At 35.2% G+C, this 144,179-nt stretch overlaps 2 protein-coding genes, 1 long non-coding RNA gene and 5 pseudogenes across 7 annotated transcripts; 4 read left to right on the forward strand and 4 right to left on the reverse strand.

Moving 5' to 3' along the window:
• Positions 1-4,414: 4,414 nt before the first annotated feature.
• LOC148787759 (uncharacterized) lies at positions 4,415-9,571 on the reverse strand. The gene is made up of 8 exons (XM_088881359.1): positions 9,364-9,571; positions 8,359-8,936; positions 7,574-8,249; positions 7,227-7,508; positions 6,535-7,014; positions 6,102-6,445; positions 5,625-5,904; positions 4,415-5,463 (listed from the first exon to the last, which is right to left on the reverse strand). The coding sequence occupies exons 1-8, from the start codon at positions 9,569-9,571 to the stop codon at positions 4,415-4,417; spliced, it is 3,897 nt and encodes a 1,298-aa protein (XP_088737485.1).
• Positions 9,572-21,340: 11,769 nt separating this feature from the next.
• LOC148787760 (vacuolar fusion protein CCZ1 homolog A-like) lies at positions 21,341-26,058 on the reverse strand (annotated as a pseudogene).
• Positions 26,059-45,875: 19,817 nt separating this feature from the next.
• On the forward strand, positions 45,876-47,970 carry LOC148787761 (uncharacterized). The gene is made up of 5 exons (XR_016066203.1): positions 45,876-45,986; positions 46,096-46,315; positions 46,434-46,494; positions 46,845-46,912; positions 47,832-47,970. It is a non-coding gene; the product is annotated as an uncharacterized LOC148787761 (long non-coding RNA).
• A 49-nt stretch (positions 47,971-48,019) lies between these two features.
• On the forward strand, positions 48,020-73,992 carry LOC148787762 (dnaJ homolog subfamily C GRV2-like; annotated as a pseudogene). The gene is made up of 23 exons (XR_016066202.1): positions 48,020-48,066; positions 48,181-48,280; positions 49,282-49,476; positions 57,007-57,147; positions 58,193-58,588; positions 58,743-59,235; positions 59,946-60,168; positions 60,271-60,615; positions 61,642-61,935; positions 62,954-63,370; positions 63,451-63,796; positions 63,868-64,175; positions 64,286-64,723; positions 64,849-64,973; positions 65,307-65,430; positions 65,750-65,818; positions 67,716-67,830; positions 68,600-68,991; positions 69,143-69,634; positions 70,337-70,559; positions 70,662-71,006; positions 72,196-73,170; positions 73,542-73,992. The product of XR_016066202.1 is annotated as a dnaJ homolog subfamily C GRV2-like (transcript).
• Positions 50,190-55,858, forward strand: LOC148787763 (uncharacterized; annotated as a pseudogene). Its single transcript, XR_016066210.1, has 7 exons — positions 50,190-50,202; positions 50,304-50,944; positions 51,309-51,493; positions 52,617-52,705; positions 52,784-55,063; positions 55,563-55,615; positions 55,722-55,858. The product of XR_016066210.1 is annotated as an uncharacterized LOC148787763 (transcript).
• On the forward strand, positions 68,564-72,593 carry LOC148787764 (dnaJ homolog subfamily C GRV2-like). Its single transcript, XM_088881360.1, has 7 exons — positions 68,564-68,890; positions 69,143-69,257; positions 69,351-69,634; positions 70,414-70,559; positions 70,662-71,006; positions 72,196-72,448; positions 72,567-72,593. The coding sequence occupies exons 1-7, from the start codon at positions 68,564-68,566 to the stop codon at positions 72,591-72,593; spliced, it is 1,497 nt and encodes a 498-aa protein (XP_088737486.1).
• A 9,891-nt stretch (positions 73,993-83,883) lies between the features above and the next one.
• LOC148787765 (dnaJ homolog subfamily C GRV2-like) lies at positions 83,884-107,699 on the reverse strand (annotated as a pseudogene). The gene is made up of 20 exons (XR_016065782.1): positions 107,384-107,699; positions 106,965-107,032; positions 105,798-106,045; positions 105,595-105,693; positions 104,401-104,595; positions 96,705-96,845; positions 95,264-95,659; positions 94,617-95,109; positions 93,682-93,904; positions 93,235-93,579; positions 91,917-92,210; positions 90,481-90,897; positions 90,056-90,400; positions 89,677-89,984; positions 89,129-89,566; positions 88,879-89,003; positions 87,184-87,307; positions 86,796-86,864; positions 84,791-84,905; positions 83,884-84,156 (listed from the first exon to the last, which is right to left on the reverse strand). The product of XR_016065782.1 is annotated as a dnaJ homolog subfamily C GRV2-like (transcript).
• On the reverse strand, positions 97,994-104,066 carry LOC148787766 (uncharacterized; annotated as a pseudogene). The gene is made up of 9 exons (XR_016066211.1): positions 104,020-104,066; positions 103,871-103,898; positions 103,653-103,789; positions 102,930-103,526; positions 102,362-102,548; positions 101,150-101,238; positions 98,789-101,071; positions 98,237-98,289; positions 97,994-98,130 (listed from the first exon to the last, which is right to left on the reverse strand). The product of XR_016066211.1 is annotated as an uncharacterized LOC148787766 (transcript).
• Positions 107,700-144,179: the final 36,480 nt, after the last annotated feature.

A 144,179-nucleotide genomic window follows, 5' to 3' on the forward strand; every position in this document is an offset into this window, starting at 1 on the left:
AGAGATTTATTGAGAAGGCACACATAATCAGATTTGATTTTGTCAATAAATCCAACAGGTTGATTCATGTAAATATGCTCATCTAAATCACCGTGTAAAATGCAGTTTTAACATCCATTTGTTTCAGATTCCAATTGTAGTGTGCAGTGAGAGCAAGAATGATACGAACAGTGGTGTACTTCACAACGGGAGAAAAAATCTCATTATAATCTAAGCCTTCTTTTTGAGTAAACCCTTTTGCTACCAATCTAGCTTTATACTTAATGGGGTTTTCTTGTTTAATCTTAAAAAGCCATTTGCAATCAACTACGGAGGAGTTATTGGGCCTAGGAACTAGTGTCCATGTATTGTTCTGTTTTAATGAGCTCATCTCTTCTTTCATGGCACTAAGCCATTTTTCTGATTTCATAGCTTCCTCAACATTTGTAGGTTCAGACAGTTCTATGTTCAAAGCAGTGTCGAAATCTCTTAGTTTGGTAGGTATCCTAGTTTCTCTTCTAACTCGATCTCTAGTGAGTTGGTAGTCATTTAGGGGGTTTTCTATAGCTGCAATCTCATTTTCAGTGGTTACTTCCTCATTTTCATTTTCGGTAGTTTGTTCAGCTATGTTTTCATTATTCCCTTCCCCCTCTTGGTTATCCCCTAAGTGATTCTCCACCTTATTGAGAGTAGGTTCTTTTTCTCTAAGTTGAGTTTTATCAAGGCAAGGAAACTCATTCTCGTTAAAAGTGACATCCCTACTTATAAGTACTTTAAAACCCGGTTGGCTACGGACCCAAAGTCTATACCCTTTTGTCCCCTCAGGATAACCAATAAATACACACTTAACAGATCTAGGTTCTAGTTTGTCTATGTTTTGATGAACAAACGCAGAGCATCCAAAAATTCGCAGGTAAGAGATATCAGGTTTCTACCATTCCACACAAAATCAGGAGTTTTACCAGATAACGGCACAGATGGTGACAAGTTTATCAAATGAGTAGCAGTAAGTATGGCTTCACCCCAAAAAGACTTAGGCAATCCAGAACTAATAAGCATGCATCTAACTTTATCAAGCAGGGTTCGATTCATACGTTCAGCCACACCGTTTTGTTGGGGGGTATAGGGGTTAGTTTTGTGCCTCTTTATACCAAATTTGTCACAGAGATTAGAAAAATCTTTATTGGAAAATTCGAGGCCATTATCAGTCCGAAGAGTTTTCACTTTCTTACCAATTTGATTTTCGACAAGAGATTTCCATTTTGTAAATTTTTCAAAAACTTCGGACTTGTGTTTCATAAGAAAGACAAACACCTTCCTAGAGTAATTATCAATGATGGACAAGAAGTAACGGTTACCCCCATGCGTAGGCACACTAGATGGACCCCAAACATCGGCATGTACATAATTTAAGATGCATGAAGACATGGAAGGAAGTGATTGAGATGGAGTTGGAAAATGTACTTTATGATGTTTTCCTAAAACACAATCATCACAGAAATCCAAGTTTTCAATTTTGTCATTCAAAATTCCATCCTTTTTCAAAAAACCGAGACCTTTCAGACTCATATGCCCTAGTCGTTTATGCCATAGTTCAGTCATATCACATTCATTCACAGAGGCAGTCAAAGAGTCATAGGTAACAGAACATAGATAGAGATTTCGTTTCTTTTCAGCTTTAAACACAATAAGAGAGCCTTTCATGATTTTCATGAGGCCTTTGCCCCATCTACCTTCTAGACCATCCTCTTCTAAGGCAGCACAAGATATCAAGTTGTGACTCAAATCAGGAACATATCTCACATTTTTCAGGGTTAACCTATAACCTTCTTTGAAATTTAAGGAGATGTCACCAAGACCCAAAATTTCACATTTCTTTTCATTAGCCATAGAAACAAAACCAGATTTTTCATAGCGAAAGTTTGAAAAAACTTCTTTGACAGGGCTCATATGGAAAGTACAACCAGAGTCAATAAGCCATTCAAATTTGTTCACAGAATGCACAGAATTTGCTTCATAAACCATAAAGACTTCACCATTTTCATCAGAGACATTATTCACCTTCTCTTGGTCATCAAAGTTTCTATCCCTATTGTCACGTTTGGGTTTTCTACAATCTTTGATGTAATGACCCTTAATGCCACAGTTATAGCAACGTCTTTCCTTTGTTTTATCATCCTTATACGTGTAATCTCTAGTTCTGGATTTACTATGGCTGTTTCTACTTTTACCCCTGCTGTGACTTCTACCTCTGTTTTTAAAGCCATTGTTCCTGAAGTTGGGCCTACTTCTAGCAAGATTTACCTCATGATTATTCTGACTAGGTCTAGCAATTTTTAGGTCCATTTCTTTGCTCTTAAGACCATTAACCACAGTGTCAAGGTTGATGCTATCTCTACCATACTTAATGGCGGCTTTCACGTCAGAATATGATTCAGGAATTGCATTCAAAAGCACAATAGGAGTGTAATCATCAATATTTTCATCACCAGTAAGTTTAATGTCTTGTATCAACTTGGTAAACTCATCAAGGTTTTCATCAATATTTTTGGAAAGATCCAATTTATAACGAAAAAACTTTTCTAAGAGAAAAAGCTTACTGGGTAAAGATGTTTCAGTATATAAATCCTCCAATTTTCTCCAAAGCTCTTTAGAGGTTTTTTGTTTTCCCACTTTTCTAAGAACATTATCGGAAAGATTTAAAATAATGGAAGAGTAGGCAAACTCATCATTTTCCAATTGTTTTTCTTCAGAAACATTTTCAGTGTATTTTCCGTCAATAGCTTTAAACACCTTTTGTTGTATTAAAATGCCTTTCATTTTTTGTTGCCAGATAGAAAAATCAGTTTTTTCGTCAAAGGGTTGCAAACACATGCTACTTCAAATAATCAGGACTTAAAACTTAATAAAGACAGTAATCATCAATTAAGAATTCAAAAGACATGATAATGAGAATAATAATAATAGGATAGCAAACAAAAAAGCTTCAATAGTAGTAAGAGTATAATACTATTTCCAGTAAAAAAGGAAAACATAATTTTAAAAAGAAAACAATCTTACCTTTCCATTAATAATAAGCCAGCAATCCTTAACCTCGTTATGAAGGAGTTTTCTGCTGGCTATCATCACAAATCACAACCTAGAGAGATTGTAATTTCTTTTTACCAACATGTGATTGTGAGTAGGAGGTTTTGCCAGTGGGGTTTTCCTTTCTTGGATTTTGTCACATTTTTACAGAAAATTGGGGTGGGAAAATGGAGAAGAAAAACGAGAGAGAGAAGAGAAACAGAAACTTCATAAAATTTTCATTAAGAAACTGGAAATGGGTTCCTCCTCAGTACATAAACACCCAACACATCACTTTTGTTGGGTACGAGACCCACGGTGGTATCCCTTTTTCAACAAAGCCTAACCAACTATTACACTTGATATGGAGTACGAAACTCCTTTAAAATTACAAACCGAGATTACAAATATAATGAACAATACACAAAGTAAATAAAAGAGATAAGTGAATAAGAAACCGTGATTATAATGGCGGCTCAGGAACAAGCCAGATTCAGCAGAAACTAGGGTCACGGGTCACAGAGCTCCGAACTCACAGAAACTCGGCCCACGGTTGCACCTCACACCGAGGGTGGTTCACACAGACCACGAACAGGAAACCCGCCTCACAGCCGTTCACACAGAACACGAACAGGAAACCCGCCTCACAGCCGTTCACACAGAACCGGAAGGGTAGGAGTATTTCACAAAGGAGTGCTCGGTTTTTCTCTCTCACTCTCACCCGAGTACAAAGGCCCCTATTTATATGGAGAAATAGAGCCGTTGGACAAGAGGGTTTTGGGGTGGCTTTCCTTTAGCCATTGGTTTGGCTAAGGAAAGCCACCACCATTAACGGTGGTGGAAAAGGTAACATGAATCCGCCATAGAAGGCAACAAGAAGAAAGAGAGGGAGAATTCTCATCGGCAGCGGCGCAGAGGGGTGAAATGAGAGAGAGAGTTGACTTAGGGTTAGATAAGTAGTGTTACCTGGGTCCGATCAAGAGCGTCGGGTTCTGGGTCGGGTGAGGGCCATCCGAATGGGTCAAGGTTTTAGTGGGCCGAGCTAATGGGCCTACTGATAGTTTGGGTCATGGGCCACATATATACCAACAACTTTCAATAATTTAAATTACAATTCTCAAAAATATGCCTAGAATTGTATGGACCAAGCTCGCGCTACCTTCCTCTGTCTATTTCCTTCTGCAGAAACCTGAGCTCCCGTAACTCAGACATTGCCTCCCACGCCTGCACCAGGAGCTGCCACGTGTCCTTCCTTCTCTCCTTCAGCAGCTCCCAAAACGGCGTCGTCTTCTGCCAAAATCCCCAATTCCCCAGCTCGCCCTAATTTCACTGCGGGAACGGTGTCGTCCTTGCCTCGAATGCCCAATCCCTATTTTAATTCAGGTGTGCCCTCGATTGGACGGCTCGGATCATCCTTCTTCATCCAACGGCCACTTAAAGAAGTCGCATTTCCTTTCAAAATCGTGACATTCCCTCCTCCTTTTTTTCTTCCTTGTCCCCAAGGATCAAAATCTGGGAAACAAGCTGCCATGGAGTGATAATCTTCCCAGGTTGCCTGCTCTGGAGAAGAATGAGACCAGTGGATAAGAACCTGTGGTACCCCAACATTGTTCCTGGGAATGAGCCTCCTTGCTAGAATTGCCAGTGGAAAAACCTTGTAAACTTCATCTTCAAGCTCCGGCAAGTTTACAGAAGGTATGTATTTTGAGCCAATTTTTTTCTTCAAAAGTGAGACATGGAAAATGGGATGTATTTTTGACTCAGGTGGAAGGTCTAGCTTGTAAGCCACCTTCCCAATCCGTTCAATTACCTTGTAAGGACCAAAATACCTTACAGAAAGCTTCAAGTTCTTCCTCAGAGCTATGGAAGCCTGTCTGTAAGGCTGCAACTTGAGGAAGACATAGTCCCCAACCTCAAACTCTCTCTCAGTTCTCTTCTTGTCTGCATAAGTCTTCATTCTTTGCTGTGCATTCTGGAGATTTTCCTTTAGCAATTGTGTGACCTTACTTTTGTTCTTCATTAATTCATCCACATCAGAGTGGAGACTCTGCAGATAGGGACCAATAGGCAGCTGATTTGGGGGGTATCCATATAATGCCTCAAATGGAGTAGCCTTTAGTCCTGAGTGAAAGGTAGTGTTAAACCAGAACTCTGCAAGGGTGATCCACTGAGACCACTTCTTGGGATGCTGATGACACATACATCTAAGATAAGTCTCCAAACACTGGTTCACTCTTTCAGTTTGACCGTCTGTCTGAGGGTGATAGGCAGTGGACATATCTACGGACACTCCTGTTAAGTTGAACAGCTCCTTCCAAAAATGGCTGGTGAAGACTTTGTCTCTATCAGACACAATACTAAAAGGTAGACCATGTAGCTTATAAATGTGTTCAAAGAAGATTTTTGCAATGCTAGATGCTGTATAAGGATGTTTTAAGGCAATGAAGTGGGAATACTTAGTTAATCTATCCACCACCACCAATATAACTTCCTTCCATCAGATTTTGGTAGACCTTCTATGAAATCCATTGAAATACATGCCCATGCTTGTTCAGGAATGGGTAATGGCTACAGTAGACCTGGATATGCCTTGTTCTCACTCTTTGATCTTTGACAGACCTCGCACTCTGTCACCCATGTGTGAACTTCTTCTTGAGCATTAGGCCAAAAGAACAACAACTTTAGTCTCTGTAAAGTACCTGTTATTCCAGAGTGTCCTCCCAAAGTTGAATCATGCACTGTATGTATGATTTTTCTCCTCATATCCCCTTGACTACCCACACATATCTTGTTTCCCTTCCTTAAAATTCCTGACTCAAACTTATACTCAGGGTAAGACTGGTTATCAAGAATTTTTGCCTGTATTATGGGTTGAAACAAGGGATCTCCAGCATAACTTAATTGAAGCTCTTGCATCCATAGTGGTAGTTGAGTGGAAATGGCATGATTTTCTCCTTCAACTAAAGTGTGCTCCCTCCTAGAAAGAGCATATGCTGCCCTATTCTCATTCCCTTTTTGTAATGAACTTCATAACTCAACCCCAAGAGTTTAGTCACCCATCTCTGCTGCAACGCTGATTCTACCCTTTGATCCAAAATATGCTTGAGGCTCTTTTGATCAGTTTTGATAATAAAATGGTGTCCTTGGAGGTAGTGTTTCCATTTGGTGACTGCCAGTAGAAGGGCTAGGAACTCCTTCTCATAAGTGGATAGCCCCAGGTTCTTAGGAGCCAAGGCCTTACTCAGGTATGCAATAGGCCTACCTTCTTGCATTAGTACTGCCCCTATTCCCTTCCCACATGCATCTGTTTCCACAATGAAAGGTTTTGTGAAATCAGAAAATGCCAACACAGGAGCAGTTGACATCACACCCTTTAGGTGGTTAAATGCATCTTCGCTTCCTTATTCCATAAGAATCCATCTTTTTTCAGCAATGATGTTAGAGGCTTGCTCAGAATTCCATACCCTTTTATAAACTTCCTGTAATAACCTGTTAGGCCCAAGAATCCTCTCAGTGCCTTGAGTGTAGTAGGAATGGGCCAGTCCCTCATACATTGGACTTTCTGTTGATCAGTAGCCACCCCTTTATCAGAGATGATGTGTCCCAGATACTCTATCTGTGATTGAGCAAATGAGCACTTGCTCTTTTTGGCATAGAGCTTGTGCGTCCTCAATAATTCCAGCACCTTCCTCAAGTGTAGCAGATGATCATTCCACCCCTTACTGTAGATTAAGATGTCATCAAAGAATACCAACACAAATTTTCTAAGGAAAGGTTCAAATACCTGATTCATTAGAGCTTGAAATGTGGCTGGAGCATTGCATAATCCAAATGGCATGACAAGAAATTCATAATGGCCACTGTGAGTTATAAAGCTAGTTTTGGATATATCCTCTTGCCTCATTCTAATCTGGAAGTAACCAGACCTCAAGTCTATTTTAGTGAAAAACTTGGCCCCATGTAACTCATCTAACAGTTCATCAATTACAGGTATGGGAAACTTGTGTTTTACTGTGAGCCTATTGAGGTATCTGTAATCTACACACATCCTCCAACCCCCATCCTTTTTTTTAACAAGTAGAACTGGTGATGCAAAGGAACTTTGACTTGTTCTAATAATTCCACTCCTCAACATATCCTGTACAATTTGCTCAATTTCAGTTTTTTGTCCATAAGCATACCTGTAAGGTGGCTGCTTCTTATGGCATCAGGAATGAGCTCAATTTTGTGCTTTATGGCTCTCTCAGGTGGTAGAGATTGGGGTTCTTGGAAAACATCATCATAACTCTGCAGCAATCCTTGTATCATTGGGTCTCCAACCCTCTGATCAGTGGTGTTGTGCGTAGCAAATAATTGGCTCACCAGGTAATAGGTTTTTCTTCCTAGCAATTCACTCAAGAGACTTGTAGTTGTAGCTTGAGATTCCCCCTTCCTAGCCAATGCCTTGAGAGTGATCTCCTTCCCTTTATGAGTCACCGTGATAGTCAGTTGGTGAAAATCCAACTTGACTGGATTATGGTCCTCCAACCAGTCACAGCCCAATACAAAGTCACATCCCCCCAGCTTGAGTGTCCTGATGGGATATGAGAAAACTGATTCCCTTGCATTTCCAACTGAAGTTGTGGACAGAGGGTCTTACTCACCAGCTTAAAACCACCAGCTACTCTTACCTTCATAGGAATGGTCTCCTCAGTTTTTAAATCCAAAGCCTTCATTACCTTTTCATCTATAAAACTGTGGGTACTACCACTATCAATCAGTATTTGGATCTCTCTCCCATTCACATTCCCTTTCACTCTCATTGTTCCATGGCTCAACTTCCCAGATATAACATGTAGTGAAACAGAAGCATCATCCTCTTCTACTTCTTCTACCTGTCTCTCTAATTGCCCTGTGTCCTCCTCATAGGCCTTCACCTCCTCTTCATCCATAAGGACATAGGAATATCTTACCTTGCACTTATGCCCGGGTACAAAGACCTCATCACAATTATAACACAGATTCTTTTCCCTTCTTGCTCTCATTTCAGCTTCAGTAAGTAACCTTCTAGGCTGACTGTTTTCATTTCTTGCCTTGAAGGTCGGCTTATAGGAAGGTTTGTAAGCCGGGGCCTTGCTTACAGGTTTGTAAGCATTCTTCAGAAGATTGTTCTTCAGGGGCTGTTGTGACTTCTTGATGATAGCATGTACACTGACTCTTGTTTTCTAGCAAACATGATGGCTTGATTGAGGGTTGCGGGTTTCAGAGTTATTATATGCCCTTTAAGTTCTTCATTCAACCCACTAATAAATTTCATCATAAAAAACTCCTCACTAAGTGTTTGTTGAAAATCAGCATTTGAGCTTCCAACTCCTCAAACCTCTCTAGATAGGCGTTCACAGTTGTTTCTTGGTGAAGTCTGTTAAAGTCCGTCACCACTCTCTCATAGTCCACATTTTCAAATCGTTCTAGCACATTCACAATGAGTTCTTGCCAAGTGGGCACTCCCCTTTTTTCCACATAACCTTGATACCACAGTTCTGCTCTTCCTTGCATATGGATTGAAGCCAATGCTGTTTTGTGACCTTCTGGGATGGGTATCATCTGAAAATAACGTGTGCATCTTCTGATCCAAGCTCTGGCATCTTCCCCCTTGAACATTGGAAACTCCATTCTGTGAATAGAGTTATAACTCATCTCATTTAAGCTGGTGTTTTCTCCACCTTCAGTCTGCTGTGGAACTATCCTTGAGGAGGATCCCTTGTCCATGGTTGTCGTCAGTCCTTCCCCGAGTATTGATTTGTTCCTGTTGTAGTTCTGCAACTGAACAACTAAGCTCTGAAGTTGTTGTTGCATAGCGACAATGGCATTCTCAATGTTGATCACAGTGGAGTGTAATCCTTCATGTGCCTCTGTTAATTGATCAAAACGGGCATTGTTGTGTCTTCAGCTACTTGTCTTTTTAATCTTTCATCCACCAGCATGATATCAGTTTTCTTTTGTGCTTCCTGCAGTTTTTTTAATCTAGTGCCGTCTGCCATTTTCAATCCAAGGATCGAGTGGCTCTGGTGCCAAATTGTCACGTTTTTACAGAAAATTGGGGTGGGAAAATGGAGAAGAAAAACGAGAGAGAGAAGAGAAACAGAAACTTCATAAAATTTTCATTAAGAAACTGGAAATGGGTTCCTGCTCAGTACATAAACACCCAACACATCACTTTCAATAATTTAAATTACAATTCTCAAAAATATGCCTAGAATTGTATGGACCAAGCTCGCGCTACCTTCCTCTGTCTATTTCCTTCTGCAGAAACCTGAGCTCCCGTAGCTCAGACATTGCCTCCCACGCCTGCACCAGAAGCTGCCACGTGTCCTTCCTTCTCTCCTTCAGCAGCTCCCAAAACGGCATCGTCTTCTGCCAAAATCCCCAATTCCCCAGCTCGCCCTAATTTCACTGCGGGAACAGTGTCGTCCTTGCCTCGAATGCCCAATCCCTCTTTTAATTCAGGTGTGCCCTCGATTGGACGGCTCGGATCATCCTTCTTCATCCAACGGCCGCTTAAAGAAGTCGCATTTCCTTTCAAAATCGTGACAGATTTCTCTGTACTGAGGCAAACGGCTAGCTCCGTTGTACCTCAGCCGCTGTTGTTTTTCCCCGAGGTTTCTGCCTTGTGCAGGGGCACCATCAGGCCCTTGTTCATATCACCCTCCGCCGCAGGTTATTGAATCCATCGTTTAGGCTCATAATAAATTAAAAGTTGCTCCTGCTACTCAGCCGAGAGCCTTGAGCATTGTACAAGGACGTGCTGTAGGAGTAACCCATTACCTTCTGGGTGGAATTGCCACAACATGGGCGTTCTTCTTAGCAAGAATTATTGCAGTAGGATAATGGCTAGGAGGATTTGAAAGGCATTATGGCATTAAGATTTCCAAGGTTTAGCCAAGGGTTAGCTCAGGACCCCACTACTCGTCGTATTTGGTTTGGTATTGCTACCGCACATGACTTCGAAAGTCATGATGATATTACTGAGGAACGTCTTTATCAGAATATTTTTGCTTCTCACTTCGGTCAATTAGCAATAATTTTTCTGTGGACTTCCGGAAATCTGTTTCATGTAGCTTGGCAAGGAAATTTTGAATCATGGGTACAGGACCCTTTACATGTAAGACCTATTGCTCATGCAATTTGGGATCCTCATTTTGGTCAACCGGCCGTGGAAGCTTTTACTCGAGGGGGTGCTCTTGGCCCAGTGAATATCGCTTATTCTGGTGTTTATCAGTGGTGGTATACAATCGGTTTACGCACTAATGAAGATCTTTATACTGGAGCTCTTTTTCTATTATTTCTTTCTGCCATATCCTTAATAGCAGGTTGGCTACACTTACAACCGAAATGGAAACTGAGCGTTTCGTGGTTCAAAAATGCCGAATCTCGTCTGAATCATCATTTGTCAGGACTCTTCGGCGTAAGTTCCTTGGCTTGGACAGGACATTTAGTACATGTGGCTATTCCTGGATCCAAGGGGGAGTATGTTCGATGGAATAATTTCTTAGATGTATTACCGCATCCCCAAGGGTTAGGCCCACTTTTTACAGGTCAGTGGAATCTTTATGCTCAAAACCCTGATTCAAGTAGTCATTTATTTGGGACCTCCCAAGGAGCAGGAACTGCCATTCTAACTCTTCTTGGGGGATTCCATCCACAAACACAAAGTTTATGGCTGACTGATATTGCTCATCATCATTTAGCTATTGCATTTATTTTTCTTGTTGCTGGTCATATGTATAGAACTAATTTTGGGATTGGACACAGCATCAAGGATCTTTTAGATGCACATATTCCTCCGGGAGGGCGATTGGGACGTGGGCATAAGGGTCTTTATGATACAATCAACAATTCGCTTCATTTTCAATTAGGCCTTGCTCTGGCTTCTTTAGGGGTTATTACCTCCTTGGTAGCTCAACACATGTACTCTTTACCTGCTTATGCATTCATAGCACAAGACTTTACTACTCAAGCTGCATTATATACTCATCACCAATATATCGCAGGATTCATCATGACAGGAGCTTTTGCTCATGGAGCTATATTTTTCATTAGAGATTACAACCCGGAGCAAAATGAAGATAATGTATTGGCAAGAATGTTAGACCATAAGGAAGCTATCATATCTCATTTAAGTTGGGCCAGCCTCTTTCTGGGATTCCATACCTTGGGGCTTTATGTTCATAATGATGTCATGCTTGCTTTTGGTACTCCGGAAAAGCAAATTTTGATCGAACCCATATTTGCTCAATGGATAAATTCGGCTCATGGTAAAACTTCATATGGGTTCGATGTACTTTTATCTTCAACGAGCGGCCCGGCATTCAATGCGGGTCGAAGCATCTGGTTGCCCGGTTGGTTAAATGCTGTTAATGAAAATACTAATTCATTATTCTTAACAATAGGTCCTGGAGACTTTTTGGTTCATCATGCTAACCTTGACCCTTCACTCCCTCTCTGCTGATCTTTTCCCCCTTTTTTCTTTCGGCTGTTTTCTTGGGTGAGAAGCTAACATGAATAGAGTAAATGTAAAATGAAGGTGAGAAGCTGAAAACGTGCGACTGTGGCTGGACGGTGGTTTTGGGTAAAATGGTGGGAAAGAAGACGGTGGTTTTCAGGATTTTTACCGGTGGATTTTTTTATTTTTTGGATTTGTCAGGCGCCATATCATTAGTACAATTTCTCCCCAGAACTATGAGATCAAGATTCAAAAAAATCATAAAAAATGCCCATCCCGAAAAAAGAAGGAGAAGAAGAAGAAGAAAAAGAATTCACATTCGTCCGAACAACACAAATCAATATAGACCATTTCGTCCGGGTGTATTAAAATTGGGGAAATAAAAGAAGAAGGTCAAGAAAATCAAGAATTTAACGCCCAAAATCATTTGAAGAATAAAGAAAAACGAATCGGAAAATAGAGAGAAGTCATACCAAAGTGAAGAGAGAGAGTGAGAGAATGCTTTCTGTTTCTTGGTATGAAGATGATGACAACATGTGCAGTATCACTTTCTTGGAACTCCAACCCCTAAATTGCCGTTCAGCCCCTCACCCCTCCAACCCCTTCTTTTATTAATTTCTTTTTTTTAATTTTATGTAAAATAAAAAGTAATAAACATTCGTATTGTTTGATTTCATAGTATCTCAAAATTATAAAATAAAGTAAATATACAAATGCATACATCTTAAATATTTATATTAATTTTTTCCATCTAGTTATTAAATATTTAATTATAATAAGTTTAGATTATATTTCAAAAGACTCTAAAGAAAATACTTACTTCAATAAAAATTGTACCAATTCTCTGACTCATTTTTTACATCATTTTGATTTAGATGTTTTGGACTGTTGAATGTCAAGTTCCATAATCATGTCACTGTTTAATTTTGTACATGTTTAAGAAACTCATTACTTGAGAACTTAAATTGGTAGTCCAGTTCAGTAGGAGCACACCCAGAATAATTATCCATCTTACAATATAATTAAGTTTATTTTTACACTTTTAATATTACTTTCTTAAATATTATTTGAGGTACTATTTTCAACTTTGATCGTTCCAAAATAATATATGTATGCAACACTTGCAAAAAAAATTTCTTTCTTCCCTCTTTTCCTCCTCTCTCTCTCTTTTTCTCCCCCATCTCCCCCTACCCCCCTGCCAACTCGTCTGTCTCTCTTCTCTCTCTTTTAGTCTCTCTCTCTCTCTCTTTCTCTCATGCCCCACCTCCCCCTGCCCCTATCGCCCATTCCACACTTTCCCCCGCCCGCACCACCAGGTAAGTGTCCCATTTTTTGGTATTTTTCTATTTGATTTATTTTAATTTTTTTGGGATTCTTTTCCAGAATGACGGTGTCAAACAAAACCATGGAAAGAATCATGCGGCAAGATTCCAACCTCAGCCCATATGATGGATTTAGGATTGGAGGAATTGGGAAAGTCCTGAACCAGATAGGACTAAACCAAAGGAAGCATCACATAATCTACAAAGTAAGTTCAGGTGAGTTTGCTATACCTATGGAACTTACTGGTAATGTGATGGAAATGCAGTTAATTCCTAAAGAAGAAATTCTTGAAGAATTGAGTAAGCTTAGAGAAGAAGTAGCCGTTACTATGAAATGGATCCACATAGGAACTATTGAAGTAGTAATAAAAGCAACTTTTAAGGAAGGGATTGATTCAGAAATACATTTATCAATAATGGATAGAAGAATCAATAACTTAAGAGATGGTTGTCTTGGAACAATGATAGGTAACTTGTATGCAGGAAAACTGATGTTTGACATTCATCCTAGGATTGCATACAACCTAGCAAACCAAGATTTTAGTAGAGTCTTAACCCTTCATCAAGATTTTAAAAGAAAAGATCTAATGAGATAAGGAAATAGACCGTATTCTATAACTTATAGAATTGCATATGCCCTTTCCAATACGCATCATTCAGATTTGTTTCTTAGGAAAGAGTATGTTGAGATTCCTAGAATTTTCAAGGAGTTCGCTAAGGTCATGACACCAGATCCTATTAGGATACCTAGAATAGGTGGTGTTGATATCATCATAAAAGATCACCCAGTTTTAGATAAACAACTTAGCTCTAGAACTGATTTCAGTAGTCGAATGTCCTTTTCGGAAGATAGGATTACAGGCTATAAAGGAAAGGAGAAAGAATTATTAAAAGCTTTAACTCCTCAAGAGATTAGGGTAGATAACGTAAAACTTAGATGCCCTGAAGGATGGAAAGAAATACAAGTTATATTTGACATCACTAAGAAAGAGAATTTTTTCCCTTGTGATGACTTATATCATTTGCAGCAACCTGTTGTTGGAAGATATGAAGGCATGTTAGAAATAGCAGGTCATGAATTTTAGTTGCAGGTGTTGCAGGAAGAGAAAATGGGAGTATGATTTTGGGGTTAAGTTTCCTCGAAGATCATAAACCATGGGGAAGAAAAGGCAACGGAATGGAATTCAGTCTTGATGGTGTCACCATAAGGATTGAATGACAAGTCCTTTTTCTATATACATATCTGTTGGTATGTTATATGATCAATATAAGACGGAGTATTTTGCAGCTTATATTGATTCAGGATCAGGTATTTGCACGACAAAACCTGGAGTTTTCCCTAAGAAAGCAAGGGAAACTTTACCCGTCATTGCAGGAAGAGATTTTTCACAAAAAATCCTGATACTCAATAAGGGAATACGAGAAGCCAAGATCATGATTGGAGGAGCATTTGGATCACCCTGGTTTAGGGTAAAAACACCTCCTATTTACTTTCATGATACAGGTGCCGATATCTTGCTAGGTAACAATTTCATTCAAACATTTGCAAGATATATGCAGGATAATCAAAGGAATCTGTTAATCTTTACTACTAACTGTGGTAGTGAGATACAGGTGTTGCGAAGAGAAAAGGCATTCAACAGGATAATGCCAATAAATTTTCGCAGCAAACGTGGTGACTTTGATGCCAAATTAACTCATCCAAAAATGCAGGATAAGAGGAAATTTGGTAAGGTCCTTTTGTCTTTCAGGCAACAGGGACTCATAGACAGCGATAGCTCCTATAAGGAATCCGAGGAGGAAATCCTAAACCTTAAAGAAGCACTACTAGGAATGAAAGCACTCGACATCAGCGAAGAAAACAGGCTTTCTCTTGAGAATGTCAAGAGGCTTATTCAGAGGAATTTCAATGAAAATCCTCTGGCTTGGTGGGATAGGAACAAGATCGAAGCTACTCTTAAGGTCAAAGACGAATGCAAATACGAGTATGTTCGATACAAGCCTATCCAGATGAACATGGAGGATAAGAAGGATATGCAGATGATAATCAAAGAGCATATCAGTCTTGGACTCATTGAACCTGGAATCTCTACCTACAGTAGCCCTGGATTTTTGGTAAGAAACCATGGCGAGATCAAGAGAGGTAAACCCAGGTTGGTTATTAACTATCAAGGTATTAATAAGATATTAGAATTTGATGGTTATTACATTCCTAGTAGAGAACACTTAATTGATTGCATTAAAGGAGCAAAAGTGTTTTCTAAATTCGATTGCAAATCTGGGTTTTATCAGATTAAGATGGAAAGTGAATCAAAGAAATTTACTGCGTTCTCCACACTACAGGGACAGTATATCTGGAATGTGCTTCCAATGGGTTTAGCTAATGCACCCCAGATATTTCAAAGAAAAATGGATAATCTTTTCAAAGATTATTTTGAGTTCATGTTTGTCTATATTGACGACATACTAATTGCATCCAAAAATATGAAAGAGCATATTAAACATCTTGAAATATTTTCCGATGCATGCTACAAAGAAGGTTTAGTACTTTCTGAAAAGAAAGCCACTATTGCAGTCAATAAGATTGAATTTTTAGGAATCCTTATTGACGAAGCAGGGATTGAGTTGCAGGACCATATTGTGGAAAAAATCCGCAATTTCCCAGATGTACTCAAAGACAAGAAGCAATTACAAAGCTTCTTGGGAGTTGTTAATTTTGCAGGAATCTTCATTAAGGATCTTGCAAGATACAGAAAGGATTTCCGACCACTCTTGAAAGAAACGGAGAGTTCAAAGTGGAAATGGGAAGAAATCCACACCAAAAGGGTTCGTGAGCTAAAACAAGTTTGCAGTAACCTTCCAAAGCTTGCTATACCGCAAGACGGGGATGAATTGGTAGCCTACACAGATGCCAATGATTACAAATGGGCGGCAGTACTCATGAAGAAGACAACTACAGGGGAGGAACCCTGTAGATACACCGGAGGGTTGTTCTCAGAACAATAAGCCAAAGTTTGGCACATAAACGAGAAAGAATTTCTTTGCGGTTTGGAAGGCTTTCAAAAAATGGCCTTTATTTTTACTTGCTAAAGAATTTACTTTAAAAGTTGATAATACTAATGTTAAGGCTTTCTTAAAGAATAAATTAGAATAAAAAATAGAGAAAGCTCGTATTATCAGATGGCAAGCTGAATGCCAATATTATTGTTATAATATTGTCGTCATAAAATCTCATGAAAATGTTCTTGCAGATTTCCTGACAAGAGATGGATGCATCTGAAGCAAACTCCATCATGCTGAGACTCAGGCACCTCCGGAAAAACCTCGAGGAGCTTGACAGAAAGTTCGGACAACTAGCAGTCAATGCCCAAGTTGCCGGACAAATCCAAAGAGCCGATCTAGACACAGTTCAGGTCGCAATAAGAAGTTCCCTACTAGCATCCACTTTGCTATGGAACGACCTACGAGAACCAATTCGGAAGGCGTCACCTTCGGGGATGACTCACGAGTTGAGGGAGCATGACCCAAAACATGCCTTTAGAGTACAGGGCTCTACACCTGTAGCGTCGGATTCAAGTACCGATTGCACAAGGCCATTACCAGACTCTAGTAAAACGGCAACAATTGAATCACAGGAAGTGCAAACTCCTGTAGGTTCAAGTCAACCTAGCACCTCAGGGGTTAAAGAGGGAGAGATTAGCCTTAGGCCAATGACAGGCACCTCTAAGGCTAATACTAATGAAGTAATATCTTCTTCTGCTTGGCAGGATTATCAGTGTATGTGGGAAAAATTAATTTCCCGCAAAGGAGTCAATCCTGGCAAGAGCATTATCGAAACGTCCGGAAAATATAACAGAGTCTGGATGTTAGAAAGATCTAAACCAGAAGATATCAGAGAATGGTATGACTCTGGAGCCCTTGCTTCAGTTCATACTATGTTACCGAGTTTTCCGGAACTCTCAAAACTTCCGGAGTGGATTAGTGGGGCGGTCTTTGATTCATGGCAAAACAACCCCCACTTGAAAAGAGGCGATGTTCTGGAGATAAAATTTGTTTCAGTAGCTCCAGAAACTGCAGGAAGAGGGTCTCATCCAGCATTCCATTTCATGAAGCTGCAGAGGCCAGATATGGTAGCTTTCAACAAAATCAAAGCTGCCTCAGGAGAAGCTCCCTTGGTATCAGCCATTAGCGAAGATAGTATCTCTACCAGGAGAGCTTGGAGACTATGGGTCTGTCTCACAGAGATGGACAAAGTCAAGTATCCATTCAAGATTTTCTCAAACAAAGTGAATGGATCATTCCTGTTAAATTCCATGACAGAAAAAAGCACGGAGTTTGCTGAAAGCCTATTCGAAAAGAAGAGGATGTTAATTTGGAAAAATAAGCTGCCGGCAACCGAAGCCACAAGGATGAAGACGTGCAATATGTTGCATGTTGGGCAATGGCATAACCATTTGTGCCCTTGCTGCGAGAAACAAGAAAAGCCCCTGTTCGGGACAAAGATTCGGGTCACGAAAAATAAACCCGAACCGGACCAAGATAAGGGAAAGAGAAAAAATTTTACCAAGAGAAGTAAAAGTTAAACGATGTAAAAAAATCGAGAGGATAAGACTGTCGGCAGAAAAAGCCAACAGTCAGCCAAGCAGCCAGCTAGAGATCATGTGACCGACAAACCATTATGACAGACAGCTGGAAATCACAAGGCGATGACGAACGCAATGACGTCATCATAAAAACAAGTTTGGAGTCCGAATTTGAAGTCCGCGGACGCCTATAAATAAAGATGCAAGGAAGCAGAAGGGGATCATCAGAAAACTTCTCCTACTCTTCAAAGCATTAGAATTCTGAGTCATTTTTCTGTAATATTTCATATTTTCAGTTTATGGGGGTTTCCCCAACAAGTCAAGTCCTCTACACCATGAGAGGCTAAATAGTTGTTTCCTCCAACGGAGGAATAATATCTATGTAATATTTCCTATATTTCTTCAATAAAAGATAGGCTTTTGTTCAGCTTGTTATCCAAAATTCTATTAAGACCCTGTATTGGAATCCCTTTCACGCCCTAAGGTAGGAAACGAAATAGGGCTGTGCTGTTTTGTTACTGAAGGAGCCAATTTCCTGTGAACCATCTGCTGCGGTAGTGTGGTTGGACAAAGTCCGTAAAATCGAGGACTTGGAGTACCCGGAAACAAAGCGGTCAAAACAAGGTATGAATTTATGGGGTTTTAATTTATTTCGGAAGCATGTTGGGCCTATTCCTAAGGATGAGGTGTAAACATAAATTACAAAAGAAAGGTGATTATAGGATCAACAGTGTTAAAATTTGGAAACCAGGGGACCATAACTGTCGACCATGAAAAGCGTGGGACTAGAAGTGATAATGGCCTTATCTAATGGGACCAAAAATGCAATTTTGCCACCCAAAATCTATCCAATTCTTTTGGGTATAATTTGGGTAAGACCCTAGGTGTATTTTATAGGATAAGATATGAGTAGTGTATGAAAACATTGCCATGAATATTTTTGGACTTGAGTCTGTTTCGGGTCTAGGTAGAGTGATACCCGTCCATTGACAGGCCTTTGCCCATCTAACTGCTTGTGTGCAAAAAAATTGATGATCGTTCTTACATATCATTTTAATGGGAAAAAATGCATTTTACTCCCATGTTATATGATAAATAAGTAAAATTTCATGCGAAAAAAAAAATTAAAACAAAAACAAAATTACTTCCCATGTTTTGTTATATTTTTCAAAATACAGGGAATAATTTACTAATTCTCTTTTACAAGATTTCTTTTACTCATTTTACATATCACAAACTGGTAAATTGCATTTAACCCATTTGAGTGTGATTGATTCAAATGGCTTATTAATATAAATAGTGAACCTTTTGTAATCACATATAGAACCTTTCTTGACTTTCAAATGTCCATTTAACTTCATACTCAGACTACATTGATTTGAGCATTAGAGGGAAGTGAAAATTAGCTTCTTTTGTTTCTTTAACTAAAAATAGCTTGAAGGTTACAATTCCTTTTTTTTTTAAGTTTAAATCATATAATATTATGTAACAGCCAACAACAATTATTAATGATCAACTCACAATTACCATATATAGATAACTACTTATTGTATAAATAGATTAAACACTTACAATGATATTCGAATTTAAAATCCTTACATGTTTAGTTTGCTAATGACACTTTTGAGGTGCAAAATGCCAAAATTTTCATGTTGAGGGCACAAAATGCTATTGAATGTAATTTTGTGGGTGAAAAATGTAAATTAACCAAATCTTAAAAATAAATTGGCAAACAAGCCGTTTATTAAGCATTTAACACCGTGCAAAGAAGTGTTCGATCCTTGGAAAGGTTGAGGCCCAAACATTCACCATTCACTATAGATGTTTTAGGATCAACTCCTAAATCTCATAAATATTGATATTTGTAATTTGTATCAATATAAAAAAGAAAAGCGGACTCAATTTTTAAATATACAATTATATCCCTAATTTATTTCAAAAATTAATTGTAATTATATTTGAACAAAAGTGATTCTATATTTTTTTAACACCACTAATTCCAATGTGGCAGACAGATATCTACACAGACCAATCAATAGTTCAAGTCACACACTCCCATAATCCATTGTCTCTTCGAAGAACTCCCTTCAACACTAATTTTTAATTTTCTCGATAATACATTAAATTAAATTGAAATGTGATTTGTTAGCTCATATATTTTAGTTTTATTTATAATTTTAAAACTTATTTATTATATACAAGACATGCCACAAAAACTATTTACATAATAATTATTTTGTAACTATTATCTCTCGGGCTCTCCTAATGTAATTGATTGCTTCTATTGAAAAAAAAAATTATCGGGTAATAAAAACATTGCCACCCTTAGGCTTATATATGGAGGCCCAATATACTCAACTAAGAAAAGGCAGGCCTAATGGGCTTATACCAACAATTTAATGTAACTATTATTTGGGCCTTAGACTAATATAATCAAATAAATACATTATAAATTTTTAAAGCAATAATCAATATATGATTAAAAGCATATTAAAGTGAACGATAAATATAAAAATATTCACGATTAAGAAATGATTTGGACAATTTTTTTAAACAAATAAATGATTAATATTGTAAAATTTAGTATTGTGTTGCAAACCTCCATCTGTGAGTAAGAAATGACTTTATTTTTTTCGTTAGTATAATTTTTTTTTAAAACGACTCAACCAACTGAAATTTGATTCTTTTTTTTTGGAGTAGTTTTATCATCATTGATGCGCCATTGTCAATGTGGGAAAAAAACTAGTTCCAAGCATCAAAATTGAATAAAAAAGATACTTGTAATAATATCAAATTTCAAAAAAAATTATTGTAATTTACCCTATTTTCAAATATTGGAGTTGTCAAAATAGTGCAGACCTGAAAATGAAGTTTGGAAAACACATCCGAACAAGAGATTGTTTTGAGTACCATTTTCAAGAAATATCTGCACGGCAGTACTCCTTGTCCGGCCTCACCAATGTACTTTTGCTATATCCAGCCTAGATGTTTCTTTCCGTCACTTCTTCAATACTCATTTCTGCCTACTCTCAACCTCATCACCACCTTTAATGTTGCTGGAGTTGAAAGGCCAGTTCCAAGTAAAAGCAACAAAAAATTTCTACTAATAACCAAATGAAATTGAAAAGGAACGTGTACACTGTACATCGTCCTATATATTAGATAACGATAATTACATCTACACCCCGGGACCGATGTCGACTTTTACAAACCATTTTTATCTTTTGAAAAATTACTTATATACCTCCTAAAAACGTCAACAACATTACACAAATTACCCCTACTTTTTGAAAAATTACACAACCCTCATAAACATCAACCACATTATACATACTACTCCTCAAAGGAAATTAACATTGAAGGAGCTTCTTGCAATACCTTGCACTGAATATAGAATCCTTACCATCTTCTGAGGAAAATAAGCCATAGTCCCCAGCTCACAAGTAACAGTATGGGAACCAAAGTGTTTATTTCTGCCACAAAACGGGAAGCAAATTCTTACAGGCAAACAACCATAAAGAAACACGAAATCAGGAAACCTAAAAAAAAGGAGAATTTTATTGGTTGTACGTCCAAATGTTCATCTCTTACTAAAGAAAGGCCCCATGTTACAGATCCCATATGTCGGAAGATCCCTAGAAAATTGTCATGGCATGGGAAGACAAATCATAACAATTTGATACAAAGTGCTAAGTCTGGCGGTAAGTAACAGGACTAAATTTTCTATGTACATACACTTGTACATAAGCACAAGGTTTCTCTAGGCTTACTTTCTATTTCCTTGATACAACATATAATGTCTACAGAACATGGAGTCTTCCAGTCCCTATAACAAGCGGAATATGTAAATAGCTGGCGTACAAGTAATGTTTCTGCTTTCCCCTCAAGAAGTGGAGTTAAACTGTTGCCTAATCCAAGGAAAATACACCATTGCAATACCTGTAAAATCCATGATAGTTAAAGCATATTGGGAAAAGCCCAGACTTTAAATTTTATTTCCTTGAATGCTTAAGAAACTGAGTTTACAAAGTACCTATTGTTGCAATTACAACCAGGATACACGACAGGTCCATTTTATGAAAAACACTAATAAGGTAATAATTCTTTTCCATTTGTGCTTTAACATTAAAGGCTTAATCATTACATGCAAATATAAACGAATTCGTTATTAACAAATTAAGTAGCTTTTTCACATAACTTTTTGGTCAGTAGCAACAATTAGTGAGTAGCTTTATATCAGTTTGCATTTAGTCTATATTACGGAATCAAACCAATTTTACTTATACATGTTAATCCAGCACACATGTTAAAAAGCTCATCCGTAAAGACTATGAAGTGAATCCAGCATGACTACATTCAGAACAATTTAGCACTTTACCACTTTTTCATGTGTATTTGCTGATGCAAAGTATTCCATATAAGCATTGGTGACCAAGAGAAGACACAAGAATAATAAGTAGAGTTGAGAGGAAAGACAGCATTATGTGAATATTTTTTCTACATTCTACTTGGATTTAGACTTCCTATGAATATTTTTTCTAATAATTTTGTGAGAACATTATGTGTAGATTACTCTAAATCCACCTTCAAACGAACTTCATATTGGTTTTCCATTTCTTTGTCTTGATTCAGACAATTTGAAAGCTTTTGTTGGACAGAGAACATTCAATGTTAACTAATTTTTTTAATGTAGAAGCAGAATCGTTACCTGTCACTGAACTTCTCGACTGCATCAGAGGCATAGAGAAGGGTTTTGTTAGCTTTCTCAAGAACCATGTAAAGCCCCTTTCCTCTAGTAAGTCGAGCAATAAGCCAAGCATTGTTCTTTGCTCTAATGGACAGTTCTAGATCTTTCTCACAGCCTGAATTGTCTCATTTAGCTCGACTCTTTTCTGAGTCAAACCTCCTCTCGGAGCTTACAAAACGCAATTAAAGATTCCTGCTTGCAAATGATAATACAGAAATAACCAAATTCCAAGATCATGGCCAATATCATAGAACCAGAAGATAATAGAATATGGCTTTCTCCTATAAGCTAGACAAATACTGAGCACAAAAGCATCCCACAGTAAACTGCACAAGTATAAATTCATAACAACTTTACCACCATTTGGACTACAGACTAAGTTGCAGTGCAGAAGAAAATGAGAATAAGGTTCTAAATTATGCCAAAAAAAGACACATTATCCCAATAGAAGTGGACATAGGCACAAAATATTGCATTTGTTTTTGTCCAAAGGCAGAACAAACACTTAACTTTTTCTTCTCTTTAGCTTTCTTCCTCACAAGGATGCCTAATCGGAATTACATGGAAAGAGCAATTTGGCTCCAGCTATTTGCATTAGAAATAAGCTGTGTGATGGCGCAAGCATGTCTTTGAAACATCAATGAAAGAGATGTCTGTGTATTCGGAGAGTATCGTAAAAGAGAAACCAAATGTTCTTTCCATAACTTCAATAAACAGCAAGTGGACAGCGCATAATTTTTGCTCATCCATTACTACATTAGGACTTCACAGGAGCATGAAAGTGAGTGGAGTTCCAGTGGAACCAACGTTGCTATTATTTAAAAATCACATCACAATCTCTACCGACAACAATGTGACGGTAGCACTTCACCAGGTTCTTTCCAGTTCACTACCTTCTCCTACCTCATCAAATTCAGGAACTAATATCCATCAACACAGCTCCAACTTGCAAGACTTCTCTAGAGACCATGACACTCTAAACACAAAGTCTTCATGGCAAATCACTCATTTATCCAGTTTCAAATCATGCAAATGTCTTAATAGGATTAATAATATTATAATTGCAATTTCCACAAACAAAGAGATACATGTGCAGCTAACCAGACAGATAAATACTCTAAAGTGTGAGAAAAATGAATGCAATTAGCAGTTACTTAAGCAACATATGAGCCATATAAAAGTAGTTACATAATAAGAGCAGCAAAAAAAATGTGAATCAATGTGAAGAAAGCTTATTGAACGAACAGGACTGACCTTAGTCAAAGTTGTTACTTTTCCGGGGGGAAGCCCTAGATATGTACCTATCACCATCCATCAGCAAATAACAATATCCACTCACATGATATGCATTTTCACCACCCCAGCCTCTTGATAACTTCTCTTCAACTTTGAACATCTTCAGTGACGCCTGAAATAACCAGAAAATCAAATCATCTAAGAAAGACAAAAGAACACTACATACACATTAACTTTTTATTGACTAAGAGAAAGCAAAATATTACAAAAAAAAATTATTACTGAATTACATAGAAAGTCAATTTTCCAAAAGATCTGTGATTAAGGAAAACAAAGGGTCAGATATGACAGCGCACTTATCAGCAACACAACCACACAATCACATCAGAGCATGACAAAGCTTCTTATTTTACATTTAGTAAGCTGACAAAACATATTTAATATCACAATTCAAGGAATAGAGCTTGTACAACTTAATAGTTTTTGGTAGTTAGGCCATTGCCCCCATCCTTGCACTTGAAAACTACTGGTATGTTTCAACAAGTATCTAAGTTGAAAACACAGATAGTAGAAAATCAAGCAAGACTACTGTTAAAGCAAAATGAGTAGAACGTGTCCTTTTAGGACAACCAAAAGGTTGATCTCAAGTAGGAGTGGATGCAATGCACTATCATGCAGAGAGGTGACGGTAAAAAAGAAGAATCCAAATCAACAAGCAGTAACACAATATAGGAATCTAGTACTCAGGAGATTGTAAACATGGAACCTAGGACCCCTAGTTACCACATATACTAGTACAATTACGTGTTCCACATAAGTAGTGATTATGAAAATGCCCTGTTAAATGGATTTACAGCCCATTTTCCACAACCAATTATCGTGCACCAAATTAAAAAGGAGAAGTGATTGGGGTCTATGAATCTATTGATAAAGTATCAACTCAACTGGTTAATTGGGGATAACGTAAATTATCCATGACAAGTAATCAGCAATAACAGAAACTTCATGTGAAATCAAATTCTTCAAATATTAGAAGAATAAACAAAACTCACATTTTCAAGAATTTGCTGCTTCACCATAGCAATTCTCTTGTTCCCATTGACAGATGACACTAGAATCAGAAGCATCATACTGAGGCCTCGATGCTGATAAGCTAATAGATACATCTTCTCTTCTATTTGATTAAGCCAAATTGTTGGGCTTGTAGGCACTAAATTATTAACGTCTGCACCCCAAATATGAGTAATAAGAAAACCATCCTTCCCCTTGGACCACTTGGCATGCTGCAAAGGCCTCACAACAGGATAACTGCGACTTCTAAGGGCAGATGCATCAGGAGAATTGTAATATTGATCCTAGACCAGAATTCGCTAGTACAGCTCCAGTTGAAGTATTGCAAGCAGTATTTCCTTTACGTGAAGAGGACCACGAACTTACTCCAGAGGAGAGAGCAAGAGGGGTCAACCTTAGGACGGCGTAGGTAAATAGTCTGACAGCATCGATCTGAGAAAAAAGAAAGGAAATAATGATAATCGACGAACAGAGTTAACACGCTCTATGTAAAAGATAAGAAATCTTGGACATATTATGCATTTAGGAAAACAGATACATCTTAAGGGTGATAACTTCCTCTGTTTCTCTTTTTCCTAGTACCTGAATGGGATAAAGAGGATTGGGATAAAATAGAGACAAAGCACAAAGATCAAACTGTACAGGAGATAGATTTGATAAGACCAGTAGGTCCTGGAACATGGTCAGCGAGTTGCATTGAGTGTTCCCCGCACATGATTCTAATACCCGAACAAGAGACTGACAGATGCAGAATATAAGATGACAATTTATGTACATATTTAAATTCTTACAGCATTCTAACAGGAGTAATACAAACCACATGTAAGCTGAGAATTCATATAGTAATATGCACCGAGACTAGCACAAAGTAGAGAATTTAAATAATTTTCATAATATGATCAGGATATGAGACACATATGACAAATTAATTACATGAAATGAACATAAACCCAAAGTATCAAGTAGCCATATTAACCTGGTACTACAAATTTACTATTGTGGTCCAAATCTACTTATACTCATATCTTTGAGTAACTTCTGCATGATAGTGATTTCTCACTGTATCAAGTAGCTATATTAACCTGATACTACAAATTTACTATTATAGTTCAAATGCTATTTATATGCACTAGTTTTCGTTGCATGCAGTCCCCATATAGAAAAGAATTATGATTTGAGATGGAGAGAAAACAAATTGTGAAGAAAACAATCGTGCTAAGAGAATGAGAAAGAAAAAAGTATGTTAGAGGAAATAAAGGTGAGGTGAGTGACAAAAAATATATTATAATTGTAGATTTAATAAAAATATAGAAATTTGTAAGAAAAATAAATATGGAGAACTTAGATGAGACAGAAACAATGGAATAGTGGGTGAGACAAAAAAAAATTGAAGTGAGATAAATAGAGAAATTGAAATTACTATTCTTTTAAAAGAAAGGTAAATTTGGGTATTCAAAAGTTCGTACCACAAAAGGTTTTCTTTTATAAGTGTATAAATATTTCTAAGTAACCTGTGAATACCAGTGACTTCTCACACTTAACAATAAGGAAAACAGTATACTGTTTATTCATTAAGTACATCATTCATGATAAGGAAACCGGAATATAAGCAATCTTAATCATTTTAAAATAAACTAATGCCAACAGAATTATGATGTGCATCTTTGACTAGATTTGACAAAAATATCCAGCGAGAAAAAAGATGGATTTTGTAGTTTATTTGGAGGTATTAGATGCATGTGTATCAATATTAAGTTAATAGGACATCTACATTGTGGAAAACACATTTTTTTTCTTTCAGAAAATGCATGGGTCTAGACACACGTTTGGGTCAAGTTTCGTGGAGTTCTGATAACATTCAAGGTTTAGCTGTTTTGCACAGTTTTATTAAAGAAAGTTTGTTGCCCTTCCATACTAACTTGTAGTTATTATTACGCTTAGCAAATTTACCACACAAGTGCGTGGGTCTAGACTTACGTTTGGGTCAAGTTTCGTGGAATTTTAATCAAAAGAAGTTTGTTTATCTTTCATACTAACTTGTAGTTATTATTACACTAAGTAAATTTACCACAGAAATGCAATGCTCTACACCTTTGTTTTGGTCAACTTTCGTGGAATTCTTAGAATGTTCAAAATATTGCTGATTTGCACGGTTTTATTAAAAAAAAATTTGTTTATCTTTTATACTAACTTGTAGTTATTATTATACTTAGCAAATTTACCACACAAATGTATGGATTTAGATCTACGTTTGGGTCAAGTTTCGCGAAATTCTGAGAATGTTCAAAATTTAGCTGTTTTGTACGATTTTATTAAAGAAAGTTTGTTTCCCTTTCATAATAACTTGTAGTTATTATTACGTTTAGCAAATTTACCACAAAAATGAATGGGTTTAGACCTACATTTGGGTCAAGTTTCGTGGAATTCTGATAACGTTCAAAATTTAGCTGTTTAGCACGATTTTATTAAATAAAGTTTGTTTGCCTTTCATACTAACTTGTAGTTATTATTACGCTTAGAAAATTTACCATACAAATGCATAGGTCTAGACCTGCGTTTGGCTCAAGTTTCGTGGAATTCTGAGAACATTCAAAATTTAGCTGTTTTGTACGGTTTTATTAAATAAAGTTTGTTTGCCTTTCATACTAACTTGTAGTTATTATTACGCTTAAAAAATTTACCATACAAATGCATGGGTATAGACCTGCGTTTGGGTCAAGTTTCGTGGAATTTTGAGAACGTTCAAAATTTAGTTGTTTTGCACAGTTTTAATAAAGTTTGTTTCCCTTTCATACTAACTTGTAGTTATTATTACGCTTAGCAAATTTACCACACAAATGCATGGGTCTAGACCTACGTTTGGGTCAAGTTCGTGGAATTCTAAGAACGTTCAAAATTTAGCTGTTTTGCACGATTTTATTAAGGAAAGCTTGTTTCCTTTTCATACTAACTTGTAGTTATTATTGCGCTTAACAAATATATCACACAAATGCCAGGGCCTAGACCTACGTTTGGGTCAAGTTCGTGGAATTCTAAGAACGTTCAAAATTTAGCTGTTTTGCACGATTTTATAATAGAAAGTTTATTTCCCTTTCATACTAACTTGTAGTTATTATTACACTTGAAAAATTTACGATACAAATGCATGAGTCTAGACCTACGCTTGGATCAAGTTTCGTGAAATTCTGAGAACGTGCAAAATTGAGCTGTTTTGCACAGTTTTGTTAAAGAAAGTTTGTTTCCCTCTCTTACTAACTTGTAGTTATTATTATGCTAAGCAAATTTACCACACTAATGCATGGTCTAGACCTATGTTTGTGTCAAGTTTCGTGGAATTCTTAGAACGTTTAATATTTAGCTCTTTTTGTTTCCCTTTTATAGTAACTTGTAGTTATCATTACGCTTATCAAATTTACCACACAAATGCATGAGCCTAGACCTACGTTTGGGTCAAGTTTCATGGAATTATGAGAATGTTCAAAATTTAGTTGTTTTGCACGATTTTATTAAAGAAGGTTTGCTTCCCTTTCATACAAACTTGTAGTTATTATTACGCTTAGAAAATTTACCACACAAATGCGTGGGTCTAGACCTACGTTTGGGTAAAGCTTCGTGGAATTCTGAGATCGTTGAAAATTTAGTTGTTTTACACGGTTTTGTTAAAGAAAGTTTGTTTCCCTTTCATACTAACTTGTAGTTATTATTACGTCAGCAAATTTACCACACAAATGCATGGGTCTAGACCTACATTTTGGTCAAGTTTCGTGGAATTCTGAAAACGTTCGAAATTTAGTTGTTTGGCACGGTTTATTAAAGAAACTTTGTTTTTCTTTCATACTAACTTGTAGTTATTATTACACTTAGCAAATTTACCACACAAATGCATGGGTCTAGACCTACGCTTGGGTCAAGTTTCGTGGAATTATGAGAACTTTCAAAATTTAGCTGTTTTACACCGTTTTATCAAACAAAGTTTGTTTCAATTTCATACTAACTTGTAGTTATTATTACGCTTAGAAAATTTACCACACTAATGCATGGGTCTAGACCTATGTTTGTGTCAAGTTTTGTGAAATTTTGAGAACGTTCAAAATTTTGTTGTTTTGCATGGTTTTATTAAAGAAAGTTTATTTCCATTTCATACTAACTTGTAGTTATTATTACGCTTAGAAAATTTACCACACAAATGCATGGGTTTTCACCTACGCTTGGGTCAAGTTTCGTGGTATTTTGAAAATATTCAAAATTTAGGTGTTTTGCACTATTTTGTTAAAGAAAGTTTATTTCCCTTTAATACTAACTTGTAGTTATTATTACGCTTAGCAAATTTGCCGCACTAATGCATGGGTCTAAACCTATGTTTGTGTCAAGTTTCGTGAAATTTTTAGAACGTTCAAGATTTAGCTGTTTTTGTTTCACTTTCATACTAACTTGTAGCTATTATTACATTTAGAAAATTTACCACACGAATGTATGGGTCTGACCAACGTTTGGGTCAAGTTTCGTGAAATTCTGAGAACGTTCGAAGTTTAGCTCTTTTGCACACGGTTTTATTAAAGAAAGTTTGTTTCCCTTTTATCCCAACTTGTATTTATTATTACTCTTAGCAAATGTGCCACACAAATGCATGAGTCTTGACCTTCGTTTGGGTCAAGTTTCGTAGAATTTTGAGAATGACATAAATTTAGTTGTTTTGCTCTGTTTTATTAAAAAAAGTTTGTTTCCCTTCCATACTAACTTGTAGTTATTATTACGTTTAGCAAATTTATCACACAAATGCATGGGTCCAGATCTACGTTTGGGTCAAGTTTTGTGCAGTTCTAAGAACGTTCAAAATTTAGCTATTTTGCACGGTTTTATTAAAGAAAGTTTTCTTCCCTTTCGTACTAACTTGTAGTTATTATTACGCTTAGCAAATTTATCACACAAATGCATGGGTCACGACCTAGGGTAAAGTTTCTTGGAGCTTTGACAACGTTCAAAATTTAGATGTTTTGCACGATTTTATTAAAGAAAGTTTGTTTCCTTTTCATACTAACTTGTTGTTATTATTACGCTTAGCAAATTTAACACACAAATGCATGGGTCACGACCTACGTTTGGGTAAAGTTTCTTGGAGCTTTGACAACGTTTAAAATTTAGATATTTTACACGATTTTATTAAAGAAAGTTTGTTTTCCTTTCATACTAACTTGTAGTTATTATTACGCTTAGCAAATTTACCACACAAAATGCATGGGTCTAGACCAACGTTTGAGTCAAGTTTTGCCGAATTCTGAGAATGTTCAAAATTTAGCTGTTTTGCAAAGTTTTATTAAAGAAAGTTTTCTTCCCTTTTCATACTAACTTATAGTTATTATTACGCTTAGCAAATTTACCACACAAATGCATGGGTTTATACCTACATTTGGGTCAAGTTTCGTGGAATTTTGAGAACGTTCAAAATTTTGCTATTTTGTACGATTTTAATAAAGAAAGTTTGTTTCTCTTTCATAATAACTTGTAGTTATTATTACGCTTAGCAAGTTTACCACACAAATACATGGGTCTAGACCTACGTTTGGGTCAAGTTTCATGGAATTCTGAGAATGTTCCAAATTTAGTTGTTTTGCACGGTTTTGTTAAAGAAAGTTTGTTTATTCATAGTAATTTGTAGTTATTATTACGCTTGGAAAATTTACCACACAAATGCATGGGGCCTAGACCTACGTTTGGGTCAAGTTTCGAGAAATTCTGAGAACGTTCAATATTTAGCTGTTTTGTACTGTTTTATTAAAGTAAGTTTATTTCTCTTTCATACTAACTTGTAGTTATTATTATGCTTAGCTAATTTACCACATAAAATGCATGGGTTTAAACCTACGTTTGGATCAAGTTTCGTGGAATTGTGAGAACGTTCAAAATTTAGTTGTTTTGCACGGTTTTATTAAAGAAAGTTTATTTTGTTTTCATACTAACTTGTAGTTATTGTTATGCTTAAAAAATTTACCACACAAATACATGGGTCTAGACCAACGTTTGGGTCAAGTTTCATTAAATTTTGGGAACGTTCAAAATTTAGCTCTTTTGCACGGTTTTATTAAAGAATGTTTGTTTTTCTTTCATATCAACTTGTAATTATTATTACAGTTAGCAAATTTACCATACAAATTCATGAGCCTAGACCTACGTTTGGGTCAAGTTTCGTGAAATTCTGAGAATGTTAGTAATTTAGCTATTTTGCACGGTTTTATTAAAGAAAGTTTGTTTCTCTTTCATACTAACTTGTAGCTATTATTACGTTTGGCAAATTTACCACACAAATGCATGGGTCTAGACCTATGTTTGTGTCAAGTTTCGTGGTATTATCAAAATGTATTGCACAAGTAAGCAGTTCGGGGTGGGCGTCGGGTCGGGTTCCTTGGGTTCAGGTTCCTCGGGTCGGGTACCCGACCACGACCCCGAACCCGAGTAGGGCGGGTACCCGGCTAGTCGGGTACCCGAACCCAGGCGAGTTCGGGTAATTTTGCCCAAGTTTAATTTTTTTTTTATTATGAAGCAATGAAATTTTATTCATAAAATAAATTGCAATGGCAAAAAGTCACAAGAGACATTCAAGTTTTGGAAATATCATTAGCAGATAACATGAACAAAATAATCCATCAAGTCATTACATTATAATAATCAATTTATAATTACATGTGAATTGTGAAGTACTACATCCAAAATATTCGAAAGTCCAAACTCCAAAGTAGTCCAGTCAAATATCAATTATGGTTGAATCGACTCCCAATTTTGTCAGCTCTACAAGAAAACAAAAAAAAAAGAATTGAGATTAATATAAATAAAAATATATAGAATTTAATATAAAACAAAGCAAAAGAGAAAATAAAAAGTACCTTACTCATACATTTCAATTTCACTTAAATCTTCTTCTATGCTTATTGGCTTAGAATCTTTACAGATCCAATCTTGAGCATAAATAATAGCTTGAACAATTTTAGGAGATAGTGAGCTCCTAAATGCATCAAGAACATGACCACCAGTGCTAAATGTGGCATCTGAAGCAACAGTTGAGACAGGAACTGCCAATATATCTCGAGCCATCTTTGAGAGAATCGGAAACCTCTGAGTGTTCACTTTCCACCATTTTAATATATCAAACTTTTCCCTATACTCTTCAACATCCTCACTGAAATACTTCTCTAACTCTGATTTCACGTGATCTTTTCCCTCTGTCATGTACACCATGCACTTTTGTTGTAAAGAAAACTTGCGAGTCTCGCTCTCTTCATCATGCATAAACATTTCCTTTAATGAGGAAGAAGATGAAGAAACACGACTAGACGATGAACCCGGGCTTTCTAAAATTCCTTGAAGAGCGTGTCCATATCTTAACTTGTAACTCATGAAGACCATCTCGTACTCTCTCTTTCATTATATCACTTTGTCCAATACCACCATATAATTTATCAAAGGAAAATTCTACAAACCCCAATTTGTGATGTGGATCAAGTATCACACATAATACAAAACCATATTCATCTTTTCAATTGATCCCCAATAAAAATTTTCTTTCATTTTCTTGCCATATCACTTAATTCAACATCATCACTCCGAAACCATCTTCGAAGAAGCAAATCAACTTCACATATTTCATGAAACACAATATTAGATGTGACATATGAAGAACAGGAAATGCACAATGTGAGATTGTAAAAATGCTTCAAAAACTTTAATAGCATCTTTGCCCTATCCCAGTCAGATTCAAATGGTTTCTTTGAAAGATCAGTCTTATAAGCAAGATCTATATCTTCATAAGCATCAAATGCCCTTTTAAGACATGTCGCAGCTTCTAACATCAAGTAGGTGGAGTTCCATCTGGTAGGTACATCAAGAGACAAAACTTCTTTGTTTCCATAAATTCAGCACATTCTTGAAATTTTTTGTACCTAGCCGGAGAATTTCTCACATACTTAATTGCCCCTCTAATACGAGATATTGCCTCATGCTCATCCTTCCCTTTCAAACCATCCTGAACCACAAGGTTGATTATATGTGCTATACACCTCATGTGCACATATTTTCCACCTAAAATATTTTGACCCCAGTTTTCAAGTTTCTTTTTCAAGTAAACCATAGCTCCATCATTAGAAGATGCATTATCAACAGTAATCGTAAAAATTCTATCAATACCCCATTCAAGAAAACATTTCTCAACACCTTTACTAACTTCTTCATTTTTGTGTCCGATAATTGGAAAAAAATTCAAAATTCTCTTATGTAACTTCCAATCATCATCAATAAAATGAGCAGTGAGACACATGTAATTGACTTTCTGAATAGATGTCCAAGTGTCTGTTGTAATGCAAACCCTTTGAGCATGATTTTTAATAAATGACTTCAATTTTGCTCTTTCATTGACATACATATGGAAAATGTCTTTTGTTATTGTCCTTCTTGATGGAATAGCAAACATTGGACAAGTCACCGACATGAAATATCTAAATCCAGAATTCTCAACAGTTTTAAATGGGAGCTCATCTACGACCAACATATAAGACAAAGCCTCTCTAATTTTCTCTTGATCAAATCTCCAATTGACAAGAGGGGCCTCTTTTTCGCCTAAGAGAATTGATTGAAAAGACAATCTCTTCTGATTGATGGAAAAATCATAAGGTTTATTCTTGCAAGATTCAAAGTGGTTCTTTAGAGGCCTAGTTCCATGTACTTTTGGTTCGGGTTTGATTTCCCTACTACAATATTTGCATTTAGCTTTTTGGACTTTATCCTTTTCACAGTAAAATTTATGAAAATGATCCCACCAAGGTGATCTAGAAGTCACTACCCTCTTTTTTCTTTTCTTAGAATCAAGTGGAATATCGTCCTTATCCTCTGACATATCCATACCCTTATCAACATCAAAGTCAACATGATCACCACTGACCTGATTATGAACCATGTTCATATTTATGCCTTGATCTTGAGCCTCTGATAAGTCTACAGTAGGTGAAGATTGAGATTAAGAATTTGACATCTGCAAGATTAAAACAAAAAGAAATTGGAATCTCACACCAAAAGAAATTGCAACAAAGTAACAATTTTAAGTTGCAACAAAGGAAGTCCTTGCTTAATGCCACTAATATATCTGCGTTATTTGTGCACTTGTCTAACTATATGTCTAGCAATTTTAAGTTGCAACAAAGGAAGTCCTTGCAAAGATCCACAGACGACACATCAAACGGAGAGAAGATCACACAGACAAAACAGCTACCACTAACAAGAATCTGTGCTGGGGAAATCAGAAAATAGAAAGTACTGAGGTAATGGGACAACCAGAGATCACACAAGTGTTTATCCAATGCAGCAAGAGTCCAACTTTTATAGGTAATGCATTCATTCTCAGCAACACTTTTCCTTGCTCCATATGCATACAAGGATAAAACAACCTTAACACACAACACACATAATAAATGGAGACCATACATACACACATACATATATATATATATATATATATCAACTAAAAAGTACTCAAGACAAATGAAGTAAGATACTAAAATCCAGCCAAATTTGAGACAATTGTGAAGTTTCTAGATCCTGTCAAGCAAGGTACAAACTTCACTGCACATTATACCACATGGCGAAAAACATAAACAAATAAACTTACCATTAGATGAGATTCAAGGAAGCCCCAGTTCAGGATTGAAGAAGCGTGCGACGGCGATGGGCGGCGAGTGGCGGAGATGTGAATACTGAACGCACAGTGAAAGAGAGAGGAGATGGGTTCATACTTCAGAGAGGAGAGGGTGAAGAGCGGCGGCGACTCGCGAGTGGTGACTGGTGAGTCTGGTGACTGAGAAAGGTATAGCTACAGCAACTCGCGAGCGACGGTGACTCACTAAGAAATCAGACGAAGAGAGAAGGGAACTAGTCTGAGAGAGAGGGAGAACGGGTTTTATGTAAACCCTCTCAATTTTTGCCCCTTTTAATTCGGGTACCCGATCGGGTTCATCGGGTTGGTTTTTAGAACCTGAACCCGATCCTTCTAAAAATAGGTGGGTTTTGGTTTATCTAAACCCGCCATAAAAACCCGACCAACCCGCCCTGTTTTACACGAACCCGATCGGGTCGGGTCGGGTCGGGTCGGGACCCGATGTACCCAACCCGTTTGCCCACCCCTAAGTAAGCTCTAGAATGGACATACTAAGTTTGATGGCCTTAATTAGAAGAAATGTAGAGGCACTATTTATATGGAAGTGCTTTGGTGCAAAAGCTCACACAAAAGGCTTTTGTGTTGATTCTTGAACATTTTTCATTTGATGAAGTCAATGGAACGTTCACACAATTTTAGTTTTTTTTATATTTTTATATGCCACTGATGGTAGTTTCTCCTATTTATTTTGGCATATACAGAAAATTCTATTAGTATAAGGGATATCACAACACAATAATTTGAAAATTCAAGTGCTAACAATGGGATAATGCACTTATTTTTCTCAAGACACTAATTTGATTCACAAGTTTCGATGTTCAATAAAAATTGTCAACCCTCAAATAAAAATTTTCAATCTCCACATATCCATATTCCAAACATTAATTCAAATTTCAACATTCACATGTTCAACAACAACCAGTTTAGCAAGAATCATGCTACAATAACTATCCAACCATCTCTCAAAGAATCAATTACAAGCACAAAGCAGAACGTACATCTCACACACCAAGAACATACATTGTCCTCAATGTATGCACGGAGACCTATTGAAACAAGGGAAAAAGGTAAAGGAAAATGCACGTTTTGAAATTTATGATGGTGTCAAGGTATGCCAGACAGAGGATGGTGGAGGTGGAGGCAAAGATGGGGCAAGGGTTATGTCGGAAGAGTACAACAATAAACATTAATGACAGTATTAAACTATAAAACCAACTCTGTAATAATTAATATCTAATAACAAAATAATGGATGTTGCTAGTGCTAACCATTAAGGTTATCCTCCATCCAACTTGATATACCTAAGGCATAAAAGGTTAATCTTCATCAGCTCACCTATTTTTTTGCTTCGAAACTCCTACTATTACTATTATTGTTTGTTATTATTACTATTCCATAAAGTGCAAAATAAGAACATACACATCTATAGTCTACTTTATCTTCATGTTGCTTCTTCCTTTGGTACATGCCAGGGCTAGAATTATATATGCTCTTGCAAAAAGCAATAGTACAAAGAACAACTTAAGTATGAGGATAATCTATTGAAATTCTTATCATATATCGTGCTCAAATAAATATATAACATTGGTAGTCCTTTAAGTGTACTATATAAAAATCAGAATCTAGATTTTGGGTCTGGTAGACATATAAACACATATGTCTGCATGAGTGTACAAGATGGATTAAAGGTTTTCACCACATTTCCAAAGACTACACCACCATGACTGAGACAGGACAAAATACATTCAATGCAATCTTGCAACAAACACTTGGAGGAGGCAGAAACTTGCTTTATATCTAGGTCTTTCTTTAATTTCTTCTAAACTGTCTATATCTGACTGTCAACCATTATTGTCAACTATAGATGCACGAATTACTGGTTGGGAAGGAATTTTGTTATCATATGCTGGGCGAGTACAAATAATCAGATACGTACTTTCAGCATTGAGTTTATATTGGGCTTCTGCTTTTATCCTACCGAAGAAAATCATCAAGGAAATTGAGAAGAAGTTGAGAAATTTTCTTTGGAATGGCACGTTGACTAGTGGCTACGCCAAGGTAGTATGGAATGATGTGTGACGAACGGTGGATGAGGAGGGGGCTTGGGTTCAAGAATATTACTACCTTGAATCACGTACTAATAAGCAAGAAACTTGTGATGTTATCCGGTGTGATAGGACCTCCATTTGGGTACAGTGGCTTTACTTTGGCCGATTACAGGACACATCGATTTGGACAATCCGGGAGCATGGGGGTTCTTGGGGATGGAGGAAAATGTTGTGTCTCTGCTCTTATCTCCGATCTTTTTTGGATTACCAAATTGGTAACGGGAGGAGTTTCTATATTTGGCAAGACCCTTGGCATCATCTTGGACCACTTATTGAATTGTTCCCAAGGGGTCTGAGCCATCTTGGACTTGGAGAATCGGCCAAACTCAGCTTGGTGATTTCAGGAGGGGAGTGGCAGTGGCCTCCCATTATGGATTTTGAATGCTTGGAGATTACTAACTTGCCGCGAATTTATAGAGGAGAGGATCGGGTTGTTTGGAAATGTGACAAGGGACAACCCACTACACAGACCCTCTATCAGTTATTTGATCTCCCAGGGCCGAAAGTAAGTTGGTCTTTACTATTTTCGGGGTCCTTGAAGATCCCTCATCACTCGTTCATATTGTGGCACGTAATTCTTGGCAAGCTTCCCACTATGGAGAAACCATGGCTATCCCCACCTAGAAGCTTGTACTTTATGCGATGAGGGAGCTACGAAAACTAATTTACACCTTTTCTTCCAATGCAGATTCAGCCGACAATGCCTTATTGAGATTCGAAGATGGATTCATTTCATTGGCCCAATAGGGATTGGGCAACAGATATTGAGTGGACGACGCAGAAATGGAGAGGCAATCACATTGTAAACATTGCTTACCGTACACTACTAGCATCGTGTGTCTACCACATCGTCAATGATGTCAGAGAGAGGATACTTAGCATAATGGTGTTGATATTGTGAATTTCTTGTATAAAAATTGCAATGCAAATATACATATATATATATATATATATGCATGTTGTAGTTTATTTATGATTGCTAGTTGGTGAAATGATTTAATTGAACAATTGATTTTTCATGTTATGAAAATTGATATGCTTACTGTTGTGAATTTTGATACTCTGATTTAGTCATAAACAATTAAGAAAAATTGAAGAAATTGGTATTATACTTTTTGCCCTTGATGTTTCTTTGACATCTTTGCTCTTAATATTTTTTCCTAAATTATGTGGTAACAAAGCTTTGGTTCTTGTTCAATTGATCATGAGAAGACTAATACAAGAAAATTAAGTCTAACCTTTGAAGTTATTATGTTTCTAGATTCGATGTGGGAAATTAATGGAATTAACCGGTTTTTCCTTATTGAATATTTCTACTGCGTGTTTTTCATCTTATTTCATGAATTCAGTTGAGTAGACATTTTCATACAATCCATGTATGTTCGTACGTTTATAAGAAACTGACAAGCCTGATCACTCTATTACATGTGTCAATTGGCTATTATGTTGCTATGATTTCATTTGTTGATTGATGTTTATATTAAAAAGTTTGCCCGTGTTTCATTACCATTTTCATGCATTTATTTATGTCTAAATCATAAAGGGATTTATTTGCTACCATTAATGGGACACATTATAGCAGTCGTTACAACATGAGATTTCCTTTGGTAAATGTAGGACAAGTTATGTTTGTTTTTGTCGTGTAATAAAAGCTTCTTATAGTTAATTTGTAATATTTTCAAAGCCTACTGTCCATCTATTATATTCAGTGATTTGAGAAGCTTTTGTTCATTGAGTATATATCGTAAAAATTTATGTTTTTCCTCATTACATGGCGAAAAACTTGTGTTTTCTTGGTACTTATGTTTGAGAGTTTAGTACAAATTTCAATCTCATTCCACCTCATTGATCGATTTTGCTTGTCATAACTTATAGTATATCATTTACCTTGACTATGACAATGGCTTTGTCAGGTTGGTGCATGTATCACCATAAAAATGCAGACCAGATCATTGCAACATAGGATAAACATCTCTGGGTCCAAGGTAGTTTAAGAAAGTACCTCTTCTGTCCTTGCTAGTGATATCCTCCGCAACAACAAAACTAAAAGAAATGGTTTTGTTACTGAATTCCAGAAGATTTTTCCTTCAGCAATCTAAGAAGTTGTAAACAACGGTAAGAATGATGAAAAGAAAGTCGTATTCAGATTGGTAAGCATATTTTTTCCAAAACTATTCTCATTCATTATATATCTAAGTTCATCACAATGTTGATTTGGATTGACTTAAATTTGCTTGACTGATAATATCTTATTGTTCATAGATTTGTATATGGGAGCGAAAGAAAGTTTTTGGCTCTCCCAGTAAGTAGCCTTAAAGATATTATGCTTGGAGAAGGATTGCCTCGGCCTTTGGACCTTGGGAGGAAACGTTCTTGCTCAGTCAAGATAACTAAAAGGGACGAACAATCCAAAAGAACAGTGACTCGATGGTTTCTTCATTTTTATTTGCTTCTATAGCTTAGAAAGACAACTCATTTTCGGTCATTACACTTTGATTCATTCATTTTTCTTGAACTAGAAATTGTGCATTGGAGGTCATGAACATGCTGATGAAGACAGAGAAATGCGTGAGTGCAAGTTGGCAGTTTATCGTGTTGATGAAGATGAGAAAGATGTCAACAAAGCATTGAAGAAAGGTAAGATGGCCGGAGAGAACAATTTATCTTTTGTTGGTGGAATTCTAAACTAAATTTGTGATTCCAAGTTTTCGCAACTAAGAATTCAATAAAGAGGAATGTCACTAAATGATTGAAGGAGGAAGAAGAGAATTTGAAGAAATCCAACAAACTAAGAATCATTGAAGAATAGAGAGTTGCGGTTGTGTTTCAGCGGCAGGATGCACTTTGTGAGCAGGTATGTGATCATTTCTACGTTAGAAGTTGTCTTTTTCTCAATTCTCGGACTTTTTCTGCGATTATATAATGTTCCTATGATTTTTTCTAATATTTTAGGAATCCAAACTTGAGAATGTTCAGACATACATATAGGTTTGTGCTTTGTCCATTACCTGTTGCATTTTCCAAAATCTTCATGCATTATATTGCAGTTCCTACATAGGATTCTTGGTATGGTCTAGTCTCCTCTATTTCTAATATTTGATCTGCTAACTTCTATTTCATATTACTTTGAAAATCTAGTTGGTTGCTAAAACGTTGTTTGTTATCTATTCAATTGGGCTGATAATGTTGATTCACAATATGATAGAAACTATGAGTTGGGGTATAAATGATTCGAGCTTTGCTCAGAGTTCGAGTGTAAACCAATTGAGCTCGAGGCTGAGCTCGTCAAAATTTTTGAGCTCTAGCTCAAGTACATTACAACAATTCTAGCTCTAGTAGATAATAGAAAACCAATATTGTTGAAATGTAAGCTTTAGTGATATTAGGGGCCTATATTTTTGCGTTGGCATCATATCAACAACTTGAATTTAGCATCAATCTGATGCCTGTGCATCTAAACCATTTTCGGGTAGGAGAGGCACAAACAGAAGAAGTCGCAAATATGCAAAAGTGTGTTAGCTACAAAGAAGATCGTCTAGTCGATGAGCCAGAAACATCAACTGCACTAACATTTGCAAATTCAAGATCAACAAACAAGACTATATAAAGGCAGCTTTGTTTGCTAACAAGCTTGTAGCTTCAAGATTTTCACAACATATCATGACATCGATCCTTTCGAAATCCAAATACACCAAAAAAGTACTAGCCTTATAACATCTTTATTCTCTAACTAACTAATGACAAAGTTTGAAAGCCTTCTTATATCGACACACACTAATCCTCCCCAAAACAACCCTTATCAGTTCTGTACAGTGCCCTAGCCAGCATTTCACAAAGCTTCCATTGCACAAACCCAATATTAGCTAATCCAAAACTTTGCTCCTTTGCAATATGTGCGACTGTTGAGCGGATTTGTAAGCTTTCATAATTGTGGCAACTATCCTCCTTCGCCGCCTAGACCAATCCAGGTGCTCCTCCTTCTTACATTGAAAACCTGTTGGGGCTGTTATAACACCAACTAGTGCAAATGACCACATAGCCATCAGGCATCGTCTTTCAGCAACAACGAGTGTTGTTTTCTCATCAACTACCACCTCCACCACCTAGCTGTCCTTTAAGGTCAAATTCGATGCTCAGAATGCAGTATAGGTCTTATCCTTATTGTCTATGGTGGACATGGCAGATGTGAACTGATTAGAACGAACAATACGAAGGCCTTGTGATTTGTTAGGAACATCATGTTGGGTGTGTGTAGCTATTTTGTTTATCCATTTCTAGGTTGGTAGAAAGTTTCTATTTGTTTATTGTTATTGGGAAAATAGCATTTTTCGTCCCATATGTTAGGGCCTTCACGCTCTCGCTTTATTGGTTACGTGATTATCACATTTGGCCCCTTAACTTTAAAAGTATAACACTTTTGATCCCATAACATATTTTCCTTACATATTTAACATAAAAATGCCACGTGACCGTTAAGTTTTCAGACTGACCACTTAATGATCACGTGCCTTTTTTCATTAAATATTTAATTAGAAAGCGTAATGGGACAAAAAGTGTCACTTTTTGAAAGTTACGAGCTGAAAGTGAAAATTTCCTAAATAATAGACCAAAAGTGTAAAGTATCTAAGTTACATAACGAAAAGTACTATTTCTTCATTGTTATCTCTAATAAAATCTTATTTGTGCTAAATGATATAACTGTATGATGATTGTTGGGAGTAGGTGACTAATTATTCATTATGATACAATTGTGGGTAGAGGACTTAAATTGATATAAAAATGACTATAATCATTATTATTAAGAAATTAATCATAAGAGCACATAAGTTTATTGTTTTTAGATACTTTTGATTATACTGATTATAAGGTGTACGATGCGTTGCGTGGATAATTAATATTTATCTTATTCTTTAATTCATTTTTGTAAAAGATAATTATAAATTCAAAAAAAAATTATAATTCTGAATTGTTAAAAAAATATAATTTATACTTATTATTTATTAAGTACTAATATAATAATTATTATATGCTAAGCACTAATATAATAATTATTATATGGCTTATAGTAGCATACTATTGTAAGATTCTTTTTCTTTTTTAGGAAATGTCCTTAATGAATATAGTTGTGTTACTTTATTTGTGAATTTTGTTGATTCTATTTTTCAATTTCTTTCTCTTGATTGTTTAATTCATATTGATGTTGATACAATTATTGAGAAATATAGTTCTAATCTTGATTTCTGTTACGAAAAATTTTATGAAAAATAATTGTTTTTAATTGTGTTAATTGTAGTAAATATATATATATATATATTTATGCATTTTGCTATCGAACTTATTGTCTTTTTATTTGCCACTTATATATTGGGTGTTTGTTTCTCTTTTAGTAACTATAATGATGTTGCATTTACTAATTTGAAGTACTCATTTATAACTTAGTAAACCAAGCCCTAGATTTTACGGACCACCATACTACGTATCGTAATAGATGGTTCACATGTAGTTGACTCATTCAACCATGAATGTGGTGAGATGTCTACCACCAAGATCTAGGGTAGAAAACCAGTAAGAAAAATATAATAGTAAATTTTTGAAATGCTATAGTTCTTAATATTATGATAAAATGAACTAATTGAAAAGAATTCGAGATGAATACCTCAAAGTTGTCTCAAGATTTAAGAGAGATTCAAAAGACAATTCAAAACTATTGAGGTTTTATCATAAAATATATGTAACAATTTTTTTATAACAATTCAAAGTTTGTAACATACTCGTAATTTTATAATTATATTCTAAAAAATAAGATAAATATTACAATCATGCACGTACACCATACTAGTTCCAAGGAAAAAAAATATATACATACAAAATGCTGACCTTAGAAGTGATCTTAAAAATTAGAATTACATCACTCAATTAACATTTTTAGTCATATATATATAGAATGAGGTTTATATTATCTATTTTTAGGAAAAAATCCAGAGACCCCCCCTATAATAATAGGAATGTTAACAAAAATCCCTATGAAAATTAAAGTATCAAATACTCCCCTTATGATATAAAATAAAGTTCAACCCCCCCCCCTCCGGTACAAAAATTGGGTCATATGCGCTTTGACTGCGATTTTCCTATGAAAGTACCTTTTTTTTTTTTACCCTTCTCTCACTTGTAATATATAATATTATATATATGAATTTAATAATTAAATATTATTCATATAATAATTATTTAATTAAAATATTATACATTTTTAATAATAATAAAATATTCTTTTATATAATAATTAAAAAAAAAGCAGCAGTCATCGCCCAATGCAACGAGGGCGACGCCGGTCGGCCAGATCTGGGAGGCCGATGACGCCCAAATGGACGGTGGGGGGAGGGAAGGGGAGGGGGGAGCAAACGTCACCGGGAGGAAGGGGGAGGGAGGGGGGGGGTTTGGAGGCGAGAGGGGTAGGGGGGAAGAAGATGTTGGGGGGAGGGTTATAATTGTTATTTTGAATTTTTTTTATAAATTATAATTATATATATTATAAACATATTTTAATAATTATAAATTATATATATTATGAATTAAAATAATTATATATTAATAAGCCTAGTTTGACCGATTGACTAGAAGGGGTATTTTAGTCATTGTTTCTATAAAATTAGACTCAAATTGACCAGGGAGCGGTGTGCTTATTTATTCTTAACATAGGAGTGATTTTCTACATTATTTTTTCATAGGGAGATTTTTGATATTTTGTTATATCACAGGTCAAATGGATTTAACCCTATATTTTTATTTTTATAAGTGTAAAATTAAAATTTTATCAATATTTTTGGACAATTCCTAATGGATTAAGTGTGAAAGTTTGAATGGTGTGTGTAATTTTATAACTTTTTGGAAGAAAGTGTAATTTTTCATTTTTAAGTTAATGTTGCTTATTATTATGTAGTTAATTACTATGTAATTTATTAGACATAGTTTTGCATATTTTCAAATTAGAAGGGAGGCTTTAGCTGAGTTCTTAAATCACATGGGGGTTTTATGCAATTTGGCCCAAATAATTACACTGTCTTTCCCTGAGATCTGGTATAATTATACGTAGATCTCTTGTGGTTTGAAAATTTACATTTAGTACTCATGAGGTTTGCTTCCATCTAATAAATTTACCCATCCGTCACTTAAAATTCATAAAAATTGCTGATATTTTTTTAAAAAAAGGATGACAGTTCATATTTACGCCCAATTGACTTATTATTGACTTATTTCAAGTAAAATAATACTTTCTGACTAAAGTAGAAAATATACTTCCTTACATGCTTTAACATATGAAAATGTAGGGTAGTTTGGCTATAAAAAAATTTGTTTGACCTGCAATAAGTCAATAATAAGTGAAATGAGGGTAATAATGGATTTTCATTCAATTTTTTATTCATTTAGCAAATTCTGTGAACTTTGAGTAACATAAACAAACTTTAGGAATACTAGATTTAATTTTTTCAAATTACATAAAATTTACGTGTAGTTATACCAAACTTTAAGAATCGGAGGTGTAACTATCCCATAAAATATATGTTATCACACATAACTTTGTTTCAAACATTAAGAATGACCGATGTAATTATCCCCATAAAATATATGTTATCACACTTAATTTTGTGTATACATATATAACTAAAGATTTAGGCGTTACGCAAGTGTCGAGATAGTCACCCCAATAGTTTATAGTGGTTTGCATGCAATATTGTGAGGACTATGATCTGAGGGTGTTTGCTTGTGGAGTAATGCATTCGTTATGTTGAAAATTTAATATGGTGTTTGGATTCATTTTTAAAGTGTTTTATTGTATTTTGTGGAGATAAAAAGAAAAAATAGAAATAAATAAATATATGTTGAAAATAGTGTGTATGTGTTATCAGCTTATTATTGAAAATAAATTTAAAAAAATATTTTATTTTATAAATTTTATTTTTAAATTAAATTTTTTCAAAGTTAAAAATTATAAGCAATTTTGTATCATACAATAATAAATATTAAACTGTTTTTTGAAAATACTCAAATTTTATAATTTTAATAAATTGTATTACAATTAATTTTTCTTCTCTCTCACATTCTCTATATTTATTTTTCTTACAAACTTTCATATTTTTGATAAACCAACAATCATAATTTTTTTTTCTTTTTTATCTGAACCCACATTTCTTTTTTCTCACATACTTCTTTCTTTATGAGGCAAACGATATAAATTAGACCCACAAAGCAAAATTCAGTCCCACAATGGTTAGAATAGTTAGAACATTGATGATGGGCTTTCATAGTAACCCCCAACCCCTACCCTACGTTTAGGGTTTGGAAAATACATTATTTCATAAAAAAAACAGAAAAAAAATTGAGAAAAATATATTTCATATTATTTTGTAAAAAACTTATTTAATTACCTCTTTTCTCTTTATTTGCCACTAGCAGTAAAAGGCAGAGTAGAGTAGTGTTCGTTTAGTCTTTTCACAATAATAAGAAGGGAAAAGATCCTTTAAAATCATTCATTCATTTATTCCCAATTTTCAAAAACCCTAAACCGCTATGTCTCATTCTCCTCTCTGCTCTCTCTCTCTCAACTCACTGCTGCCATAATGGCATCGGCGACGTCTTTGGATGAAGAAACCGCGAAGAAAGTCATTCATCAGATGATTTGCAAGACATGTTTTTCTTTTTTTAAATGATGAAGAATATTCATTGTGTTTGGATTTGTGCTTTAGTTGTTTTGTTTTGTGTTTTGAAAATAGAGAGAGAAAAATAGAGATAAGTAAGTGTATGTTGAAAATAGATGATATGCTTGGATTTATGTTTTGGGGTAATTTAAAATATTTTAAAAAAGTGGTGTAGGTTTGATGTTGGGATTTGGGAGACAAAAATCAATGTTCATTGTCAAATCATATATTTTTATATATAAATAGTTTATTTTAATGTTGTTTTTTCGGAGACAAAAATTATTATTTATTGTCAAATCATGTCTGTTTTATATTATATATATAGTAAAGTTTTTTTCTAGAGGAATTATCAACATCATCTAAAAACTTATTTTGAACATTTATGTATACGTACTATAAAATATGCAACTCTGTTGATATAATTAATCTATAATATTTTATTATTTTATGAGTGATGATATGCTATATTTTAAATATTTGTGCATGTAAGTTAATATAAAAATTATAAGTTTATAACATACTTTTTTATAAAATTAAATTGAGCTTGTAAATAATTTTCTTTGTAAAACATATTTTCATATTGAACTTGTAAATTTTTTTATGTATTATATAGTTTATATAAAGCTATACATTTTGAACATTATTGTTTAAGTAAAAATTTGAGTAAGAATTTTAAAATTACTAAAAGTAGTTTTGAGAGAGATTTTTTAATTAAATATACTTAGAAAGTGAAACGAAAAATATAAAAATAAGTTGAAAGGGTATTTTTGTTCTGTCAACACTAAATTATTTTTTTAGGGGGACTTTTGTTATAATAAACATAATTTAGGGGTCAAAATGTATAATAAAAATTTTATAATTTTGTAAAAGGTTTATTAGCTGTAAGATAGTCGCATGGTAAAACATACTTCAACTCTCTCCTCTTTCTCTCTCTCTAGGGTTTTGTTTTTCATCGATTGCACGAAAAATTCCCCAATTGGTCGTATCTATTCGATCGAAATGGTAAGCAAATGTCCGTTCCTGATTTCCAATTAGCTTATACGCTATTGTTGGCTTACCCATTTTGTATCTCGTGCTGTTATTTATCGAATGTTTTGGTTTAATTTTGTAGGAAAATGGAGGCGAAAATTGAGATGTTGCTGAATGTGGAGAAGCAGATGAGGCAAGTGGGTGATGTTGCAGGTACGAGGAAGGCCGTCACACCTCTTGCAATTCTTCTTCTCACACCTCAAACGATACCCCTCATTTTCTCCCGCCAAGAAAGCCAAAGCCGGCGAAGGAGAGGAGCCGCAGTTCTGTGGGTACAAATCCAAGAAAGGAAAACCCCGCTGGTAAAAACCCTTAAACCACCGTTTTCTCCCCTTCATCAAACCCCACCCACACTCACATGGTGAAACCCTCTCACCTTCATTTCTTTCTTCTTGTGTTCATTTCTCACCCAAAAAACAGAGTAAAGAAAACCAAGAAAAACAGGGGGAGAGACAGAGCGAGAAGGAGGCCTCAAATTATGGTATTGCGAAATGTTACTGCTGTTTGAACAATCCTTCTTGGTCCAATATTTTCTCATTGTTCACATATTGATAGATAAAGAAGGAATACTGGAATACTCTCTGTTGATGTCCTAAGTTTGCTCTTACTTTCTTGCTTGCAAATACTTTCTCCCTCCATCTTACATGTCATCTTTATCTTGCTTTCTAGTGCTTCTTTCATTTAATTTTTGCTTTGACAATCCTAATGTGTTTAACTTGCTCTATTATAATATCATATGGTCAGTAATTTTCTTCTACTTAAAATTAGAAAAATGTTGCTAAGGATTGTTGGAACAGTTTACATCTGAATTTGATGAATGTCTTCTTCTAGGTTTGGGATTACACTGGTTTTGGATATACAAGGTACAATGCCAGAGACATTAACAAAGAAATACTAGGGTAAGCACAATTCTGCAGCTGTCTCCTTCCTTGATGAAACCTGTAATGTTCACAGATAATCTTGTTTGTGGTTTTCATTTAGGTGCATTGTGGAGAATAAAGTGCTTCATAGATCTTTATTATCATGCTTACAGGTACTTAAATGTTGGAAAATGTTTGTTTTTTACATATATAAGAAAGCTAATAATTACAATGTCATGCATGGTTATGCCTCTATTGGTAACAGCAAGGAATAATATTTGAGAGAATGAAGAGAAGAAATGAAAAGGCAAAAAAGAAAAACAAAAATGAAGAATGCAGTGCTTATATTTCTGGTAAATAATTTAAATAAGGTAGCTTAATTGCCACACATCAGAACTAGAGCTGCATGTTAGTTGAAGATTGCTTTTTCCTTGAGTAACTAATTATAGTTATCAATTACAGCTGAAACCATGTTTTTGATGATTATTTGTGTTGGTTAACAGTTAAGTGGATCAAGGTGCTTTTTTATGATAGTCTGTAAGAAACGAATGATCCTCTGACGGTCTATATATTTAACTTTGTGAACGTCAAAACTAGAAATCTATGTTCATTAATTAACAACAGCCATCCAAAATATGATTCTTCTTAAGTATTGGCTCACAGAACTTTATTCCTCTCTTCCTGGTTGTTCAACTAACAAGTAAAATCTCTCTGCTTCTGATAATCAACACTAAACTTATCAAATTGAAAGAACTAGAGATTCCATGACAGTTATGGTAATCCTCTATAACATCCTTTTTGCTTGAAAATGTTTCATTAATTTCAGTTTTTATTTTTAATAGAAGTGAGGTCTTGAAATGCTGAAGTTACTTCTTTTAGCCTGTGGATATGACATCAGCAGTTGCTCTTGCTCCTTCATTTTTCTTGGGTGTACTTAAATAGCGTCCTGGCTTTGCAGATTTGGGAAGACATTTTGGGGTTTGAAAATGCAGAGTTTTATATCAAAAGATGGCCGGATCTGGATGGCCTTCGTTTTGAAGATGTACTCGTTTCTTTCCCTGATGCAATTCCTTGTGGAGTAAAGGTTTTTGCAGATGGTGGAAAGATCAAAGTAAATCCAGATGATAATTATATTTTACGAGAAGGTGATGAGATTCTTGTCATAGCTGAGGATGATGACACATATGCCCCAGGTCCATTACCAAAAGTCATACTCTCTAATTTGACACATTAGATGGTTTCTACAGGATGCGTTAAACCCTATACATACCATTCGATTTGGTTCTCATACACCATATCTCGTGCAGATTCGGAAGGGTCTATCTCCTAAAATAATTGATCCTCCAAAATTCCCAGAAAAAGATTCTATTTTGTGGTTGGCGACGTGACATTGACGATATGATTATGGTGATTTTCTCTACTTGTTACATTTACTTTTCATTTATTTTCGTATTAATCTCTCTTATATTGCAGTTTTTGGAGTTCTTTCAGTTTAACGTCTTAAGTGTGGTTTGATGGGTTAAAGTTATTTAAATGTGTTGGAGCAATTCCTGGCTGCTTAAGACAAATTGCTTTATGCATAGCGTGTGTGTGTTGGTTGTGGAAAAGGTAGGAAAAAAAATGCTAAAGTGACAAAAAAAATTAAGCGTTATTGCCAATCAATTCATTTTCTAAGGGGAGGTGATAATTTTGTCATGCCTCAATCTCAATTGGTGGCCTGAGCCGCAGCCTTCAGCTCCTACTTAGGCTTGTCATCACGAGGATGATCTAACTTGTAGGGTCAATGAGTAGTTCATTCCTAGTCTAATATTGGCCCTTGCAGTTCGACAAGTTAACGTCTGGCACTTATAATACTCAGCAGCATGTTAAAAGTCCAACATAAGATGAAACTTGGAATGATTTGTTATTTGACAATTAAATCTACTCTGTACCCAACTGGCCTATAGAGAAAAATGGTTAATCTGTTTCATTTTGGTTAACTATTAACTACAAAAGAATGCACCTCTCCCATGTGAAGGATGACGAGATGCTGACACCATATACGATAAGTACAAATCTATTGTGCATATGCTTCTTAAGTTTCGTCTTTCCCAAAAAATTCTAAGAATGTTATCTTAGTCTTGTTCTTCAGTCAGCTTCTCCTTTAATTGCTCATCGACAAAATGGAGCATTCTTTCACGCACTTTGTAATGCTAATCGCTTTTTGAACATCTGATTGTGAAATGTTGACATGCAATGTGCGCACCCTGATCTCAATGCAAAATTGAATTTCTTTTCAAACCATCTCTAATATCACTTTCTGGATATAAATTTTTGTTCAAATGCTATATTAGTTTAACTTTAGGCTTCTGAATTCGTTGATTCTTATCTGTATAACTTGTTTGTTATACTGTTGTGTCATTTCTTAGGTGTTAGAGGCGTTTTTGGCTCCAGGATCGGAATTATGGATGTTCAACGAGGTTCCTGAAAAGGACCGAGAAAAGAAGTTAACAGATGGTGGCCTTGACATTTCAGGATTGGTTAACTTAAAACTGGTCCATCGTGAAGGGAATGCAGTCATTCGACGTCACTTGGAGAGTCTTCCACTAGAGACATTTGATTCTGTATGTATTGTCATGCTCCTCTTGAGTTCATGTCCCGACACTAGCAAAACATTGTTACATCTTCACACAGGAGACCAACTATTAAAGCCCAATCCTGTAGTTTCAGAATGACATTCCCATACATATTTTTGAAAAGATAACAATAACATATTAGCATAACCAGACTGAAAACGGATACACATTTATATTTCTGCAGACTAAGGAGATTAGGCACGGAAATGTTGTAAACTTGAAAGGGGTGGAAGGTCCTCATGATTGTTTAATTTTTATTTGTTTATTGGTTTATTTAAGTGAGGTAGTTTGGAACTTTCCTTTTGCACCTTTTTTTTTACAATGAAGAGAACTTGGAGCGGAGGCTTTGATAATATCAGAAGAGGGAGGTATAGTCTGTCACTAACCAAGGAGAGATCATCTTCCTGATTATAGAGTAAGATGCTTTCTTGAGGCCTGGAATAGTGTTTGTTGATGAAAGTTTTTTGTTAATTTTCCGCAAGCCTTGCCAATTACTCATAATATTCGCAAGGTTCATTAATTGTTTGTACTTTAATTTGAAGATTTTACTGGGTATCCTCGCTATTTTTGAGTGACATTATTCTTGTTACAGAACACAGCTTTCCACCAGAAAATATATCCTTCCAGATTAAGCTCAATGACCATACATTCAAGATCCGCATCAAGTCCTCATGGATCTTTAGCTAAATTGGAACTTAGTGATGGGAATAGCTTGTACACCAAATTAGCGGTAAGTTTCATGTAGAACTTAACTATTCAAATTTCTCCTTATATCTGTAAGAAAAAACCATCAATCTACTCTTAATGCTTAATAGATGTTGAATTAAGCTCTCCTGCTATATGGTGCTCACTCAAGGTTGGAGCTGATGGGTCCAAATCACAAGTTAAGGAGTTAGCGGGAATAAATTCAACTGGATGGAAATATTCTCAGAATGCAATTATATGTACTGTAGAGCATATGGAGGAAAACCATTGTGCTTGGCAACGTTTTCTCCCTAATGGCCCTATTGCACTTCTGCCAATTGGGGACAATTTCAGCAATATCATCTGGACAATGACCCCTGACGAGTCATTGAACCGCAAATCCATGTCAGAAGTTGATTTTGTGAGAGAAATAGATCGTGCTCTTGACAATGGCTATGACCCACATCCAAATTCTCAACTGTTTGGTGGCAGAGCTGCATTCTCTTGGCTCACTGGAGACACAACAGTATCCGCCAATGAGTGTTTTGAAGTTCCTCCCAGAGTGACTAAAGTAGCCTCCAAAAGAATGGTGTTTCCATTGTCTCTGAATCATGCTACTAGCTATGCATTAAAACGTGTTGTTCTTATCGGTGATACTGCACACACTGTTCATCCTTTGGCTGGTCAAGGAGTTAATATGGGATTTGGAGATGCATTCTCTCTTTGAAAGGTTATTGCTGAAGGCATTGCAGTTGGATCTGATATTGGGGAGGTATGCTAACATTCCTTGGCATAATGACAGATATCTCTTAAGGTTTGAGCATGTTACAAAAACACCATCTGGTTTTAAACAATTAAGACGCCCAATGCAGTCCAATTCCCCACCGCATCCGGTTTTTTTTGGAATATGTAATGTAAAATATGAGCAAGAGTGGAAACATAATTTTTCAATACGCAGGCCTTTCCCTCTTTTTTTTTTTTTGTTCTTTTTTTCGTTTAATCCGAAATACCCAAACCATTAAAACATGTCTGTATATTTATCCCGTAATCTTCCTTTATTATTCCAGCTCTTAAGATGTGACAATTTGTAGGACATGAACATTTATCTAAATCATGAGCGTTCCATGGTTGCTCAGGTGTCATTGCTAAGAGGATATGAATCAGACAGGAGACCTGCAAACTTGACACAAACTTGACAATGATGGCAATTCTGGATGGCTTCCGTTGATTTCAGACCAACTCAATGTACTGCGCGCTGCTGCATTCCAAGGGGCTCATTATATTTCACCATTGAAAAGGCAAATAATCTCGTATGCATCTGGTGAGCAGAGATTTCCGCTTTTTCTTATGACTTGTAACAGTTAATTTTCAGAACCATGCTAGTTCTTTTTGTGAATGATGAATTCTATTACATGAAGTTTTAATGGAAGCCACTTTTTCTTTTATGATGTTTTGTCCCCTTGACCTGTCCAAATCCAATTTTCATCCCTCATTATCTTCTAAACCCAGAACCAGCTTCAATTTCTTATGGTTTTAAGGGCCTTCACAGTTTATCATTGTTGGTTATTACCACAAACAGTTCAGTCTCCTTTCCAAGTTGAATACATTCATCATCTAATACCATATTGTGAGTGAGAGGGTGTTTCTGCTGTTTGAACCTCAAATTAGGATTTTCTGTACAGTTTGGTCTTATGTAGACGTTATTCGTGATATTCCTGTATTTAGTCAGTTTGGGTAATATTGAAGCTGATGAGCTTCTGCTCAAATATTGTTTCATTTGGTAATTTACTGAATTGTGGAGCTTTGTGAGTGCATGTATCATGAATGATTATGCTACTCAAGATGGATTTATATAATCAGCTACCCCCAATACACTTTTATTGTATTTGTTCTCGAAAATATGCAACTTGTTAATAGATCTGAAACTTATGCGAACCAATTCATTAGCTCATTGGTAGGGCTAGTTATTCTTTTGAGTGGATGGGTGGGCTGGTCCTCGTCCTACGTTTATCTTTTTAATGTTGTTGAAGGGTTGAAGGAGTATAATATTTGGGCATGGAGATTGGGTGGTATTAAGTTAAGCACTAGTAGCACAATGACACTGGGAGGAGAATAAATGGAACATAAGTATTGTCAAAATCTTTTAGGTACCTTTGAGGACTTACCATGCTGGCGATCAACATAACAAAGCACGATGGTCTTGTTTATAAGAGTGTCATTTTTGGCTGTGTTTGTGCGTTTGTAATGATTCATGTTGTTCTTAGTTGTATGATGCCCTTATAAGTTCAGTTCATGATTGATGGTTGGTTAAGGCTTCGTCTTAACAACTACTTATCTTTTTAAGCAATGCATTGGTTGTTCATATATATATATATGTGTAGACATTTGCCACATCTAATGCATTTGTCAACGTCTTTGTGTTTCAATGTTTCTGGACCACATAGGTAACCAAGCTTGTACACTCGTTTACGGAAGGTTCGGAGGAATGGTCCAAGAAGGCGGTAGAGCTTGAGGAGTCATGAAGACTTTAGAAGTAAGTTCTATTTGTAATTTATTTATCCAACAATGGCTAATGATGCACAGTACACTAATTCCTCTTGTGAACATGCAGTTTGGTTGTGGAATTTCAAAATTATCTGTTTGTCTTCATGCACGCTGGACGCGAATGGAAGGTGTATGAGGTGGCAAAGACGGTCTTTGGAAACAATGACACAGAAACTAGAAAGTCTTTGCAAAGTGATAATGGTGGTAAAAAGTTGATCATTTTCTTGGCTTTCACTCTTCATTTCATCCATCAAGCACTCCTTTATATGTTTGCATTGTTATCTTGAGTTCTTGATATTTATCATCTACATTATGGGGTTGTGATTTTCTTTTTATCTATGGCAAGTTTGTTCCTTTGATAAATGGTGTTGGATGCTTTTTTAGTGGTTTCCAATTACTTTAGTACTGTGGTGTGGGTGTTTCTCATCTTGTTTTGTTTTATTTGGTTGTGCTTTTATGTTATCTCATTCAAGTAAACGATGTGTATTGTTCTTTGTGGTATATCAACCTCTGTGAGACATTTTATTGTTGGGATGTCTGGAATTGTTTAGCATTTTAGGTTTAGACTCTCGGTTCAATTGAAATTACATGAAACTTCTCATATTCTAATTTTGATTTGAACAGCCCAATTCACCTTCCAAATGAGATAAAACCATTTCAAAAGTAAAGAATTCCATGACATATATGTAGTGTTAATTAACACATGGTTCCGGTAACTTCTTTTTAAGTTTTCATTTATCTTTTGTTATCCTATCAAACTACTTTTGTTTTGTTTTCTTTTGCCAGTTACTATCAAACTACTTCTGTTTATATTCTTTTTTAGTAATTTGACAAATAAATGTGATTTATGAAGCCATAAGATTGAGACATGAATGTGCACTAGTGTTATGTGATTGTTGCTTTGATTAACTGTGGAGTCGTTGAGGCATAATTTCATGCATTTTGAATTGCTTTGAAAGAGAGTTGGAATATCTTTGCTTCTACTAAATCTTAGGATTCTTGTGAGATTATATTTGTTTGCTAAAACTCTACCCGATTGATCCTTATATCCCTAACATGGGACATGCATAAAAATTCAAAGGCCCTTCCCCTTCCGAAAAAAAAGAAAGAAAGAAAGGAAATTACATCTACTCCGCTGGTTTAGGTCACTTAGTAACTGGGTAACTTCATCACAAATGTTGTTATTCACGTAAAACGGTGGCCGGAGCTATGAGTATGCAAAGCACTTTAGGTAAAACGTGTTTTGGTTGAGTAACCGGGTGCCTTCACCACAAGTGTTGTCATTCGCGTCAAAAGGCCAGAATGCGACGTTTTTTGGTTGAGTAACCGGGTGTCTTCACCACAAGTGTTGTCATTCGCGTCAAAAGACTGGAAAACGGCCTAAAGAACACAAGTCACGGGCAAAAACAAAAGAAAAAAAAGAAAAAAAAAGCCGTGACTAAAGCAAAAGGGGAAGAAAAAAGAAAAAAAAATCATTAGTGGCCAAAGAAAAGAAAGAAATGCGAAATCCGTCCCGACTAGGTAGATGTAAGGAGATAAAAGGGTATTGTGTTAGCATCGAGGATGATAACATTTAGAAATCCATAGATTTTGTGGAAGCTTGATTGTCCTCCTCTATACTTGGCAAAACGAAGTGTTGTGATGTGATTTGCCTCTTACCCTCGTTATGATAAGTTAGCATTTGCATAATGTATTGTGGCGTTTGTGTTTTGAGATTATGTGCACATAGTATTTCGTTCTGTTGGAGGCAATAACTTTAAAGACATTGCGGCAGTCCTTTCTTTTCTTTATTGATTTATTAAAAAATTGTCACATTTCTTGGTGCTGAAAATTTTTGTGTGTAAAATTTTTTACTTTAGGCATGCCTTTTCTTATGTGACTACTATTTTTGGTTGGGAGGAGGAGGAGAAAGATTCTGGCCTTGTATTTATTGTAACAATATTTAAATTCTATATTATTATAGTTTTCTTTATTCTTATGAATTATTCCCTTTAGATTGCCATCCCAGCAGGGTGAGCGTGCAAGTTCAGTATATAGCAGTAGTGCATCTTACATGATTGCCCCTTGAAAGGAAATGTATGTGCTTGCATGTAAGAGTTAAAGAAGTCTACCATGCTGCATATAGACAAGTATTATAAATTTTTCACTTATAAATCTTTACTGGCCCATGAATGCGGTTTATTCAGGTATATATCAATGTATCAGATTCCTTTTTTGTGTTCCATCTTTCTGTTAAACTCTTTAATGAAGTTCATCAGATATCTTTCAGTTACATTTGCTACACTTGGTGAGAACACCAGATGATGTCCCTGGATGTGCTTCTTAGTGCTGGTGTTCCGTGGTGCAGGTGACTATTTATATGCTATCATATCATGTTTATCATTTGTCCCCTGCAGTCTTATGCAGAACCCATTCATTAGTTCATTGGTAGTGCGAGCTATTCTTTTGAGGGGTTAGGTGTGTTAGTGCTCTCGTGCATTTATCTTTTTATGCTCTTGCAGTGTTGAAGGAGTAAAATTCAAGTCCATACTCGACAATAGATATTGGGTGGTATTGAGTTATGCGCTCGCAGCAAGGTGTTTTAAATGAAAAAAAGATTACATCATGAGAAGAATATATGGAACATAAGTACTGTAAAAATCTTTTAGGTACCTTTGAGGACTTAGCATTCTGCTAGGGATTTTCTTATCCATTGAAAATCAACAGATACAATTAGATACCATCATTTGTTAATATTAGGTCTGTGAACACTTTTTGTTGTTCTGCATCTTTAGTGATTTAATCTTTGGTTGCATTGTAAGTCACTCTCTTAAATCAATGTTTTTCTTGACTGCTGGTGCAAAAAGCTCGAGAATTTGTTGTCACTTCCCAAGAGCTTATCACTCGGGGTTCAGTCCTGGTAAGTCACTTGTACTGGCTTAATTCCTATCGATATTTATGTTGATCTATCTAGAAAAGTTATTTAATATCAACATCTGAAATTAAATTCGATCTTATTGTTTTAGAATATTATTGTGGAGATGCTGCTGATATGGCTAGTACTGAATCGTCGAGTGTTGCAAGAGAAGCTGCAATACATAGTGCAGCTATTAGGTGTCGTCCAATGGTGTCTCGCTTCCAGTTATCATATGATCTTGCAGTCTCGTTATGTTCTAGGTTCGTTTTCTTTTCTTATGTGTGATCCTCTTCTGGTATCACCCAGAATTGGTCTCATGGAAATTTAGTATTTTACCGGCATTCCTTTTCTTGTTATGCCCCTGTGCAGAAACCTATGGTAAGATAATAATTATTATTTAAAATTGAAATATATGCAAATAATTGCTTCATTTATGTAATATATGACTTTTGATCACAATTGGAATGCTAATTACTGTGTCGCGCTGTAGAATGATGCATGTTAGTTGGAGCTAAATGAAGGTAATTTGGTGGATATCTCTAAGTCATAAAGTATGAGAGCATTTTAGAGGATGCTTGATGGTTTTGATTTTTTGAGTGCAATAATGGCAATATACTAAAATCGTCTACAACAGTAGACATATTGTCCCCATATTCCTTTACATGTATCATGAATGATTATGCTAGTCAAGATTGGTTTATGATCAGCTACCCCCAAAACCCTTCTATTGTATTTGGTCTCTGAAATATGCAACTTGTTAATAGATCTAGATCTGAAACTTTGAAATAATTAAGCAGGCTGTTCAATTTGAGAATTGGAGTTCATTGGGTTTAGGCCTTGAATTGGTATCCTTTTTGTCTATACCTGTATCATCCCCAGAATGGTACCGTGATGCCAATCAGGATCACCATGAACTCTGTGCTTCCTGTTTCCATCATGTCTGCTGACTTGTATTGAACTACTCTAGCTCTTTGCGGATCTTGGGGATCTTCAATGGCACTGAAGTGTTGTTTATATATCAAACTACTGCTGAACTGATGGAGTTGAATTAGTATCTAGTTTCTATAGAGACTAATTACTGGACTACAGACTATGATCATGATCATTCTGTTGCAGTTTTTCGCCACAGAATATGAAATAAAGTAATTTCTACTGTGATAACGAAGAACTTTTTGCTCTTATGATCATCTACATTTCTTAGACTAAATATATTATTAATTAGTTACTGAACGAGGTTCTTTCTTATTTACTTTGTTATTTAAATAGGATATCTATGGTAGAGAAATTTCTGTTTTTCCTGCGCAAAAGGCATGGAAGTCTTTACTTGATACACCTACCTATAGTTGGGTATGCTTGTTTTACAATGTTCCTAAAACGGGCGTGTTCTTTTTCAGGTAGGAGATGTGGCATTGTCCATATTGCACAGTATGGTAGCCGCTCATTCAGATATAGATGATGCTAGAGAGATTGTTACACCAACCCCCAGAGTAAAGAGGATCTTGTCAAGCTCACGTTGTCTTCCACATATTGCACAAGTAATATTTTTAAGTGCCTGTCCTTCTATTGGTTGTGTGTGCTCTTGTCCCAATTTGGCCAACTGAAAAATCTACTCAGACTTATTAGAATAAAGAATTGCTAAAAACGCAGAAAGTTATGCTTATTGTTGTATCTTTTGTTTATTTACCTGGAGAGCCTAAAAAATGTAAAGGTTGATATGTGGTTTCAAATAATTTCCATCAACCTTTGTCCTCAAATATTTTAGATTTTCAATCTGGCAGTTCTATGATTTGTATTCGCATAGGGATAGTAAGTCGAGGATTATGTTGATGGATATGCGAGGGTGGGGTACAGCATTTCCGACTTCTGTTAAAAGAGTTCTAAATTTTGCTTGTACGTAGATCTGGTACAAGTTGGTTCAAAAGAATTATGAAGGGCTGTTCATTTTGTTTTTCCCTTCCCTCAATCTTTACTCGCTTCAACGAGCAGGCCATTCTTTCACGTACATAAAGCACTGGGCCCCTTAAAGCATTCCTTTGGTTATGAGCTTGGTTACAAAAAAGATTGATGTGTGGCACGTAGAGTAAAATAGGATCAGAGCTTTATCCTACAATAAACCGGTTGCCTTGCAAGCCATTTAAAATTGGAGTCAGTTGTCCGGTATTTATGCTTATCGTCACATGAGATGCACATTGGAGACTGATTGAGCAAACAACTGTAGAAGGGTCACTGGAATTGTTGCACCTCCTTATACTAAGATATAGTTTCCGTGTAATATGCACTTAGGATATCCACGTGTACTAGTATCCTTAAACTCCTGGTGTTTTAAAGATGCAACTTTTCATATTCTCTTGTGCCTTTTCATGGTAATTAGATTATAACACTTTCACTTTGGAAGTGGGGTAACTTTTGTTCCTTTTTTTGCCTTCCACAGAGGTTTGAGATGTTTTCGTTATTTTTTCTTTTGTTTTTAAGCTGAACTAGGCAGTGGCTCGATGGTGGCTCCATCAATATGCACATTGTTTCTCAATTTCAGAGCTTCGGTCAATGAACCAAACACTTTCCTCTATTTCTTATGTGCAGGCAATGCTTTCTGGTGAACCAACTATTGTTGATGATGCTGCTGCTGCTCTGCTGAAAGCTATAGTTACTAGGAACCCAAAAGCAATGATCCGATTACACAGTACAGGCGCATTTTCTTTTGCTCTGGCTTACCCTGGATCTAATCTTCTTTCAATTGCCCAACTGTTCTCAGTGACTCATGTTTATCAAGCTTTTCATGGTGGTGAGGAAGCTGCAGTTTCCTCTTCTCTACCTTTGGCGAAACAAAGTGTTTTGGGCGGCCTCTTACCTGAGTCATTGCTTTATGTACTGGAACGTAGTGGCCCAGTTGCTTTTGCCGCAGCAATGGTTTCTGATTCCGACACTCCTGAGATTATTTGGACACACAAGATGCGAGCAGAAAATCTGATCCGTCAGGTAGCCCTGAATCTCCAACTGGAGTTTGTTACTTCTCTTTCACCCCAAGCATCTTTTTTTAACATTTAGTAGTTACATTCTAAAACATGGTGGTACTTGAGTCAACCTCAATGCAAATAAGTGCTGCATTTAACTCTCAGTTTTATTTGATTAGGTTCTTCAGCATCTTGGTGATTTCCCTCAGAAATTGTCACAGCATTGTCATTCCTTATATGACTATGCTCCAATGCCACCAGTGACATATCCAGAGCTGAAAGATGAAATGTGGTGATCGTTATTATCTTCGAAACTTATGTGATGAAATTAGAATTCCTAATTGGCCTATTGTTGAACATGTTGAGTTTCTGCAATCATTGGTAGTAATGTGGAGAGAAGAGTTAAGTCGAAGGCCAATGGACCTTTCTGAAGAAGAAGCTTGCAAGGTACTAGAGATTTCCATTGATGAAGTATCCAGAGACGACGCCCCTAAGAAACCAAGTTTTGAGTCAGTTGAGGAGATACCTAATATATCAAAGCAGATTGAGTATATTGATGAGGAAAAGCTCAAGAGACAGTATAGGAAACTTGCAATGAAGTATCATCCAGACAAAAATCCTAAAGGGAGGGAGAAGTTTCTGGCAGTGCAGAAAGCTTATGAGTGCTTGCAGGTATGCCAAATTCCTTGATCCTGTGTGAGGATCTGTCATTACTCATAAAAAACGGAGACCATATGATTAAGCTTGAGAAAAAAAAAAGAACATATAGACAAGGGATCTTATAAGCTGCCAGCTGCCAGATCTTATTTCAAATGAATTAGTCGACTTGTTTAGACGCCGTTTTCACAATTAAGCTGTTTATTGACTGGTAGAAAGTGCTCTAAAGGTATTTATGCTGTCAAGATGGGCCAAATGCTTTTTTCCACATATAAATGGATATCGATATTGGTTTTAAATATATCTTGGAACTAGGAAGGACACGGGACTATATATATATTTACTTCTTAGATATGATACTACCTCAATTTAAGGGTGGACCAAGAATAAATTTAAATATATAAATTTAAGTGGCTTTTGCGGAAGAGTGAAAATGTAAATCATAGGGCTTTCCTATGAGGTTTGGACAACTTACATATGTTTCCCTTTGGTTTTGTTGCCTCCATCTAATATTTCATTCTGCAATCAGTAAACTTCTTGGAATGTGATCAGCAAAGTTGGACAAAATTCCTAAGTTGACCCTACATATGAGGGTTTTTATGAGGCATGTCTTTGGCCGGAATGCAGAGGAATCCTCTTTAATTGGTTGTATTTCTTCATATTTGAGTTCTATGTTTCATATTTTCTCTTTAGTGATCTACTGCTTTCTTAGTCCACTCCCTTAGGTGACCATGCAAGAATTGCAAGGTCCCAGACTTGGAGGTTGTTGCTTCTCTTAAAGGGCCAGTGTATTATATATAGGTGATATGGGATTGTATTGATGCCATTCAAATATGCTGGATATCCTATGCTCTTAAGTGCCATTACAGTGGACAAGGATGATAACAATTTTCTTTCCGCTGATCGAGCACATCTTCTAGTTGCATCCTCGGAGCTTGTTTGGTTGACGTAAATTCATCATCTGCCTTTAATTTCCATATCATTCTTCTTTAGATAAGTACTTTGTACATGTACTTTTGCTTATGCTATTTCCACATATTTAACTATCAGGTGCGAGTCTTCATCATTGAATGGTGAAGAGCTTGTGAGAGATGGTGGAATACCTCTTCTTGCAACCCTCCTTTCCCGTTGCATGTGTGTGGTCCAACCAACAACTCCTGCCACTGAACCGTCCACTACTATTGTTGCTAACATAATGCGAACCTTTTCAGTTTTGAGTCAGTTTGAAAGTGCGAGAACTGAGATGCTCGAATTTTCAGGATTAGTTGATGACATTGTTCATTGCACTGAACTTGAGCTTGTTCCTGCTGCTATTGATGCTGCCCTGCAGACCATTGCTCACCTTTCTATCTCCTCTGAAATTCAAAATGCCCTTCTGAAGGCTGGTGTACTGTGGTAAGATAGATCATTATATTGTTATGATTATGCTTTCATCAGTTTTCTAGCATGAGATTCTAGTTTCTGGAAGTTTACAGAACTTTGCTGAACACTACTGTTTCTGTTGTGGATTTCTTGACCATCCTTTTATATTTGTCGCTTAACCTGGCTCCAAGTGACATATTGCTCAGTGACTTAGCTTCTATTCTTTCATTACTTTTCACTCTTTTGCGCATATAATTCTTCGTAGCTCATATATAGATATTGAATAATGAAATTACCCATACTGGTCTATTTATAATGCTCTTTGTGCTCATGTGGATGACTTTGTTGCTGGCATTTTCTCTGTCTTTCTGAGCTTGTATAGAAAACTTATTTGCTTGTGAAGGTGGTCATTTATTTTTTTAAATTGAACAAAATGTTGGAACTCTAGTGTTGAAGATGCTTTGTAGTGACTATTCCTTGAATGCCAGAATGTACTTTTTCTATGTGAAGTGTGAAAACTTAGGGTTTATGAACAATATGAATTTTGAAGCCACTGTATCAGCTGGTACATGAGTGTTACATCTTACAAAACCATTCCGATGTTTCTCAAAAAACTGCCGTACCTTGATGTTATAGTTTTCTCTTGTGGTCTGTTACTTGAATCGAGGTCCATTTACAAACTTGAGGGTTCATAGAGTTAATGTTTATTTGTTTGGTACCTTTTGTCGAGTCAATTTGCTTGCGAAGAGAGTCCAACTTTCATTTTAAAATTGAACAAAATCTTGGAACTATTGTGTTGAAGGTACTTTATGGTGACTATTCTTTGAAAGACAAAATTTCTTTATTCTACGTCACTGTGGAAGTTTATGGTTTATGAACATTGTGAACTTGAAGGCCTCTGCATCAGCTGCTATGTGCCTGTTATATCTTAAAAACCACTCCACTGTTGCAAACTGCTTTATGGTGATGTTATGGTGTTTCTCAGGTGAATTATTTTGTTTGAATCCAGGTCCATTTCAAAAACTTGTGGTTTTATAGGGTCACTTTTTGTTTGTTCAGGTATCTTATACCATTGTTGCTCCAATATGATTCGACGACGGAGGAATCAGATAAGACAGATGCACATGGTGTTGGAACTAGCGTTCAAATAGCAAAAAAATACATGCTGTAAAAGCATCTCATGCCTTGTCAAGGCTTAGTGGTTTGGTTGACGAGGAGATCCCGACACCCTACAATCAGGCTGCAGTTGATGCCCTTAGAGCTTTACTAACCCCTAAACTTGCAAGCATGCTGAAAAATAAATTTGCAAAAGACCTCCTATTCACATTAAACTCAAACTTGGAGTCCCCTGAGGTAAAGGCTGCAGATTTTGCATTTTGACAAAGAAAAAACATATTGGGTGCTACTTGAGCATTGCCTCATCTTCTTGCATCAGTATCTGCATATTTTCTTTGAATGTTGTGAAACTCAGAGCACTATAACAGGGCAGGTTTCTTAACATACCTTTTCTGATATGTAGGCAATACTTGCTTCTTCTTCTTTTATAAGTACTTTGTTGGTTCTTTTAGAAGTAGATAACTGAGGGAAAAAAGAGAGGAAAGCAATATGTTCTACATCTTTGTGTTATTAAAAGGTTTCAAATTGGCTTTAACTACTTGGTATGTAGTTGTCATGAAGATTCTATAACTGATTCAAGTTTCATTTTTTTTTCTTTTCCCGATTTACTTTTTTACTAGCAAATCCTGGTGTGGTGGTGGCATGGATGTTTTCTGGACGTTCTGCATTTAAATCTCGAGAACTTAATTTTCCTTTGAACTATCTTTTGCACTGGACGTAGTATTTAATTCAAAGAATGTCTTGCAGGTCAACTATTGGTTATTTAAGGGAAGAGGTTATTTGTTTGCATCTAATAGAGTATCTTCTTCCGTATATCTATCTTGTCAGATCAAAGAAATTTGGTGTTGGGTCTTAAAATCTATGCCCTTCCTATCTATGACTAGTTGTGAAGTTTCCATGCATTTCTTATGTTTGATATGCAAACCTATTTGCACATTTTCCTCCTCCCCACCCCATAAAAAAAAACAAAAAAACAAAAAAAGAAGCTTTAGCACCAGAAGTTCTTTTCACGAGCCTGAAGGTTTAGTTTTTTTGCATAATGATTAAGAAAACAATCTATATATAGGTTGTCTTTCTGATAATAATTGGGGTGTGGGTGTTACTTTTCATAACTATCTAGATTGAAAATGTTTTAAACACATATACTGTAGTTCCAAGTGATGGCCATTTGTAGATGCTCTATATCCATAGTTGATGACCTTGTGGGACTCTCAGATATCATGACATAGTTTCACTTGATCTTTCATTTGCACAGATAATCTGGAATTCCTCCACTCGAGCAGAACTATTGAAATTTGTGGAAGAGCAGCGTGCAAGCCTTAGTCATCATGGTTCATATGACCTTAAAGATTCGCATTCCTTTGTTTATGAAGCATTATCTAAGGAGCTCTATATTGGCAACGTATACTTGAGAGTCTATAATGATCAACCAGATTTTGAAATTACTAATCCTGAGGACTTCTGTCTTGACCTTGTTGATTTTATATCACATCTTGTCCATAATGAACCCGCTGCAAGCATGGATACTCATGTTAATAGTGATGTAACCACTGATGGATCTGCCGAGCAGCATTCTTCTGATGATTCTTCAGCATCACTTGATGGGAAAAGCTTGGAGAGGGAGGATTTCGAACTAGTTAAAAATCTTCAATACAGTCTGCTATCCCTTCAGGTAGAAGTCTGGTGGTTTTTCGTCTGACACTTGTTTAGTCACCCTTGACACCTTTTTTTCTGTAATTTCTGTAATTTCAGCACTTGTTGACAAAGAATCCGAATTTAGCTTCAGTGGTCTCCACAAAGGAGAAGCTATTGCCCCTCTTTGAATGCTTTTCTCTTCCTGTTTCTTCATCAAGCAACATTCCTTAGCTATGTCTACTTGTTTTGTCACGGTTAACAACATATGCACCTTGTGTGGAAGCAATGGTCGCAGATAGCTCTGGTCTGCTTATTTTATTACAGTTGCTTCACTCATCTCCCAGCTGCCGTGAAGGAGCTTTGCATGTTCTCTATGCCTTGGCAAGCACGCCGGAGCTAGCTTGGGCAGCTGCAAAGCATGGAGGGGTGGTTTTCATTCTTGAAGTTCTCTTGCCAATACAAGGTATGCTGATCTCATAGATAGCGGTTTCTTAAGAATTCTATCTTGTGCTCTAAAATGGAAATTTTGTATAGAAGAGATTCCGTTGCAGCAAAGAGCCGCAGCAGCTTCGCTATTAGGGAAGCTTGTTGGCCAGACTATGCATGGGCCTAGAGTGGCGATAACTCTGGCAGGATTTCTGCCTGAAGCAGTTGTGACTGCTCTTGAACAAACAACAGAAACTCCTGAACTTGTGTGGACTCCAGCAATGGCTGCATTGTTGTCTGCACAAATAGCAACTATGGCTTCGGATCTGTACCGTGAACAGGTGAAAGGACGTGTTGTTGATTGGGATGTGCCTGAGCAGGCCTCTGGCCAACAGGAGATGAGAAATGAACCTCAGGTATAACTGCTTTGTGCTGCAGATGTACTCTTTTGTTTTTGATTGATTACATGGATGTTCTAAAGAACGCTAATTCTGTTTAATGACTTACATGATGTATTGCTGTCTAGGTTGGAGGGATCTATGTTAGGTTATTCCTGAAAGATCCCAAATTTCCACTTAGAAATCCCAAGAGATTTCTTGAAGGGCTGCTGGATCAGTACCTTACATCCGTTGCCGCCTCACAATATAATGGCCAAGCTGTTGACACTGAACTTCCTCTACTTCTTTCTGCTGCCCCGGTCTCTTTACTCAGGATGTACCCCGCTCTTGCAGATCATGTTGGATATCGTGGTTATGTGCCCAAACTTGTGTCTGTAGTAGCCCATGGAGCAAGCAGAGAAACAATGGCTTCAGAAACCTATGTATCTGAGGATGGTTCGTCGCAACAAAATTCACAAACTCCTCAGGAGCGAGTTCGCCTTAGTTGTTTACGTGTTCTACATTAGCTTGCAGCTAGCACCACCTGTGCAGAAGCTATGGCAGCCACTAGTGTTGGGACACCCCAGGTATGCTGTGGTTTTAAGCAGCCCCCCTTTCTTCCCCTCCAAGAAAATATTATACAAAAGATGTGTTTATCTAATTAAACATCTGTTGCTAAGTTTGGTATTGTTCTGATGAGCTTTTTCTTCAGGTAGTTCCACTTCTGATGAAGGCGATTGGTTGGCAAGGTGGAAGCATCCTAGCTCTTGAAACCTTAAAGCGTGTTGTAGTTGCAGGGAATCGAGCAAGAGATGCACTTGTTGCACAGGGTCTCAAGTGAGCATCAATATCTCTTTAGACTCTAAGTTGTAGAATTGTTATGAAATGTGCAGACGTGGTTAATAAAACAGCAATGCGCATAAATTCATCTGTGTTTTCATGATAAATTTTCTAAGATGGGTGCATAAGTAATGCAAATCATGCAATTAGTATTTATTAGATACAAAGTAATTTTCGACCCACAATGTGCAATTATCTGTCACCTGGGCTAAGATATTGGTTGGTGATTGAGTCTGATTTTAGAATATTATTGGGATATGCATCCTGATAAAACTACTGTTGCATGTTCTCTGTGTCATGCAATACTAACATGGCATATAATTGTTGTAGGGTTGGTCTTGTGGAAGTTCTTCTTGGCCTTCTTGATTGGCGAGCTGGGGGAAGAAATGGGCTTTGTTCACAGATGAACTGGAATGAGTCAGAAGCAGCAATTGGCCGGGTTCTTCAAATTGAGGTCTGTACCATATCATGATTTGTGTGAACACATACCCTGCCTTTTCTGCATGGTGGTTTGGAAAATTCAGATGGTGCCTTTAGATTAAATGATAAATGACTTTATATCCAAGTAGAACATTTGCAATGAACTAACATAAAATGCCAGACCAACCTTGTTGGACAGAAGAAGTGCATAATTAGCAAAAGAAATTATGTTCTGAATTCCTATGATATGTTGCTCAAGGTGGTCTGAGTTCTATTTTTTTTTAATTTCTCCAGAAATATATTTGTGTTCATAATCTCTTTGTGGTCATAATCCCTTTGCTGTGTTCCCGTAGGTTTTGCATGCATTTGCAACAGAAGGGGCCTATTGTACCAAAGTACGTGACATACTGAGTGCCTCTGATGTAAGTCATGACTCCTTAATCTGTGTTGCATTTTATCTGACTATTCTTGAGTGAGTTTTTCCTGAAATTTTTAGAACAACTAGTAGCTAAAACCCTTTGAGTTCGTGTTTTTTGCATTAATTGGTCAACGGCTGGCAGCTTTATGTGGTTGGTCAGCTGACCCATCCCCTGCTTAATCATGGTTTTGCTTTCCATCAGATTTAGCTGCATCAAATCTTGTTGCTTTTAACCTTTCTTTTTTAAAAAATTATAAGCAGTCAGTCTTTCAACAATGATGACTTCCAGCCGTGGGATCTTCCATGTTTCCTTTAAAATGACAAGGAAAAACAATATGCACACCAAAATGAAAAGCTCTAAAAGGATTAGTAGTTTACAAGTCCTTGTTAAAAGCTTTTCTTGAGGTATTGTGATTGTTTCGTGAGTTTTTTGATTAGCATGCGAGAATGCTAAGTGAATAATGATTTATTTAGGCTTATTAAGAAAATTAAAGCTGCTGAGAAGATTTCTGTATCTTCGTTTCACATGTATGTTTGATCTACTTTGCACTGTAGATGCAGGCTTATTAAGTAGTTCTTCCATACTCTGGCATAGGATGGGCAGGATAAAGTCAGCTAATAGTGGGGTCTAGTTTGGATCTAGGTAATAGAACCGCCAGGATAATAGATCATATGCTCTGAATTTGTGGGTTGATCAGGCATAGTGCATGAGTTTTAATACATTTAGTGGGTAATGTTGTGACACTGCAGATTATCAGGAAACATGAAGTGTAAATGAATTTTTGAAAAGCATGAATTGTTCTGAAAATAATTTACATGCCAAATGTATGTGATACATGAATTAAATATTGAAATGCATATACTTTTTTTTAAACTAGTTTGCACACCAAGTATATGTGAAACACAATTGACAGATATGATGGTTTTTAGAATTCAATGGATCTTTTAGTAATTTAATATTCAGAAAAAGGTGTCATATTTTGTTGTAACGAATCTTCCAATAGACGTTATTGATGATATTCCTTTTTTTTAGTCAATTTGGTATGAGCTCCCCCTATTCAAGTATTGTTTCATTTGGTAATTTACTGAGTTGTGAAGCTCTGTGAGTACATGCTCACATTATCATGAATGATTATGCTACTCAAGATTGGTTTATAATCAGCTACCCCCAAAACCCTTCTATTGTATTTGGTCTCTGAAATATGCAACCTGTTAATAGATCTAGATATGAAACTTTGAAATAATTAAGTAGGCTGATCAATTTGAGAATTGGAGTTTATTGGGTTTAGGCCTTGCATTGGTATCCTTTTGCCTAACCTGTGTATCATCCACAATGGTACCGTGATGCCAATCAGGATCACCATGAACTCTGTGCTTCCTGTCTCCATCATGTCAACTTGTATTGAACTACTCTAGCTCTTTTCGGATCTTGGGGATCTGAATTAATACATTATTCAATTTCTATAGGCAATTGCTCATCATCTTGTAATAAAAATTGTTGGAGGTTTTCGCTGGTTTTACTCAATTCAGGCTTAAAACTCGGCTACATATTGCACAGTTGGTGAAGGTGAAGGATACATCAGCTAAACTTAAGCAAGCTAGTGAAACATAATATCAAGTTGAAGTTAGTGTCATTTTGTCTCTTTGCTTAACAGAGGATCCGGCAGTTGTGTTTTGTCATATTTCATCTATTCTGTCCATTTTAACCAATTTATGTGTCATGATTGCCTGCGAATTGTGGTGTCCTAGAAATCTTGCAATCTCTTGAAACTCAAACAATACAAATAGACTTTGTTTGTAGTTTTTTTGTTTAAAATTTATGGGGCAATAAAATGATGTGTTGAACTTTTTTTTGCACCATTCTCTGATCCGTGGTCTGATTTCCATACTGTTCCCTGCAGGCAACGAAGAAAATTACACCGCCAAACTTGCGAAAGACTTTCAGGCAGATTTGAAAGTCTGCTTAGGGGGAGAGAACGGATGTTCCTTTTGTTCCCCAAGCCATCTTCCTTCTAGGTAATATATTAAATGGGAATAGGATGCTATCCAAATGAGTTCAACTCTGGGATTTTCTTCTGTTTGTGGTTACTAAGGACAATATTTTATGGTTTGTGAAATTTGCATTGACTGGTGGATCATTTACGTAATCTCATACCACTTTCTATGTTAAACTGTATTGTTGGGCTGTGGCTTAGATTTTGAAACTACTATCTCTTGCATCTACTCAGCTGGTGATGCAGATATAAGTGAACATAAGAGTCAGAAACAGTGACCTCGTCTTGTAAATTTGGTTTAGCATGAAATTGAAATGAGATTCACTATTTGCAGACTATACATAATGTTTGTAACTTTGTAAAAGTACTCGCATTTGTGGTTTCTCACATGAGATGCACATTGGAGACTGATTGAGCAAACAACTGTAGAAGGGTCACTGGAACTGTTGCACCTCCTTATACTAAGATATAGTTTCCCTGTAATATGCACTTAGGATATCCACGTGTACTAGTATCCTTTAACTCCTGGTGTTTTAAAGATGCAACTTTTCATATTCTCTTGTGCCTTTTCATGGTAATTATATTATAACACTTTAACTTTGGAAGTGGGGTAACTTTTGTTCCTTCCTTTGCCTTCCACAGAGGTTTGAGATGTTTTCGTTATTTTTTCTTTTGTTTTTAAGCTGAACTAGGCAGTGGCTTGATGGTGGCTCCATTAATATGCACATTGTTTCTCAATTTCAGAGCTTCGGTTAATGAACCAAACTCTTTCCTCTATTTCTTATGTGCAGGTAATGCTTTCTCGTGAACCGACTATTGTTGATGCTGCTGCTGCTCTTCTGAAAGCTATAGTTACTAGGAACCCAAAAGCAATGATCCGTTTATACAGTACAGGCGCATTTTATTTTGCTCTGGCTTACCCTGGATCTAATCTTCTTTCAATTGCCCAACTCTTCTCGGTGACTCATGTTTATCAAGCTTTTCATGGTGGTGAGGAAGCTGCAGTTTCCTCTTCTCTACCTTTGGCGAAACGAAGTGTTTTAGGTGGCCTCTTACCTAGTCATTGCTTTATGTACTGGAACGTAGCGGCCCAGTTGCTTTTCCCGCAGCAATGGTTTCTGATTCTGACACTCCTGAGATTATTTGGACACACAAGATGCGAGCAGAAAATCTAATCCGTCAGGTAGCCTGAATCTGCAACTGGAGTTTGCTACTTGTCTTTCACCCCAAGCATCTTTTGTTAACATTTAGTATTTACATTCTAAAACATGGTGGTACTTGAGTCATCCTCAATGCAAATAAGTGCTGCATTTATCTTAGTTTTATTTGATTAGGTTCTTCAGCATCTTGGTGATTTCCCTCAGAAATTGTCACAGCATTGTCATTCCTTATATGACCATGCTCCAATGCCACCAGTGACATATCCAGAGCTGAAAGATGAAATGTGGTGTCATCTTTATTATCTTCGAAACTTATGTGATGAAGTTAGATTACCTAATTGACCTATTGTTGAACATGTTGAGTTTTTGCAAATATTGCTAGTAATGTGGAGAGAAGAGTTAACTCGAAGGCCAATGGACCTTTCTGAAGAAGAAGCTTGCAAGATACTAGAGATCTCCATTGATGAAGTATCCAGAGACGACGCCCCTAAGAAAGCAAGTTTTGAGTCAGTTGAGGAGATACCTAATATATCAAAGCAGATTGAGTATATTGATGAGGAAAAGCTCAAGAGACATAGGAAACTTGCAATGAAGTATCATCCAAACAATAATCCTGAAGGGAGGGAGAAGTTTCTGGCAGTGCAGAAAGCTTATGAGTGCTTGCAGGTATGCCAAATTCCTTGATCCTGTGTGAGGATCTGTCGTTACTCATAAAAAACGGAGACTATATGATTAAGCTTGAGGGAAAAAAAAGAACATATAGACAAGGGATCCTATAAGCTGCCAGATCTTATTTCAAATGAATTAGTCGACTTGTTTAGACGCCGTTTTCACAATTAAGCTGTTTATTTGACTGGTAGAAAGTGCTCTAAAGGTATTTATGCTGTCAAGATGAGCCAAATGCTTTTTTACACATGTAAATGGATATCAGTATTGGTTTTAAATATATCTTGGAACTAGGAAGGACACGGGACTATCCATATATTTAATTCTTAGATATGATACTACCTCAATTTAAGGTGTGGACCAAGAAATAAATTTAAATATATAAATTTAAGTGGCTTTTGCGGAAGAGTGAAAATGTAAATCATAGGGCTTTCCTATGAGGTTTGGACTACTTACATATGTTTCCGTTTGGTTTTGTTGCCTCCATCTAATATTTCATTCTGCAATCAGTAAACTTCTTGGAATATGATCAGCAAAGTTGGACAAAATTCCTAAGTTGAACCCTACATATGAGGGTTTTTATGAGGCATGTCTTTGGCCGGAACGCAATCCTCTTTAATTGGTTGTATTTCTTCATATTTGAGTTCTATGTTTCATATTTTCTTTTTAGTGATCTACTGCTTTCTTATTCCTCTCCCTTAGGTGACCATGCAAGGATTGCAAGGTCCCCAGACTTGGAGGTTGTTGCTTCTCTTAAAGGGCCAGTGTATTCTATATAGGTGATATGGATTGTATTGATGCCATTAAAATATGCTGGATATCCTATGCTCTTAAGTGCCATTACAGTGGACAAGGATGATAACAATTTTCTTTCCTCTGATCGAGCACATCTTCTAGTTGCATCCTCGGAGCTTGTTTGTTTGACGTAAATTCATCATCTGCCTTTAATTTCCATATCATTCTTCTTTAGATAAGTACTTTGTAAATGTACTTTGGCTTATGCTATTTCCACTTATTTAACTATCAGGTGCGAGTCTTCATCATTGAATAGTGAAGAGCTTGTGAGAGATGGTGGAATACCACTTCTTGCAACCCTCCTTTCCCGTTGCATGTGTGTGGTCCAACCAACAACTCGTGCCACTGAACCGTCCACTACTATTGTTGCTAACATAATGCGAACCTTTTCAGTTTTGAGTCAGTTTGAAAGTGCGAGAACTGAGATGCTCGAATTTTCAGGATTAGTTGATGACATTGTTCATTGCACTGAACTTGAGCTTGTTCCTGCTGCTATTGATGCTGCCCTGCAGACCATTGCTCACCTTTCTATCTCCTCTGAAATTCAAAATGCCCTTCTGAAGGCTGGTGTACTGTGGTAAGATAGATTATTATATTGTTATGATTATGCTTTCATCAGTTTCTAGCATGAGATTCTAGTTTCTGGAAGTTTGCAGAACACTACTCTTTCTGTTATGGATCTCTTGACCGTCCTTTTATATTTGTCGCTTAACCTGGCTCCAAGTGACTTTGCTTCTATTCGATCATTACTTTTCACTCTTTTGCCCATATAATTCTTCGTAGCTCATATATGGATATTGAATAATGAAATTACCCATATTGGTCTATTTATACTCTTTGTGCTCATGTGGATGACTTTGTTGCTGGCATTTTCTCTGTGTCTGTCTGAGCTTGTACAGAAAACTTATTTGCTTGTGAAGGTGGTCATATTTTTATTTTTTTAAATTGAACAAAATGTTGGAACTCTAGTGTTGAAGATGCTTTGTGGTGACTATTATTTGAATGGAGAATGTACTTTTTCTACGTGAAGTGTGAAAACTTAAGCTTTATGAGCAATATGAATTTTGAAGCCACTGCATCAGCTGGCACATGATTGTTACATCTTACAAAAACCACTCCGATGTTTCTCAAAAAACTGCCATACCTTGATGTTATAGTTTTCTCTTGTGGTCCGTTACTTGAATCGAGGTCCATTTACAAACTTGAGGGTTCATAGAGTTAATGTTTATTTGTTCGGTACCTTTTGTCGAGTCAATTTGCTTGCGAAGAGAGTCCAACTTTTATTTTAAAATTGAACAAAATCTTGGAAACAACAACGATTAATTACTATTGCTATAAAACAAGCTCATATTTTATCTTTGTTACCTTTTCTCAATAATGAGAAACAATTTGAAAGAACTGCTTCTTTTATTATGTCAAAAAGCTCAGGAACGAATATATATGGAATAGAAAGATTCCAACCCCCCAAGTAAAGAACTGTTACAAATCAAGAAGAAACTAGTTTTGAAGGTACTTTAAGGTGACTATTCTTTGAAAGACAAAATTTCTTTATTCTACGGCATTGTGGAAGTTTATGGTTTATGAACATTGTGAACTTGAAGGCCTCTGCATCAGCTGCTATGTGCCTGTTATATCTTAAAAACCACTCCACTGTTGCAAACTGCTTTATCGTGATGTTATGGTCTTTCTCAGGTGGATTATTTTGTTTGAATCCATGTAGATTTCAGAAACTTCTGGTTTTATAGGGTCACTTTTTGTTTGTTCAGGTACCTTATACCATTGTTGCTCCAATATGATTCGACGGCAGAGGAATCAGATAAGACAGATGCACATGGTGTTGGAACTAGCGTTCAAATACAAGGCTTAGTGGTTTGGTTGACGAGGAGATCACAGACACCCTACAATCAGGCTGCAGCTGATGCCCTTAGAGCTTTACTAACCCCTAAACTTGCAAGCATGCTGAAAAATAAATTAGCAAAAGAGCTATTCACATTAAACTCAAACTTGGAGTCCCCTGAGGTAAATGCTGCAGATTTTGCATTTTGACAAAGAAAAAACATATTGGGTGCTACTTGAGCATTGCCTCATCTTCTTGCATTGGTATTTGCATATTTTCTTTGAATGTTGTGAAATTCAGAGCACTATAACAGGGCAGGCTTCTTAACATATCTTTTCTGATATGTAGGCAATACTTGCTGCTGCTTCTTTTGTAAGTACTTTGTTGGTTCTATTAGATGTAGATAACTGACGGAAAAAAAGAGAGGAAAGCAATATGTTCTACATGTTTGTGTTATTAAAAGGTTTCAAATTTACGTCCTTAGATCTTCTTGGCTTTAACTACTTTGTATGTAGTTGTCATGAAGATTCTATAACTGATTCAAGTTTCATTTTTTGTCTTTTCCTGATTTACTTTTTTACTAGCAAATCCAGGTGTGGTGGTGGCATGGATGTTTTATGGACGTTCTGCATTTAAATCTAGAGAACTTAATTTTCCTTTGAACTGTCTTTTTACACTGGACATAGTATTTAATTTAAAGAATCTCTTGTGGTTTCTCATCTAATATATGTTACGGTACCTGTCGCATGTGCAACTTCTTCAAATTTGTCGTGTAGCCCTCTAATTATAGTTCTTTCTTTTTCTTTCATCACATAAATTTTTTTCAGTTACATTTGCTACACTTGGTGAGAAGACCATGGTGATGTTCCTGGAAGTGCTTTAGCATTGGTGTTCCGTGGTGCAGGTGACTATTCATATGCTATCATATCATTTTTATCATTTGTCCCCCAATGATTTGTGTTGTTGGGTTCTAATTTTCTTGGATTTTTGACTAATTGGAGCGTATTTCTTCATTGTTTTTGCTGCTCTGATTTAATTTATCTAGTAATAATAGCGTTTGTGTTCTACCACCTTACATATTTGCTTCTTTGCTGCTGAAACTCTGTTGTTGTTCTCCATTTTCAACTTTCTTTTTTCACAGCATATATAGTCAACCAACATATTGTAGAACTCTTGTAAAGTTAATCTGCTCCTGTGGTAGAGATTGTGTTCTTGCTTGCATGCTTGGACTCACGTTGAAGTAACTTCCTCCTCGCTTATACAACTCTTTGACAGCATGAGAATTGGCGGGTGATGAATACAGTTGTTGAACAAAACCTTCCAACCAAAAAGGTGAGAGTAGATCCATCCTCATACACTCTGATTTATTATTTAAAAGAGTATATAATTGAAATAATACATAAGTGGTGTTCACACTTTTATTATAATATAACATAATAATATATATAACTGTAAATGAAAAGCATACTAAGTTATTGTGTATATTATAAATTTGTGAATGGTTAGCTATTATATTTCTTCATTATGACTGTCGTTAAATAATTTTATAATTAATTTTTAGTTTATTTGCATAGGATAATGGAGATAGTATTTGTCATTTTTTATATTTCTTCTTTTTTGTGATGACAATTATATCTCTTTCTTATAATAATAGATTGTTAAATCATGTATAGTAACTTTGTAATTAGTTAATTTATGTAAAATCAAGTTAGTAGTTGAATTCTAACTTGGATGTTATATGATAATTGGATTCCAATAGAAATGGTTTATATGCAAATTATATTGCATAATAAGAATTATTTATGATTTATTATATATTAAAAATTATTTGTAATGAGAAAGTCACCATTATTTCATTTATTTTATATTTGTTTCACTTATTAATTAAATTTCTTATTTTATTTGTTGTGTTGTGGGAGAAAATGTTCTAAAATTGATGGAACGAATTGGAGTGCTACAATTAAAATTATAATTGATTATTTAATTCAAAGAAATTACATATTGCTAGAAAAATTATTAAGTAGACCAAATATTTTAATGCAGTATATATGTTAAGTAGTAAGACATCAATTATCTATTGGTTTGTTACATATACACACACACGCACATAATAATTATATTTATTGTCATTATTTATGGTTTAATGATTTTGAATTTTAATGTTTATAAATTTTTACAAGTTTGATTTGAAACTTGTGTCTACATGCATATTATATTATATAATTATATTTTTTTATATTATATATAATTTACTATAGAATCTAAAAATATTTATTTGCATACTTAGAATAAGAAAATTAAATTATACATAAATTGTTTATAATTATATTAGTATTTTGTGATTTATTATATATTACTAATAATATTTTCATATTATTCTATTGTTATATATAGGGTACTTTGTATTTATGGTCTCCTTTTGTTTTATTCTCTGTGTATCAATGTTATAGGGCAAATTACATGTTTTTGGTTTCTTAATGTTGTCGTATAATAGGACTTTTAAAGATAGATACTTATTACATATTATTAGATAGATATTTATTCGCTTTGTTAGGCAATAAAAAAAGAAGAAAATTGAATTTACTGTACAAAATAAATAAATAGTCCTTATGGTTATTATATTTGTAATTATAATTGAATTTATTGTATTTATAGTTCTCATGTAGGGTCTATGTAGGGTTAGGAATTAGGATATAAAATGATGGTCTTATAACTGATAGTAGAAAATTAGAATTACATCATTTAATTACATTTTTAATTAATTTTTTTGGGGATATGTTATATATATATAGGATGATGTTAATATTATTATATTTTTATTTTTATAAGTGTAAAATTTATATATTTTTGGACCAATTCCTAACGAAAAAGAGCCTAAAACAATGAAAGTTTCAGTGTGTGTAACTTAGAACTTTTTGGAGGAAAATGTTATTTTTTATTTTTAAGTTAATCCTAAAGTTATTCATTAATTATGTCAAGTTAGTTGCTTATTTTGTTAATAAAGTTTTAATGACAATTTAGCTATTTCTTTAATTAATTTTGTTAATACATAATAATAACGTTTATGGACTAGTCGTCATGTACATAATTAACATTAACATTAATATTCATAAATTTTTATAGATCTGGTTTGAAATTTGACCAAATTCGTAAGAATTTCTAAACATTAGAGATAAAAAATCATATTAGATAAAACATAGTAGCTTGTGGAAAATATATAATAAGAAAAAGCCAAAAATAATTCTATATGTAAATATTTGGACCACGTGACCATGGCATTTATTTTTACTTCTTATACTCTAAAAAAATATTAAATGTAAGATAGGATTTTTAAAAAAAATTATTTACATGCATATTATATTAAAGGCTAGAATAACAAAATAACAAAATACTAAAATTGTCTACATACATATTATATAATTATATATATTATATTATTTATGAATTACTATTATAATCATACTGTTCATATGATTATATATTTATTCTCTTTATTAGATGAAGATCGAATTTACTGTACAAAAATAAATAAATTGTCTGTATGTGGATTGTTAATTTTTTGCACTAGTTGTTGTGCTATTTTTACATGTATATAATAAATAAATTTTATAATTTAAAAAGTAATAATTAAATGATATCTTTGTGTTAATTTTTAATAGAAAAAAAGTTAGATGGATAAGTCAATTTTCTAATTCTATATGTAAGCTAATATTATTACTTTAAATTTTGATTTTGAATAACATAAAAAATTAAAAAAAAAACTAATTTATTATTTATATTAAAATAAAACTTCAATTTATTAAAAAAAATGGTTAGAGTTTATTATTAATGTATATAATTAAACATTACGAACATATCCTTGTTTTGGATGTTTCGCCAAACAATTAGTAAATAAAAATTAATTTTTTAATTTATTTGAAGATGAAATAAGAATTTTATTTATTAAAATTTGTGGCAAATACCTATTAAAATTACAAGTTCTCTAAATTTTTATTTCTTAATTGTCAAAGTTCATTAAAATATTTTCAATGATAATTTAATTCAAGTAAAAATTTTATCTCAAATTCTATTTAAAAGTTTATTTATTTCATATTAAAATAAATAATTTGAAAATAGGAGAAAGAATATTCCATGTTTTTCAGTTTTTTATTAAATTATGGACAAAAAGAATATTTATCTGGCTGGCTGGGTAGTGGTCTTAAAAATTAAACTTTATGAAACATAATTTTACTTATATATTATTAAGTTTCGAATTCTGTCAAAATTCTCCATTTACATTTTTCGATATGATTTTACCTTTTTGGATATCGTAAAATATTGACCTTAGCAAATAAGAATTATATAAATTTTGAATTTTGTCAGTCATTGAATATTTTTGTACTTAGGATGAATATAGGATGAATGGAGTTAATATTATTTTATATTTTTTTATACAAATATTATTACATATAAATGTGATTAACGGGGTAAAATAAAAAATTTGTGTAGTTTTTTTGCTATCGTCAATATTTTTTGAATTTTTTTTTGAAAAAAGTGTAATTTTCATTTTTAAGAGCGATATAAGTATAATGAACCTTAAATTAATCATTTCTCAATTATCTTCTTTAATCATATTATATTATATTATTTGAAATGTTGAGGTGGATAAGTTATTTGGTCCTTAATTTGTATTATATTTAGATTTAATGGTGATTTATTGTTTTCATGAGTAGATTTGAATGTAGTCTAATTATTCATAATTTCTTTAATATTATGCTTATATACTCCTATTTATATTGTAGGTATTAATTAATTTTATTAAATTTATAATTATAATCATATTATTAATTCAACGATGGGACTGCATACCTAACTTAATTTTTCTTTTTTTTTTTTTCACTTTATGTACTCTAAAAAACAAAATTAATTATTTATAATTAAGAATAATTTATGTACAAAATTAAACTCTAAATCAAATTATAATAGGACTTTAAAGAATCTGCATGCATTTTATAATTATATATGTCGTATTATTTATAAATTATCATTATAATTATTTCATATTATTAGATATATATTTATTCGCTTTATTAGGCAATAAAAAAAGGAATAAAATTGATTTTATTGTACAAAAATAGTCCATGTTTTAGTATATCTGTAATTATATATCATATTTGTGTTAATATATGTTTATGTATATTTATAATTTTCATGTAAAATTAGGAGTTTGGACTTAAAATGCTGACCTTAGAAGTGATTTTAAAAATTAGAATTCAATCACTCAATTAACATTTTTAGTCATATATATATAGAATGAGGTTTAGTCCTATTTATATTGTAGGTATTAATTAATTTTATTAAATTTATAATTATAATCATATTATTAATTCAACGATGGGACTGCATACCTAACTTAATTTTTTTTTATTTCACTTTATGTACTCTAAAAAATAAAATTAATTATTTATAATTAAGAATAATTTATGTACAAAATTAAACTTAAAATCAAATTATAATAGGACTTTAAAGAATCTACATGCATTTTATAATTATATATGTCGTATTATTTATGAATTAACATTATAATCATTTCATATTATTAGATATATATTTTTTCGCTTTATTAGGCAATAAAAAAAGGAATAAAATTGATTTTATTGTACAAAAATAGTCCATGTTTTAGTATATCTGTAATTATATATAATATTTGTGTTTATATATGTTTATGTATATTTATAATTTTCATGTAAAATTAGAAATTCGGACATAAAATACTGACTTAGAAGTAATCTTAAAAATTAGAATTATATCACTCAATTGATATTTTTAGTCATATGTATATAGAATGAGGTTTAGTCCTATTTATATTGTAGGTATTAATTAATTTTATTAAATTTATAATTATAATCATATTATTAATTCAACGATGGGACTGCATACCTAACTTAATTTTTCTTTTTTTTTATTTCACTTTATGTACTCTAAAAATAATTAATTATTTATAATTAAGAGTAATTTATGTACAAAATTAATCTTAAAATCAAATTATAATAGGACTTTAAAGAATCTACATGTATTTTATAATTATATATGTCGTATTATTTATGAATTACCATTATAATCATTTCATATTATTAGATATATATTTATTCGCTTTATTAGGCAATAAAAAAAAAGAATAAAATTGAATTTATTGTACAAAAATAGTCCATGTTTTAGTTTATCTGTAATTATATATCATATTTGTGTTTATATATGTTTATGTATATTTATAATTTTCATGTAAATTAGGAATTCGGACATAAAATACTGACCTTAGAAGTAATCTTAAAAATTAGAATTACATCACTCAATCAACATTTTTAGTCATATATATATAGAATGAGGTTTATATTATATATTTTTAGGAAAAAATATAGAGACACCCCTGTAATACTAGGAATGTTAAAAAAACTCCCTATGAAAATTAAAGTATCAAATGCTCCCCCTATGATACAAAATAAATTCAAAAAATCCATCCGTACAAAAATTAGGCCACGCGCGCTTAAACTGCGATTTTTTTATGAAGTACCTTTTTCTTTTTATATTGTTGCCATTCTCTCACTTGTAATATATATAATATTATATATATGATTATTTATATAATAATTATTTAATTAAAATAGTATATATTTTTAATAATAATAATTGTTCTTTTATATAACAATTAGTTAATTATTTATATAATAAAATATTATTTTAATTAAATTAAAATTAATTATATATAATTAAAAAAAAAGCAGTAGTTGTCGCCCAACGCAACGAGGGCGATGCCGATCGGCCAAATCTAGACAGCCGACGATGCCCAAATGGATGTTAGGGGGAGGAAAGTTCACGGGAGAGAGGGGGGGGGGGGTTTGGAGGTGAGAGGGCTGGGGGGAGGGGGAAGAAGATGTTGGGGGGTTATAATTGTTATTTTGAATTTTTTTTTATAAATTATAATTATAAATATATTTTAATAATTATAAATTATATATATTATGAATTAAAATAATTATATACTAATAAGTCTAGTTTGACTGGTTGATTAGATGGGGTGTTTTAGTCATTTCTAAAAAAATAGATTCAAATTGACTAGGGGGCAGTGTGTTATTTATTCGTAATATTTTTATATTTTTTATAGTGTGAAAGTATAAGATGTTTATTATATTTTTTTAATTTATGAAGATAATGTTTAATTTGAATAGTTATTCAAACAAAATATTATTTTAGAGTTCAAGACAATTTATACAAGAAACAAAAAAAAAAAAAGAACACCCAATATAAAATTATCCCAATTTAAATTATTCATATTAATATAAATAATAAAGTAACAATAAACTACAAAGACATAAAAATGATTTTTAGTTGCTGCTTCTTATTATTTTTTATTTTAATTATTATTTGTTTTGAAAATATCTTAATACATTATATAATTTAGTTAACATTATTTTTTTAATAAACTTGACTAAAATTATAATATATAAATTTAGTAAAACATATAAATAATATCAATAAATAAATTTCTTAAGAGCTTTATTTTAATATAAATAATAAGTTAATTTTTTAAAATTATTATTTTTGTTTGACATAATACAAAATAAAATAAATTATAATCAAAATTTGAAACCAAAATAATAATATTGACTTATATAAATGCCCATTCAAAATACTATTAATATTGGGTTTGTAAAAAATTCAAAAGTATTATATCCATGATTTTATCATAGTAGGAGGAGCGATGAGAAATAATAAATATTTCTCTAATTTTTCATATTTGCTAGAGGCATTTTTAGTAAATATTAAAAAACAATTAGTAAAGAAGAATATTACAAAAAAAAAAGATAAAAAAACAATGATTTTAATCGTTGGTTGAACTATAAATATTATTTGTTATGTGCACATAAGAAAAACATGCAACAATAACTAACAAATAAAATAATTAAATTGACAAAATTAATTAATACCTACAATATAAATAAGAATATATAAGCATAATATAAAAAAATTAAGAATAAGTAGACCACAATCAGAAGAGATCTACTCATAAAAATATATAAGTGACCACTAAATCTAATATAATGACAAAATAAGAAAATTTTAAATAATATAATATGATACGATTAATGAAAGAGAACTGAAAAATGATTAATTTAGGGTTAATTCGCTTGGGAATTACACTTTTTTCTCAAAAAAAAAATATTCCAAAAGTACACGTACAGAAAATTCACTATTTTCATCTGATCCTCTTTGTTAAGAATTTGACGAAAAATTTGACAATAGCATAAAAGTTACACAAAATTTTAATTTTACCCCCCTCAATCAACATTTATTATGTAATATTTTTGTACTTATAAAAAAAATATATAATAACATTAACTCCACTCCATAATAATATATAAGTAAAATTATATTTTTATAAAGTTTAATTTTTAAGAGCACTGCCTAGCCAAATAAATACTCTTTTTTGCACATAATTTAATAAAAAACTGAAAAACATGGAATATTCTTTCTCCTATTTTCAAATATTTATTTTAATAGAAAATAAATAAACTTTTAAATAGAATTTGAGATAAAATTTTTACTTGAATTAAATTATTATTAAAAATATTTTAATAAACTTTGACAATTAAGAAATAAAAAATTAGAGAACTTGTAATACGTATTTACCACAAACTCTAATAAATAAAATAAAAATTTTATCTTCAAATAAATTAAAAATTAATTTCTATTTACTAATTGTATTGCGAAACATCCAACGCAAGAATATGTACGTAATGTTTGGTTATATACATTAATAATAAACTTTCCATATATTATAATTTTTAAATAAATATAAATAATAAATTAGTTTTTTTTTAATTTTTGATGTTATTCACAAATTTAAAGTAATAATATTAGCTTACATATAAAATTAGAAAATTGAAAAAAAAATTATTAAAAATTAACACAAAGATATTATTTAATTATTAAGACCACTGCCTAACAACTAGTGTAAAAAAATAACTACCCACATAATAAATTAACAAAATCAATAAAAAGGAACATGACAAAACAAGGAACAAGAAGTATAAGAAGTAAAAATAAATGTCATGGTCACGTGGTCCAAATATTTACATATAGAATTATTTTTTACTTTTTTTTTATTTTCCACAAACTACTATATTTTATATAATACAATTTTTTTTATCTCAAATGTTTACAAATTCTTACATATTTGGTCAAATCAAACCAAATCTATAAAAATTTATAAACATTACTGTTAATGTTAATTATGTACATGACGACTAGTCCATAAAAATTAACTAATTATTATTATGAATTAACAAAATTAATTAAAGAAATAGCTAAAATTATCATTATAACTTTATTAACAAAATAAACAACTAACTTGAGATAATTAATGAATAAAATTAGGATTAACTTAAAAATAAAAAAATACATTTTCCTCCAAAAAGTTCTAAGTTACACACTGAAACTTGCATTGTTTTAGGCTCAACCCTTTTCCGTTAGGAATTGGTCCAAAAATATTGATAAAAAATTTTAAACTTATAAAAACAAAAATATAATAATATTAACATCATCCTATATATATGACATATTCCAAAAAATATTAATTAAATGACATAATTCTAATTTTCATTTTATATCCTAACTCCGAGCCCTACATGAGAACTATAAATCAGTAAATTCAATTATAATTACGAATATAGTAACCATATGGACTATTTATTTATTTTGGACAATAAATTCAATTTTCTTCTTTTTTTATTGCCTAATAAAGCAAATATAGTGGAATAAAGGTAATTCATAAATGATATGACAAATATAATTATATAAAGCATATAAATTCTTTAAAAGTCCTATTATACGACAACATTAAGAACCAAAAACATGTCATTTGCCCTATAAGATTGGTACACAGAGAATAAAACAAAAAAGAACCATAAATATAATTTACCCTTATATAACAATATAATAATGTGAAAATATTATTAGTAATTTATAATAAATCACAAAAATACTAATATAATTATAAACAATTTATGTACAATTAATTCAATATTTTTATTCTAAGTACGCAAATAAATATTCTTTTGTTTCTATAGTAAATTATATATAATTAAAAATATAATTATATAATATAATTATATAATATAATTATATAATATAATAGTACGTAGATAATTTCTTTAAAAATAATTATTTTAAAATTCAAAAAGTACAAATAATTGCCTTGGTAACGTGGTTCCAAATATTTACATATAAGATTAATTTTGACTCATTTAGCCATTGATGTAATTTTTGATCTTTAACGTTTATAAATTCTTAGGAATTTGGTCAAATTTCAAACCAAATTTGTAAAAATTTATAAATATTAAAATTCAAAATCATTAAACTATAAATAATGACAAAAAATATAATTATATATATATGTGTGTGCGTGTGTGTAACAAGCCAACAGATAATTGATATCTTACTACTTAACATATATACTACATTAAAATATTTGGTCTACTTAATAATTTTTCTAGCAATATGATTAAATTCTTAATTGATCTTTAAATTAAATAATCAATTAAAATTTTAATTTGTAGCACTCCAATTCGTTCCATCAATTTTAAAATATTTTTTCCCACAGCAGGACAAATAAAATAAGAAATTTAATTAATAAGTAAAATAAATATAAAATAAATGAAATAATGGCGACTTTCTCATTACAAATTATTTTTAATATATTAAATAATAAATAATTATTATTATGCAATATAATTTGCATATAAACCATTTCCATCGAAATCCAATTATCATATAATATCAAAGTTAGAATTCAACTACTAACTTGATTTTACATAAATTAACTAATTACAAAGTTACTATACATAATTTAACAATCTATTATTATAAGAAAGAGATATAATTGTCATCACAAAAAAGAAGAAATATAAAAAATGACATGCGAATAAATTAAAAATTAATTATAAAATTATTTAACGTCATGAAGAAATATAATAGCAAATCATTCACAAATTTATAATATACACAATAACTTACTATGCTTTTTATTTACAGTTATATATATTATTATATTATACTATAATAAAAGTGTGAACACCACTTATGTATTATTGATACCCTTTTAAATAATAAATGAGAGTGTATGAGGATAGATCTATTCTCACCTTTTTGGCTCGAAGGTTTTGTTCAACAACTGTATTAATCACCCGCCAATTCTTATGATGTCAAAGAGTTGTATAAGCGAGAAGGAAGTTACTTCAATGTGAGTCCAAGCACTCAAGCAAGAACACAATCTCTACCACAAGAGCAGATTAACAATCTCTACCACAAGAGCAGATTAACTGTATTAATCTCTACCACAATCTATTCTCACTTTTTTGATTGGAAGGTTTTGTTCAACAACAGTATTAATCACCCGCCAATTCTTATGCTGTCAAAGAGTTGTATAAGCGAGGAGGAAGTTACTTCAACGTGAGTCCAAGCACTTAAGTAAGAACACAATCTATACCACAAGAGCATATTAACTTTACAAGAGTTCTACAATATATTAGTTGATTATATATGCTGTGAACAAGAAAGTTGAAAATGGAGAACAACAGAGTTTCAGCAGCAAAAAAGCAATTATGCAAGGTGGTAGAACACAAACGCTATTATTACTAGATAAATTAAATCAGAGCAGCAAAAACAATGAAGAAATACGCTCCAATTAATCAAAAATCCAAGAAAATGAAAACCCAGCAACACAAAACATTGGGGGACAAATGATAAAAATGATATGATAGCATATGAATAGTCACCTGCACCACAGAACACGAATACTAAAGCACTTCCGGTCACATCACCGTGGTCTTCTCACCAAGTGTAGCAAATGTAACTGAAAGAAAATTATGTGATAAACTTCATTGAAAGGGTTTAAAAGAAAAATGGAAGACAAAAAAGAAAGAAAAAGAAAGAACTATAAATTAGAGGGCGACAGGACAAATTTGATGAAGTTGCACGGGTACCATAACATATGTTGGATGAGAAACCATAACATATGTTGGATGAGAAACCACAAATGCGAGTACTTTTACAAAGTTACAAACATTATGTATAGTCCGCAAATAGTGAATCTCATTTCAATTTCATGCTAAACCAAATTTACAATGGCCTGTTGATGATGGTTTATTATATGTTTGTCATTTTCAAATTACATTTACCACAAAAGTTAAAATTCCTTAATTGGTGTACCCCCTAGATTCACAAGACGAGGTCACTGTTTCTGACTCTTATGTTCACTTATATCTGCATCACCAGCTGAGTAGATGCAAGAGATAGTAGTTTCAAAATCTAAGCCACAGCCCAACAATACAGTTTAACATAGAAAGTGGTATGAGATTACGTAAATGATCCACCAGTCAATGCAAATTTCACAAACCATAAAATATTGTCCTTAGTAACCACAAACAGAAGAAAATCCCAGAGTTGAACTCATTTGGATAGCATCCTATTCCCATTTAATATATTACCTAGAAGGAAGATGGCTTGGGGAACAAAAGGAACATCCGCTCTCTCCCCCTAAGCAGACTTTCAAATCTGCCTGAAAGTCTTTCGCAAGTTTGGCGGTGTAATTTTCTTTGTTGCCTGCAGGGAACAGTATGGAAATCAGACCACGGATCAGAGAATGGTGCAAAAAAAAGTTCAAACATCATTTTATTGCCCCATAAATTTTAAACAAAAAAACTACAAACACTATTTGTATTGTTTGAGTTTCAAGAGATTGCAAGATTTCTAGGACACCACAATTCGCAGGCAATCATGACACATAAATTGGTTAAAATGGACAGAATAAATGAAATATGACAAAACACAACTGCCGGATCCACTGTTAAGCAAAGAGACAAAATGACACTAACTTCAACTTGATATTATGTTTCACTAGCTTGCTTAAGTTTAGCTGATGTATCCTTCACCTTCACCAACTGTGCAATATGTAGCCGAGTTTTAAGCCTGAATTGAGTAAAACCAGCGAAAACCTCCAACAATTTTTATTACAAGATGATGAGCAATTGCCTATAGAAATTGAATAATGTATTAATTCAGATCCCCAAGATCCGAAAAGAGCTAGAGTAGTTCAATACAAGTTGACATGATGGAGACAGGAAGCACAGAGTTCATGGTGATCCTGATTGGCATCACGGTACCATTGTGGATGATACACAGGTATAGGCAAAAGGATACCAATGCAAGGCCTAAACCCAATAAACTCCAATTCTCAAATTGATCAGCCTACTTAATTATTTCAAAGTTTCATATCTAGATCTATTAACAGGTTGCATATTTCAGAGACCAAATACAATAGAAGGGTTTTGGGGGTAGCTGATTATAAACCAATCTTGAGTAGCATAATCATTCATGATAATGTGAGCATGTACTCACAGAGCTTCACAACTCAGTAAATTACCAAATGAAACAATACTTGAATAGGGGGAGCTCATACCAAATTGACTAAAAAAAAGGAATATCATCAATAACGTCTATTGGAAGATTCGTTACAACAAAATATGACACCTTTTTCTGAATATTAAATTACTAAAAGATCCATTGAATTCTAAAAACCATCATATCTGTCAATTGTGTTTCACATATACTTGGTGTGCAAACTAGTTTAAAAAAAAATATATGCATTTCAATATTTAATTCATGTATCACATACATTTGGCATGCAAATTATTTTCAGAACAATTCATGCTTTTCAAAAATTCATTTACACTTCATGTTTCCTGATAATCTGCAGTGTCACAACATTACCCACTAAATGTATTAAAACTCATGCACTATGCCTGATCAACCCACAAATTCAGAGCATATGATCTATTATCCTGGCGGTTCTATTACCTAGATCCAAACTAGACCCCACTATTAGCTGACTTTATCCTGCCCATCCTATGCCAGAGTATGGAAGAACTACTTAATAAGCCTGCATCTACAGTGCAAAGTAGATCAAACATACATGTGAAACGAAGATACAGAAATCTTATCAGCAGCTTTAATTTTCTTAAGCCTAAATAAATCATTATTCACTTAGCATTCTCGCATGCTAATCAAAAAACTCACGAAACAATCACAATACCTCAAGAAAAGCTTTTAACAAGGACTTGTAAACTACTAATCCTTTTAGAGCTTTTCATTTTGGTGTGCATATTGTTTTTCCTTGTCATTTTAAAGGAAACATGGAAGATCCCACGGCTGGAAGTCATCTTTGTTGAAAGACTGACTGCTTATAATTTTTTAAAAAAGAAAGGTTAAAAGCAACAAGATTTGATGCAGCTAAATCTGATGGAAAGCAAAACCATGATTAAGCAGGGGATGGGTCAGCTGACCAACCACATAAAGATGCCAGCCGTTGACCAATTCATGCAAAAAACACGAACTCAAAGGGTTTTAGCTACTAGTTGTTCTAAAAATTTCAGGAAAAACTCACTCAAGAATAGTCAGATAAAATGCAACACAGATTAAGGAGTCATGACTTACATCAGAGGCACTCAGTATGTCACGTACTTTGGTACAATAGGCCCCTTCTGTTGCAAATGCATGCAAAACCTACGCGAACACAGCAAAGGGATTATGACCACAAAGAGATTATGAACACAAATATATTTCTGGAGAAATTAAAAAAAAATAGAACTCAGACCACCTTGAGCAACATATCATAGGAATTCAGAACATAATTTCTTTTGCTAATTATGCACTTCTTCTGTCCAACAAGGTTGGTCTGGCATTTGATGTTAGTTCATTGCAAATGTTCTACTTGGATATAAAGACATTTATCATTTAATCTAAAGGCACCATCTGAATTTTCCAAACCACCATGCAGAAAAGGCAGGGTATGTGTTCACACAAATCATGATATGGTACAGACCTCAATTTGAAGAACCCAGCCAATTGCTGCTTCTGACTCATTCCAGTTCATCTGTGAACAAAGCCCATTTCTTCCCCCAGCTCGCCAATCAAGAAGGCCAAGAAGAACTTCCACAAGACCAACCCTACAACAATTATATGCCATGTTACTATTGCATGACACAGAGAACATGCAACAGTAGTTTTATCAGGATGCATATCCCAATAATATTCTAAAATCAGACTCAATCACCAACCAATATCTTAGCCCAGGTGACAGATAATTGCACATTGTGGGCCGAAAATTACTTTGTATCTAATAAATACTAATTGCATGATTTGCATTACTTATGCACCCATCTTAGAAAATTTATCATGAAAACACAGATGAATTTATGCGCATTGCTGTTTTATTAACCACGTCTGCACATTTCATAACAATTCTACAACTTAGAGTGTAACAGCCCAAAAATTATAATATATAATTGGGGGATTAATTGGTAAATTATTATGAAGCTTGGTTAATTAGTAAATAAATTATGTTCTATAATTGGAATATAATAAACTTGAACGGATTAAATTGGAGTTCGTTATAATATTTTGGGGCAATTTATATTAATTAAGAAAATTAGGAAGGACGTAAATGATATTTTGAGAAAAGTTTAATCAAATAAATAAAATGATAATAATATTAGATATATATATAATATATACTATTTAATAATATTATATATATATATAATGTTGTGGGTTGATAATACCTATTATGACGTTGGGGTTACGTATACACATGGATTATATTATTATATACATTTATATATATAAACACAAGGATTACAATAAGTATGACGTTTAGGGTAGGTATAGCCCTTGTAGCAAAGGGGGTGCTACATTAGGTGGTATCAGAGCAGGGATTAGATTTTCTTGGGGTAGTAGATGAAATGTAATATTATATGTGAGGTATGTACTAGGGATCTAGTCAAATGTGTGTATTTCATATAAGATGGAAGCGTCAAGGGAAAACGCTGCTGGCCCAACTGAGTCATTAGAGTCTGTGCATGGTCATGATTCAGGATCAGAACATTAGGGGTTAGAATCCCAAAATAGAAATGCCTCACAACCAAAAATGAACCCCTTTGTGCAACAGTTTGTTGAATGATGGAGAGGACATGAGAGAAAAATACCCATATTTATTGTCTGAGCCGTTAATTAGTTAAATTTCGAGGACGAAATTTTTATTAGGAGGGGAGAATTGTAACAGCCCAAAAATTATAATATATAATTGGGGGATTAATTGGTAAATTATTATGAAGCTTGGTTAATTAGTAAATAAATTATGTTCTATAATTGGAATATAATAAACTTGAACGGATTAAATTGGAGTTCGTTATAATATTTTGGGGCAATTTATATTAATTAAGAAAATTAGGAAGGACGTAAATGATATTTTGAGAAAAGTTTAATCAAATAAATAAAATGATAATAATATTAGATATATATATAATATATACTATTTAATAATATTATATATATATATAATGTTGTGGGTTGATAATACCTATTATGACGTTGGGGTTACGTATACACATGGATTATATTATTATATACATTTATATATATAAACACAAGGATTACAATAAGTATGACGTTTAGGGTAGGTATAGCCCTTGTAGCAAAGGGGGTGCTACATAGAGTCTAAAGAGATATTGATGCTCACTTGAGACCCTGTGCAACAAGTGCATCTCTTGCTCGATTCCCTGCAACTACAACACGCTTTAAGGTTTCAAGAGCTAGGATGCTTCCACCTTGCCAACCAATCGCCTTCATCAGAAGTGGAACTACCTGAAGAAAAAGCTCATCAGAACAATACCAAACTTAGCAACAGATGTTTAATTAGATAAACACATCTTTTGTATAATATTTTCTTGGAGGGGAAAAAAGGGGGGCTGCTTAAAACCACAGCATACCTGGGGTGTCCCAACACTAGTGGCTGCCATAGCTTCTGCACAGGTGGTGCTAGCTGCAAGCTAATGTAGAACACGTAAACAACTAAGGCGAACTCGCTCCTGAGGAGTTTGTGAATTTTGTTGCGACGAACCATCCTCAGATACATAGGTTTCTGAAGCCATTGTTTCTCTGCTTGCTCCATGGGCTACTACAGACACAAGTTTGGGCACATAACCAAGATATCCAACATGATCTGCAAGAGCGGGGTACATCCTGAGTAAAGAGACCGGGGCAGCAGAAAGAAGTAGAGGAAGTTCAGTGTCAACAGCTTGGCCATTATATTGTGAGGCGGCAACGGATGTAAGGTACTGATCCAGCAGCCCTTCAAGAAATCTCTTGGGATTTCTAAGTGGAAATTTGGGATCTTTCAGGAATAACCTGACATAGATCCCTCCAACCTAGACAGCAATACATCATGTAAGTCATTAAACAGAATTAGCGTTCTTTAGAACATCCATGTAATCAATCAAAAACAAAAAAGTACATCTGCAGCACAAAGCAGTTATACCTGAGGTTCATTTCTCATCTCCTGTTGGCCAGAGGCCTGCTCAGGCACATCCCAATCAACAACACGTCCTTTCACCTGTTCACGGTACAGATCCGAAGCCATAGTTGCTATTTGTGCAGACAACAATGCAGCCATTGCTGGAGTCCAGACAAGTTCAGGAGTTTCTGTTGTTTGTTCAAGAGCAGTCACAACTGCTTCAGGCAGAAATCCTGCCAGAGTTATCGCCACTCTAGGCCCATGCATAGTCTGGCCAACAAGCTTCCCTAATAGCGAAGCTGCTGCGGCTCTTTGCTGCAACGGAATCTCTTCTATACAAAATTTCCATTTTAGAGCACAAGATAGAATTCTTAAGAAACCGCTATCTATGAGATCAGCATACCTTGTATTGGCAAGAGAACTTCAAGAATGAAAACCACCCCTCCATGCTTTGCAGCTGCCCAAGCTAGCTCCGGCGTGCTTGCCAAGGCATAGAGAACATGCAAAGCTCCTTCACGGCAGCTGGGAGATGAGTGAAGCAACTGTAATAAAATAAGCAGACCAGAGCTATCTGCGACCATTGCTTCCACACAAGGTGCATATGTTGTTAACCGTGACAAAACAAGTAGACATAGCTAAGGAATGTTGCTTGATGAAGAAACAGGAAGAGAAAAGCATTCAAAGAGGGCAATAGCTTCTCCTTTGTGGAGACCACTGAAGCTAAATTCGGATTCTTTGTCAACAAGTGCTGAAATTACAGAAATTACAGAAAAAAAGGTGTCAAGGGTGACTAAACAAGTGTCAGACGAAAAACCACCAGACTTCTACCTGAAGGGATAGCAGACTGTATTGAAGATTTTTAACTAGTTCGAAATCCTCCCTCTCCAAGCTTTTCCCATCAAGTGATGCTGAAGAATCATCAGAAGAATGCTGCTCGGCAGATCCATCAGTGGTTACATCACTATTAACATGAGTATCCATGCTTGCAGCGGGTTCATTATGGACAAGATGTGATATAAAATCAACAAGGTCAAGACAGAAGTCCTCAGGATTAGTAATTTCAAAATCTGGTTGATCATTATAGACTCTCAAGTATACGTTGCCAATATAGAGCTCCTTAGATAATGCTTCATAAACAAAGGAATGCGAATCTTTAAGGTCATATGAACCATGATGACTAAGGCTTGCACGCTGCTCTTCCACAAATTTCAATAGTTCTGCTCGAGTGGAGGAATTCCAGATTATCTGTGCAAATGAAAGATCAAGTGAAACTATGTCATGATATCTGAGAGTCCCACAAGGTCATCAACTATGGATATAGAGCATCTACAAATGGCCATCACTTGGAACTACAGTATATGTGTTTAAAACATTTTCAATCTAGATAGTTATGAAAAGTAACACCCACACCCCAATTATTATCAGAAAGACAACCTATACATAGATTGTTTTCTTAATCATTATGCAAAAAAACTAAACCTTCAGGCTCGTGAAAAGAACTTCTGGTGCTAAAGCTTCTTTTTTTGTTTTTTTGTTTTTTTTTATGGGGTGGGGAGGAGGAAAATGTGCAAATAGGTTTGCATATCAAACATAAGAAATGCATGGAAACTTCACAACTAGTCATAGATAGGAAGGGCATAGATTTTAAGACCCAACACCAAATTTCTTTGATCTGACAAGATAGATATACGGAAGAAGATACTCTATTAGATGCAAACAAATAACCTCTTCCCTTAAATAACCAATAGTTGACCTGCAAGACATTCTTTGAATTAAATACTACGTCCAGTGCAAAAGATAGTTCAAAGGAAAATTAAGTTCTCGAGATTTAAATGCAGAACGTCCAGAAAACATCCATGTCACCACCACACCAGGATTTGCTAGTAAAAAAGTAAATCGGGAAAAGAAAAAAAAAATGAAACTTGAATCAGTTATAGAATCTTCATGACAACTACATACCAAGTAGTTAAAGCCAATTTGAAACCTTTTAATAACACAAAGATGTAGAACATATTGCTTTCCTCTCTTTTTTCCCTCAGTTATCTACTTCTAAAAGAACCAACAAAGTACTTATAAAAGAAGAAGAAGCAAGTATTGCCTACATATCAGAAAAGGTATGTTAAGAAACCTGCCCTGTTATAGTACTCTGAGTTTCACAACATTCAAAGAAAATATGCAGATACTGATGCAAGAAGATGAGGCAATGCTCAAGTAGCACCCAATATGTTTTTTCTTTGTCAAAATGCAAAATCTGCAGCCTTTACCTCAGGGGACTCCAAGTTTGAGTTTAATGTGAATAGGAGGTCTTTTGCAAATTTATTTTTCAGCATGCTTGCAAGTTTAGGGGTTAGTAAAGCTCTAAGGGCATCAACTGCAGCCTGATTGTAGGGTGTCGGGATCTCCTCGTCAACCAAACCACTAAGCCTTGACAAGGCATGAGATGCTTTTACAGCATGTATTTTTTTGCTATTTGAACGCTAGTTCCAACACCATGTGCATCTGTCTTATCTGATTCCTCCGTCGTCGAATCATATTGGAGCAACAATGGTATAAGATACCTGAACAAACAAAAAGTGACCCTATAAAACCACAAGTTTTTGAAATGGACCTGGATTCAAACAAAATAATCCACCTGAGAAAGACCATAACATCACCATAAAGCAGTTTGCAACAGTGGAGTGGTTTTTAAGATACAACAGGCACATAGCAGCTGATGCAGAGGCCTTCAAGTTCACAATGTTCATAAACCATAAACTTCCACAGTGACGTAGAATAAAGAAATTTTGTCTTTCAAAGAATAGTCACCATAAAGTACCTTCAACACAATAGTTCCAAGATTTTGTTCAATTTTAAAATGAAAGTTGGACTCTCTTCGCAAGCAAATTGACTCGACAAAAGGTACCAAACAAATAAACATTAACTCTATGAACCCTCAAGTTTGTAAATGGACCTCGATTCAAGTAACAGACCACAAGAGAAAACTATAACATCAAGGTACGGCAGTTTTTTGAGAAACATCGGAATGGTTTTGTAAGATGTAACACTCATGTACCAGCTGATGCAGTGGCTTCAAAATTCATATTGTTCATAAACCTTAAGTTTTCACACTTCACATAGAAAAAGTACATTCTGGCATTCAAGGAATAGTCACTACAAAGCATCTTCAACACTAGAGTTCCAACATTTTGTTCAATTTAAAAAACTAAATGACCACCTTCACAAGCAAATAAGTTTTCTATACAAGCTCAGAAAGACAGAAAATGCCAGCAACAAAGTCATCCACATGAGCACAAAGAGCATTATAAATAGACCAATATGGGTAATTTCATTATTCAATATCTATATATGAGCTACGAAGAATTATATGCGCAAAAGAGTGAAAAGTAATGAAAGAATAGAAGCTAAGTCACTGAGCAATATGTCACTTGGAGCCAGGTTAAGCGACAAATATAAAAGGATGGTCAAGAAATCCATAACAGAAACAGTAGTGTTCAGCAAAGTTCTGTAAACTTCCAGAAACTAGAATCTCATGCTAGAAAACTGATGAAAGCATAATCATAACAATATAATGATCTATCTTACCACAGTACACCAGCCTTCAGAAGGGCATTTTGAATTTCAGAGGAGATAGAAAGGTGAGCAATGGTCTGCAGGGCAGCATCAATAGCAGCAGGAACAAGCTCAAGTTCAGTGCACTGAACAATGTCATCAACTAATCCTGAAAATTCGAGCATCTCAGTTCTCGCACTTTCAAACTGACTCAAAACTGAAAAGGTTCGCATTATGTTAGCAACAATAGTAGTGGACGGTTCAGTGGCAGGAGTTGTTGGTTGGACCACACACATGCAACGGGAAAGGAGGGTTGCAAGAAGAGGTATTCCACCATCTCTCACAAGCTCTTCACCATTCAATGATGAAGACTCGCACCTGATAGTTAAATATGTGGAAATAGCATAAACAAAAGTACATTTACAAAGTACTTATCTAAAGAAGAATGATATGGAAATTAAAGGCAGATGATGAATTTACGTCAACCAAACAAGCTCCGAGGATGCAACTAGAAGATGTGCTCGATCAGCGGAAAGAAAATTGTTATCATCCTTGTCCACTGTAATGGCACTTAAGAGCATAGGATATCCAGCATATTTGAATGGCATCAATACAATCCCATATCACCTATATATAATACACTGGCCCTTTAAGAGAAGCAACAACCTCCAAGTCTGGGACCTTGCAATTCTTGCATGGTCACCTAAGGGAGAGGACTAAGAAAGCAGTAGATCACTAAAGAGAAAATATGAAACATAGAACTCAAATATGAAGAAATACAACCAATTAAAGAGGATTCCTCTGCATTCCGGCCAAAGACATGCCTCATAAAAACCCTCATATGCAGGGTTCAACTTAGGAATTTTGTCCAACTTTGCTGATCACATTCCAAGAAGTTTACTGATTGCAGAATGAAATATTAGATGGAGGCAACAAAACCAAAGGGAAACATATGTAAGTTGTCCAAACCTCATAGGAAAGCCCTATGATTTACATTTTCACTCTTCCGCAAAAGCCACTTAAATTTATATATTTAAATTTATTCTTGGTCCACACCTTAAATTGAGGTAGTATCATATCTAAGAAGTAAATATATATATAGTCCCGTGTCCTTCCTAGTTCCAAGATATATTTAAAACCAATATCGATATCCATTTATATGTGGAAAAAAGCATTTGGCCCATCTTGACAGCATAAATACCTTTAGAGCACTTTCTACCAGTCAATAAACAGCTTAATTGTGAAAACGGCGTCTAAACAAGTCGACTAATTCATTTGAAATAAGATCTGGCAGCTGGCAGCTTATAAGATCCCTTGTCTATATGTTCTTTTTTTTTTCTCAAGCTTAATCATATGGTCTCCGTTTTTTATGAGTAATGACAGATCCTCACACAGGATCAAGGAATTTGGCATACCTGCAAGCACTCATAAGCTTTCTGCACTGCCAGAAACTTCTCCCTCCCTTTAGGATTTTTGTCTGGATGATACTTCATTGCAAGTTTCCTATACTGTCTCTTGAGCTTTTCCTCATCAATATACTCAATCTGCTTTGATATATTAGGTATCTCCTCAACTGACTCAAAACTTGGTTTCTTAGGGGCGTCGTCTCTGGATACTTCATCAATGGAAATCTCTAGTACCTTGCAAGCTTCTTCTTCAGAAAGGTCCATTGGCCTTCGACTTAACTCTTCTCTCCACATTACTACCAATGATTGTAGAAACTCAACATGTTCAACAATAGGCCAATTAGGAAATCTAATTTCATCACATAAGTTTCGAAGATAATAACGATCACCACATTTCATCTTTCAGCTCTGGATATGTCACTGGTGGCATTGGAGCATAGTCATATAAGGAATGACAATGCTGTGACAATTTCTGAGGGAAATCACCAAGATGCTGAAGAACCTAATCAAATAAAACTGAGAGTTAAATGCAGCACTTATTTGCATTGAGGTTGACTCAAGTACCACCATGTTTTAGAATGTAACTACTAAATGTTAAAAAAAGATGCTTGGGGTGAAAGAGAAGTAGCAAACACCAGTTGGAGATTCAGGGCTACCTGACGGATCAGATTTTCTGCTCGCATCTTGTGTGTCCAAATAATCTCAGGAGTGTCGGAATCAGAAACCATTGCTGCGGCAAAAGCAACTGGGCCACTACGTTCCAGTACATAAAGCAATGACTCAGGTAAGAGGCCACCCAAAACACTTTGTTTCGCCAAAGGTAGAGAAGAGGAAACTGCAGCTTCCTCACCACCATGAAAAGCTTGATAAACATGAGTCACTGAGAACAGTTGGGCAATTGAAAGAAGATTAGATCCAGGGTAAGCCAGAGCAAAAGAAAATGCGCCTGTACTGTGTAATCGGATCATTGCTTTTGGGTTCCTAGTAACTATAGCTTTCAGCAGAGCAGCAGCAGCAGCATCAACAATAGTTGGTTCACCAGAAAGCATTGCCTGCACATAAGAAATAGAGGAAAGAGTTTGGTTCATTGACCGAAGCTCTGAAATTGAGAAACAATGTGCATATTGATGGAGCCACCATCAAGCCACTGCCTAGTTCAGCTTAAAAACAAAAGAAAAAATAACGAAAACATCTCAAACCTCTGTGGAAGGCAAAAAAAGGAACAAAAGTTACCCCACTTCCAAAGTGAAAGTGTTATAATCTAATTACCATGAAAAGGCACAAGAGAATATGAAAAGTTGCATCTTTAAAACACCAGGAGTTTAAGGATACTAGTACACGTGGATATCCTAAGTGCATATTACACGGAAACTATATCTTAGTATAAGGAGGTGCAACAATTCCAGTGACCCTTCTACAGTTGTTTGCTCAATCAGTCTCCAATGTGCATCTCATGTGACGATAAGCATAAATACCGGACAACTGACTCCAATTTTAAATGGCTTGCAAGGCAACCGGTTTATTGTAGGATAAAGCTCTGATCCTATTTTACTCTACGTGCCACACATCAATCTTTTTTGTAACCAAGCTCATAACTAAAGGAATGCTTTAAGGGGCCCAGTGCTTTATGTACGTGAAAGAATGGCCTGCTCGTTGAAGCGAGTAAAGATTGAGGGAAGGGAAAAACAAAATGAACAGCCCTTCATAATTCTTTTGAACCAACTTGTACCAGATCTACGTACAAGCAAAATTTATAACTCTTTTAACAGAAGTCGGAAATGCTGTACCCCACCCTCGCATATCCATCAACATAATCCTCGACTTACTATCCCTATGCGAATACAAATCATAGAACTGCCAGATTGAAAATCTAAAATATTTGAGGACAAAGGTTGATGGAAATTATTTGGAACCACATATCAACCTTTACATTTTTTAGGCTCTCCAGGTAAATAAACAAAAGATACAACAATAAGCATAACTTTCTGCGTTTTTAGCAATTCTTTATTCTAATAAGTCTGAGTAGATTTTTCAGTTGGCCAAATTGGGACAAGAGCACACACAACCAATAGAAGGACAGGCACTTAAAAACATTACTTGTGCAATATGTGGAAGACAACGTGAGCTTGACAAGATCCTCTTTACTCTGGGGGTTGGTGTAACAATCTCTCTAGCATCATCTATATCTGAATGAGCGGCTACCATACTGTGCAATATGGACAATGCCACATCTCCTACCTGAAAAAGAACACGCCCGTTTTAGGAACATTGTAAAACAAGCATACCCAACTATAGGTAGGTGTATCAAGTAAAGACTTCCATGCCTTTTGCGCAGGAAAAACAGAAATTTCTCTACCATAGATATCCTATTTAAATAACAAAGTAAATAAGAAAGAACCTCGTTCAGTAACTAATTAATAATATATTTAGTCTAAGAAATATAGATGATCATAAGAGCGAAAAGTTCTTCGTTATCACAGTAGAAATTACTTTATTTCATATTCTGTGGCGAAAAACTGCAACAGAATGATCATGATCATAGTCTGTAGTCCAGTAATTAGTCTCTATAGAAACTAGATACTAATTCAACTCCATCAGTTCAGCAGTAGTTTGATATATAAACAACACTTCAGTGCTATTGAAGATCCCCAAGATCCGCAAAGAGCTAGAGTAGTTCAATACAAGTCAGCAGACATGATGGAAACAGGAAGCACAGAGTTCATGGTGATCCTGATTGGCAATACGGTACCATTCTGGGGATGATACAAGTATAGACAAAAAGGATACCAATTCAAGGCCTAAACCCAATGAACTCCAATTCTCAAATTGAACAGCCTGCTTAATTATTTCAAAGTTTCAGATCTAGATCTATTTACAAGTTGCATATTTCAGAGACCAAATACAATAGAAGGGTTTTGGGGGTAGCTGATCATAAACCAATCTTGACTAGCATAATCATTCATGATACATGTAAAAGAATATGGGGACAATATGTCTACTGTTGTAGACGATTTTAGTATATTGCCATTATTGCACTCAAAAAATCAAAACCATCAAGCATCCTCTAAAATGCTCTCATACTTTATGACTTAGAGATATCCACCAAATTACCTTCATTTAGCTCCAACTAACATGCATCATTCTACAGCGCGACACAGTAATTAGCACTCCAATTGTGATCAAAAGTCATATATTACATAAATGAAGCAATTATTTGCATATATTTCAATTTTAAATAATAATTATTATCTTACCATAGGTTTCTGCACAGGGGCATAACAAGAAAAGGAATGCCGGTAAAATACTAAATTTCCAAGAGACCAATTCTGGGTGATACCAGAAGAGGATCACACATAAGAAAAGAAAACGAACCTAGAACATAACGAGACTGCAAGATCATATGATAACTGGAAGCGAGACACCATTGGACGACACCTAATAGCTGCACTATGTATTGCAGCTTCTCTTGCAACACTCGACGATTCAGTACTAGCCATATCAGCAGCATCTCCACAATAATATTCTAAAACAATAAGATTGAATTTAATTTTAGATGTTGATATTAAATAACTTTTCTAGATAGATCAACATAAATATCGATAGGAATTAAGCCAGTACAAGTGACTTACCAGGACTGAACCCCGAGTGATAAGCTCTTGGGAAGTGACAACAAATTCTCGAGCTTTTTGCACCAGTAGTCAAGAAAAACATTGATTTAAGAGAGTGACTTACAATGCAACCAAAGATTAAATCGCTAAAGATGCAGAACAACAAAAAGTGTTCACAGACCTAATATTAACAAATGATGGTATCTAATTGTATCTGTTGATTTTCAATGGATAAGAAAATCCCTAGCAGAATGCTAAGTCCTCAAAGGTACCTAAAAGATTTTTACAGTACTTATGTTCCATATATTCTTCTCATGATGTAATCTTTTTTTCATTTAAAACACCTTGCTGCGAGCGCATAACTCAATACCACCCAATATCTATTGTTGAGTATGGACTTGAATTTTACTCCTTCAACACTGCAAGAGCATAAAAAGATAAATGCATGAGAGCACTAACACACCTAGCCCCTCAAAAGAATAGCTCGCACTACCAATGAACTAATGAATGGGTTCTGCATAAGACTGCAGGGGACAAATGATAAACATGATATGATAGCATATAAATAGTCACCTGCACCACGGAACACCAGCACTAAGAAGCACATCCAGGGACATCATCTGGTGTTCTCACCAAGTGTAGCAAATGTAACTGAAAGATATCTGATGAACTTCATTAAAGAGTTTAACGGAAAGATGGAACACAAAAAAGGAATCTGATACATTGATACATACCTGAATAAACCGCATTCATGGGCCAGTAAAGATTTATAAGTGAAAAATTTATAATACTTGTCTATATGCAGCATGGTAGACTTCTTCAACTCTTACATGCAAGCACATACATTTTCCTTTCAAGGGGCGATCATGTAAGATGCACTACTGCTATATACTGAACTTGCACGCTCACCCTGCTGGGATGGCAATCTAAAGGGAATAATTCATAAGAATAAAGAAAACTATAATAATATAGAATTTAAATATTGTTACAATAAATACAAGGCCAGAATCTATCTCCTCCTCCTCCCAACCAAAAATATTAGTCACATAAGAAAAGGCATGCCTAAAGTAAAAAATTTTACACACAAAAATTTTCAGCACCAAGAAATGTGACAATTTTTTAATAAATCAATAAAGAAAAGAAAGGACTGCCGCAATGTCTTTAAAGTTATTGCCTCCAACAGAATGAAATACTATGTGCACATAATCTCAAAACACAAACGCCACAATACATTATGCAAATGCTAACTTATCATAACGAGGGTAAGAGGCAAATCACATCACAACACTTCGCTTTGCCAAGTATAGAGGAGGACAATCAAGCTTCCACAAAATCTATGGATTTCTAAATGTTATCATCCTCGATGCTAACACAATACCCTTTTATCTCCTTACATCTACCTAGTCGGGACGGATTTCGCATTTCTTTCTTTTCTTTGGCCACTAATGATTTTTTTTTCTTTTTTCTTCCCCTTTTGCTTTAGTCACGGCTTTTTTTTTCTTTTGTTTTTGCCCGTGACTTGTGTTCTTTAGGCCGTTTTCCGGTCTTTTGACGCGAATGACAACACTTGTGGTGAAGGCACCCGGTTACTCAACCAAAAAACGTCGCATTCTGGCCTTTTGACGCGAATGACAACACTTGTGGTGAAGGCACCCGGTTACTCAACCAAAACACGTTTTACCTAAAGTGCTTTGCATACTCATAGCTCCGGCCACCGTTTTACGTGAATAACAACATTTGTGATGAAGTTACCCAGTTACTAAGTGACCTAAACCAGCGGAGTAGATGTAATTTCCTTTTTCTTACTTTCCTTTCTTTCTTTTTTTTCGGAAGGGGAAGGGCCTTTGAATTTTTATGCATGTCCCATGTTAGGGATATAAGGATCAATCGGGTAGAGTTTTAGCAAACAAATATAATCTCACAAGAATCCTAAGATTTAGTAGAAGCAAAGATATTCCAACTCTCTTTCAAAGCAATTCAAAATGCATGAAATTATGCCTCAACGACTCCACAGTTAATCAAAGCAACAATCACATAACACTAGTGCACATTCATGTCTCAATCTTATGGCTTCGTAAATCACATTTATTTGTCAAATTACTAAAAAAGAATATAAACAGAAGTAGTTTGATAGTAACTGGCAAAAGAAAACAAAACAAAAGTAGTTTGATAGGATAACAAAAGATAAATGAAAACTTAAAAAGAAGTTACCGGAACCATGTGTTAATTAACACTACATATATGTCATGGAATTCTTTACTTTTGAAATGGTTTTATCTCATTTGGAAGGTGAATTGGGCTGTTCAAATCAAAATTAGAATATGAGAAGTTTCATGTAATTTCAATTGAACCGAGAGTCTAATCCTAAAATGCTAAACAATTACAGACATCCCAACAATAAAATGTCTCACAGAGGTTGATATACCACAAAGAACAATACACATCGTTTACTTGAATGAGATAACATAAAAGCACAACCAAATAAAACAAAACAAGATGAGAAACACTCACACCACAGTACTAAAGTAATTGGAAACCACTAAAAAAGCATCCAACACCATTTATCAAAGGAACAAACTTGCCATAGATAAAAAGAAAATCACAACCCCATAATGTAGATGATAAATATCAAGAACTCAAGATAACAATGCAAACATATAAAGGAGTGCTTGATGGATGAAATGAAGAGTGAAAGCCACGAAAATGATCAACTTTTTACCACCATTATCACTTTGCAAAGACTTTCTAGTTTCTGTGTCATTGTTTCCAAAGACCGTCTTTGCCACCTCATACACCTTCCATTCGCGTCCAGCGTGCATGAAGACAAACAGATAATTTTGAAATTCCACAACCAAACTGCATGTTCACAAGAGGAATTAGTGTACTGTGCATCATTAGCCATTGTTGGATAAATAAATTACAAATAGAACTTACTTCTAAAGTCTTCATGACTCCTCAAGCTCTACCGCCTTCTTGGACCATTCCTCCGAACCTTCCGTAAACGAGTGTACAAGCTTGGTTACCTATGTGGTCCAGAAACATTGAAACACAAAGACGTTGACAAATGCATTAGATGTGGCAAATGTCTACACATATATATATATATGAACAACCAATGCATTGCTTAAAAAGATAAGTAGTTGTTAAGACGAAGCCTTAACCAACCATCAATCATGAACTGAACTTATAAGGACATCATACAACTAAGAACAACATGAATCATTACAAACACACAAACACAGACAAAAATGACACTCTTATAAACAAGACCGTCGTGCTTTGTTATGTTGATCGCCAGCATGGTAAGTCCTCAAAGGTACCTAAAAGATTTTGACAATACTTCTGTTCCATTTATTCTCCTCCCAATGTCATTGTGCTACTAGTGCTTAACTTAATACCACCCAATCTCCATGCCCAAATATTATACTCCTTCAACCCTTCAACAACATCAAAAAGATAAACGTAGGACGAGGACCAGCCCACCCATCCACTCAAAAGAATAACTAGCCCTACCAATGAACTAATGAATTGGTTCGCATAAGTTTCAGATCTATTAACAAGTTGCATATTTTCGAGAACAAATACAATAAAAGTGTTTTGGGGGTAGCTGATCATAAATCAATCTTGAGTAGCATAATCATTCATGATACATGTACTCACAAAGCTCCATAACTCAGTAAATTACCAAATGAAACAATATTTGAGCAGAAGCTCATCAGCTTCAATATTACCCAAACTGACTAAATACAGGAATATCACGAATAACGTCTACATAAGACCAAACTGTACAGAAAATCCTTATTTGAGGATTGTTCAAACAGCAAAAACACCTTCTCACTCACAATATGGTATTAGATGATGAATGTATTCAACTTGGAAAGGAGACTGATTGTTCGTGGTAATAACCAATAATGATAAACTGTGAAGGCCCTTAAAACCATCAGAAATTGAAGCTGGTTCTTGAATTAGAAGATAAAGAGGGATGAAAATTGGATTTGGACAGGTCAAGGGGACCAAACATCACAAAAGAAAAAGTGGCTTCCATTAAAACTTCATGTAATAGAATTCATCATTCACAAAAAGAACTAGCATGGTTCTGAAAATTAACTGTTACAAGTCATAAGAAAAGTGGAAATCTCTGCTCACCAGATGCATACGAGATTATTTGTCTTTTCAATGGTGAAATATAATGAGCCCCTTGGAATGCAGCAGCGCGCGGTACATTGAGTGGTCTGAAATCAAGGGAATATGCCTTCTGAAAGCCATCCAGAATTGCCATCATTGTCAAGTTTGCAGGTCTCCTGTCTGATTCATATCCTCTTAGCAATGACACCTGAGCAACCACAGAACGCTCATGATTTAGATAAATGTTCATGTCCTACAAATTGTCACATCTTAAGAGCTGGAATAACAAAGGAAGATTACGGGATAATTATACAGACATGTACCCTCAGGTTTGGGTATTATGGATGAAACGAAAAAAAGAAAAAAAAAAAAAAAGAGGGAAAGGCCTGCGTATTGAAAAATTATGTTTCCACTCTTGCTCATATTTTACATTACATATTCCACATAAAAAACTGGATGCGGTGGGTGAATTTATGATGTAAAGTTGGACTGCATTGGGCGTCTTAATTGTTTAAAACCAGATAGTGTTTTTGTAACATGCTCAAACCTTACGAGATATCTGTCATTATGCTAAGGAATGTTAGCATACCTCCCCAATATCAGATCCAACTGCAATGCCTTCAGCAATAACCTTTCAAAGAGAGAATGCATCTCCAAATCCCATATTAACTCCTTGACCAGCCAAAGGATGAACAGTGTGTGCAGCATCACCGATAAGAACAACATGTGTTAATGCATAGCTAGTACCATGATTCAGAGACAATGGAAACACCATTCTTTCGGAGGCTACTTTAGTCACACTGGGAGGAACTTCAAAACACTCATTGGCGGATACTGTTGTGTCTCCAGTGAGCCAAGAGAATGCAGCTGCACCAAATAGTTGAGAATTTGGATGTGGCCCATAGCCATTGTCAAGAGCACGATCTATTTCTCTCACAAAATAAACTTCTGACATGGATTTGCGGTTCAATGACTCTTCAGGGGTCATTGTCCAGACGATATTGCTGAAATTGTCCCCAATTGGCAGAAGTGCAATAGGGCCATTAGGGAGAAAACATTGCCAAGCACAATGGTTTTCCTCCATATGCTCTACAGTACATATAATTGCATTCTGAGAATATTTCCATCCAGTTGGATTTATTCCCGCTAAATCCTTAACTCGTGATTTGGACCCATCAGCTCCAACCTTCACTAAGCACCATATAGCAGGAGAGCTTAATTCAACATCTTTTAAGCATTAAGAGTAGATTGATGGTTTTTTCTTACAGATATAAGGAGAAATTTGAATAGTTAAGTTCTACATGAAACTTACCACTAATTTGGCGTACAAGCTATTCCCATCACTATGTTCCAATTAGCTAAAGATCCATGAGAACTTGATGCGGATCTTGAATGTATGGTCATTGAGCTTAATCTGGAAGGATATACTTTCTGCTGGAAAGCTGTGTTCTGTAACAAGTATAATGTCACTCAAAAATAGCAAGGATACACAGTAAGATCTTCAAATTAAAGTACAAACAATTAATGAACCTTGCGAATATTATGAGTAATTGGCAAGCTTGCGGAAAATTAACAAAAAACTTTCATCAACAAACACTATTCCAGGCCTCAAGAAAGCATCTTACTCTATAATAAGGAAGATGATCTCTCCTTGGAGTTACTATAGTGACAGACTATACCTCCCTCTACTGAAATTATCAAAGCCTCCGCTCCAAGTTCTCTTCATTGTAAAAAAAAAGGCGCAAAAGGAAAGTTCCAAACTACACTCACTTAAATAAACCAATAAACAAATAAAAATTAAACAATTATGAGGACCTTCCACCTCTTTCAAGTTTACAATAGTTCCGTGCCTAATCTCCTTAGTCTGCAGAAATATAAATGTGTATCCGTTTTCAGTCTGGTTATGCTAATATGTTATTGTTATCTTTTCAAAAATGCGTATCAGAAAGTCATTCTGAAACTACAGGACTGGGCTTTAATAGTTGGTCTCCTGTGTGAAGATGTAACAATGTTTTGCTAGTGTCGGGACATGAACTCAAGAGGAGCATGACAATACTTACAGAATCAAATGTCTCTAGTGGAAGACTCTCCAAGTGACGTCGAATGACTGCATTCCCTTCACGATGGACCAGTTTTAAGTTAACCAATCCTGAAATGTCAAGGCCACCATCTGTTAACTTCTTTTCTCGGTCCTTTTCAGGAACCTCGTTGAACATCCATAATTCCGATCCTGGAGCCAAAAACGCCTCTAACACCTAAGAAATAGCACAGCAGTGTAACAAACAAGTTCTACAGATAAGAATCAACGAATTCAGAAGCCTAAAGTTAAACTAATATAGCATTTGAAAAAAAATTTATATCCAGAAAGTGATATTAGAGATGGTTTAAAAAGCAATTCAGTTTTGGATTAAGATCAGGGTGCGCACATTGCATGTCAACATTTCACAATCAGATGTTCAAAAAGCGATTAGCATTACAAAGGGCGTGAGAGAATGCTCTATTTTGTCGATGAGCAATTAAAGGAGAAGCTGACTGAAGAACAAGACTAAGATAACATGCTTAGAATTTTTTGGGAAAGACGAAACTTAAGAAGCATATGCACAATAGATTTGTACTCATCGTATATGGTGTCAGCATCTCGTCATCCTTCACATGGGAGAGGTGCATTCTTTTGTAGTTAATAGTTAACCAAAATGAAACAGATTAACCATTTTTCTCTATAGGCCATTATGGGTACAGAGTAGATTTAATTGTCAAATAACAAATCATACTAAGTTTCATCTTATGTTGGACTTTTAACATGCTGCTGAGTATTATAAGTGCCAGACTTTAACTTGTCGAAACTGCAAGGGCCAATATTAGACTAGTTATGAACTACTCATCGACCCTACAAGTTAGATCATCCTCGTGATGACAAGCCTAAGTAGGAACTGGAGGCTGCAGCTCAGGCTACCAATTGAGATTGAGGCATGACAAAATTATCACCTCCCCTTAGAAAATGAATTGATTGGCAATAACACTTAATTTTTTTTTATCACTTTAGCATTTTTTTTCCTACCTTTTCCACAACCAACACACACACGCTATGCATAAAGCAATTTGTCTTCAACAGCCAGGAATTGCTACAACACATTTAAATAACTTTAACCCATCAAACCACACTTAGTAAACTGAAAGAAATCTAAAAAGTGCAGTATAAGAGAGATTAATACGAAAATAAATGAAAAGTAAATGTAACAAGTAGAGAAAATCACCATAATCATATCGTCAATGTCACGTCGCCAACCACAAAATAGAATCTTTTCTGGGAATTTTGGAGGATCAATTATTTTAGGACATAGACCCTTCCGACTCTGCACGAGATATGGTGTATGAGAACCACATCGAATGGTACATGTGTAAAGGGTTTAACGCATCCTGTAGAAACCATCAAATGTGTCAAATTAGAGAGTATGACCTTTGGTAATGGACCTGGGGCATATGTGTCATCATCCTCAGCTATGACAAGAATCTCATCACCTTCTCGTAAAATATAATTATCATCTGGATTTATTTTGATCTTTCCACCATCTGCAAAAACCTTTACTCACAAGGAATTGCATCAGGGAAAGAAACGAGTACATCTTCAAAACAAAGGCCATCCAGATCCGGCCATCTTTTGATATAAAACTCTGCATTTTCAAACCCCAAAATGTCTTCCCACATCTGCAAAGTCAGGACGCTATTTAAGTACACCCAAGAAAAATGAAAGAGCAAGAGCAACTGCTGATGTCATATCCACAGGCTAAAAAAAGCAACTTCAGCATTTCAAGACCTCACTTCTATTAAAAATGGAAACTGAAATTAATGAAACATTTTCAAGCAAAAAGGATGTTATAGAGGATTACCATAACTGTCATGGAATCTCTACTTCTTTCAATTTGATAAGTTTAGTGTTGATTATCAGAAGCACAGAGATTTTACTTGTTAGTTGAACAACCAGGAAGAGAAGAATAAAGTTCTGTGAACCAATATTAAGAAGAATCATATTTTGGATGGCTGTTGTTAATTAATGAACATAGATTTCTAGTTTTGAAGTTCACAAAGTTAAATACATAGACCGTTAGAGGATCATTCGTTTCTTGCAGACTATCATAAAAAAGCACCTTGATCCACTTAACTGTTAACCAACACAAATAATCATTAAAAACATGGTTTTCAGCTGTAATTGATAACTATAATTAGTTACTCAAGGAAAAAGCAATCTTCAACTAACATGCAGCTCTAGTTCTGATTGTGTGGCAATTAAGCTACCTTATTTAAATTATTTACCAGAAATATAAGCACTGCATTCTTCATTTTTGTTTTTCTTTTTTGCCTTTTCATTTCTTCTCTTCATTCTCTCAAATATTATTCCTTGCTTACCAATAGAGGCATAACCATGCATGACATTGTAATTATTAGCTTTCTTCTATATGTAAAAAAACAAACATTTTCCAACATTTAAGTACCGGTAAGCATGATAATAAAGATCTATGAAGCACTTTATTCTCCACAACGCACCTAAATGAAAACCACAAACAAGATTATCTGTGAACATTACAGGTTTCATCACGGAAGGAGACAGCTGCAGAATTGTGCTTACCCTAGTATTTCTTTGTTAATGTCTCTGGCATTGTACCTTGTATATCCAAAACCAGTGTAATTCCAAACCTAGAAGAAGACATTCATCAAATTCAGATGTAAACGGTTCCAACAATCCTTAGCAACGTTTTAACTAATTTTAAGTAGAAGAAAATTACTGACCATATGATATTATAATAGCGCAAGTTAAACACATTAGGATTGTCAAAGCAAAAATTAAATGAAAGAAGCACTAGAAAGCAAGATAAAGATGACATGTAAGATGGAGGGAGAAAGTATTTGCAAGCAAGAAAGTGAGAGCAAACTTAGGACATCAACAGAGAGTATTCCAGTATTCCGTCTTTATCTATCAATATATGAACAATGAGAAAATATTGGGCCAAGAAGGATTGTTCAAACAGCAGTAACATTTCGCAATACCATAATTTGAGGCCTCCTTCTCGCTCTGTCTCAACCTCTGTTTTTCTTGGTTTTTTTTACTCTGTTTTTTGGGTGAGAAATGAACACAAGAAAAAAGAAATTGAGGTGAGAGGGTTTCACCATGTGAGTGTGGGTGGGGTTTGATGACGGGGAGAAAACGGTGGTTTAAGGGTTTTTACCAGCGGGGTTTTCCTTTCTTGGATTTGTACCCACAGAACTGCGGCTTCTCTCCTTCGCCGGCTTTGGCTTTCTTGGAGGGAGAAAATGAGGGGTATTGTTTGAGGTGTGAGAAGAAGAATTGCAAGAGGTGTGACGGCCTTCCTCGTACCTGCAACATCACCCACTTGCGTCATTTGCTTCTCCACATTCAGCAACATCTCAATTTTCGCCTTCAAATCTCCGCCTCCATTTTCCTACAAAATTAAACCAAAACATTCGATAAATAACAGCACGAGATACAAAATGGGTAAGCCAACAATAGCGTATAAGCTAATTGAAAATCAGGAACGGACATTTGCTTACCATTTCGATCGAATAGATACGACCAATTGGGGAATTTTTCGTGCAATCGATGAAAAACAAAACCCTAGAGAGAGAGAAAGAGGAGAGAGTTGAAGTATGTTTTACCATGCATCTTACAGCTAATAAACCTTTTACAAAATTATAAAATTTTTATTATACATTTTGACCCCTAAATTATGTTTATTATAACAAAAGTCCCCCTAAAAAAATAATTTAGTGTTGACAGAACAAAAATACTCTTTCAACATATTTTTATATTTTTTGTTTCACTTCCTAAGTATATTTAATTAAAAAATCTCTCTCAAAACTACTTTTAGTAATTTTAAAATTTTTACTCAAATTTTTATTTAAACAATAATGTTCAGAATGTATAGCTTTATATAAATTATATAATACATAAAAAAATTTACAAGTTCAATATGAAAATATATTTTATAAGAAAATTATTTACAAGCTCAATTTAATTTTATAAAAAAGTATGTTATATAACTTATAATTTTTATATTAACTTACATGCACAAATATTTAAAATATAGCATATCATCACTCATAAAATAATAAAATATTATAGATTAATTATATCAACATAATTGCATATTTTATAGTACGTATACATAAATGTTCAAAATAAGTTTTTAGATGATGTTGACAATTCCTCTAGAAAAAAACTTTACTATATATATATAATACAAAACAGACATTATTTGACAATAAATAATTATTTTTGTCTCCCAAAAATACAACATTAAAATAAACTATTTATATATATACATATTTATATATATAAATATATGATTTGACAATGAACAGTAATTTTTGTCTCCCAAATTCCAACATCAAACCTACACCACTTATTTTAAAATATTTCAAATTACCTCAAAACATAAGTCCAAACATATCATCTATTTTCAACACACACTTACTTATCTCTATTTTTCTCTCTCTATTTTCAAAACACAAAACAAAACAACTAAAACATAAATCCAAACACAATGAATATTTTTCATCATCTAAAAAAAGAAAAACATATCTTGCAAATCACCTGACGAATGACTTTCTTCGCGGTTTCTTCATCCAAAGACATCACCGGTGCCATTGTGGCAGTAGTGAGTTGAGAGAGAGAGCAGAGAAGAGAAGGAGAAATAGCGGTTTACGGTTTTTGAAAATTGGAAATGAATAAGGGAATGATTTCAAAGGATCTTTACCCTTCTTATTATTGTGAAAAGACTAAACGAACACTACTCTACTCTGCCTTTTACTGCTAGTGGCGAATAAAGAGAAAAGAGGTAATTTAATATTTTTTTTACAAAATAATATGAAATATATTTTTCTCAATTTCTTTTCTGTTTTTTTTTTTATGAAATAATGTATTTTCCAAACCCTAAACGTGGGGTACGCTTTGTGGGTCTAATTTATATCGTTTGCCTCATAAAGAAAGAAGTATGTGAGAAAAAGAAATGTGGGTTCAGATAAAAAAGGAAAAAAAATTATAATTGTTGGTTTATTAAAAATATGAAAGTTTGTAAGAAAAATAAATATAGAGAATGTGAGAGAGAAGAAAAAATTAATTGTAATAAAGTTTATTAAAATTATAAAAATTTGAGTATTTTCAAAAAACAGTGTAATATTTATTATTTTATGATACAAAATCGCTTATAATTTTGAACTTTGAAAAAATTTAATTTAAAAATAAAATTTATAAAATAAAATATTTATTTTAAATTTTTTCAATAATAAGCTAATAACACACACACTATTTCCAACATATACATATTTATTTCTATTTTCTCTTTTTATCTCCACAAAATATAATAAGACACTTTAAAAATGAATCCAAACACCATATTTAAATTTTCAACATAACGAATGCATTACTCCACAAGCAAACACCCTCAGAACATAGTCCTCACAAAATTGCATGCAAACTACTATAAATTATTGGGGTGACTATCTCAACACTTGCATAACGCGTAAATCTTTAGTTATATATGTATACACAAAATTAAGTGTGATAACATATATTTTATGGGAATAATTACATCGGTCATTCTTAATTTTTGATACAAAGTTATGTGTGATAATATATATTTTATGGGATAATTACACCTCCCATTCTTAATGTTTGGTGTAACTACACATAAATTTTATGTAATTTGAAAAAATTAAATCTAGTATTCCTAAAGTTTGTTTATGTTACTCAAAGTTCACAAAATTTGCTAATATGAATAAAAAATTAAATGAAAATCCATTATTACCCCCAGTTCACTTATTATTGACTTATTGCAGGTCAAACAAATCTTTTTATAGCCAAACTACCCTGCATCTTCACATGTTAATGCATGTAGGAAGTATATTTTCTAGTTTAGTCAGAAAGTATTATTTTACTTGAAATAAGTCAATAATAAGTCAATTGGGCGTAAATATAAATTGTTATCCTTTTTTTAAAAAAATATCAACAATTTTTATGAATTTTAAGTGATGGATGGGTAAATCTATTAGACGGAAGCAAACCTTATAAGTACTAAATGTAATTTTCAGACCACAGGAGATCTACGTGTAATTATACCAGATCTCAGGGAAAGACAGTGTAATTATTTGGGCCAAATTGCATAAAACTCCCATGTGATTAAAAACTCAGCAAAAGCCCCCCTTCTGATTTGAAAATAGGCAAAACACTCATATGTCTAATAAATTACATAGTAATTAACCACATAATAATAAGCAACATTAACTTAAAAATGAGAAATTACACTTTCTTCCAAAAAGTTCTAAAATTACACACACCATTCAAACTTTCACACTTAATCCATTAGGAATTATCCAAAAATATTGATAAAATTTTAATTTTACACTTATAAAAAGAAAAATATAGGGTTAAATCCATTTTGACTTGTGTGATATAACAAAATATCAAAAATCCCCCTATGATATTTTTAATGTAGAAAATCACCCATATGTTACGAATAAATAATCACACCGCTCCCTGGTCAATTTGAGTCTATTTTTTAGCAACAATGACTAAAATACCCATTCTAGTCAATCGGTCAAACTAAGCTTATTAATATATAATTATTTCAATTCATAATAATTTATAATTATTAAAATATATTTATAATATATATAATTATAATTTATAAAAAAAAATCAAAATAACAATTATAACCCCCCTAACATCTTCTTCCCCCCCCCCACCCCTCCGCCTGCAGACCCTCCCCCCCCTTCCCTCCCCCTTCCTCCCGGTGATCTTTCCTCTCCCCTCCCCTTCCCTCCCCCCCACCGTCCATTTGGGCGTCGTCGGCTGCCCAGATCTGACCGACCGACGTCGCCCTCATTGTATTGGGCAATGGCTGCTGCCTTTTTTTAATTATTATATAAAAAATATTTTATTATTATTAAAAATGTATAATATTTTAATTAAATAATTATTATATAAATAATATTTAATTATTAAATTCATATATATAATATTATATATATTACAAGTGAGAGAAGGGCAAAAATATAAAAAAAAATAGGTAATTTCATAGGAAGCAAACCTTATGAGTACTAAATGTAAATTTCCAGACCACAGGAGATCTACGTGTAATTATACCAGATCTCAGGGAAAGACAGTGTAATTATTTGGGCCAAATTGCATAAAACTCCCATGTGATTTAAAAACTCAGCAAAAGCCTCCCTTCTTATTTTAAAATAGGCAAAACACTCTTATATCTAATAAATTACATAGTAACTAACCACATAATAATAAGCAACATTAACTTAAAAATGAGAAATTACACTTTCTTCCAAAAAGTTCTAAAATTACACACACCATTCAAACTTTCACATTTAATCCATTAAGAATTGTTCAAAAATATTGATAAATTTTTAATTTTACACTTATAAAAATAAAAATATAGGGTTAAATCATTTTTGACTCGCGTGATATAACAAAATATCAAAAATCCCCCTATGATATTTTTAATGTAGAAAATCACTCATATGTTACGAATAAATAATCACACCGCTCCCTGGTCAATTTGAGTCTGTTTTTTAGCAATAATGACTAAAATACCCATTCTAGTCAATCCGTCAAACTAAGCTTATTAATATATAATTATTTCAATTCATAATAATTTATAATTATTAAAATATATTTATAATATGTATAATTATAATTTATAAAAAAAATTCAAAATAACAATTATAACCCCCCTAACATCTTCTTCCCCCCCCCCCACCCCTTCCCTCCCCCTTCCTCCCGGTGACCTTTCCTCTCCCCTCCCCCCACCGTCCATTTGGGCGTCGTCGGCCGCCCAGATCTGACCGACCGGCGTCGCCCTTACTGCTGCTTTTTTTTAATTATTATATAAAAAATATTTTATTATTATTAAAAATGTATAATATTTTAATTAAATAATTATTATATAAATAATATTTAATTATTAAATTCATATATATAATATTATATATATTACAAGTGAGAGAAGGGCAAAAATATAAAAAAAAATAGGTAATTTCATAGGAAGCAAACCTTATGAGTACTAAATGTAAATTTCCAGACCACAGGAGATCTACGTGTAATTATACCAGATCTCAGGGAAAGACAGTGTAATTATTTGGGCCAAATTGCATAAAACTCCCATGTGATTTAAAAACTCAGCAAAAGCCTCCCTTCTTATTTTAAAATAGGCAAAACACTCTTATATCTAATAAATTACATAGTAACTAACCACATAATAATAAGCAACATTAACTTAAAAATGAGAAATTACACTTTCTTCCAAAAAGTTCTAAAATTACACACACCATTCAAACTTTCACATTTAATCCATTAAGAATTGTTCAAAAATATTGATAAATTTTTAATTTTACACTTATAAAAATAAAAATATAGGGTTAAATCATTTTTGACTCGTGTGATATAACAAAATATCAAAAATCCCCCTATGATATTTTTAATGTAGAAAATCACTCATATGTTACGAATAAATAATCACACCGCTCCCTGGTCAATTTGAGTCTGTTTTTTAGCAATAATGACTAAAATACCCATTCTAGTCAATCGGTCAAACTAAGCTTATTAATATATAATTATTTCAATTCATAACAATTTATAATTATTAAAATATATTTATAATATATATAATTATAATTTATAAAAAAAATTCAAAATAACAATTATAACCCCCCTAACATCTTCTCCCCCCCCCCCCACCCCTCCGCCTGCAAACCCTCCCCTCCCCCTTCCTCCCGGTGACCTTTCCTCTCCCCTCCCCTTCCCTCCCCCCACCGTCCATTTAGGCGTCATCGGCCGCCCAGATCTGACCGACCGACGTCGCCCTCATTGTATTGGGCAATGACTGCTGCTTTTTTTAATTATTATATAAAAAATATTTTATTATTATAAAAAATGTATAATATTTTAATTAAATAATTATTATATAAATAATATTTTATTATTAAATTCATATATATAATATTATATATATTACAAGTGAGAGAAAGGCAAAAATATAAAAAAAAGGTAATTTCATAGAAAAATCGCAGTCAAAGCGCGTGTGACTCAATTTTTTTACGGAGGGAAGTTTTTTGAACTTTATTTTATATCATAGGGGGAGTATTTGATACTTTAATTTTCATAGGGAGTTTTGTGAACATTTCTATTATTACGGGGGGGGGGGGGATTTCTAGATTTTTTTCTAAAAATAGATAATATAAACCTCATTCTATATATATGACTAAAAATGTTAATTGAGTGATGTAATTCTAATTTTTAAGATCACTTCTAAGGTCAGCATTTTGTACGTATATTTTTTTTTCCTTGAAACTAGTATGGTGTATGTGTCTGATTGTAATATTTGTCTTATTTTTCAGAATATAATTAAAAAATTACGAATATGTTACAAACTTTGAATTGTTATAAAAAATTGTTGCAGATATTTTATGATAAAACCTCAATAGTTTTGAATTGTCTTTTGAATCTCTCTTAAATCTTGAGACAACTTTGAGGTATTCATCTCGAATTCTTTTCAATCAGTTCATTTTATCATAATATTAAGAGCTGTAGCATTTCAAAAATTTACAATTATATTTTTCTTACTGGTTTTCTACCCTAGATCTTGGTGGTAGACATCTCAACACATTCGTGGTTGAATGAGTCAATTACATGTGAACCATCTATTACGATACGTAGTATGGTGGTCCGTAAAATCAAGGGCTTGGTTTACTAAGTTATAAAGGAGTACTTCAAATTAGTAAATGCAACATCATTATAGTTACTAAAAGAGAAACAAACACCCAATATATTAAGTGGCAAAAAAAAAGACAATAAGTTCGATAGAAAATGCATATATATATATATATTTACTACAATTAACACAATTAAAAAAAATATTTTTCTTAAAATTTTTCGTAACAGAAATCAAGATTAGAACTATATTTCTCAGTAATTGTATCAACATCATTATGAATTAAACAAAGAGAAAGAAATTGAAAAATAGAATCAACAAAATTCACAAACAAAGTAACACAACTATATTCATAAGGACATTTCCTAAAAAAGAAAAAAACCTTGGAATAGTTGTTGCTACTATAAGCCATATAACAATTATTATATTAGTGCTTAACATATAATAATTATTATATTAGTACTTAATAAATAATAATTATATAAATTATATTTTTTTAACAATTCAGAATTATAATTTTTTTTGAATTTGTAATTATCTTTTACAAAAATGAATTGAAAAATAAGATAAATATTAATTATCTATACGCAACGCATCGTACAGTGGTATCAGAGCCTCGTCTCTGATCACCGATCTCGCCTTGGTGGTGATAACCTCTAAACCCCTCCTTTTAAGATTTTTGCAATTTTTTTCTTTTTTCTGTTGGTTGATCTATTGATTATTATTATTGTTTACCGCGGTTAAATTCCCTTAATATCCCACTTGGCCGGACCCTTGAGGTCTTCGAGTTTCTGGTTGGGACTTAGGCTGGAAGGCCTCGGTTCTTATCTATTGTGGTTATTTTTCTGGAACTATTACTTTGGTTATCTTTTGAACTATTCCTGTGGTTATTCCTATTATTGTGGTCTGTTGTGACTATTTTTCTGAAATATTACTGTAACTAAGTGTGAGCATTCTCTGGTAATTATTTGTTGAAACTTGTTCATAATTGCTATTTGTGATCTGTGTGATCTATTTTTTCTGGAAAATTATTGTTAAAATAACTCTCTGAAACTATTATTGTGATCTGTTTTTTGTTGAAGAAAATTTCCACTGTTTCTCTGAGACTACTGTCAAAATAAGTGTTTGAAATTACTATTTGTGAACCCCTGTCGAGATAATTACTTAAACTACTAAATCTGTGATAATAATTTTCTAAAAATCTATCTTTCTTAAATTTTTTTGAAACTTCGCTTAAATACTTTTTGTTTTTTAAACACTGATCCTTTTTTGAAAATGGTCGAATATAATTTACAATCCTTTGATGGCAAAAGTGATTTTTTTATATGGCAACAGAAAATGAAAGGAATTCTAATCCAACAAAAGGTTTTTAAAGTAATAGACGGTAAATATAATGGAAATGTTTTAGAAGAAAAGATGTTGGAAAATGATGAATATGCTTACTCTTCAATTATTATGAACTTATCTGATACCGTCCTTAGAAAAGTAGGAAAACAAAACTCTTCAAAAGAACTTTGAAAAAAATTAGAAGATTTATACATTGAAACATCATTACCTAGTAAGCTCTTTCTGTTAGAAAATTTTTTTCAGATATAAACTTGATCTATCTAAAGAATATTGATGAAAACCTCAGGCGATTTGAGCATATAGAGAGCAGGCCAATTACGTTGGCTATCTTGATCGTGGATGATGTCAGACAAAGGATTCTCATCATTAATCTACCCAATACTGTTAGTACAAGTGTTTTATATAGACTATGGCGTCTCCCTTGGCCTATCGAGAGAGAAACCAACTGACGAACACCGTGTTGTACTACTAGTTTTTTTTACTTAATGAAAATTATATTTACCCAAAAAAATATTGATGAAAACCTAGATGACTTCACCAAGTTAGTACAAGATATAAAACTCACGGGTGGTAAAAACATAGATGAATACTCTGCTATTGTTTTACTAAATGCCATTCCTGAAACTTATTCTGATGTGAAAGCGGCCATAAGCTACGGTAGGGATAGTGTAAACTTAGTAACTATTGTAAATGGTTTAAAAAAATAAGGAAATGATTTAAAAATAAATAAACCCAGCCAAAATCAACATGAGGTTAATTTTGTTAGGGGAAGACCTATATTTAGAAACTCTGGCTCTAGATACAATAATAGAAGCAGAAGTAGAAGTAAAAGTAGAAGTGGTAGTAGAAACAAATCTAGAACTAGAGAAAACTCATATAAAGATGATAAAACTAGAGAAAGACGTTGTTATAATTGTGGTACTAAAGGACATTATATTAAAGATTGTAGAAAACCCAAAAGAGAAAATAGAGAAAGACACTATGAAGATAAAGAAAAGGTTAATAATGTTTCTGATGATAATTCTGGTGAAGTATTTGTGGTATGTGAAACTAATTCAGTTCATTCTGTGAATAAATATGAACGATTAATTGACTTTGGTTGCACTTTTCATATGAGTCCGTTTAAAGAGATTTTTTCAAACTTTAGAAGTGAAAATTCTGGTTTTGCTTCAGTGGCAAATGAAAAGAAGTGTGAGAACAAATGTCTAGGTGACATTTAGCTAAATTTTAAAGAAGGTTATAAGTTAACCTTAAGAAACGTTAGGTACGTTCCTGACCTAAGTCATAATCTTATCTCATGTGCTGCTCTTGAAGAAGAGGGTCTAGAAGGTAGATGGGAAAAGGAACAAATGAAAATAATGAAAGGATCACTAATTGTTTTCAAAGCAGAAAGAAAATGAAACTTGTATTTGTGCTCTGTTACTTATGACTCAATTGTTGCATCTGTGAATGAGTGTGATAAAACATCTTTATGGCATAAAAGACTGGGTCACATAAGCTAAAAGGGACTTGAGTTACTAAAAAGGGAAGGAAATCTAAATAATAAAGTTGAAAATTTAAAATTTTGTGATGATTGTGTGATGGGTAAACAACATAGGGTGCATGTTCCTGTCTCACCCTCCCCTAATCCCGCTATGTCTAGTTGCATTTTAGATTATATACATGTTGATGTTTGGGGTCCCTCAAAAGAACCACCCATGGTAAAAACCGATATTTTTTTGTCTATAGTTGATAATTGTTCAACAAATTTATTGTTTTCTTATTAAAGCATAAATCTGGAGTTTTTGAAAAATTCGAAAAATGGAAAACTTTGGTGGAAAACCAAACGGGAAAAAGGTTGAAATCGCTTAGAACTGACAATGCTCTTAAATTTTGTAATCAAAGTTTCACCGACTTATGTGATAAATTCGGAATCAAAAGACACAAGACCAATCCCTATATACCCCCCCCCCCAACAAAATGGTGTTGCTAAACGAATGAACAGAACTTTGCTGGAAAAATGTTAGATGTCTATTAGTTAGTTCTGGTTTAGAAAAATCTTTTTGGGGAGAAGCTATTTTGACAGCTGCCCATTTAATATATTTATCACCTTTTGTGCCATTATTTGGAAAATCCCCTGTAACTGTCTGGTCTGGAAAACAACCTAATATTTTCTTCTCTACGTGTTTCTTGGGTGTTCTGCTTTTGTTCATCAAAATTCTGATAAATTGGAACCCAGACCTCTGAAATGTATTTTTATTGGTTATCCGAAAGGGGTAAAAGGTTATAGGCTGTGGGTACGAAGTCAACCAGGTTTTAAAATCCTAATAAGTAGAGATGTTACTTTCAACGAAAACAAAATGCCTTGTCTTAATAATCTAGAAATAGAACATAAAGAATCCACCAACAACAAAGTGGAGGGAAATACAGAGGATAACCAACAAGGGGAAGAAATAGAGAATTTAGATTCCTGAAAATACAAATGCAGAAAACACTCTAGATAATTATCAAATTAGCTAGGGATAGAAGTAGAAGACAACCTAGGATTCCCTCAAAACTTCAAGATTTTCATATAACCCTAAATGATGAGATTTTTTAACCTACTAACGTAGATGAGGCAATGAAATAAGAACAATGGCTGACTGCCATGAATGAGGAAATGAAATCCTTAAAAGATAATAAAACTTGGGTTCTAGTACCTAAACCTATAAACTGTTCTATAGTTGACTGTAAATGAATTTTTAAAATTAAGCAAGAAAATCCCATAAAATACAAAGCTAGATTAGAAGCTAAAGGGTTTACACAAAAAGAAGGAATAGACTATAATAAAATTTTCTCTCCTGTGGTTAAGTATACTACTGTTCGTATCATTCTTGTCCTTATTGCGCATTTTAACTGGGAATTTTAACAAATGGATGTGAAAACTGCCTTTTGCATGGTGATTTAGATGAAAACATTTACATGCATCAACCAATCGGTTTCATTGATAAATCAAAACATGATCATGTATGCCTATTAAAAAAATCCTTGTATGGTTTAAAGCAATCTCCTAGACAGTGGAACAAAAAATTCGATTTATTTATGCATTCACTAAATTTCAAAAGAAGCATTATGATCATTGTCTCTATTTTAAGCATATGGATAACATACCTATCTTCCTTGTGTTATATGTTGATGATATGCTTATTTCTAGCTCTAGTCTCCAACTTATTGACTGTTTACAAAAAGATCTTTGCAAAATTTTTGAAAATGAAAAATCTTGGTAATGCCAAAAAGAATACTTGGTATGGGTATTACTAGAAATAGGGAAAATTCCACAATACTTTTAAATCAAAAAACCTAAATTCATTCCGTCTTAAAGAAGTTCTCAATGGAAAACTCTAAACCCACCTCTGTGCCTCTAACTGCTCACTATCAACTGTGTAAGGATCAAAGCCCTAACACTGAGCCTGAAAAAGAAAAAATGAACAAAATACCTTATTCAAATGTTATTGGATCTATTATGTTCCTTATGGTGTGCACTAGACCTGATATTGGATATGCTATTAATTGCCTTAGTAGATATATGTCTAATCCTGGTCCCCCACAATGGGAGGCTTTAAAATGGCTACTTAAACACCTAAGTGGTTCTGATGATATTGGTATAACTTTCTCTAAATTTTCTGATAAGATTCATCTTGTTGGGTATGTAGACTCTAACAATATTAATGATAGGGATAGTAGAAAATCGACCACATTTTACATTTTTACTCTCTGTGGTTCATGCATAAGTTGGAAATTCCAACTTCAACACATAGTTGCACTATCCACTATTGAAGCCGAATATATTGCCACCGCTGAAGCCTTTAAGTAGGCAATTTGGTCAGATAGCTTAATTAAAGAAATAGGTTTTCTTAAAAACAAACGTATAGTTTTTTCTGACAGACAATCCTCAATCCAACTTTGTAAAAACCCTGTTTTCATGTTAGGACAAAGCATATTGATGTTAGATATCATTTTATTCGAGATATTGTTGGAAAAGAAGTCATAAAACTGGAAAAGAATAAAACTGATGAAAACACAGCTAATATGGGTACCAAATGTTTACCTGTTGAGAAATTCATCACCTGTTTGAGAATTGTGAATCTATTTCCTGATTAACACTTTTGCAGGCAAAGATTAGTTCTAAAATTGCAGGTGCACCGGAGGCGATTTTATGACAGTGATGATACACTAGGTCCAAAATAAAGCTCCGGAAAGTGGAGTGTGTTATATATTGGGTGGCCCAATGACTTATTTATCTAGGAGGCCCACCATCTAACCCACCTGGCAGGCCCACTTACACTATTTATATCGTCAACCATAACCCTAACCCTCATTTCCCCCTTTCCTTATCCCCTGCGCCGACTGCTCTCTTCTTCACCCAAATCCTCTGTGATCTTCTTCCCCTCTTTTTCACCGGCAACTATGGTGTCTTTCGTTAGCCAACATGATGGCTTTAGGAAAGCCACCAAGGCATTCCTTCTTTGTCATCCTTTCACCTCTTTAAAAGGGATTCTCCCCCTCCGGCCATAGACACAGAAAACGTTTCTCTCTCTCTCTCCTTTGCTCACTCAAAGTTCTGTGTGAGCTAGATAATTTTTGAGGATCTTAGTGACCGTATAAGTGTGAGATCTTCGTGATCGGAGTTTGTTGTGGTCTCTGGTGGTGGTGCAGCCGTGGGTTGGTTGTTTGGTGGGTGCGGTACCATTTGTGACCGTGATCCCTCTCTTATCTTCGATTTTGATCTGGTTGTTTCTAAGCCATAATTCTTTTTGCAGTGTTATTCCTTATTTTTCTGATTTATTATTATTCTTTGATTTCTGTAATATTTGGCCTGTAATATTTATTAAGGAGTTTCTTACTCCATTATTTGTAATAGTTGTTAGGTTTTTTCTGTTAAAGAAAAAGTGCCATGAGAGGCATCTATGCTCTACAGTGGTATCAGAGCCTCGTCTCCTGATCACCGATCTCGCCTCGGTGGTGGTAACCTCTAAACCCCTCCTTTTTAGATTTCTGCAATTTTTTTCTGTTGTTTGTTGCTTGATCTGTTGATTATTATTATTGTTTGCCGCAGTTAAATCCCCCTAATATCCCAGCTGGCTGGACCTTTGAAGTCGTCGGGTATCTGGTCGAGACATAGGCTGGAAGGCCTCGGTTTTTATATATTGTGGTTATTTTTCTGGAAATATCACTTTGGTTATCTTTTGAACTATTACTGTGGTTATTCCTATTATTGTGGTCTTTTGTGACTATTTTTCTGAAATATTACTGTAACTAAGTGTGACCATTCTCTAGTAATTATTTGTTGAAACCTGTTCATAATTGCTATTTTTGATCTGTGTGATCTGTTTTGTTTTTTTTTGGAAAATTGTTGTTAACATAACTCTCTGAAACTATTATTGTGATATGTTTTTTGTTGAAGAAAATTTCCACTGTTCCTATGAATGCTAGAATGTTCCAGAAAGAGTATCTTTTCCTCTTTCCTCCAATATAGTGTAAACTCTTAAAAATATGGGTCTTTTCTATCTTTTTCGCATTATAATTTTTGATATTTTCATTCTTGTAGAGGCCTTATTAATTAAACTTACATGTTAAACTTAGCAATCTTATTATATAGACTGAACTTGCTTGTGTGGTAGATAGTGTGCCCTTCCATGCATGGACTCAGGTTGAACTTCAACATTCTAAACTCAATAAGGGAATACAAGAAACCAAGAACATGATTAGAGGAGCATTTGAAACACCCTGATTTAGGGTAAAAACACCTCCTATCTACTTTAATGATATAGGTGTTGATATTTTGTTGTTTAACAATTTCATTCAAACATTTGCATATATATAGGATCATCAGATGACTTGTTAACCTTTACTACTAACTGTGGTAGTGAGATACAATCATACAAGTTTTACAGAGAAAAGGCATAACAAAATAATAGCCATAAATTTTCACAGTAAGCATGGTGATTTTGATGCCAAATTGACTCGTTCAAAAGTGTACGATAAGAGAAAATTTGATAAAGCTCTTTTGTCTTTCAGGCAACAGGGACTCATTGATATAGTTTCTACAAGGAATCTGAAGAAGAAATTAAGAACCTCAAGGAAACATTGCAGAAGATAAAGTCATTAGACATAAGCAAGGAAATCATGCTTTTCCTTGAAAATGTCAAGAGGCTTAGCCAAAGAAATTTTAGTGAAAATCCTGTAGCTTGGTGGGATAGGAACAAGATTGAATCAATTCTGAAGGTCAAAGAAGAATGCAAATATGAGTATATTCAATACAAGCTTATCGAGATGAACATGGAATATAAGAAAGATATGCAGGAGATTATCAAAGAGTGTATCAATCTTTAACTTATCGAGCTTGGAGTCTCTGCTTACAACAACCCTAGATTTTTTATAAGAAACCATAGTGAGATAAAAAGATATAAACCCAGGTCAGTAATTAACTATCAAGGTACTAACAAGATATTAGAATTTTATGGTTATCACATTCCTATTAGAGAACACTTAATTGATTGCATTAAAGGTGTAAAAGTGTTTTCTAAATTCGATTGCAAATATGATTTTCATCATATCAAAATCGAGAATGAATGAAAGGAATTTACTGCATTCTCCATACCATGGGGATAATATATCTAAAATGTGCTTCTAATAGGATTAAATGCACCCCAGATACTTCAAAGAAAATTGATAATTTTTATAAAGATTATTTTGATTTTATGTTTGCCTACATTGACAAGATATTGATTGCATCTAAGAATATGAAAGATCATATTAAATATCTTGAACGATTTTCTGATGCATGTCATAAAGAAGGTTTAGTGCTTTCTAAGAAGGAAGCTACTAACCAACAACAGAGTTAGTCAGGTGCAAGATTTAAAATTTTTAAATACTTAACAAATTTCTCAACAGGAAGACACTTAGTACCCATATCAGCTGGGTTTTCCTCAGTTTTAATCTTTTCTAATTTTATAACATCTTTCCCAACAATGTCAGGTATAAAATGATACCTTAAATCTATGTGTTTGGTTCTATCATGAACACGGAATTTTTGTAAAGTTGAAATGAAGATTGGCTGTCAGAAAAAATCGTAAGTTTATTTTTAAGAAAACCAATTTGTTTAACCAAATCGCCTCCTTAAAGGCTTCAGTCGTAGCAATATATTCATCCTTAGTGGTAGACAATGCGACAATATGTTGTAGTTGGGATTTACAACTTATGCATGAGCCACACAAAGTGAAGATGTAAGATGTAGTGGATTTTCTACTATCCTTTTCATTTGCATAATTTGAATCCACATAACTAACAAGATTAATAGAATCAAAAAATTTATAGAATGATTGTTAGAACCACGTAAGTACCTTGGAAGCCATTTTAAAGTCTCCCAATGGGGAGGTCCCGGGTTGGACATATACCTACTAAGACAACTTGTAGCATATGATATGTCGTGTCTAGTACATACGATGAGAAACATTATCAACCCAATGATATTAGAATAAGGAATTTTACTCATTTTCTCTTTTTCAGAAACTATTTTTGGATATTGATCTTTGCACAATTGAAAATGAGCAGCTAATGGCACAGAGGTAGGTTTGGAATTTTCCATTGAAAATTTTTTCAAGATAGAATGAATGTAAGTTCTTCGATTTAAGAGTATAGAAACCTTGTTTCTGTTTCTAGTTATGCCCATGCCAAGAATTCTTTTTGCATCACCAAGATTTTTCATTTCAAAATTTTTGGAAAGATCCTTTTGTAAAGATTCAACCTATTTTATGCTAGATAACAATGAGCATATCATCAACGTATAACACAAGAAAAATAGGAACATCATTCATAAGTTTGAAGTAGAGGCAATGATCATAATCACTTCTTTTGAAGTTTAGAGAAAGCATAAATAGGTCAAACCTTTTATTCAATTGCCTTGGTGATTGCTTTAAACCATATAAAGATTTTTTCAACAAGCAAACATGATCAGGTTTGTTTTTATCAATAAAGCCAACAGGTTGATGCATATAAATATTTTCATCAAGGTCACCATGCAAATAAACAGTTTTGACATCCATTTGTTTTAACTCCAATCAAAATGAGCAGCAAGGGCAAAGATTATACGCACAGTGGTATACTTAACAACCGAAGAAAATATTTCATTATAATCTATCCCTTCCTTTTGAGTGAATCCCTTGGCTACTAATCTAGCTTTGTATTTTATGGGGTTTTCTTTTTTGATTTTAAAGATCCATTTACAATCCACTAAGGAACAATTTTTGGGTTTTGGCACTAGATCCCAAGTATTACTATCCTTTAAGGATTTTGTTTCCTCGTTCATGGCACTAAACCATTCTTTAGATTTTAGGGCTTCAACTACATTTGGGGGTTCAAAATTTTCAATGTTGAGAGCTACTTGGAAATCTTTAAGCGTAGAAGGGATCCTATGTTCTCTTCTACTTCTATATCGTGTTAGTTGGTAATTATCTAGGGAGGTTTCATAGTTTTCTACAGGTACTTCTATGTTTTGTTCGTCAATATGCTCCTCTAAAATTTCTCCCCCCTGTTGGTTATCCTCCACCTTATTAAAGGTTGGTTCTTTGTGTTCTACTTCTAATTTTGAAAGACAGGGCATTTCATTTTAATTGAAGGCTACGTCCCTACTAATAATAACTTTGAAACCAGGTTGACTACGAACCCATAATCTATACACTTTTACCCTTTCGGGATAACCAATAAAACATATTTGAGATATCTAGGTTCAAGTTTGTCATAATTTTGATGAACAAAGCAGAACAACCAAAGGTACGTAGAAGAGAAATATCAGTTTCAAGAGATTTCCCAAGTAATGGGACAAAAGGTAACAGATTAATCAAATATGCAGTAGTTAGAACTGCTTCACCCCAAAACAACTTTTGCAAGCTAGAACTAATTAGGAAGCATCTAACCTTTTCAAGCAAAGTACAGTTCATACGTTCAGCAACACCATTTTGTTGTGGGGTGTAGGGGTTGGTCCTGTGCCTTTTAATCCAAATTTATCACAAAGATTAGTGAAGTTTTGATTACAAAATCCGAGACCATTGTCTGTACGAAGTGATTTATATCTCTTACCAGTTTGGTTTTCAATAAGAGTTTTCCACTTTTCGAATTTTTCAAAAACTTCTGATTTATGCTTTAACAGAAAAACAAAGACTTTTCTTACAAAGACTTAACAGAAGAGAAGAGAGTGAGCCTCCATCATAGGTGGCTGAGTCACCTGGGTCCTCTTCTACGGGGAGGTCTTCTAGGTCCCCCTCAAGAGAGATTCCTTCGGTAGAGGAGGAGAAGGTTCTTAAGTCACCTTCTGAGTTAGGGCCTTCCATGTTACGGAGCTCCTCCGAGAATGTCATGTCTCTCCTGAGTTTATAGTATACACACCATCGCCTGTGAGTTGTCCCTTTTTTCCTTCCCTTAATTCATTATGCTTTTCTGCATCCTAGTTAAGATCAGGTCTTTGCTTCCCCGTTCCTCTATTTTGTTCTGAATTTGCCCATATTTTTCAAGTCCCTTTGAACAAGTTAGTTCCAAAATCTTTTAAGATTTTAGTTAGGTCCTTTATAGTTCTTCATTTTCATGGCTATCCTATAACCGCCCATGTGTTCTCTAAGTGCTATTACCTTAAAATGGCCGAGAAATGGTTCTTCTACTTCGTCCCTCATCCAGGAGTGTCTTTTTTGCATCTTCCCCATGCCCCAAAATACTAGAAAGTCAGTTATTATTTCGTCCTTCCTCCCCATGTTTGGTCTTTCCCCCGGCAATAGATGTTTGAGGCCCCTCCCCCTACGCATGTGGGGTCTAGGACTGCGACCATGTCTTCTTTGCTAGAAGAACTGAATGCCTCCGCCTGCAATTGTCGATCCTTAATAAATTAGAAATTGTTGGGGAATTTTGGGATGACTCCCCGTTAGAGCCCTTGGGGGATTCTTTGGGTATTCTCTAGTTTTCGCCTATTATTGTTTCTCATTTCTCGATTTCTTTTTAGCGTACTGATTCTTATTGTTTGATCTTGCATAGAGAACATCATATTTAGCAAGTTGTTGAGAGATCACGTAATAGGGGGTCGTTTTGGAGGGACCCCTATCCCTAGTACTCCAAAGGAGCCCCTGCTTCTAGTAACTCCAAAGGTAAGCATCTTACCTCCTCCTTCTCTCTTGGTCGCGTGGGGCTCCTCCAAAAAACTAAGGACAGGGGCACATTCTTCTCGTACCTCTTCCATGCCTCCTCCTGCCCTTCCCTAAAGAAGAAATGGATACTCCTCCACGGCCTTCCCGTGCGCCCTCAGTTTTTCTTCACAATCATCACCTGCTCGACCAAGATAAGAGAAAAAACCTCCCTGGTGGCCAATTTGAATAGAGGGGTTCTATCCTCTGGGGACAGGCAACTGCTATCTCCTTTTGCTAGGGAGGAGTTAGAAGGAATGGGGGCCTTCTACATCTTCAAGGTATCATCATGCCAAAACTTGGTACATATATTTGTGTATTTTCCTCTAACAACTTTTGTTTCTTTGTAGGGCACCTCAGTTTATGAGAACTTTATTCCAGATCACAAGGTACCACTCCTTCCAGTGATACCCAGAGGCACTAGTTGGAGGATAGGCTGGAGAGTTTGGGAACTAGAATGCAAAACTGAGAGATGCCAAGAAGGAGGTGACAAGACGCTGCCAACAGTTGGAGAGGGATGTAAGGCAATTGAAGAAAGAGACAACCAGCTAGGAGAGCGCTCTAAAGTAGGCAGTGGTGGACTTTCTCCACCCTGAGGAGGGAAAAAACTTCCCGGAGGCCTACTGGGTGAGCTGCTTGAAGGAGTCAAGGGCTACGAGAAATACCAGCAAGAGGTGACGGAGATAGATGGGCCCTTCTTTGAGTATGGCTTCTCAACCTGCAAGAAGCAATTCCAGGCTCAGGGGTATCCCCTTGCAGGAGAGGAGCCCTGCTTCTTGATCTTGCCACTGCTTTGTGCCGGACCCTCCGTCCAAGGAGAGGAGCCCTCCCCCTGACTGAGGTTAGTTTCTCTCTTCGTTTTCTTCCCCTATCATTTTCAATTTTAACAATAGCCTTCGTAAATATTTTGTAGAAGGAGACTTAGATACTATATTGGGGGAGGCTGAGGCAGAGATGAGGAGTCCTCCCTACGAAGCCGCAATTAATTCCATAGCGGGGGATCTTCAGAGAGAAGGCGCTCTTGAAGAGAAAGGACAAGGGCCTCCTCTAACCAGAGAAATAACTCCTCCTGCTGCCTCTTTCCCTGTTATTGATAACCTTCCGAAGAAGGAAATGGAAGATCCCGCCTGTGGGGGGAAATATTGATGTTATGTGGATGTTGGTTTGAAAACAACTTATTTTGTTTGCTTGGCCACTACTTTGTGTCGGGCCCTCCGTCAAGGAGAGGGAGCCCTCCCCCTAGAGTCATGTTAGTTTCCCTCTTCGTTTTCTTCCCCTATCATTTTCGATTTTAACAATGGCCTTTGTAAATATTTTGCAGAAGGAGACTTAGATACTATATTGGGGGAGGCTAAGGCAGAGATGAGGAGTCCCCCCTACGAAGCCGAAATTAATGCCACATTGGGGGATCTTCATAGAGAAGGTGCTCCTGAAGAGAAAGGACAAGGGCCTTTTCTAACCAGAGATATAACTCCTCATGCTACCTCTTTGCGTGCTGTCGATAACCTTCCTAAGAAGGATATGGAAGACCCCACCTGTGGGGAGAAAATTTGATGTAATGTGCATGTTGGTTTGAAAACAACTTATTTTCTTTGCTTGGCTTGCTACCCCCATTTAAAATGGGGATGAAATAATTTTACTTTTTCTGCTTTCTTAGGATATTCTTGGTTCACCCCCAACCATATTTTTAGGCCAAGGGTCTGGTAATGCACTTTGCCTGATTTCTGCTTTTCATACTTGCTATTCAACTCGAGGGATGAGGCCATGTTTTCTATATCAGGATGTCTAGTTATGATGGGTTCCCCCTTATGTTTTTAGAGGGTGTTTGCCAAAGTCTCTCAGCCTAGAGGGCCGCTTGTGCTTTCTTTTTCGTGGATGGAGCCTCCATGATGTCGTTTTCTTGGAGGTTCCTATTTTTACTATTAACGGTTGCCTGCTATGGCTTCCAAGCGAGTGGACAAGTTCCCTTCTTGCAGTATGTATCGTTAAACTTTTCTGTGAGTATTTGAACAGTATATTACAAAACATGTATTTATAAAATGTAATGAAGTGTAACATAAACGAGGGCTTAAGATGAGAGCCTCAAGAGGTTCCTTTAATGATGAAATCCTGCATGAGTCTTGGTAGGGCTTATTCCGAGATAAACTTTATGCCTCATTTTTACAAATAAAATGCCCCATACCTTTTTTTAGAAGGGAGTCCTTACAGGAAGGCTTGTAGGGCCACATCCATCAGTGGATTGGGATTTCTTGATAGAAGTTTTGGAGATGTTTGGGTTCCCTATCACGTTTGTGAAGTGGATTGAGGAGTGTGTGACAACACCTTCATTCTCTGTTGGGCTAAATGGGAAGCCCCATGGATTCTTTCGAGGAGCCAAAGGACTTAGGCAGGGTGACCCTTTATCACCCTACCTATTTGTGCTTGTGATGGAAGTCCTACACTTGGGCTTCCTACAGTTGATTGATCAGGAGGAGTCATTTTCCTATCACTGGAAATGCGAGGCAGCCAAGATCTTTCAGTTGGGGTTTGCTGATGATGTGATATTATTTAGCCGTGCTGATATGGAATCTCTAAGAATCTTTAAAGCAGGTCTGGATCGTTTTGCCGAATGGTCGGGTCTTAGATTGAACGTACAGAAAAGCCACTTGATTATATCACGCTCAGCGCAAACATTACGTGAGGAGATGTTGGCACTACTCGGATTTCAGGAAGGGGTTCTTCCAATGAGGTATCTGGGGTTACCACTTATATCGTCTCGACTAACTATTGCAGATTGCCGTCCACTATTACAGAAGATTGACAAACGGATCGCTGGATGGGAAGGTACCACTATATCATATGCTGGTAGAGTACAAATTATTAAATCTGTACTTATATCACTGAGTCTTTATTGGGCATCGGCATATATATTACCGAAGAAAGTTATTAATGAAATTGAGAAAAGGTTGCGAGCTTTCTTGTGGAAGGGAACGACGAATAGTGGCTATGCCAAGGTTGCGTGGAAGGATATATGCCGACCTAAGGAGGAGGGAGGACTTGGATTCAAGGATATCAGTACCTTGAACCGTGCATTGATGACCAAAAAACTATGTGATGTCATTAGATGCGACAGGACATCGATTTGGGTTGAATGGCTATACAAGGGACGCCTACAACACACCTCTATATGGACGATTACAGACCATGGCGGCTCATGGGGATGGAGGAAAATCCTTCGATTACGGATGTTTCTCCGAACCATGGTAGACTACCGGATTGGAGATGGGAGGAATTTCTTCTTGTGGCAGGATCCGTGGCACCACCTTGGCCCTCTATGTGACACCTTCCCACGAGGACCGAGGCTTCTTGGACTAGATGAGTCATGCAAACTAAGCACGGTGATTCATGAAGGAGTATGGCAGTGGCCCCTTATCACGGATATTGAGTGCTTGGCGATCACACATGTACTACCCACTATTTTTGGAGGGGAAGACCGTATAATTTGGAGATTTGAGAATGGGCGACCAACAACACAGGCTATTTATGAGTTATGTGACCCACCAGGACCGAAAGTAGGCTGGGCTTCACTACTTTCGGGATCACTTAAAATCCCACATCACATATTTATTCTTTGGCTTGCCATCCAAGACAAGTTGGCTACGACAGACAAACCATGGCTTGCTCACCTTGGCCCATGTGTCCTATGTAATGAAGGACTGACAGAGACACATGCACATTTATTCTTCCAATGCAGATTTAGTCGAAGATGTCTCACGGAAATTCGAAGAACGGTACGATTCTTATGGCCCAATAGAGAGTGGAAAGATGACATTACATGGGCTTCACAGAGATGGAGGGGTAAACACATAATCAACATGTCTTATAGAGCACTACTTGCAGCATGTGTATACCACATTTGGAAGGAAAGAAACCTAAGACGATTCGATAACACCGAGAGGACGCCTACTACCATAGCATTACTGATCATTGAGGACATTCGACAGTGAATCCATAGCATCTCACTCTCTAGATCAGTCAGTACACATGCTTTATTTCGATTATGGCGAATCCCTTGGCCTGTCGAGGGATAAACCATTTTGGGACCATATTGTTGTACTGTAATATTTTTACTCAATGAAACTTACTTTTACCAAAAAAAAAAAGTGTATGTACCAAAAACAAACGTCCTGCAACCACTAGCCCCAAGGAAAGGCAAAAGAAATGCGAGACCATGGTTGAGGTGAATGATGCCACTAGAGGAGATAAAAGTGTTGAACACGATGAATGTGAACCCTCATATCACAAGGAGAAGGGTACGGAAGTGATTATTTATAATCCATTTGATACTTTGAATCTAATTGACGATGCAGAAGAGACTACTAGGGGTCCTAACACATGCAGCCCCTCTAGTAATAATCCATGTTGAACATCGCGGTGTGGAATGTTCGGGGGCTGAATAAGAGAGACCATCAGCTCGCAGTTAAGGACCTTGTCTCGGAACACAGGTTACATTTTATGGGCATATTAGAAACTCATGTTCATTTTAACATATTATGCATATTCAGTCGTTTTTGCTCCCTCATTGGAAATGGTTTGTTGATTATGTGTCTGTGGGTAACCGTATTTGGGTAACATGGGATGACAATGTTGTTGATGTTCATATTCTTGAATTGGGGAATCAATTTGTGGATTGTCGCGTCACTAATAGGGCTGATAGTGAATCCCTCACTATCACCATTGTTTATGGTGCCTCTGAGATGATTGATCGTAGGAGTTTATGGAATACTTTGGAAACATTGGCTCGGGAGCAAAGGGATGATCCCTGGCTGGTGGGGGGGGGGGGATTTCAATGCAGTTCGAGAAATGAATGAGGTGTGTGGTGTTTCTGGTGATATAAGGACAGCCATGGAAGAATTCAATGCTGCTATCCAGGAGGCCGGGTTAATACCATTGCCCATGCAGGGTGAATGGTATACTTGGCATAATTGCAGTACGAGCTCTCGGAGTCTATGGAAGAGATTGGCTTGCGAGATTTCCTTCCTCGTGTTATCATAGCCTATTGCCACGGACTTCTGACCACTCGCCACTTGTAATACATGGGGACATGCAACATCATCAACAAACAGGCGGAGGTATGTTTCGATTTGACAACTACCTAACACACTCACCTGAATTCATCCCCAGTGTGCAGAATATTTGGCAACATTCAATTATTGGGATTCCTATGTTTGCGGTAACACGTAAACTTAAAGCACTAAAGCCGGTCTTCAGGGAACAAAGGAGAAAGAAGGGGGATTTAACACTCAATGTTCAATTAGCCAAAGACTATTATTAAACAAATTGAGAAACGACTCAGAAATTTTCTGTGGAAAGGCACTTATACATCGGGATACGCCAAGGTAGCGTAGAAGGATGTGTGCAAACCGATTAAGGAAGGAGGCCAAGGAATTAAGGATATCGGTATACTTAACCGTGCCTTAATGGCAAAGAAGCTTTGTGATGTTATCAGATGTGACCGAACATCTATATGGGTTGAGTGGCTGAAGCATGGAAGACTGCGCGATAACTCAATTTGGGCAATTAACGAGAAGGGAGGATCATGGGGATGGCGAAAACTGCTTCGACTCCGATGTTCCATACTACCTATGACGGAGTTTCTCATTGGGGAGGGACGGACATTCTTCTTGTGGAAGGATCCGTGGCACCACTTGGGCCCCCTTATTGCTAGATTCCCACGAGGACCAAGTCTTTTGGGACTTGATGAATCCCCCAAACTTCAAGTAGTTATTGATGAGGGACAATGGCAGTGGCCTTTTATAACTGATTTGGAATGTATGGAGATCATTTACACATTACCTCAGATTCACGGAGGGGACGACAGGATCAACTGGAGATTCCCAGAGGGACGACTCACCACACAATCACTATACAAACTTTTCTGCCCACCTGGACCAAAAGTAGGATGGTCTTCACTACTTTCAGGTTCATTGAAGATCCCCAGACATAATTTCATCCTTTGGTTAGCAATTCAGGAGAAGCTACCAACTAGCGATAAAGCTTGGATGACCCACTTAGGTGGATGTATCCTTTGTGATGAGGGTACAGCGGAGACACACACTCACATGTTCTTCCGATGTCAATATAGTAGAAGATGCCTTGCAGTTGTACGCCAACATGTTCGATTCTCTTGGCCCAATCGCGAGTGGAAAAGAGACGTGGAATGGGCTTCGAGGAAGTGGAGGGGAAAGCATATCGTTAATATTGCTTATCGAGCCTTACTTAGTGCATGCATATACCACATTTGGCGAGAGAGGAACCTGAGACGCTTTGAACACACCCAACGGCCGGAACGTGTATTAGCTACCTGCATAGTTGATGATGTTAGACAGAGAATACTTAGTATTAATCTATCATGTTCAATTAGCACATGTGCGCTCTATAGACTTTGGCGTATCCCTTGGTCTGTCGAGGGAGACACCACTTGATTGTTGTAATATACTCCTTTTTCTTTAATGAAACTTACCTTTACCCAAATTGGCTACGACGGATAAACCATGGTTAGCACACCTTGGCCCATGTATTCTATGTAATGAGGAAGCGACAGAGACACATGGCCACTTATTCTTTCAGTGCAGATTTAGTCGACAATGTCTTACAGCAATCCGGAGAACGGTACGATATTTTTGGCCCAATAGAGACTGGATAACGGATATTAAATGGGCTTCCCAAAGATGGAGAGGTAAACACATTGTTAACATATCCTATCGAGCACTATTAGCATCATGTGTTTACCACATTTGGAGAGAGAGAAACTTGAGACGATTTGAGCACACCGAGAGGACACCTAGCACCATGGCTTTATTGATTGTTGAGGATGTCAGGCAGCGGATACTTAGTATCTCTCTACCTAGATCAGTCAGTACACGAGCTTTATATAGACTGTGGCGTATCCCTTGGCCTGTCGAGGGGGAAACCAGTTGATAACCACACTGTTGTACTGTACTACTACTTTGTTTTACCTAATGAAAATTACATTTACCAAATAATAATAATAATAATAATAATAATAATAATATTAATAATAGTAATACAAAAAGTCAAAAATAAAAAACCCATCACTTTCTCTCTCTTGTTCTCGTTTCTTCTTCCTCTTTCTTTCTCTCTCTGTTTCTTCTCCATTCTTTCTCCTCTCTCAATTCTTCCCCAAATCCATCTTAGATACCTAAACCCAAATTCACGGCAACAAAGACGGCAGGTCGGCAACGAGGACGGCGATGAGTACGGCTTCCATCTTTCTCCACTCATTTTTTCCCCAAACCCATCTTGTTTAATTTTTTTTCTTGGGTTTGGGTGTGGTTTTAGGGGACTATGATTTGTTTAATTCTTGTTGTTGTTGTTTGCTTTTGTAAAAGAGTTGTAATGTTGTATGAAAGACCATTATCGATTAGCAAAATTTCTGAAAAATTTTGTATGTAATGTTGTAAAATTCCTCTCCTTCCCACCTCTATTCTGCTGCAATTTCTGGAACTCACTCAAGCTCGAGCTCGAAAATACTGTATTGAGCTCGAGCTCGAGCTCAACCTCGGCAAAAATGGTCGAGCTCGACTCGAGCTCGGCTCGTTGATAGGCATACTTGGGTCAAGTTTCGTCGAATTTTGAGAACGTTCAAAATTTAGCTCTTTTGCATGGTTTTATTAAAGCAAGTTTTTTACTCTTTTAAACAAACTTGTAGTTATTATTACGCTTAGCAAATTTACCTCACAAATTCTTTTGTCTAAACCAACATTTGGATCATGTTTCGTCGAATTCTAAAAACGTTCAAAATATAGCTGTTTTGCAAAGTTTTATTAAAGTAAGTTTGTTTCCCTTTTATACAAACTTGTAGTTATTATTACGCTTAACAAATTTATCACACAAATTTTTGGGTCTAGTACAACGTTTGGGTCAGGTTTCGTCGAATTCTGAGAACGTTCAAAATTTAGTTGTTTTGCATGGTTTTATTAGAGCAAGTTTGTTTCCCTTTTATACAATCTTGTAGCTAGTATTACGCTCAGAAAATTTACCACACAAATTCTTGGGTCTAGAACAACGTTTGGGTCAAGTTTCGTCGACTTCTGAGAACGTTCAAAATTTAGCTGTTTTGCATGGTTTTATTAAAGCAAGTTTGTTTCCCTTTTATACAAAATTGAAGTTATTATTACGCTTAGCAAATTTACGATACAAATTCTTGGATCTAGACCAACGTTTGGGTTTAGTTTCGTCGAATTCTGCGAACGTTCAAAATTTAGCTGTTTTGCACCATTTTATTAAAGCACGTTTGTTTCCCTTTTATACAAACTTGTAGTTATTATTAAGCTTAGCAAATTTACCACACAAATTCTTGGGTCTAGACCAACGTTTGAGTCTAATTTTGTCGAATTCTGAGAATGTTCAAAATTTAGCTGTGTTGCACCGTTTTATTAAAGCAAGTTTGTTTCCCTTTTATATAAACTTGTAGTTATTATTACGCTTAGCAAATTTACCATACAAATTCTTTGGTCTAGACCAACATTTGGGTCAAGTTTCGTCAAATTCTGAGTACGTTCAAAATTTAGCTGTTTTGCATGATTTTATTAAAGCAAGTTTGTTTCCCTTTTTTACAAACTTGTAGTTATTATTACTCTTAGCAAATTTACCACACAAATTCTCGGCTCTAGACCAACGCTTGGGTCAAGTTTCGTCGAATTCTGAAAACGTTCAAAATTTAGCTGTTTTGCACGGTTTTATAAGCACAAGTTTGTTTCCCTTTTATACAAATTTGTAGTTATTATTATGCTTAGCAAATTCACCACATAGATTCTTTGGTCTAGACCAACGTTTGGGTTGAGTTTCGTCGAATTCTGAAAACGTTCAAAATATAGCTGTTTTGCACGGTTTTATTAAAGCAAGTTTGTTTACCTTTATTACAAACTTGTAGTTATTATTACGCTTAGCAAATTTACCACACAAATTCTAGGTTCTAGACCAACGTTTGGATCAACTTTCGTCGAATTCATAGAACGTTCCAAATTTAGTTGTTTTATTAAAGCAAGTTTGTTTTCGTTTTATACAAACTTGTAGTTATTATTATGCTTAGAAAATTTATCATACAAATTCTTGGTTCTAGACCAACATTTGGGTCAAGTTTCGTCGAATTCTGAAAACGTTCAAAATTTAGCTCTTTTGCATGGTTTTATTAAAGCAAGTTTTTTACTCTTTTATACAAACTTGTAGTTATTATTACGCTTACCAAATTACTTCACAAATTCTTTCGTCTAGACCAATGTTTAGGTCAAGTTTCGTCAAATTCTGAGTACGTTCAAAATTTAGCTGTTTTGCATGATTTTATTAAAGCAAGTTTGTTTCCCTTTTTTACAAACTTGTAGTTATTATTACTCTTAGCAAATTTACCACACAAATTCTCGGCTCTAGACCAACATTTGGGTCAAGTTTCGTCGAATTCTGAAAACGTTCAAAATTTAGCTCTTTTGCATGGTTTTATTAAAGCAAGTTTTTTACTCTTTTATACAAATTTGTAGTTATTATTACGCTTAGCAAATTACCTTACAAATTCTTTTCTCTAGACCAACATTTGGGTCATGTATCGTCGAATTCTGAAAACGTTGAAAATATAGCTGTTTTGCACGATTTTATTAAAGCAAGTTTGTTTCCCTTTTATACAAACGTGTAGTTATTATTACGCTTAGCAAATTTACCACACAAATTCTTGGGGTCTAGTCCAACGTTTGTGTCAAGTTTCGTCGAATTCTGAGAACGTTCAAAATTTAGCTGTTTTGTACGGTTTTATTAGAGCAAGTTGTTTCCATTTTATACAATCTTATAGCTATTATTACGCTTAGAAAATTTACTACACAAATTCTTGGGTCTAGACCAACGTTTTGTTCAACTTTCGTCGAATTTTGAGAACATTCGAAATTTAGCTGTTTTGCATGGTTTTATTAGAGCAAGTTTGTTTCCCTTTTATACAAACTTGTAGTTATTATTGCTCTTAGCAAATTTACCACACAAATTCTCGGGTCTAGACCAACGTTTGGGTCAAGTTTCGTCGAATTCTGATAACGTTCAAAATTTAGCTGTTTTGCACGGTTTTATTAGACCAAGTTTGTTTTCCTTTCATACAAACATGTAGTTATTATTACGCTTAGCAAATTTACCACACAAATTCTTGGGTCTATACCAACGTTTAGGTCAAGTTTCGTCGAATTCTGAGAGCGTTCAAAATTTAGCTGTTTTGCATGGTTTTATTAGAGTAAGTTTGTTTCCCTTTTATACAAACTTGTAGTTATTATTATGCTTAGCAAATTTACCACACAGATTCTTTGGTCAAGACCAATGTTTGGGTCGAGTTTCGTCGAATTCTGAAAACGTTCAAAATATAGCTGTTTTGCATGGTTTTACTAAAGCAAGTTTGTTTCCTTTTTTGGGTAAATGTAAGTTTCATTAATAACATTGTAGTACAGTACAACATGGTAGTCATCAGTTGGTGTCTCCCTCGACAGGTCAAGGGATACGCCAAAGTCTAAATAAAGATCGTGTACTGACTGAACTAGGTAATGTAATGCTAGGTATCCGCTGTTTGATATCCTTGATAATAACTACTGCCATGGTGCTGGGTGTCCTTTCAGTTTGCTCAAATCGTCTCAAATTTCTCTCCTTCCAAATGTGGTAAACACATGATGCTAATAGTGCTCGGTAAGACATGTTAATAATGTGTTTACCTCTCCATCTCCGGGACGCCCATATAATATCCGTCATCCAGTCTCTATTGGGCCACGAGAATCGTACTATTTTCCGAATTTCTGTTATACACCGTCGACTAAATCTGCACTGGAAAAATAAGTGGTCATGTGTCTCCATCGTTCCCTCGCTGCACAAAATGCACGGGCCAAGGTGGGCTAACCATGGTTTATCCGTCGTAGCCAACTTTCCAAGAATAGCAAGCCATAGGATGAATAAGTGACGTGGAATCTTGAGTGATCCCGAAAGTAGCGAGGACCAGTCTACTTTTGGTCCAGGCGGATCAAAAAGCCTATAAAGAGTCTGAGCTGTAGGAAGCCCATGGTCGAACCTCCAAATAATGCGGTCCTCTCCTCCATAGATTGTGGGTAGTGCATGTGTGATTTCCAAACACTCAAAATCTGTGATAGGGGGCCACTGCCACTCTCCTCCACTAATCACCGTACAGAGTTTTGTTGACTCCTCCAATCCAAGTAACCTCGGTCCACGTGGGAATGTATCACTAAGAGGTCCCAGATGATGCCATGGGTCCTGCCATAGGTAGAATCTTCTCCCATCTCCTATTTGATAATCCACCATAGATCGGAGGAAGATCCGTAAACGGAGAATTTTCCGCCATCCCCATGATCCTCCATGCTCTCTAATCGTCCAGATGGAAGTATCTCGTAATCGACCCTGGTAGAGCCATTTAACCCATATCGAGGTCCTATCGCACCTGATGATATCACATAGTTTCTTAGCCATTAATGCACGATTCAAGAGAGTAATGTCCTTGAATCCTAGGCCTCCCTCCTCCTTCGGCGGGCACAGGTCTTTCCAGGCAACCTTGGCATAACCACTGGTTGATGTCCCTTTCCACAAGAAAGTTCTTAGCCTTTTCTCAATTTCATTGGTAACTTTCTTTGGCAGTATGAACGCTGAAGCCCAGTATATACTCAACGACATGAGTACAGATTTAATAATTTGTACTCTACCAGCATATGACAGTGCAATACCCTCCCAACCAGCAATACGTTTATCAATTTTCATCAATAATGGCCGACAATCAGCAATTGTTAAGCGAGAGGATAAGAGAGGTAGTCCCAAATACCTCATCGGGAAGACACCCTCCTGAAACCCGAGTGCTGTCAGCATCTCCTCGCGAAGTCCTTGGGCTGACCGTGAGATAATAAGATGACTTTTCTGCACGTTTAGCCTGAGCCCCGACCATACACAAATCGATCCAATCCTGTTTTAGAGACTCCAATAGAGTCTATATCAGCATGACTGAATAACAACAAATCATCAGCAATACCCAACTGAAAAACCCTGGATGAATCACATTTCTAGTGGAAGGAAAATAATTCATCCTGATCAATCAACTGTAGGAAACTCAAGTGTAGTGCTTCCATTACAAGCACGAACAAGTATGGTGAAAGAGGATCTCCCTGTCGAAGCCCTCTGGCCCCCTTAAAGAAACCATGAGGTTTCCCATTCAGCCCAACAGAAAATGAGGTTGTGGTGACACACACCTCAATCCACTTCACGAAATTACGGGGGAACCCAAATAACTCCATTACCGCTTAGCAAGTTTGTTACCCTTTATTACAAACTTGTATTTATTAGTACGGTTAGCAAATTACCACACAAATTCTAGGTTCTAGACCAACGTTTGGATCAACTTTCGTCGGATTCGTAGAACGTTCCAAATTTAGTTGTTTCCGTTTTATACAAACTTTTAGTTATTAATAAACTTTGCAAATTTACCACACAATTTCGTTGGTCTAGACCAACGTTTGGGTCAGGTTTCGTCGAATACTGAGAACGTTCAAAATATAGCAGTTTTGCACGGGTTTATTAAAGCAAGTTTGTTTCCCTTTTATACAAACTTGTAGTTATTATTACGCTTAGAAATTTACAACACAAATTCTTGGGTCTAGACCAACTTTTGGGTCAGGTTTCGTCTAATTCTTAGAACGTTCAAATTTTAGTTGTTTTGCATCGTTTTATTAAAGCATGTTTGTTTCTCTTTTATACAAAATTCTTTTGTCTAGACCAACGTGTGGGTCAAGTTTCGTCGAATTGGTACAGTACAACATGTGTTCTTCAATTGGTTTCTCCCTCAACCCAAGGTATACGCCATAATCTATACAATGCTCGTGTACTGATTGTTGAAGGTAAATTGACACTAAGAATTCTGTGTTTGACATCATCAGTGATCAGGATGCTCAAAGTGGCTGGTGTCCTCTCAGTGTGTTCAAATCTCCTCAAATTTCTTTCCCTCCATATGTGGTAGACACATGCTGCAAGTAGTGTACGGTAAGTGATATTGACAATGTGCTTACCTCTCCATTTTCGCGTCGCCCACTCAATATCCATTGCCCAATCCCTGTTGGGCCAGTGAAATCGAATTTGTCTGAGAATCTCAAGCAGGCACTGACGACTATATCTGCATCGGAAGAATAAGTGTGAATGAGATTCCGTAGCTCCCTCCTTGCACAAGATGCACGCTCCAAGATGAGATAGCCATGGTTTATCCGTGGATGGTAGTTTGCCAAGTATTGCGAGCCATAAAATGAACGAATGACGAGGTATCTTCAGCGAGCCCGAAAGTAGCAAAGACCACTCTACTTTCGGCTCAGGGGGGTCAAATAATCGGTAGAGGGCCTGGGTAGTAGGCTGCCCTCCGTCAAATCTCCATACCACTCGGTCCTCTCCTCCAAAGATAAACGGTAGGTTATGTGTGATTTCCAAACATTCGAAGTCCGTGATGGGGGGCCAATGCCACTCTCCTGCTGAAATCACCGAACTGAGTTTTGCTGATTTTTCAATACCAAGATGATTTGGACCACGAGGGAATTGCTCGATAAGTGGTCCCAAGTGATGCCATGGGTCCTGCCAAATATAGAATCTCCCTCCATTTCCAATTTGGTAGTTCACGATAGATCGAAGGAAAGGACGGAGCCTGAGCATTTTCCGCCATCCCCAAGAACCTTCATGTTCACGAACAGTCCAAATCGATGTGTCACGTAACCGGTCTTGGTATAGCCACTGAACCCATATGGATGTCTTGTCACACCGGATTACATCACATAATTTCTTGCTCATTAATGCGCGATTCAAGGTAGAGATGTCCTTGAACCCAAGTCCTCCCTCATCCATTGGCCGACACACATCTTTCCAGGCAACCTTGGCGTAACCATTAGACGTCGTACCCTTCCAAAGGAAGGTCCTCAACCTCTTCTCAATTTCATTGATGACTTTCTTAGGTAATATGAATGCAGATGCCCAATATAAACTCAATGCTGAAAGCACAGATTTGATGATTTGTACCCGACTAGCATATGATAACGAAATCCCTTCCCATCCATTGATACGTGCATCAATTTTTGAAATAAGCGGTTGGCAATCAGAGATAGATAGTCTAGAGGATATTAAAGGAAGACCCAGATACCTCATTGGAAGATGTCCCTCTTGAACGCCTAAAATCTCCAACTCATGTCTTTCAATTCTTGAGCCGAACGTGAAATGATTAAGTGGCTTTTATGAACGTTCAGCCGAAGGCCCGATAATTCCGCAAACCAATCCAATCCTTCTTTGAAGACTCTGATGGATTCAAGGTCAGCTCTGTAGAAGAGGAGAAGGTCATCTGCAAATCCCAACTGGAACACCTTGGAACTCTCACACTTACAATGATAAGTGAATTGCATGTCCTGTTCAATTCGTTGCAAGAATCCCAGATGTAAAGCTTCCATAACAAGAACAAACAAATAAGGAGAAAGTGGGTCTCCCTGTCGTAATCCTCTCGCTCCAGAAAAAAATCCATGTGGTTTTCCATTGAGCCCAATTGAGAATGATGTCGTGGATACACACTCCTCAATCCACCTTGTGAACATAGGTGGAAATCCGAACAACTGCAATACTGCTAAAAGGAAGTCCCACTCCACTGTATCATAGGCCTTCCTGATATCCACTTTGAGTGCGCATCTGGGAGGTGTGCATCTGGTTATATCTCGAGAATAGTTCCTGTGCTAACATAATATTGTCCCCAATGCTTCTTCCCGGAATAAAAGTTGTCTGACAGGGGCTAACTATCTTGTCCAACAACACGCTAATTCTTTGGACAAGTAGTGTCACAATGATCTTGTATAAAACATTGCAGCATGAAATTGGTCTAAAGTCATTAACCGATATTGGAGTATGTACCTTTGGGATCAGAGCCAAGATCATCGAGTTGATCTGCTTCAGAAGTTTTCCGGTAGAAAAGAAATCTAGTACCACTTTCGTAACTTCTTCCCCCACCACTGGCCAAGCCGCTTTGAAGAACCCTGACGAGTAACCATCTGGTCCCGGTGCCTTGTCTTCAGCAATAGCAAACACTGCTTGCTTCACATCATCTGGTGAGAAAGGTAGGAGTAAATGGTTGGCGTCCTCATCAGTAATACAGTGTCTTGCCCATGGTCTAAGGTAACGAATATCCACTGTCCATCGTCGTCTAATACCTCCTAAGAGGTTCTGATAATATGAGACAAACTCATGTGCGACCTCTTCTTGGTCCAAGTGTGTGTTACCATTCTCATCATTTATCTGCAAGATTCTTCTCATTGCTCGTCTCTGTGCAATCTTACGGAAGAAAACCCGGGAACATTGGTCTCCGTCTTTCATCCACTACATCTTGGCTCTCTGTTGCAACATGATTTGTTCGAGTTTTGCCGCTTTGGCATAAACGAGTCGACAGCAATGTTCCAGCAGTAAATAGAGCTCATTCTGTCTATTGGAGCTCACCAAATGTTGTGCCTCATCAAGAAAACCTTTGGCTAGTTGGACATTCAGTATCAAATCCCCCTTATTTCTCCTCTGCAGTCTGAAAACTGGTTTAAGTGCCTTCAGTTTACGTGTCACGGCATACATTGGTACACCAACAATCTCATGATGCCAAATGTTCTGTACAATGGGGATAAAGTCAGGTGAACGGGCGAGATAATTATCAAAGCTAAACATACCTCCATTATGCTGCTGTGTATCCCCATGTAACACCAGTAGTGAGTGGTCAGATGTCCGTGGTGTGAGACTATGATAGGATGATGTAGGGAACCGTGCCAGCCAATGATCATTAATAAGAATTCGGTCCAACCGTTTCGTCGAATTCTAAAAACGTTCAAAATTTAGTTGTTTTGCACGGTTTTATTCGAGCAAGTTTATTTGCGTTTTATACAAACTTGTAGTAAAAAAAAAAGTTATTATTACGCTTAACAAATTTACCACACAAATTCTTGGGTCTAGACCAATGTTTCGATCAACTTTCGTCGAATTCTAAAATCATTCAAAATTTAGCTGTTTTTCACGATTTTATTAGCGCATGTTTGTTTTCCTTTTATACAAACTTGTAGTTATTATCACCCGTAGCAAATTTACCACACAAATTCTTTGTTCTAGACCAACATTTGGGTCAAGTTTCATCGAATGCTCAGAAAGTTCAGAATTTAGTTGTGTTGCATGGTTTTATTAGAGCAAGTTTGTTACCCATTGGGTTGAATGGCTTTACCAGGGTCGATTACGCGACACCTCCATTTGGACGATTAGGGAGAATGGAGGCTCATGGGGTTGGCGGAAAATTCTACGTCTACGGGCTTTCCTCCGCCCTATGGTGGACTATCAGATTGGCGATGGGCGAACTTTTTACCTTTGGCAGGACCCGTGGCATTATCTCGGACCACTCAGTGTCACATTCCCACGGGGACCGAGACTACTCAGAATAGAGGAATCAGCCAGATTGAGCACGGTTATTAGTGAAGGAGAGTGGCAGTGGCCTCCTATCACAGATTTTGAGTGTCTGGAGATCACACATGGTTTACCCACAATTCATGGAGGGGAGGACCGTATTATTTGGAGATTTAATCAGGGTAAACCTACAACCCAGGCTCTATATAGGCTTTTTGATCCCCCAGGACCGAAAGTAGGCTGGGCTTCACTACTTTCGGGATCACTGAAGATTCCACGTCATCTGTTCATCCTGTGGCTTGCTATTCTAGGCAAATTGGCTACAACGGACAAATCATGGTTAGCGCACCTTGGCCCATGTATGTAATGAGGGAGCGACAGAGACACATGGCCACTTATTCTTTCAGTGCAGATTTAGTCGCAGTGTCTCACAGCTATCCGGAGAATGGTACGATATTCTTGGCCCAATAGAGACTGGAAAACAGATATTGAATGGGCTTCCCAAAAATGGAGAGGTAAACACATTGTTAACATATCTTATCGAGCACTATTAGCATCATGTGTTTACCACATTTGGAGGGAGAGAAACTTGAAAAGATTCGAGCACACCGAGAGGACACCTAGCATCATGGCTTTATTGATAGTTGAGGATATCAAGCAGCGGATCCTTAGTATCTCTCTACCTAGATCAGTCAGTACAAAAGCTTTATATAGACTGTGGCGTATCCCTTGGCCCGTCGAGGGAGAAACCAACTGATAACCACACTGTTGTACTGTACTACTATTTCATTTTACTTAATGATACTTACATTTACCAAAAAAAAAAAAAAGTTTATTACCCATTTATACAAACTTGTAGTTATTATCACGCTTAGAAATTTACCACACAAATTCTTGGAACTAGACCAACGGTTGGGTCAAGTTTCATCGAATTCATAGAATGTGCAAAATTTAGCTGTTTTGCACGGTTTTATGAGAGCAAGTTTGTTTGCCTTTTATACAAACTTGTAGTTATTCTTACATTTAGCAAATTTACCACACAAATTCTTTGGTCTAGACTGGTATGGGTCAAGTTCCGTCGAATTCTAAAAACGTTCAAAATATAGCTGTTTTGCACGGTTTTGTTAAAACAAGTTTGTTTCCCTTTTATACAAACTTGTAGTTATTATTATGCTTAGAAAATTTACCACACAAATTCTTTGGTCTAGACCAACGTTTGGGTCAAGTTTCGTCAAATTCTGAAAACGTTCAAAATATAGCTGTTTTGCACAGTTTTATTAAAGCATGTTTGTTTTCCTTTTATACAAACTTTTAGTTATTATTACCCTTAGCAAATTTACGACAAAAATTCTTTGGTCTAGACCGACATTTGGGTCAAGTTTCGTCGAATTTTGAGAATGTTCAAAATTTAGTTGTTTTGCATAGTTTTATTAGAGCAAGTTTGTTACCCATTTATACAAACTTGTAGGTATTATCACGCTTAGAAATTTACCACACAAATTCTTGGGTCTAGACCAACGGTTGTGTCAAGTTTCGTCGAATTCATAGAATGTTCAGAATTTAACTTTTTTGCACGGTTTTATGAGAGCAAGTTTGTTCCCCTTTTATACAAACTTGTAAATAACACTTATCAAATTTACCATTCAAATTCTTTGATCTAGACCAACGTTTTAGTCAAGTTTCGTCGAATTCTGAAAATGTTCGAAATATAGCTATTTTGCACGATTTTATTAAAGCAAGTTTGTTTTCCTTTTATACAAACTTGTAGTTATTATTAGGCTTAGCCAATTTACCAAACAAATTCTTGGGTCTAGACCAACGTTTGGGTCATGTTCGTCGAATTTTGAGAACGTTCAAAATTGAGTTGTTTTGCACGATTTTGTCAGAGCAAGTTTGTTACCCATTTATACAAACTTGTAGTTATTATCATGCTTAGCAAATTACCACACAAATTCTTGGTCTAGACCAATGTTTGGGTCAAAATTCGTCGAATTAGAAACTAGCTGATACCCACACTGGTGTACTGTACTACTATTTTATTTTACTTAATGAAACTTACATTTACCAAAAAAAAAAAAAAAATTCGTCGAATTGATAGAATGTTCAAAATTTAGCTGT

Source organism: Sesamum indicum, linkage group LG6 (genome assembly GCF_026168435.1).
Source record: "Sesamum indicum cultivar Baizhima isolate 11 linkage group LG6, ASM2616843v1, whole genome shotgun sequence".
NCBI classification, from domain to species: Eukaryota; Viridiplantae; Streptophyta; class Magnoliopsida; order Lamiales; family Pedaliaceae; genus Sesamum; species Sesamum indicum.

Bases quoted from the DNA above. Each gene is read 5' to 3' on its own strand.
- LOC148787759 (XM_088881359.1), bottom strand. From the start codon at position 9,571: ATGAAGAAGGATGATCCGAGCCGTCCAATCGAGGGCACACCTGAATTA. The intron at 8,937-9,363 runs GCAATGTCTGAG...ATCAATTAACAG, and splicing joins TTCTGGTGCAGGCGTGGGAG to AGGCACATGAAGGATTACAC. The intron at 8,250-8,358 runs GTGAGGAGTTTT...CATGTTTGCTAG, and splicing joins TGATTTTCAACAAACACTTA to AAAACAAGAGTCAGTGTACA.
- LOC148787764 (XM_088881360.1), top strand. From the start codon at position 68,564: ATGAACCAAACTCTTTCCTCTATTTCTTATGTGCAGGTAATGCTTTCT. The intron at 68,891-69,142 runs GTAGCGGCCCAG...TTATTTGATTAG, and splicing joins ATTGCTTTATGTACTGGAAC to GTTCTTCAGCATCTTGGTGA. The intron at 69,258-69,350 runs GTCATCTTTATT...AAATATTGCTAG, and splicing joins GCTGAAAGATGAAATGTGGT to TAATGTGGAGAGAAGAGTTA.